This window comes from Sminthopsis crassicaudata, chromosome 1, assembly GCF_048593235.1.
Source record: "Sminthopsis crassicaudata isolate SCR6 chromosome 1, ASM4859323v1, whole genome shotgun sequence".
Taxonomy (NCBI): domain Eukaryota; kingdom Metazoa; phylum Chordata; class Mammalia; order Dasyuromorphia; family Dasyuridae; genus Sminthopsis; species Sminthopsis crassicaudata.
The window spans coordinates 548,202,876-548,347,054 of record NC_133617.1 but is presented as its reverse complement, the minus strand read 5'-3'; the positions used below and the strand labels follow the sequence as shown (position 1 = coordinate 548,347,054).

Genomic DNA, 144,179 nt, shown 5'->3' with positions numbered 1-144,179 from the left:
ATGAGAAAACTAAAATGAACAGGGTTAAGCGACTTGACACGGGTCACATAGCTAGTAAAAATCTGAAGTCAATTTTGAACTCAGGTCCAACACTATTTACTGCACCTCCAAACTGAAGTAAATTCTATCATTTAATGAGAAAAATAACTATCCCAAAAAATTGTTTTCAAAAATAGAGAAAAAAGACTTCCTTCCTTTTGTAATGAGATAAATATGGCCTAGATATTTTGGCAAAACTAGAAGCAGAAAGAGAAAAACAATCTCACTAATGAGTATTGATGGGAAAAAAAATTAATAGTAGAGAGACACGAGAAAGTTTTACAGGAAATAAATATGTCTATCAATTGAGAAACCAACTCATCAAATTGTGCAAAAGAATATTACTATGTTGTGAGGAAAGATAAAATTAATAAAATTCAGAAAAGTATTGAAAAATCATATCAATTATCACTTGGTAATTTCACCATCTCCCATGGGTTTAATTATCATCTCTATACAGGTAATTCCTATATCTATCTATTCAGTCCTAATCTCTCTTCTGAGTTAATATCCTGCATTCACCTTTCAGATATTTCAAAGCATATAAGTAACTCATAGAAATCTGAAACTCAATATGTTCAAAAGAAAATTCATTATCTTTTACTCGAATGTTTCCTTCTACCTTCCAGGCACTTCCACATCTAGGTGATCTAAAAAGAAATGAAAAAAAAAAAAGATCAATAAAAATTTATTTTTAAAAGAAAATCATAGCTCAAAAAATATTAAAATAAGAATGCTACCTTCCCTGCTATTATTTTAGATAGTTCTAGAAAAATTATAAAACACTCAATAAAAATAAAGGGGGACTTAAATAATGGGAGAATCAGTTATATTTTTATAATTAGTTGTGTTAATGTAACAGGCAAAATAACAATAACAAAAGGCAGTAATAATAATAATAAATAAAAGGCAATAATAATAATAAATATTTAATGATATACAATATTATTCAGTGGATATCTTTAGAAATAGAAAATCATTTTACAGAAAGAAATGTCCAGAATGTCAAAAATGCTTTTTTACAGTTTCTGTTAATTTATTCTAATGAGGGGGATATAATAAAAGAAGAAATAATGGAAAAAATTAACCCAAGCTTTATTTTAAGATAGTAATCTTCAAAAGCATTTGATAAGGACAGGTAAGTGACACAGTGAATAGAGCACCAGTCCTGAAGTCAAGAAGACCTGAATTCAAATCTGGTCTCAGACACTTAATATTTCCAGTAGCTGTGTGACCTGGGCAATTGTTTTAACCCCATTTGCCTCAGGAAAAAAAATAGTTAAATAAGTTAATAGTTAAAAAACAGAAAAGATTACCAATCAGTAAATATATATTAAGCACTTACTATGTGGCAATCACTGGGCTAGATACAGAGAATACAAAAACAAAAAATAAAATTCCCTCTTCTCAAGGAGTTTGCATCTTAATGGGAGAGAGAAGTACATATATAAGTATATTCAAAAAATGTATAAAGATAATAAATGCAAATATAAATAGTCGGATTTAAGGTGATTAGAGAAGGAGAATACTAATAGGTAGGTGAACTTTGGAAGAAAAAGAGGGATTCTTTCAGGCAAAAATAAAGAGAGATTCATAAAATTCATGAAAGGAGCAAATGTACAGGCAACAGAGTATATATAGTGACAAGCCTGAAATCAAGAAGATTCATCTTTCTGAGTTCAAAGCTGGCCTCAAACACTTTCTAACTGCAGAAACTCACTTGACACTGCTTCAGCTCCTTAACTTAAATTAACTTAAAATGAGATGGAGAAGGAAAAGGCTAACCACTCCAGTATCTTTGCCAAGAAAATCCCCATTAAAGGGTCATGACTGAACAAAAATAAAGAGGAATGCATTCTAAGCATGAAGGAAAACGGATGTAAAAACATGGAAATGGGTCATAGTGTGTTGGGGGCAAAAAAAAATGTTTAGGAGGGTTAAAAGATATACTGTGACTTGATTATAAAGGGATTTAAATGTTAAGCGGGGTTTTATTTTATCTTATAAGTAATAAGAAGCTACTGGAGTATATTTGAATATGAAAAGGACAGTTAGATCTGTGCTTAAAGGAAAATTACTTAGGAAGCAGTGTATAGGATAGACAAATGTAGAATGAGGCTTGGGGAAATGAGACCATTCAAGAGTTTTTGGCAATAATATAGATAAAAGTTAGCAAGGCTCTGAATGAAAGTGTTTATGTGTGAGTAGAGAAAAGACATCTTCTCTGAAAGATTTTGAGGAGGAAGAAATGATAAGATTTCTGATATGACTGAATTTGTGGGCTGAAACTTTGGTATTCATGGAAAACCTGGGAGACTAGAAAAATATCAGTACCTTTGAGGCAGAAAAAATAGAGAAGTTTGGGGAAAAGGTGAGTTTAAATGGAAAGGTATTTTGGATATGTTTTAGATATGTTCATCTTGAAATATCTGTGAAGCATCTGATTTGAAATGTCAAATAGGAATTAGTAATGTGATCCTGAAGTTTAGATGAAAAATAGTAGCTGAGTATATAAATCTTTGTGTTGTATGCACAGAGATAGTCATTAAACCCATGGGAGCTCAATGGTGTCGCCAGGAGAGAGACATTTAAGGAAAGATAAAGAGCCCAAGACAGAGCTATGGGGAGTACCCACCATTTGGACTCATGAGAGTCACATAGGTGAGCTGTCAGAGCTATATCTCTACAAGATCCATTGTCTTCTCTCTTTTCCTGTAGATCTTGAAGGGGAAAATACATCACCATCACTTTCAATAGTCATCATTGCATCTAGGTTTCTTTTCATATCAGCTTTTGAAGCTTCTCTCTAGAACACAAGTGCTCTTATTCTGAGCACATTACTCAACATCTACACAGCTCTAAGAGCATAGCATCCAGTAGCAAATCATATCAAATATTTTCATTGCCCTATAAAGAAAGAGTATACCTCAGAAACTGTGTGATTAGTCTTAAAAGGTTGTCCAAAAGAAGCCATCATCAACTTATGAGGGTGTTAGCAAAATGCTATTGATATATCTAGAATTGGGCTTCTGAGCTCCTCAAACTAGAGACATCACCAAAGCCATTCCCTACCTCATTTCTGAGCCAGTAAACTATCTATACATTTAAGAAATAATCGGAATAAGGCCATTTGGGGTGATGTCTGAAGTTTCCTTAAGCTCAGGGTCTTCTAGCTATAGCACCATGAAGAAACACCATATGGATATGGCATTCAGTGATAGGGGAAACATCCTAAAGGACAATTAAGTTACTATTAAGCCATTGGTTTCCCATGCAAACTCTTTTTTCTATCAAAAGCTTTGACAATTAGTCAACAAGCACTTATTATGTAGCAGAGATTTTGATAAGCATTGGGGATGAGTGGAAGACCCCACCTGACAGTTGTAATAGGGAATTAATGGTGTTATCATGGACTTGAATAATATGAGTTCTTGGAAGTTTTTATACAGACCATCTGTCATTCTTTTTACTTTTCTACCATTTCTCTCTAAAACTTTTCATCTCCCTTTTTTGTATTCTCTTCTCCCATTAGAAAGTAAGCTCCTCAAGAGCATGGACTGCCTTTTTCTTCCTTCTTTGTTTCCTTTCTTCCTTCTTCTATTTCTTCTTTCCTGTCTTCCTTAATTTTTGTTTATTTTCATATACCCATTGTTTAGTAAGAGATCTGATGCTAGCACAAAGTCTTACACAAAGCTATATAAATGCTTCTTGATTTGACTTGATATATAAGTACATAGAAAAGATGTTATTGTATTGTACTATTGCCAGTCAAATGGAAGTACTTGGAATAACCTTAACCTCTATAGCTAGTCTATATTAAATAATATTAGGGTCCAATCAGAGTAAAAGATCCTTCAATTCTACATGAAGAATGAAGTAATTCACTACACAAACTCTACTTACAATATTATGTGCCTTATAGGAATAGTATATCTGTATACTTATAGTAAATTACTTGGAATGGAATGAAATTATTAATGCAATTATTGCAACCATTCCTAACTTGTCAATATAGAGAACCAAGTGTCCCAGACACCTGGAAAATGATAGAGAATTACTGATATTAACAGTAATTTTTAACTATTTCCATGGTTGAGACTAGTGAGAAGTACTATAAAGTATGCAATGACTATTCTTTTTCAGGTTTACTTGAATTTTTCATATTGCTACAATTTTGTATGCAGAGACCTAAAATCAAGAGGTGAAACAAGCAACAAAACATCAGCAATGGGGCATTATTGTTTATCTATTTGATTCAAACACTGACAAATAAAAACCCAGTCATCTATGAGTTGCTTTAGTTATATGATACCACACCACTTAAACAGATTTTTCCAGTGACTTGATTTTTTGGATTGAAGTGACTGATTGATTTCTTATCATGTAGACACAGCATATGGCTTAGTACTCAGATCTCTTACAAGTGAGAGTGCCGCTGGCCCAGTCTCCCTCTTTAATGAATTCTGTGGTGTTTATATCCAGGAGCATGAAATTTGCTCAGTCCTTTGCTCTGCATAGCTAAGAAATGTATGGACTATGCTGGAGAGGTTAAGTTCAGGGCACATTTCACTATGCATTATAAAATACTTATAGGATAATAACCATTTTCAATTATATCTAGTCAAGCAGCAATATTCCAAAGCAATTTTAGCACAGCCTAATCCCCACTCTTCAAAATAAGCAGTATTTTCTCTCTAAGTCAGGTTTTTTTCAAAATAAAATGATAACTCTCTAGGGGTCTATGAGCCACCAGAAACTGCTAAGTAGGGAACTTCTCATTTCCAACAGCCACCCAATCTCTAAACAAAAGCAAAACCTTACTCCATAGGACCTTGTCTATACTAATAAAACCTCCCTTCTCTCTTTCTCCATATGGAATCTTACTTGGACTATCTCATCTTTCATTATACCTAGTTTCCTTCCAGTCTCTTACTGCTCACATCTCATCATTTATGGCACTAGTTCTCCTTCCTCCTTTGTTTCTCTGTACCTAGATATTAGATCAATTGATCACAGAGTGGTTTCAAGGACACTTGCAAGATTTCCCCATTCTGGTCAGACAAGATATTTATATTTCATTTTCTACTGATTTTCTTGAAATTCCAGCATTAGATATTCATTATTTAGTCTTAAAGTTGTGCCCAAATTAAATCCATACAAACCTGGGAGGAAAAATTATTTTGCTAATTTACTGGGAAAGTAAAACCATTAAGAAAAGTAAGTGGAGCATAAGAAGGGAAGACAGGAGCTTATGAATACTGTTTAGCTGATTTTCTTCCTAAAACCATGCTTGTAAAAAACTCAGTTGATAAATAGAGCATTTCTGAAAGGTATTAGCAAAAGCAAAGAGGCCACATTTGTTTTCTTCTTTTCAAAAGCATAAATAACCTTTTAACAATTTGATCTTTGACAGAAATGTTATTTTCCAAATGGGGAGAATGCTTGACTTTGCAAAGATTAATAAATATTGTTTTGACCCTTCTATTTCAACTAGGTTAGGAGTAGTATATTTTAAGAGACATACAATTCTCAATCTCATAGAAGATAACTTATAGGTTTGGTTTGTTTGGGTTTTTTTAAACTATAATCCTACTCCATTGTCTCATTGAAAATGACCTTGGTTTTTCAAATGCTGTCAAAGAAGCAAAGACTCCAAAAGAACTATCAGGCTAAAAAATGCATCAAGTCTTCAGTCAAAGGACATATGTTTTTCACCTGAAAACCTACCTAACTATGTTTTAGAGAAATCCATTAGCTGAAGACTGACTTTTTGAAGTTACAACTTAAGAAATCATTAGGTGGGGAAAAAAAAAAGCACAACTTATGAAGCCCTCAATCTTGAAAGTATGATTTTTAAAATATATTTTTACTATACTATAAATCAAGTAAAAAATGCCAAGATCTTAGCGAAAAACTTAATTTTATACAGAAATAAAAAAAAAGTTTTTATTCATTTTTCAAAAGAATCCTTCACTTTCCAAAAGGATTCTCTAAGAACTTTGGAATTCTGATTAAAACTACAAGTCAAGAGGACTAAAGATGAATTATGCCATCTCCTGTCAAAAAGGTGATGGATTTAAATTTAAATATAAAATATTTTTAAAATATATAAAATATAAAATAAAATATGCATGTTAAGGCATAGCTAATATGAGAATTTGTTTCACTTAACCATGTGTTTGCTGAGATTATTTCAAAATTCAAAAAATGTTATATGTAACCAAAAAAAAAAATTCCCCAAAAGACTGTTAAATAATATATTTGCTTTGTGCATTTAAAATGTTATTTTATTTATGTAACTATTTAGAAACTTCTGAAAGGAAAAGAATACCCATATACAGAGGATGGTGGCAAGCTGCGTTCTATTGTAATTAAAACCAGAAGAGGGAAAAATATTAGTAAACTCTAGCACTAGATATTTAACTTGGATTTGCTAGCAAGGGACTTTAAAAATCAACTAGTCCCATCCTCTAGCTGAACACAACAGAAATCTGAAGCCATGAGATATTTCGTGATTTATATAAGATGACAGAGGTAAGAAGTTGGCAAACCCAGGATTTAAAATCAGGAACTCAGATTCAAAATCAGAATGTGTTTTTCCATGGAACCACTCTGCCTCTTTCATTAGAACGGTTATTTTATTGGTAAAACCTCCTTCTACTCCGAGATTCAAAAGAAAAAATACTCACTTATTCATGATGTTTCTGATATAACCACAGAAAAGTCAGGATGTGACTACCAACCAAGCAGTATTTTATAGTCACCAAACTGTCACTTGCTAGCTGGCAACATTGACGAGGCTGAAAGGAAGTCCCCTGAAAAATAAAATAGGGGAAATAATATCAGCACTATTCAACACAGTTGTTGTGTAGAGAGCATCCTATGAATCTTTAAGCACTTTTTAAAATATGCAGTACTATTATTACTCTGCAATCCATGCTATTGAGTATCTAACCAACTTTGATCTTACAGTTTCATCAGAATATGATAGATGATTTAATTCAATTCTATAAGCATTTATTAAACATCCATTGTGGGTCATATATTATGCTAACTGCTGGGATTACAAATACAAAACTTAAATCATTTTGTGATAATCAGCTCTGATGATCTTGGCTCTTTTCAACAGTGAAGTGATTCAGGCTAATTCTAATAGACATGTGATGGAGAGAGCCATCTCCATCCAGCCAGAAGACTATGGGGACTGAATGTGCATCACAATATAGTATTTTCATCTTTTTTGTTGTTTTTTGCTTGCCTTTTTTCTCTTTCTCATTTTTTTCCTTTTTGATCTGAAATTTTTTATGTGTGACATGATAAATGTAGAAATATGTTAAGAATTACACATGTTTAACCTATATTGGATTATTTGTTGTCTGGGGGAGTGGGAAGGAAGGAAAGGAGAAAAATTTGGATTGCAGGGTTTTGCAAGAGTGAATGTTGAAAACTATCTTTTCATGTATTTTGAAAATAAAAAGCTATTATTAAAAAAAAAAAAAAACTTAAATTAACCCTGCTGAATACTACTGGAGGGAAGCAGTATATACATTGACAAGTCCATTAAAGATGGATGCAAAGTATGTAAAAGTAATGATCCTCTTGCCACCATACAGATCACAGCACTTTGTTTAAGCAGGACAAAAAGAAACTCTCAGGAATGCAAGAAACCCTAAATTAATGCCCAGAATTTAAGTGATATTTCCAAAATTATACAGTGAAAGAAATTTAAGAAGTACAGAATTCTTGCTCCATGTTCCTTACAATAGGGCCCTCAGAAATTTAAGCAAACTCTTTTTTTTTTTCCCCAAAAAGCTGTTTTTCATTGATTTATCTCCTACTGCATTTGGGTTCAGAATATGAATAATTTACCTTGGCATCTAAAGAGACGAGGGGAGGAAAGGGTTTGTGTGTCTCATTATATTGGACTATTCCATACAGATAGTATACAGGTTAAATGGGAATATATTAAACTGGGAGCAGGTAAGGAGGTAGGATACAAAAAAATCCTTTCAATAATGAGGTAATGCTAATATAACAGCTATCTGTAATTCATTCCAAAGTGAAAAGCTTAGTTTCTAGATATGAATCTATAAAATATCTTTTGTTAGAAGAGGATATTTATAGAGTTATATATACATATGTTTTTTTAAGATGCTGGATCCCCTGTGCTACAGTTCTGTTTGTTTTTTCAAGTTCCAGGTAAAGAACATCTGCAGGGCAGCTAGACAACACAGTAGAGCTGTACTCAGGAAGTCTCTTAGGTCAACTGTGACCTCAGATACTATCTGGCTGTGTGACCCTGAGCAAGTCACTTAATTGTTTGTCTGAATTTCCTCATCTGTAAAATGAGTTGAAGAAAGAAATGCCAAAAATCCATATTTTTGTCAAGAAAAACCCCTCAAAAGGTAACAGACATGTCTGAAACAACTAAACAACAATAGACATCTTTTTTTTAGGTATTTTAGGTTTTAGGATATAAATATAGGATTTAGAGAAATTAAAGGAGCAATCTAACTAAATCCCTTTATTTTACAGATTAGGAAACTTTTGACAGCAAGGGTAGTTACGTAACTTGATAAGGTCATACATGTACTAAACACTAGATATGGATTTTAAGCTCTTTTACCTACATCATGCTGGTCAGAAATATACCTCTACATAAATAAGATAAAATAATTTTATATAGTTAGCATGATTTTATAAATTATAATCTGCCCTTGGCAAGCCCTCTCATTCTTTGTTATTTACCTTTTTTTTTTAGTTCTGAGACAATCAAGGATATAATTTAAATTATGAAATGTATAATCTTTCTCATTAATCAATTAGTTCTTAGGCTCTCAGTCAATTTGATAAATGTTAAATATTAAATCCTCCTGATCCAAATCAGTTCCAATTGATCAGTGATGAACAGAACCAGCTACACCCAGTGAAAGAACACTGGGAAATGAGTATGGACCACAACATAGCATTTGCACTCCTTCTGTTGTTGTTTGCTTGCATTTTTTTTCCAGGCTATTTTTACTTTCTTTCTAAATCCAATTTTTCTTGTGCAACAAGATAACAAGATTGGTATATAAATATATATATATATATATATATATATAGAGAGAGAGAGAGAGAGAGAGAGAGAGAGAGAGAGAGAGAGAGAGAGAGAGAGTATTTAACATATGTTTTAACATGTTTAACATGTATGAGACTGCCTGCCCTCTAGGGGCGGGGGTGAAGGGAAGGAGGGAAAAAGTTGGAACAGAAGTTTTTGTAAGGGCCAGTGTTTGAAAAATTACCCATCCATATGTTTTGCAATAAAAAGCTAAAATAATTTAAAAATATATTAAATCCTCCTGATCTCAAAGGCTTAAATACACTTCAACAATGTATTTCAGTGAGAAAGATCACAAGCCAAGGTTATCTCTAGCCATCAACTTAAATTACTGATTTTTCAATTCTGAAGAGACAAACCTACCATTTGGTTCTCCAGATGATAGTTATAATCTCTTTTAAATAATCCTCTACATAATGTTTCCTTATTTTGATAAATCAGTCTCTCAGGAAATATGTTCTCTTAGTCTGCTTAGTCTCTATATTTTATCTCTTCCTTCATTCATGACAATTAACAATCTACCCAGAATAACAGTTAAACTCAGTCTCTCAAGATCACAATTAAATTGTAATTCCCAAACTTCATATTCCTTCTTAAGGACATAATAAAAGTATGCTCAGTCATGGTGGTAAAAATCATTGAAGCTGTAGTTTTATATCCTATATCTTTACTCAAATCCAGTATTCAGAACACAAGCACTTTTGGGTTTTTTTAAATAAAAAATTTTAAAGATATTATTTTTTCTTTCAATACTATTTTATTTTTCTAAATACATGTAAAAATAGCTTTCAATATTTATTTTTGTATGATTTTGTGTTCCAAATTTTTCCCTTCTTTATCTCTTCCTTCCCTAAGACAGCAAGTGATCTGTGATAAATTGAACATGTACAATCCTTTTTTAAAAATTATTATAGCTATATACCTTTTTCAGCATTGACAATTGCAAGACCTTTTGTTCCAATTTTTCCCATCATTCCCCCACTCTCTCCCCCACATGGCAGGTAGACCAATCACGTACAATCCTTTTAAACATATTTCCACATTTGTATTGATGTGCAAGTAAAATCAAAACAAAGAGGGAAACCACAAAAGAAAAAGCAGGGGGGAAAAGTGAAAATACCATACTTCAAACCACATTCAATCTCCATAGTTCTCTCTTTGGATGTGGGTGACATTTTCCATCCTAAATCTATTGGAATTATCTTGGATTACCACATTGGTGAGAAGAGCAAAATCTATCATAGTTGATCATCACATAATCTTACTGTTACTATATACAATGTTCTCTTAGTTCTGCTCACTTCATTCAGCATTAATTTATATAAATCTTTCCAGCTTTTCTGAAATTAGCCAGCTAATCATTTCTTACAGAACAATAATATTCCAATACATTCATTAGCCATAACTTATTCAGTTATTTCTCAATTGATAGATATTTACTCAATTTCCAATTATTTGCCACTACAAAAAGAGCTACTACAAAAATTTTTGCATATGTGGGTCCCTTTTTGTTATTAATCATCTCTTTGGGATACAAACTCAGGAGTGACACTGCTAGAGCAAAGGATGTATATATCTAGTTTGATAATGCTTTGGACATAGTTCCACATTGTTCTCCAGAATGGTTGTCATTTCACAATTCCTCCACAATGTATTAGTGTTCCAGTTTTCCCACATCCCCTCCAACATTTATCATTATCTTTGATATCATTTTAGCTATCTTAGCAAAAATATCTATTTTACTTGCTATAATTCATTCTCTCTTTTGTTTGGTCATGAACTCTTCCATTATCCATAGATTTGAGAAATACATTATTCCATGTTAATCTAATTTATTTGTTGTAATATCACTCTGTTTGGTTAAATAATTTATTTATTTAAAACTTATCTTGGTATATTGTGTGAAATCTTGACCAAATCCTACTTTCTGCCATACTGCTCTACAATTTTCTTAGCAATTTTTTTTAAAGTTAAGTTCTTACAATGGCCAACAGGATGAATACAGAGAGGCTTGGAGAGACTTACATGAACTGATGCTAAGTGAAATGAGCAGCACTAGGAGATCATTATACACTTCAACAACGATACTGTATGAGGATGTATTCTGATGGAAGTGGATATCTTCAATATAGAGAAGAGCTAATACAATTCCAACTGATCAATGATGGACAGAATCAGCTATACCCAGAGAAGGAACACTGGGAAATGAGTGTAAACTGTTTGCATTTTTGTTTTTCTTCCCAGGTTATTTTTACCTTCTGAATCCAATTCTTCCTGTGCAACAAGAAATTCGGTTCTACTCACATATATTGTATCTAGGAAACACTATAACATATTTAACATGTATGGGACTGCCTGTCATCTAGGGGAGGCAGTGGAAGGAAGAAGGGGAAAATTCGGAACAGAAGGGAGTGCAAGGGATAATGTTGTAAAAAATTACCCATGGATATGTAGTGTCAAAAAATTATAATTATAAAAGTAATAAAAAAATTTTTAAATAAAAAGTTAAGTTCTTACCCCAAAAGTTTAGATCTTTGGATTTATCACACACACAAGACTACTTACATTTATTATTGTTATTAGGTACATACATGATATATTCCATTGCTCCACAACTACATTTCTTAGCCACTGCTATTATTTACAATTACCACTTTACAACATTGTTTAAAATCTGGAATTGTGAGACCACTTCCTTAACATTTTTAACACTTTTTTAAAAACTATTCCATTGGTATTATTAACTTTTTGTTCTTCCAGATTAATTTTGTTACTATGTTTAACGGTTATTTAAAATAATTATTTGATATTTGGTTTTTATAGCACTGATGTACTAAATTAACCCTCCAACATTTATCATTATCTTTTATGTCATCTTAGCCAATGTGACAGGTGAAGCACTTTAAAACGTGGTCCAGCATACCATAGAGTTCATTGTAAATTTCCTTGAGGCTTATCATAGATACCATCAGAATAATATCATTTTCATACAGAAAGAATGTAACTCAGAGAGCTTGAGAACAGCATTAACAAAGCTCTAAAATTCTTATCATTTTAAACAATCATCACCATTTTAAACAATAGTATTTACATATACTAATATTCAGTATAATCATAGCATTTTACATTAGGGAATAGGAATATTTCCAGTGGATGAAATGACAACTAATTTAAATGTCAAAATAGAACTTTTTTTCTTTCTCTCTTTTTATCTCCCTTTTCTGTAGCCTAGATTCCAGGCACCAGGAAAATTGAGCTACAGTGATGGAGGGCTACATATGGGCCCCTTTGGAACCTTCACAGTGAAGGAAGTTATTCCTCAAGGCAGAATAGAGCACTTAGGCTCTCAGTGGTCTTTCATGTGAATATAGAAGCCAACAGCAAAGATGTAATAAATAAACTGAATGTTAGTGCTTGAATGGTAGTTATGAGTTATTTGATCTAATCTCAGTTTATAGAAAAGGAAAATAAGGATTAGAGAGATAAAGTATTCTGATTAGGGGAAAACTTTAAATCACCCAAATGCCATATACCAAGCCAAATTTTAGTTAACTGTTTCTGTCTCAGTGCCTTCAGAACACTTTGTGAACTAGAATTATTTAAAATTAGAGCTTTGGGTTTTCTTAGCTCTAGTAGGAATCTCCAACTTTTTCTGGCATCAGTCCTTATGAATCCTAGGAAGTCGAGACAAGAGAAGGCCAGACTCAGAAAGAAATTCTCTTCACTTCTATGCATCTCCTATACCTCCCGTTCCAGCCTTGACTAGGGCACCTCTTGCTATGAGCTGCGTTACTTCCTAAAGCACACTTCATCATTTGTTTCCCATTCAGAAGCTGAATTTTGCCATGTTTCTTCATGTACTCCATGGTTAGGAAATTTTGGTGAGCATTGAATGATGCTATTATATTTTAAAGATTTTAAAGTCATTTTGAAGTTGATTCCCTTTAAAAAAAAAAAAAAGGAATGGGTAATATGTCTGGTGCCTAAATCAGAAAGAAAATCTTTGAAAGTTGTGGGCTCTCTGAGCAGAAATCTTTCCAAAGTCACACGACCCCTTTTACCATTGACAATCTTTTTTTTTTTTAGTTCAACTTTTATTACATAAGAGAGTAGACTTATAGCTGATTCTATTGCTAGAGATACACAAACATAAAAGAAAGTTTCACTGAAAGGAAATTATTATAGATCTGAAAAAATACTTGAAAATTCAGAACCTTCCAATGAATTCTGAAGTGAACACCAAATAGGGACCATGTTTGAATAAATTACCCACTTGGGTCTAAAGCCATTCTAAAAAGAAGGATGCTGTAGCATAAAAGGCTAGTGACTAATGTATATCTTCAGCTACCAGAGTGATGACATTAAATCAGATTTTCAATTTATGTCGAAAAACAAAGACAGAGAGTAAGATTTATGAAAGGCAGCAAGCATTTCTATTCTTTCTCTTTTCTCATAAGTTCTCACACACAGGTAGTTTCCTCTGTCACATTATCAAGGACTAAATTTTGTTGTTTAATGAATCACTCAATTACCCTGATAGGAGGTAAAGGTTCATGCTTGAACAAATTATCTTACAACCATTTGGGAATGCTAGAACACTAACTATTTTGTTGTTGTTAATGGAAATTTAGTTACTCTAGCTTCTAACAATACAGAAAAGGAGAAAGAAAAAAAGATTAATCTTAACACATCTATGCACTATAACCAATAAATTTTGCAAATTATACCTGATAGTTCATGCAATTGTCTAACACATTTTCTGGACAAGGAGAAATTAGTTTTAAGTAGTGCCATTAGTTTAATTTTTATTGATTTATGCTATTTATAGCCTCCAGGTTTTATAGTAATGTTTTCCTTTTTGTAAGAGAAAATGAATCAAATACACTGGTTTTTAAAAGTTATTCTATATGCAGTTTTATTCTTTTAAATTTGTAACTATTGAAATTTATTATGAATTTATCCAAAAAAGTAGCAGAGAAAAAGCACAATTTTACAGTTGTTCATTTTATTAAAAACAATGAGACAAGATTTTAATTTCACATGTTTGCCTTACATGTAATGAATCTATGAAATAGTTACATGACCTATACTCTAATAGATCATTTTTAAAGTTTTCAAATAATAAAGCATCATAAATTAAAGAAGCATATAAGCATATAGCTATATTATCTTTTCAGTAATTTTATTTTCATTACTACTTACTTCCATTTCTGAATTTCAATAATATTTGACCCTGACAATATAACATATTGCTAATAGTCTTAAACAAATTTGTTTCATCATCAATTTAAAATACATATAAATATAATATGTATAATATGTTGAGCTGTCAATTTTTCCAAACATTCTAAAGAACAATTTATGACTATTCAAGATGAATAAAATGTTCATAATTTTTTGAACAAAACATCCCACTCCTAGACACTTACTACAAGGTCAATAAAAAAAAGGAAGTATATATATTAAACTATTTTGAGTAACATTTTGATAATAGCAAAAACTCAAAACAAAATGTGGTATGTGAATATAAAGGAATATTGGTGATCCATAAGAACCAATGAATGTGAAGAATACAGAGAAACATTCAAAGACACATAAACTGTTGCAAAGTGAAATTAGCAAAACCAGGAAAATCATATGCACAATGATTGAAATAATGTAAATGAAAAAAAGAAAAAAATGCAAATTGACTCACCAGGTAAAAATAATGACCAAATTTTTAATACCCCAAAGAAATATAAGAATGTATTTTACCTCTTTCTTTGCAGAGATGTAGACATATATATATATATATATGTATATATGACTTCATATTTTGTCAGATTTTGTTAATGTGTTCGTGTGTTAATATGCTTGATTGTCCCCTATTCCAAAACCAGGATGCTATATCTCCCTTTCAGGTTCTAGGGATTATCACTTAGGTTCCTTTCTCAAATTTCACTGTCTAGAAACTCAATTCTAGACATGTCTTTCTCACTACAAGCCACTAGTGACTAGCAACTAGTATTCCAGTTCCATTTTTTCATTTACATTATCAGTGTTTTTTTTAATGACATTCACTTTGAAAATAGAGCAAAAATAAAGCACAAATATTTTCCCTCCATAACTAAAGCACTTGTTTTTAGGTCTCTGGAGATAATGTTTTTAAATTTTCCACCATTTCTATATAGCAATTTGTGCCTCCGAGTTCATATCCAGTGGTCCTCACTGCCAGATGAGTTCTGCCACTATGGCTGCATCTCAAAGATTGGTCTTCAGACCAATTTGACTCCTAGACTCCCACACACACACTTCTGAATTCTTGTACTATAACGCTCCTGGGAGCTTCTAGATTCCTTTGAAACTAATAAAACCAGAGCTTCCAGATTAATCTCCTTCACCTAAAATGGAAAACAAACAAACAAACAAACAAAAACACCTTACTTGAGAAAGCAAATAACTATAGTCCATATTCATAGCACCATATGCTAAGTTTGAAGCAGAGAGGGACCTAAATGTCACTAGATTATGCCATCACCAAAGGAATCAAAAACCAGAAAGATGCACAAAGAGAGAAATAAAGGCAGAGAACTAGTACTGAGCAGTACTAAAGTATTTTGGATATGTTCCTAGTTTGCTAGGTCAAAACCTATAGTCCATCAAAAAAACTGCTGACCACATAAAAAAACTAAATACAGATTGTGTGTATGTGTCACACAATGATAACAATCTTATATCCTAAGGGGCTGCAGAATTAGGCTAGAAATCTCATAAGTATGACATATATATATATATATATATATATATATATATATATATATATATATATATATATATATATATATATATATATATATATATATATGTTTTACATAATTTCACATGTGCCTTAAAGGGACAGGGGCTAGGAGGGTAAGAATCTGGAACTCAAAGTTTTAAAATCAAATGTAAAAAAAAGTTTTACATATAACTGGGAAAAAATAAAAATATTAAATATAAAAAGAAGAAAAAAGAATGTGTTGCATATTCTAAAGACTCTCAAAGTATGAGAGCAATATCATAATTTTTTCCTCGTGTAAGTTTAGCTAATTTTTCCTTAAATGTACTGAGAATATCTTTGAATCTTAGTTGACTCAAAGCTGTTGATAAGATTTCTGGGACACCTAAATGCATAGCAGCCACAAAGAGATCAAGAGATACATCATTTTATATTATGATACGTAATTCAGCAAGAAAGTCTCTCTCTGCTGAATCAATTCTAGGTATTCTCAGTGCCTATCCAATACCTAGTCTCTTCTCCAGTTATGGCTAAATAATTTTTTTCATTAATTGTTAAATTAGCTATATGTCTTTTTTTTGTTCCAATATTGGAACTACCATGGGTTAGGCCCCAGTCCAGAACACCAAGGCATTTTCCTCACATATTACTGCGACTCTTCCAGTTTCTTCCACATGGGAAGTAACCTCAAAAATGATCTGCACGTTTATCAGTCCCAATTCAATTTTTGCTTAACTGCATTTTTCTATTTTTAGTTCTTGTAAAAGTGATGATTCTACTGTCTGGGTGGGAAAGGGATAAAGGAACATATTAAGAAGACAAAAGTGATGTAAAAACATGATAGCAAAAGGGAAAATTTTAAATCAATTACCTCAATTGTCCCAGTTTTAGTTAGTGAGTTCAAAAATGTGTTGTGAATACATGTAAATCATCATTTCAATATGGTTTAACATATTAAACAATATCATTTGTCTAAAATTACATATTCTTCATAGGAGCAGATCTGAATTCTATACTTTATAATGTAAACTGGTTCTGTGATTTCATTGCTATAAGGCACTCTTAAATGAAGAAACTATTTCTACTAGTGCAGGTTGGCACCTTTTCCTGCAAATTTAAGACTTAAAAAATTATTTAGAACACTAAAACAAAAAAATGCTGATGTAGTACCTATTATTTGGATTCAAAAGTTAATCATCTAATCAGGGCTTGTCTTAGTGACTAGAGGTTTTGTGGATGGGGAAGATTCAGTACCTTCTACAAGGCTGAATAAAAATCCAATAACTCAAAGGAAGTAAAAGCACTTTCCTTCTTTCAAAAAAAAAAAATCAGCCATCAGTTCATTATTTCCAATGATAATATCTCAGCAGTATAATGAAGTGTTTTTCCTTCATTAGTTTAGCTTTACAACTTTGGCATATCTAGTTATTAAATGAATTCAATAACAATTTAATGAATTACTTCCCATTGTCTCTACATAGCAGCTTGAACCTGCTTATGGATAATGGAAGGAAAAGAGAGATTACATTTCAAAAGGCTTTCTTTTTCCTTAGGCACAGATCTTTGATTTTCTAGGACATATCAAGCATAAAACTCCAATTTATGAGTGATGAAATCTATCTCAAATGAATTCAGATTTTTTGATCAGTTGTGCTTAGTGTCATGTAAAGATCATACTGCTGCCACCCTTTATACTTCCAGTTTGATATGAATTCAAGATTATATTTCTGAGCAACAAAAGGTTGCTACTTCTGTTTCTTCTTTTGCTATTTATGTTACAGGAAAGAAGGAAGGAAGGAAAAAAGAAAGGAAGGAAGGAAGGAAGGGAAGAAAAGAGGTGGGGGAAAAGGACCTGAGCAAAAATCATTGGCTTCTTCCATGAGACAAGATTGCCATTTATTTATTTCTGCTAATAACAGATAACAAATCTGCCTCTATAACAAATCTACTTTTATTGCCTGATTCTTTATGTTTCAACATCTACTCTAGCATCATATGTAAAATGTAAACATTACTATAGTATATTCCTTAATTTTCCAGCTACCAAGTTGTCCTCTTCAGATAATTTCTCAGAGAAATTTAAAGACCTAATATGTATTAATGTAGATAAAGATTATATCGATTCAATGCAATTGAACAAAAAAATTAAATAAATTAGTTGGATTAAGTGATTTCTAAGGTCCCTTTTGTTGAGGGGTCAGATACTCTAAACAGTGATGGAGGTCCCCAGGCTGGTGAATTCGCAGTCCCAGTCTACAACCAAGGTTTGGCAGAAAATGGGTTTTATTTTAATTGAGAACTCTCAATGAGCTAGTTCCTGAATAGGAAGTTAGCAAAGATTTGGGATACAGTTTTGATTTTATTTAGCTTTCTATACCCCAGGGCTAATTTTCAGGTCAATAATGGGTGGTAATCATGCCCCAGGCCAAGATCTCCAAATGAATTGAAGGTGAGGATTATTGTAGGAGTTTCCCCTGGGAACCAAGTAGGAGGATGGGGATATTCCAGAGGCTGAGAGGGGTTGAGATGCAGAGTTTTTCCAACCCAAGGCCACCCTCCACAAAGATCAAGGGAACACAGAGTCCTATTACATCACTTTCAGCTCAGACATTTTTGTGATCTTAAAGAAAATATAAAATATTCATAAAAATACAATTTTTTTTTGACTAAGACAACCAAATTAGATCAAGGCACTGGAATTTAATAGAACAACTTTATAATCAGGGATCAATTTCCATTAAATTTCTTTTCTAGAAACTTTTGATCTGAAAAAATGAATTAAGTTTTGTGCATTAGAAAACAAGTTTGGGTGAGATAAAAACATGTCAAAATTCAAACAAAATAAAAGTGCAAAATCAAATTTCTCCCTACTGGAGTCCATTTTCCACTCAGCTGTCAAACTGATATTATTATTAAATAATATTATTAAAACAAAAATTGTCACTCTCCTACTTAATAAATCCAATGATTTCCATACATCACTTTCAGGATCAAATATAAAATTCTATTTGATATTCAAATCCCTTTGCAACCTGATCCCCTCCTACTCTCCAGTTGTTTTTAGAAATTGCTCCCTAATGCATCTTGCTCCATGCCTTTTCTACAAAAGAATACTGGTCTTCTTGATACTCCTCAAACAAGATATTCCTTTCTTCAGACTGAGATTTTTCACTGGCTTTTCCCATGTCTGGAACACTTTCCCTCTTTGTCTCTTCCTCCTGTAATACCAGAAAATTTGAGGCAAAACAGAGATTGGGTTTTAATCTTTTAATGTAGAGAGTTTTAGACTAGCCAGCCAGATGGGACTCTTCTCCAAAGCAATTGGCACAAATAAACTGAGGCAGGGAACTTATATAGGATTTTAGCTAACTAGGGTTTGCAAACAGAATACATACCTGAGTATACAATCTTATAGGGGAAACAAAGGCAAGGACACTGGGTGGGCAGACAAGCCATAATTCCAGGAAAGGATCATAACTTAATCCTGTTATATCCTTAATAAGGGTCAAGCTAAGAAGGCAAGAGGGCAAGAGACAGAGGGAGAGGCAATACTCAAACCAAGAGGAATTATCCTAGCAAGGATCAAGATAATGCATTTTATGACACAATGGTATGTAAAGGTGATCCAGTTATATCTCTTCCTCTAGACTTCAGAAGAACTCCTAACCTCTTCTTCTTTTTCCCATGATTTTAGTAATAGAAACAAAGAAATTAAATTCCCTTTCCAAAATATCCAAGAACATATTTTCTTTATTTCCTTAAGGGAAAGGGTTTCTAAAATATTATCTGATTTAAAGCTGATTTTCCCCAAGGAGCAATTCAATTCTTCTACAGGATAATGAGGCATATTATACATAGGTATTAATGGTAATTAGTTAAGGAGACATTCATTTGCAAGAAATGGCAACATTCCAATGAATTAAAAGAAAGTCTTTTTAGGCCCAAGTAATTCAAAGAAAGGTTTAAGAAAATGGTCCCTGTCAGGATCATATTCTCTCATCACCTGAAGAATTCTTAATTTTAGAAATCAGTGGGGCTTTGAGCCTAATAAAAGGAATATGAGATTGAAAAAATACTGAGTTCAGCTTGATAAATCCAAGCCAGTACTTCTCAAACTTTTTGATTTCAAAAATCTTCTGTGCTAATAAAAATTAGCAATAATTCCCAAAGAGCTTTTGTTTATGTGGGTTTTATCTCTCAATATTTACCATATTAAAAGTTAAAATATCTTAATATTATTATTTTTAAAACTCCTGAAATAATGCAAGTACCCTTTCCAAGGGTCCCTGGATCATACTTTGAGAACTCTAATCCATAGTTTCTTCTCTCTTCTAATTGTCACACAAGGTACAAATATATACCAGGCATGAAAAAAATGAGCTCCATCATTAAGGGTTGTGGGGGGAGGGGATGAGAGAAGGAAGGAGAAGGAATAAGCTTATTTGCTATCAACTACTTTACTTGCCTGTGTTCCCTTATAAATAAGAGATCCATAAAACGTTGCAAATGAAGGTCATTCACTTTAACACAATAGCAATGTAATTTTCTTAATCTCCTGTATGACTTTCCTTGCATGCATTACATTTCCATCCCTCATTTCTTTTGTCTCATTTCATGTCTTCTATTATAATGGTTTTAATATGCTTATCCTCCAGTCTCTCATTGGCATTGCTTCAATTCACTAACTGTAGGTAATTAGCCTTAGGGTTTCTGAGCTTCTGTTATTTCAGTCAGTTGTCTGCAGCTTAGTTGATTTTTTTGTTGTTGTTTTTAACCAGTTCTTTCCTTAATTTACAATTTAAAAGTAAGAATAAGGTCAATGTCAGCCGAGGTCAAGATGGTTTAGTTTGGCCATAATTTGAAGTAACTAATTGTTCTCCTTCAATTTTTTCATTAAAGATACATGTCAGATGCCTTATTTAAAAAGATGGATGACTCATGAAACTAAAATAAAGTGGGGTTCATCATACAGATAACCCTCAAATCTAAACAGCTAGTACTCTTCAAGCACAAAGCTACCCAGAATCAAAATGCTCTGCATTCTTCAAAAGGACAGAGCTAAGAAAATTGGTGGGATTAATATAATAGTTGAAAACTGTGTGATTTCTTCTAAAGAAGCAAATGAATTCCACTCAATTAAGAAAAGATTCAGTATTTCTATGTTCATAGAACTGTATGTACTAGGCCCTTGGGAAGATAGCATTACAAAAAAATAATATAGACTGCATTCCCACAAGGAATTTATAATCTAGTGTGGAAAAATAGAGACCAAACTATGAAATGATTCATGATTTTTTCCTTTTATGGAACTCCCAGTGTGAGAATTTCCTCCATAAAATATTTTCATCTAGGACTCAGTCATAATGACAAAGCTGTGATTTAGGGTGTTGTCTGAGACTCAAATCTGTTGTGTCATGTATACCAAGATTACACAGACTCAGATTCAGTCAAATTCTAGAGACTCTGACACTGAACGGGGTGGAAAAGACATTATATGTACAAAAACAACTCAAATACAAAATAGAGTATTGTCAGTGTGCTCTAGAGGTACAAAGAAAAGGAAGAGAAATTCTGATGAGAGTGTAATGCTTGAGAAACTGAGACAGGATAGAGATTAGAGAATATTTAATAATTTATTTAATGGAGAGATTTACTGGGACCAAATGGACCCATGGTTTGATCCCAGGGCTGAATGAGACTATTGTCTCCAAGAATCCAACAAACAATAAGAGTTCTCAATGACATATATGCACATGGATCAGACGCAGAGCATAAACTGAGGCAGAGGTGGAGTCAGAGTACTGACACAGATATGGTGCTGATACTTAAGCCAGGTAGGGTCAAAACAGATAAAGAAAATTATAGATCAATTTCCCTAATGAATATTGATGCAAAAATCTTAAATAAAATATAAGCAAAGAGATTAGCAAATTATCACCAGGATAATACACCATGGCCAAATAGGATTTGTACCAGGAATGCAGGGTTGATTCAATATTAAGAAACCTATTAAATGACAATATCAATAACCAAAACAACAGTAATCACCATTACTATTCAATATTGTATGAGAAATGTCAGCTTTAGCAATAAGAGAAGAAAACAAAATTAAAGGAATTAGAGTAAGTAATAAGAAAACCAAATTATCACTCTTTGCAGATGATATGATGGTATACTCACATCAAGAAACAATTAACAACTTTAACAAAGTTGCAGTATACAAAATAAAATAGCATTTCTATATGTTATCAACAAAGTCCAGCAGCAAGAACTACAAAAAGAAATTCCATTTAAAATGACTATAGATAATATAAAATATTCAGGAATCTACCTGTTAAGACATAGTGAGGAACTATAAGAATACAATTACAAAACTCTTTCCACACAAATAAAGTAAGATCTAAACAATTGGAAGAATATCAATTACTCATGGGTAGGTTAAGCTAATATAAAAAAATGACAATTCTACCAAAATTAATCTACTTATTTAGTGCCATATCAATCAAACTGCCAAGAAAAAATAATAACAAAGTTCATCTGAAAGAACAAAAGGTCAAGAATTTCAAGAGAATTAATGAAAAAAATGCAAATTAAGGTGGCCTAGCTATACCAGATCTAAAACTGTATTATAATGCAGCCATCTCAAAACTTTTTGGTATTGGCTAAAAAACAGAATAGTCAATTAGTGGAACTGGTTAGGTTCACAAAACACAACACTAGTAATCTAGTGTTTGATAAACCCAAAGACTCCAGCTTCTTAGATAACTATTTGACAAAAATTGCTTGGAAAAGTGGAAAATAGTATGGCAAAAACTAGGCATTGACCAAAACCTAACACCATATACCAAGATAAGGTTGAAATGGGTTCATGATTTAGACGTAAAGAGTGATGCTATAAGCAAATTAGAACAAAGAATAGTCTATCTCTCAGATCTGTGGAGAAGGAAGGAATTTGTGGACAAAGAAGAACTAGAATACATTATGAAATACAAAATGGATAATTTTGATCATGTTAAATTAAAAAGCTTTTGAACAAACAAAATTAATGCCAACAAGATTAGAAGGAAAACAGAAAACTAAGGGAAAAAATCTTACAATCAAGGGTTCTGATATTTCTGAAATATAGAGAGAATTGACTCAAATTTATAAGAATACAAGCCATTCTCCAATTGATTGATAAGTGGCAAAGGAGATAAACAGACAATTGAAGAAATTAAAACCATTTTTAGTAATATGAAAAAATGCTCTAAATCACTATTGATTAAAGAAATGTTCATTAAGACAACTTTAAGGTACCATTACACACCTCTCAAACTGGCAAAGATGACAGGAAAACATAATGATAAATGTTGAAGTGGATGTGGGAAAACTGAACACTAATACATGGTTAGTGGGGTTGTGAACTGATACAACCATTCTGGAATACAATTTGGAACTATGCCCAAAAAGTTATCAAACTGTGCATACCCTTTGATCCAGCAGTGTCTCTCCTAGGTCTGTATCCCAAAAAGATCATAAAAGAGGGAAAAGACATATGTAAAAATATTTGTAGCAGCAAGAAACTGGAAACTGAGTAGTTGCCCATCAATAGAAGAATGACTGAATAAGTTATGGTATATGAATGTTATCGAATATTATTGTTCTGTAAGAAATGACCAGCAGGATAATTTTAGAGAAGTCTGGAGAGACTTACAAAAACTGATCCTAAGTAAAATGAGCTGAACCAGGAGATCATTATACATGGCAACAAGAAGATTATACGATGATCAATTCTGATGGATATGGCTCTTTCCAACAATGAAATGATTCAGGCCAATTTCCATGATATATGATGGAGAGAGTCATCTACATACAGAGAGAGCCACTGTGGAAAATGAGTGTGAATCACAACATAGCATTTTTGCTGTTGTTTGCTTGCTTTTTGTTTTCTCATTTTTTTTCCTTTTTTGATCTGATTTTTCTTGTCCCACATGATAAATGTGAAAAAACATATAGAAGAATTGCACATGTTTAACATATATTGAATTATTTGCTGCCTAAGGGAGGGATGGGGAGAAGGAAGGGAGGAAAAATTAAGAACATAAATGTATCGAAAACTATGTACATATTTTAAAAATAAAAAGCTGAAAATAAATTATCAAGAAAAACTTCCCTGATGGCCTAAAAATAAAGTGGGAGGAGAAATTAAAAGAATCTACTTATCATGTACTGAAAGAGATCCCAAAATGAAAACTTCCAAGAATATTATGTCAAAAATTCAAAACTCCCAGGTCAAGGAGAGAATATTGCAACCCATCATAAAGAAACAATACAAATATGGGGAAGTCACTGTCAGATTAACACAAGATTTATCAGTTTCTACATTAAAAGATCTGAAGACTTGGAATATGATATTCCAGAGGGCAAAAGATGTAGGATTACAATCAATAATCACCTATCCAACAAAACTGACCATAATACTTCAGGGGAAGTAGATATTTAATGAAATAAAGAACTTTCGAGCATTCTTGATGAAAAGATTACAATGGAATAAAAAATTTTACTTTCAAATCCAAGACTCAAGAGAAGCACAAAGAGTTAAACAACAAAGGAAAGCCATACGGAATTCATTAAGTTAAACTATTTATATTCCTACATGTGAAAATAACAATTGTAAGGCCCAAAAGCTTTCTCATTACTAGGGCAATTAGGAGGAATATACATAGACAAGGCATGAGGGTAAATTGATTGTGATGGGATGTTTACCTAAAAACAATAAAATTAAGGATTAAAGAAGATGAATGCACTGGGAGAAAGGAAAAGGAAGAGAGAGAACGGGATAAATTATCTGATACAAAAGAGGCAAGAAACAGCTTTTACAATGGAGAGGAAGATTAAGGACCTGGGAGTTTCAGGGGATAGGGATAAGAAGGAAAGGAAATAAAGAGGGAAGGGGAGAAGCCAATGAGAACTGGCTCAAAAAGGAAATAACATAATGGTTAGTTGGGATATAAATCTATTTTATCATACAGGCAAGTAGAAGGGGACAAGAATGAGGTGGGAAGGCAGAAGTTTGATAAGGTAGGATAGGTTGGGGAAGTAAAAGTCATAAGCAAAACATTTTTGACAATGAATAAGGTGAAAGGAAGGAGAGTAGGATAAACAAGGGGGAAATACATAGTTAGTAATCATAACTGTGAAAAAAAATTACAGCAAGTTTCACTTATAAAAATCCCATCTCTGAAATATATGGAGAATTGAGTCAAATTTATAGAAATAAGAGCAATTTCTCAATTAATAAATGGTCAAAGTATATAAGCTGGAAGTTTTCAGATGAAGTAATTAAATCTATCTTATGAAAAAAAAATTCTAAATCACTATTGACTAAAGAAATCCAAATTAAAACTAAACCACATCTATCAAAATTGGCTAACATGACTAGGAAAATCAAAATTGTTGAGAGAATGTAGGAAAATTGAGATACTAAAATTGAGACACAAGTGTTCATGAAGTTGTATACTGAGTCAATCATTCTCTACAGTGATTTAGAATTAAGCCCAAAGAACTATAAAATTATGCATATCCTCTCACCAAGTAGTACCACTACTAGGTCTCTATTCCAAAGAGATTTTTTTTAAAAGGAAAAGGACCTATATGTACAAAAATATTTATAGTAGCTCTTTTAGTGGTAAAAAAAAAAAAAAATTGGAAATTGGAGGATCTCCATCAACTGGGGAATGGCTGAATAAGTTGCTGTGTATGATTGTGATGGAATACTATTGCATCATAAGAAATAATAATATTCTCAGAAAAACCTGAAATTCATCTCCAAAGAAAGAGCTGATAAAATATGAATGCAAATTGAAGTATATTTTTTCTTTATTTTTTCTTGGGGTTTTTGTCTGCTTTCTTTCATAACACAACGAACATGGGAATATGTTTTATATGACTGCACATCTATAACACATCAAAGTGTTTGCCACTCAGTGAATGAGGAGAGAAGAGAGAGAGAGAGAAGAACAGGATTTTAAACGGAAAAAAAATTAAAATGAATGTTAATTTTTTACATGTAATGGGAGGAAATAAAATACATTTTAAAATAAATCTATCCCAGAGGTTCTCAATGAACTCTTTACGCTGTCAAGAACTATTGAGCCCCACCCCATCCCCCATCAAAAACAAAAACAAAAACAAAAAAAAAAAACATTAGGGATATGCTTCTTTCAAAAGAGATTTTTGAAAACACTAATTCGGCATCCAGGTGGTGCAGTGGATAGAGCACCTGTCCTAGAGTCAGGAGGACCTGAGTTCAAATTTGATCTCAGACTCTTAATACTTCTTGTGTGACCCTGGGCAAGTCACTTAACCCCAATTGCCTCAGCAAAATAAAAAAGAAAACGCAAATGTTTTCTTTAGAATTTTGTATATTCATTATATATTTCAATACCTGGCACAAATCAGGCGCTTAATAAATACCTGTTGATTGACTCATATGGGAAAGAAATGGCAAAGACATGCATTGCTAAACAATCTTTTGATAGGAAATTGATATTTCTAAATATGGACTTCTTTTGTCACTTTTTGATCACAGATTGTGGCTAATTGACTCTCAAAATAGGTAGAAGGGGAGAGGGTAGAAAGGGAGTGTATTCAAGGACAGTCCATCAGGTAAGTTAATACAATCTTTTAAAGCACCTACTATGGGACTCACCACTATGCAAAATAATGAAGATGTAAAATAAAAACTAGCACACCAAAAAAATCCCTGCTCTCAAGTAACTCAGACAACTGGAGGAAATCATGTAATCTACTTATGCATATATGTATGTGTTAGTACACACACATAACACAAATATTGTATAAATATATTCTACTATATATTGTGTAGATAGATAGGTAGATAGATAGATAGATAATCTCTGATAAAGATACTAAAATTAAGGAAGACTAGAAGGGGGTTCTTACAGAAGGTGAGATTTAAGTTGAAACCAGAAGCAAGCCAGGGAAGCCTGGATAGAGAGTCAAGGAAAGAAAGTATTCTAGGAACTGAGTATAGCCAGTGAAAATGTTTTGAATTGTAAGATGGATTGTTATGTTCAAGAAATAATAAAAAGACCAATGTCATGGAGTAAAGGGGGGGGAGGAGAATGGGGGAAGGGTAAGAAATGAAAGAAAAATGGGTAGGAAAAGGCCAGATTATGAAAACTTTAAAAGAAAAACAGAGAGCTTTATATTTGATCCTGGAAGTAATAGGAAATAACTGGAGTTTATTGAATAGGTTTATGGTAGTTATTATGAATAAGGTTAGTCTAAGATAGACCAATTTGATGTCTGAGTTAAGGATCAATTAAAATAGATCATTATAAATAAATGATCCCAAACATTTCTAGTAGGAATATGGATATTTTACTATCTAATACAGATGGTCCATACCTTACATACTTACCTAGACTTCTTCTGGTAATAGTTTTTATATAAGTCTAGATAAAAGAATAAGTTTAATCAATCAAAAATTAATGTTTTTGCAACCCCTAGCCTTTGCATTGTCTTGTTCATAACTTTTATTTTTCTGCAGAAGAACACTTAACAGCTTTTAAAAATAACAATTGGTTTCTTACTGTTCTTGTTGATGATATTGATACTATATATATAGTTGAATATATAGGTCATGATAAAAAAAATTTTGACTCTAATATGTTAAAACCTTTGTGGAAAAAGTCATATCTCTAGATTCCTATATTTCATTCCTATATTGGCAGGAATTATATCAATTCTGGCTTGCAGTGAATTGGGGAGAATCCCATATCCAATTAAATTGGATTTTTTGGATTAAATGCTAGGAAGGATATAGAACCAAAAATTATAGTTAACTCTTTCAGTAAGTTGTTTTGAATGCATATTCTCTTTTATGTATTATCCATAAATAGATAACATGCCACATTAAAATACACAGTTCTTTAACTCTTTTGGCAATTAATATTGCCTTGTAATATCTCTTTTAATGAATTGTCATTTTATTGGAACTACTGTATTGAACTATTATTTGAATGTGTTGTTTTTACTTCATTTTTCAGTTAATTTATTTATTTAAGTAAATTATAATTTACTTGAGATCAAGGACCAGGTCTCATTCTTGCATATTGTCAATAAATATTAAAATAAAATCAAAGTCAATTTGTTCAGCTATATAACTGACCTCCTTGTAATATAAGCATACTTAAATATTAACCAAAATAAATTAAGAAAGTAAAGTCTTAGTTGTGGAAAGTCATACAATAGGAATAAGGATCATAGCATCATTTATCCATCCCCTTCATTTTCTGGAGGACACCCAAAAAGGTAAAGTGATTTCCTATGATTATAGAAGGTAAAATTTGAATCCAGCTTCTCAGACTCTAGAGATTTAGCATTTTAAGGCATTTAAAGACAGCTAGGTGGTATGGTAAATAGAGAGTTAGGCTTCTGCAAGCTCTCCAAACTCTGCTCCAGGTCCTTATCTGCAAAATGAGCTAGAGAAAGAAATGACAAACCACTCAAATATCTTTCCCAAAAAAATCCCAATGGAGTCACAAAGAGTTAGAGATCAAAATACAACATCAATAATAACAAAAATAATCTAGGAGCTAGTTAGCTCTGCCAAGACTTAAGACTATCTAGAATGACTTCTGAACATCGGGGCTTTCACTTCTATATGTGAGAGAACAAATTAATCTAACAATGCACCAAACATTTGTTAAGTACTTCTTATGGTAGGCACTTGGTCCCTGCCCTCAAAAACATCACATTGCCCACCAATTGGAAGAGGAATAGAGAACTATCTATTCCCAAGGCCCTATCATTGGCTGAAGACAAAATTATTGTCATTATTTCCTTGTTCCTCTCCTGTAAGGAAAGCAGGAGAAGAATATTGGAGTGACTAAGGCCTTACATCCCAGGCCAATGCTCAACAATATGATATTTTTGTCATTTCAATATTTGCATTATTGAAGTGATTTGTATGGTTTTTCCTGTTTCTGCTGACTTCCTCATAATTAGTTAATATATTATCTCATTCTTCTCTGAATTCTTTATCTTCACAATTTTTTATCCTGTAGTAATATCCCATTATATTCATATACTGTAACTTTTTTTTTAGCCATTAAACAATCAATTGGTATCAACTTTTCTTCTAGAAACAGGGTGCTTTTGTGTTCTTTTGTTTTTGGTTTTCACACTATAAATACTCTATTCTGACTATATTGAAGAAAATTAGAAATTTCTATATTGGATTTCTTTCTACAATTATTCCAACATTAACTAGTCTCATCTTTGGTATGTTTACCAGTTTTCTGGGTATAAAGAAAATCTCAGAGTTGTTTTGATTTATGTTTCCCTCATTATTTTTGACTTGAAAAAGTGTTTCATATGGTGGCTAATTATTTTTCAAATTTAATTTTGAGAACTATCTTTTCATGTCTTGTGACCATTTATGCATTGAGGAATGGTTCTTGAACATATATAGATATAGACATAGGTATGTGTATACATTCATATGTAAATACATATATATATACATGTGTGTATATAAATTTTCTATATATCTTAACTATCAGACCCTTATCAGAAATAACAAGATTTTTTTCCTCAAAAAAAAAAAAATAGTTTCCTTTTTTTGCTACTTACATTAATTTTTGTTTAGGTAAACTTTTTCAATTTCATGTGGTCAAATTTAACTATTTTATGTTTTTTAATTACCTATTACCCTCATTTTTAAGAACTCTTTCTGCCTTGTTATAGTTCTGAAATATCCTTGACCTAGTTCTCTGCTAAAAAAAATTTTTCACGACAATTTGGCTTCTAATTCTACTATTCAATCGAAATGTCTTTCTCCAAGGTTATCTATCTTTTAATTTCTAACTTTAAAGACACAAACTCTGTTCTCACTCTTTTAGATTTTCTCTGCAATTTTTAACACCACTAATCACTCCCTCCCTTTACATGCTTTCTCTTATACTAGCTTTCATGACAATATTCTCTCATATCTCATGTGTTATTTTTCAGTCTTCGTTTCAGGTTACTCATCCATAACTTACCCACTAAGTATAAATGAATCATGGGGTATATTCTAGGCCCCCTTCTTTCTATATCATCTCCCTTAGGCATTCTTATAGGTTCAATTAGTGTCTCTCTGCTTATAACTCCCAAATATCCATATTTTCCTACTGAGTTGCAATTCTCTATCAATGGTCTGCTGGATAGCATTTCAATTTAATTCTAAAACAAAACTCATTGAACCATTTGACAAGTGCCATGGACTTTGGTGAAGAGAACACTCCTTTCCCCCCAAAGCAGCCCCTCCTTCAAATATACCTGCTTCTATTGAGAAAATTTTCAACTTTTCAATTTAAAATTTTCCATCCACTCAGTTTGACAATCTCAGTGTCAACTTTGTCTCTTTCCTTTCTTTCAGGTCTCATAGCCAAGTCATTGTCAATTCTTCTTCCACATTATTTTTTCATCTGTCCTTTTCTCTTTATTCCTGTGATCATTACTCTAATTCAGACCTTTATCACCCATTACTAATACTATTCTAATACCCTCTTGATTAATCTCCCTGACTCAGTTCTCCCCTCATATAAATGGATTCTCCATAGAAATGCCAAAATCATCTTTCTAAAGCACAGGTCCAGCCTTCTCATTCTCCCTTTTGCTTTAAGGGCAAAAGACAAACTCCTTTAATTGGTATGTAAAAACTATTTTGTTCTGGCCTATGTCTTTAGTTTTACTTCATATCATTCTCTTCGTGAACTTTATACACTAGCCAAACTTTCCTATGTGCTGTGGCTTATATGCAACATCACATTCTCCACCTCTGTGCCTTAAACAAGTTGTTCCTCATGTTTGGAATACATCTTACCTCAGCTTCTTGGAATTGCTAGCTTTCTCCAAAGCTCAAGTGTCATCTTCTTCATCATTCCAGATATCTACACTAGTGTCTTTGATTTCTTTCTTCCCCTTAATTTCCCTTTAATTAATTGCTTTATAATTACTTTATATTTACTTATCTCTGTATAAATGTTGGATAAACAGTTTGAAAAGAATTTGTTTTTGTCTTTGTGCAATTTCAGGTAAATAATTTTTTTTAAAATGTATTGAGCAATGTATTGTATTCCAAACACTGTGTTAAAAACTCTAAATACAAATAAAAACAAAAAGATATATTCCCTGCCCTCAGCAACTTACATTCTAATGGAGGAAGGCAATATGTGAAAAAGACTTGAAAAGGATAAGGTGGGGGAAGAGCTAATGGAATCCAGGATGTTAGAAGCAGATCTAGGCCTAGAATGGAGGATGATTGCTCTGGGAATTCCTCAAAGTGAAAGTTGTAGGAGAAATTCTTTAGTGGGGGAGAAAGGACAGGGCTACAAAGACAGAGAAGGGGAAGAAGGCAACTGAAATGTGATGCTCAAATCCAGAGAGTCAGCAGCAGAGTTGGAAAGATTGATTGAATAACTCCAGATAGCACATGCTTATTTAATATAAAATGAATTGAATTTTAATAATCTTTGAAATGTGAAAAGAACTTTGATGAATGATAAAGTATACAAAGAATCATAATTTCTCAAGTGGACAAATGTGATTTTATTAAAGAATCAGAAATAAATTTCTTATTATCTCAGGATTTCTGATAGTGTGTATATGTGTGGGAATGAACACAAAATGTGGATCCTAAAGTTCTTGCTTTTCTAAAGAAGCAATAACTGTTAGAAAAAACAACAGAGCCACCTGTTGGTTAAGCAAAGAAAATGACCCCTACAAAGCATCTGGAAAGATTGAACTGTTTTTTCTATCAGAATTTACACTCTTTTCTAAGCAGTAATTTTAGGGATTTTTATTTTTATTTTTTTGGGGGGGGATTTTTAAAAGATGATAAAATTCTAGATAATCTTATCCCCCTTTCCCCCCCCCTTCATTACCACTAAGAAGGAGATACACTGTTTGAGAAAGTCATGTCTCTTGTAATCTGGTCTTTTCTATCTTCTTTTCCTCTTTCTCCTCTCTATACTCCTCCCCATTTCCTCCTCTCCTTTTTTCTCCCTCTCTCCTCTTACCTCTCCTCCTCTTCTTTTTTCTCTTCATCATCCTCTTCCTCTTCTTTCTCCTCTTCCATCTAGAACTCTGAATGTTGAATTTTCATTTTCTTTTGACAGTCCTGGGCCCACTATACTAATTTCCAGATATCTCTAAACCATGAAACTGAAAACCTTAATTTATCTTCCCTCCATATATTGTCTCTTTCTATTAGAATATAAGCTCCTTAAGAGCAGGGACTATTTTGTTGCCTTATATTTTCTATAACCAAAGCTTAACACAGTGACTAGTACACTGTAAGTGCTTTAATAAATGCTTTTTAAATTAAGTCATTTATTCATTTTATGAAGACTAAAAAGTATATTGACTCTGGGGAATTTCTAACTTAGTACAAACATATGAGTCCATAAAAATGACTTCTACAAAATTTAATGTACAATTCTTAACAGTGCTCTTTAAAAATAGAAGAGGCAAACTTTTTGCAAATACAATGGAATTTGATTATTTGCAGTTTTTAACTTGAGGTCACTTAGATTTTAGTATCATGAGTCACGGGGAAGCAAATGTATCAATAGGGCATTCAGCTGACATTTCTCTTTCTGAAGCAATTTAGGGTTGGGGATATTAATTGGGTTACCGTAACTAGAACAAGAAGTAAAAACAGAGTGAGAGTAGGAGACAGGGCCTATGAAAAACATGGTCAGCTGTCTGGGCTGGCTATATAGGATGAGCTCTCATTCTAAGGGCAGAATAGTCTCATGTTGGGAGCTAAAAATTCAGAGCTTAGCAAAGAGCCTGGCACATAGCAGATAATCAATAAAGTCTTATGATTGAGTTACTGGAGGAACCAACTTATGATAGAGAAATAAACCAATAGTCTATTTAAATTGTCCAGATATTGCCTGACCCAAGATGATGGGAGTGTCAAAGGATAAAGGGGGCATATACAAGAAATATCATGAAAATAAAATTAATAGATCTTGGGAACAAATTGGATATGGGAGGAGGGCTGTGATAGAGAGTGAGGAGTCAAGAATACAACATAGGTTTTGGGCCTGTGTGTGGCTAATGGTACCCTTAACAATACTGGAGAAGCTGAGGGAAAATAAGTTTTTTTAGGGGGTGATGGAGTTCACATTTAAACATGTTGTCTATAAAACATCCAGTTTGAGATGTGAAACTAGAGACTAGAAGTACATAAATAGATTTAAGAAACATCAGCATAGGGATGATCATTGAATTCATACGAGCTGTTAAGAGAAGAGGGCTCAGGACAGAGCCCTGAGAGAGATCCATGGATAGAAGGTGTAACCCGGATGAAGATCCAGAAAAGGAGATTGGAGAGTGGACAGAAACATAGAAGTAAGAATAGTATCACCAAAAAAAAAAAAATTTAGGGAGAAGTGAATGCTAAAGTGCCAAATGCAGCAGGGAGGTCAAAGATGATTATTGAGTAAAGACTAATAGATTTGGTCATTAGGGGATCATTATTAATTTTGCAGATAGGAGGCTCATTTGGACAATGATATCAGAAGCCAGATTTTAGAGAACTACCAGAATTTTGAGTGGGTAGTAAACATGGATTGAGTAAACCTCCAAGAAGGAAAGGTTACTTGAGTGATGGAGTTGGAATGAGAGCCTGGAAAAGGCAGTGGGGAACAAGGAATATGCCAAATCTGGACTTTGATCAGTGAGTGAATCAGGGAGAATCAATAGAGGTGCTGAAAAGCATGTTCAGAGAGGCTGTGTCATCAGGGAGGAGCCAAGTCTCAGTGAGAGCCAAAGATGAAAGGAAGGTAAAAGAAAAAGATCTTGGAGGAAAGCACATATTCCAGACAGCACTGCTTTAGTGTGCCATGAGGGGTTGGAGAGTGAGGAGGATGGAATTAAGAAAGTAGACGGGAAAAGGGGGAGTTATGAAGAATGAAGTTTGTATAAGGATAACTGGGATTTAAGATCACCTGCATGAGGAAGGTGGGAGATGTTAATTACTGCCAAGTGAGTTCAGGAGAGTTAACATCACTAGAAAGTACAGCTTTAGAAAGAAACTCTCAGAGTTTTAGGAATCTCAAACAAGGTGACCAGTGTAGGAAATAAAAATATCAATTAGCTGACCCTTCCTTGCTTCCAATAGAATGGATTAATATCCATTCCACAGGAGTCGGTTCCCTTCCCAAAATATCTGTTCATAACAAACCCATGTAACAAACCTATGAAGAGCCAAAAGGAGTTTAGAAGGATAGTAACCCATTATAATAGTTTAAAATATTAATAATAATAATATTTATTTTATTATTTATTGTTATTAATATTGTTAATAATAATAGCATTTACATAGTGCCTATTCTGTGTATCTCATTCAATCTTTACAACCTTATGAGATAGGCAATTTTATTACGTCCATTTTAGTGTCAAGGAAGCTGAAGCACACAAGTGACTTACCCAAGCTCAAAAAGTTAAAAAGTATCTGAGGTCAGATTTGAAGTCAGGTTTCCCTAATTCCAAAGTTAATACTTTATTTTCTCTATGGTCCCAATGGGGACATGCAACTCAATCCAGGACTCCAGCAGACTTCTTTGTGCTCATCTTTCTATACTGCCCCTTGATCTTAATATTTCCCAATACAAAGCTGGCTTGCTTTATTATTTTATCCTGTGCTTGTATATGATTGTACATGATTTGTTTTAGAATTACTTAGGTTTTATATTTCCAAAAATAGAAGGGAGGAAAACACAGTGAATTAAGATTAAGGAAAAGAAAATGTGAAGGAAAGGAAGGGGCTATGCCTCAAGATATAGTTTATTAAATTATCTACAATAACATTTTATTCATATCAAGAATTTGAGAATAAATGAAAAACATATTACTTAGTATTACCACACACCAAGCTAAGAAGTACTAACCAGCATTGGTAAAGGAAATTGCCTTATCTGTGATTTTCCTATGCCTATTAAATAATAGGTCTAGTTCCTATCCTTACCTACACTTCTGTTGTATTCCCACCACTCATTCACCCTCAAAGCAAAAAATACTTCATTTCTATGTTTGTGTCCCCAGCACCATGTATAGTGAATTGAATTGAGTTGATCAGAGGATCAACTTATCAAAATTTTGAGTCTCTACCCTTTGACCCAGCATTGCTGTTATTGGGATTATATCCCAAAGAAATACTAAAGAGCGGAAAGAGACCTGTATGTGCCAAAATGTTTCTGGCAGCTCTTTTTGTTGTAGCTAGAAACTGGAAGATGAATGGATGTTCATCAGTTGGAGAATGGTTGGGTAAATTGTGGTATATGAAGGTTATGGAATATTATTGCTCTGTAAGAAATGACCAGCAGGAGGAATACAGAGAGGCTTGGAGAGACTTAAATCAACTGATGCTGAGTGAAATGAGCAGAACCAGAAGATCACTCTACACTTCAACAACAATACTGTATGAGGATGTATTCTGATGGAAGTGGAAATCTTCAACATAAAGAAGATCCAACTCACTTCCAGTTGATCAATGATGGACAGAAATAACTACACCCAGAGAAGGAACACTGGGAAGTGAATGTAAATTGTTAGCACTGCTGTCTATGTACCCAGGTTACTTATACCTTCGGAAGCTAATAATTAATGTGCAACAATAAAATGGTATTTACACACATATATTGTATCTAGGTTATATTGTAACACATGTAAAATGTATGGGATTACCTGTCATCGGGGGGAGGGAGTGGAGGGAGAGAGGGGATAATTTGGAAAAATGAATAAAAAAAAAAAATAAAAAATAAAAATTTTTGAGTCTCATCAATAGAAGGTTGGCTAGCATGAAGTAACAATGAGTTTTAAAACAGAGTAGCTGTAATCTGCATCAATGAAAGAAGTGCTTATCCTGATTCAATGAGACCATTTGAAGTTCTACAGCATTAAATAAGATAAAGGTAAGAAATTTTCTTATTGTAAAATGTCTGAGCTTCCTAATTATATGAATAAATTGTTCATCCTCCTAAGAATTCACCTTTCAGCAGGTTATAATTTCCTTCTTTATCCCTTTTAATCTATTTTTTCTTTTGCTTTATATGATATCATGATTGTTACCCTTGCTTTTTTGTTTGTTTGTTTGTTTCATTGGAAGTATAAGAGATTCTAATACACCTTTATTTTGTGTATCTCTGCACTTCAAATGTGTTTCTTGTGAACAATGTAGGATTCTGGATTTTAATTTATCCTGCTATCTATTTCCATTTTATGGGTAAGTTCATCCCATTCACATTTATAATTATAACTGCATATTTCCCTCTAAGCTATTTTTCCTGGTTGTCCTACTCTCTCTCTCTCTCTCTCTCTCTCTCTCTCTCTCTCTCTCTCTCTCTCTCTCTCTCTCTCTCTCTCTCTCTCACCTTCACCCTGTCCCTCCTCACAAGCATTTTACTTCTGAACACCACTCTCTCAATGTGTCTTCCTTTCCATCAGTAATTCTCCCACCAGATGTAAACTGAAGCATACTTACACTTTTTTTCCACTTTCCTTTTTTGTTGTTCAAGTCTCCTTGTACAAAATTAATAACATGGCAATGTTTTATATGATTGCGTGGTATAACTTGGATTCCTTATCACAGGGAGGGGGAAGGTAAGGAAGGGAGAAATAGAATTGGGAATTCAATTTTTTTTTAATGTTAAAAAATTGTTTTAACAAAATGCAGAATTATTTTTTCTGGGTTATAAAAAGCCCACAGTTAAGGTGCACAGTGGTAAAAAAAATTAATTTTGGAGTTTTGCTTTTGTTCAGGACGGTTCTTCAGTTCTTCTTTAAATATTCAATTCTTACCTTGAAAACAATTTCCTATCTTATGTTGCATTTCTTTTTACTTAATTACTGGATCATTGTGTGAATTATTCTCTGGTTCCAAAACATCATTACTTCCCTTAAATTAAAAAATATATATTTTTTAAATTGTCCTTTCCTTCCTTCCTTAACATAGTGCCATAATCTCTGTAAATTGTGGAAAATGCAATGAATAGCAGCATATTCTAGATCACGCATATCTAGAATTGAGAAGAAACTATCCAAATCACATAACTTTTTTTCTAGTTTGAACATTGAGAATTTTTTTCATATCTCTCAAATGAGTTTATTTTTTATAATTTTTATTTTTACAATTTTATGTAGAAATAATTTTAATTTCTTTTAATTTTTTACTTCTAAATTCTCTTCCTCCCTCCCATCATCCCTCTCTTTCTAAGATGGCAAGTAATTTGATATAAATTATTCATGAGCAATCATGCAAAATATTTCCATATTGGTCATTTTGTGAAAGAAAACATAGATCAAAAATTTTTAAATACTATGTTTCAATCTGCATGCAGATGCCATCATTACTTTCTGTGGAGATGGATAGTACTTTTCATCATAAATCCTTCATCTTAGATCTTTACATTGCTAAGAATAGCTATTCACAGTTAATCATTATACAACATTTCTGCAACTATATTCAATGTTTTACTTCTGCTCACTTCATTTTGTGTCTAAGTCTTTCTAAATTTTTCTGAAAGGAACTTACCCTTCATTTTTAATAGCACAATTTATTAATCCTAGATGACAGTTTGTTTAGCCATTTGTCAATTAATGGGAACTCCCTCAATTTCCAATTCTTTGCCACCAAAAAAAAACTGCTCTAACTATTTTTGTACATCTGAGTCTTTTTTCTTTGTTGTTTTATCTCTTTGGGAATAAAGATCGAAGAGTGCTATTGCTGTATCAAAGGGTATGCACAGGAGGTAGAGCCAAGATGGCAGAGTAAAGGTGCAGACTCATTGGAGCTCTTGGCCCAACCCATTCCCATGCCTTTAAATAATGACTCTAAACAGATTCTAAAGCAGCAGAACCCATAAAAAGACAGAGTGAGACAATTTCCCAGCCTAGGACAACCTGGAAGGTCAGCAGGAAAGATCTGTTGTACCAGAGTGGAGCACGGTTTGGTGTAAGCCTTGCCCCCATAATCAGTAGCTAGTGATGGTGTCCAGACCTTTCAGCCCACAGATGGTAAAGGGATTAAACAAGTTAGAAGCTTGCTATTACTTTGCCTATACTCAAATCCTGGTCACAGTGCTGGGGACAAACTGCCAGGATGAGAAGGAGCACTTGTACATCACAGCCTGCAGCCATAGTGGAATAGGGAGCATCCTCACAGTTCTGGGCAGAATAAAACACAGGACCTCTCCTTAGATCCTTAGATCTTCCAACTTGGAAGAACTGAAAACTTACAGATCCCTAAAAGCATCTCTGAAAAATGCACAAAAAGAAAGACCTGAAGCTTGGGACAGTACAGACTTTCTCCCTGGAAGCAGCACCTAACTTTAACAAAGAGTTAAAAGTCAGGTAATAGGCTAGGAAAATGAGCAAACAGAAAAAGATTCTGATCATAGAAAGGTAACTGTGGAAGGTCAAAATACACAAAAGACAACAAAGTCAAAGCTCCTACAACAAAAATCTCCAAGAAAAATATGAATTGGCCTCAGCTCTTGGAACAGCTCAAAATGGATTTGAAAATCAAGAGAAGTAGAAAAAAATGGAAAACAGAAATGAAAGTGATTCAAGAAAATCATGAAAAACACATCATCAACAACTTGATAAAAGAGACAAATACTGAAGGACAGATTGAAAAATAATATAGGCAAAATGGTAAAGGAAGTATTAAAAAAAAAAAAAAAAAGCAGTGAGGAGAAAGAATGCCTTTAAAAAATCAGAATTGGCCAAATGGAAAGATAGGCACAAAAATTCCATAAAGAAAAAAACAAAACCTTCTTAAAAAGTAGTATTGGCCAAATGAGCAGAAAAGAAAATTCACTGAAGAAAACAAATTCTTTAAAAATAGAATTGGAGGGGCAGTTAGGTAGCCCAGTGGATAGAACACTGGCCCTGAAGTCAGGAGGACCTAAGTTCAAACTTGTTCTCAGATACTTAATACTAGCTGTGTGACATAAGCAAGTCGCTTAGCCCAACTGCCTCAGCAAAAATAATAAATAAATGTAGAATTGGACACATGGAAAAGGAGATACAAAAGCTCATTGAAGAAAATAATTCTTTAAAATTAGAATTGAGTGAATTGGAGCTAGTGACTATATGAGAAATCAAGAAACAATAAAAACAAAACCAAAAGAATAAAAAAAGACAACTGTAAAATATTTTGTTTCCAACTGACCTGGAAAATAATTATTGGAATATCTGAAAGCCATGATCAAAAAGAGCCTAGACATCATTTTTCAAGAAATTGTCAAGGAAAACTGTCCTGATAATCCAGAACCAGAGGGTAAATAAGGAATCCACCAATCACTACCTGAAAGAGATCTCAAAATGAAAACTCCTAGCAATATTATAACCAGATTCCAAAATTTACAGGTCAAAGAGAAAATATTGCAAGCAGCCAGAAAGAAACATTGTGTTGTCACAGTCAGAATAACACAGTATTTAATAGGTTCTACATTAAAGGATCTGAAACTTGGAATATGATATTCCAGGGGGCAAAAGAACTAATATTACAACCAAAAATCATATACTCAGCAAAACTGAGCATAATCTTCCAGGGAGGGGGAATGAAAATTCAATGAAATAAAGGACTTTAAAGCATTCTTAATTTAGAATAAAACAAAACTGAATAAAAAAATTTGACCTTCAAAACATTCAAAATAAAGTCAGATTTAAATAATTGGAAAGACATTAAGTGCTCTTGGATAGGCCAAGCGAAGATAATCAAGATGACAATACTCCCTAAACTAATCTATTTATTTAGTGCTATACCAATCAGACTCCCAAGAAACTATTTTAGTGACCTAGAAAAAATTCATATGGAACAACAAAAGGTCAAAAATTTCAAGGGAAGTAATGAAAAAAAATAAATCAAATGAAGGTGGCTGTTGGGGGTTTTGCCACACCACTTGTTGCAGTCTCAGTGGAAACCGAAAGTTTCTTACCGTGCTTCTAGCTTCCACCAGCCTTCAGACGTCTCCGGCCCCGCTCCGGAGACAGGAGAGGGGAATAAGCAAACAGAGAGCCAACATGTAGCAGAGCTGTTCTTTATTGTCTGCTCCCCTAAATGTCTCCCCGAGCCGTTGCTGTTCCCTACTTTTATACAGAATCTTCTTGGACCCTCCCCGATTCCTCCCTTCGTGGGCGGGGCCAGCTCCTTTAGCAATGCCTAGCTGTTTTTCTCCTTATATGGCCAGGCAACTCATAGTTCCACGCATCTACTGACACGTAGCTCTATTAGTCAACCCAGAACCACATCCTGGAGATGACTGACATTAGGGCGGCTCCCTTCCGCACAGGGGGATCAGTTCCAGGCCCATTACAGGTGGCCTAGCTGTACCTGATCTAGAACTATATTATAAAGCAACAGTCACCAAAACCATTTGGTATTGGCTAAGAAATAGACTACTTGATCAGTGGAATAGGTTAGGTTCACAGGACAAGATAGTGAATAAAAACAGCTATCTAGTGTTTAACAAACCCAAAGATCCCAACTTTTGGGATAACAATTCATTATTTGACAAAAACTGCTGGGAAAACTGGAAATTAGTATGGAAACTAGGCATGGACCCACACTTAACACCACAAACTAAGATAAGATCAAAATGGGTCCAAGATTTAGGCATAAAGAATGAAATCATAAATAAATTGAAGGAACATGGGATGGTTTACCTCTCAGACTTGTGGAGGAGGAAGGAGTTTGTGTCCAAGAGAGGACTAGAGACCATTATTGATCACAAAATAGAAAATTTTGATTACACCAAATTAAAAAGTTTCTGCACAAACAAAACTAATGCAAACAAGATTAGAAGGGAAGTAACAAATTGGGAAAACATTTTTACAGTTAAAGGTTCTGATAAAGGCCTCATCTCCAAAATATACAGAGAATTGACTTTAATTTATAAGAAATCAAGCCATTATCCAACTGATAAATGGTCAAAGGATATGAACAATTTTCAGATGATGAAATTAAAACTATTTCCACTCATATGAAAGAGTGTTCCAAATCACTATTGATCAGAGAAATGCAAATTAAGACAACTCTGAAATATCATTACACACCTGTCAGATTGGCTAAGATGACAAGAACAAATAACGATGAATGTTGGAGGGGCTGTGGGAAAACTGGGACACTGATGCATTGTTGGTGGAGTTGTGAAAGAATCCAACCATTCTGGAGAGCAATCTGGAATTATGCCCAAAAAGTTATCAAAATGTGCATACCCTTTGATCCAGCAGTGCTACTACTGGGCTTATATCCCAAGGAGATACTAAAGAAGGGAAAGGGACCTGTATGTGCCAAAATGTTTATGGCAGCCCTTTTCATAGTGGCTAGAAACTGGAAAATGAATGGATGTCCATCAATTGGAGAATGGTTGGGTAAATTATGGTATATGAATGTTATGGAACATTATTGTTCTGTAAGAAATGACCAACAGGATGAATACAGAGAGGCTTGGAGAGACTTACATCAACTGATGCTGAGTGAAACGAGCAGAACTAGATCATTATACACTTCAACAATACTATATGAGGATATATTCTGATGGAAGTGGTTATCTTCAACATAGAGAAGAGCTAATCCAATTCCAATTGATCAATGATGGACAGAATAAGCTACACCCAGAGAAGGAACACTGGGAAATGAGTGTTAACTATTAGCATTATTTTTGTTTTTCTCCCCAGGTTATTTTTATTCCGTATCCAATTCTTTCTTTGCAGCAACAACAACAACAAAATTCGTTTCTGCACAAATATATTGTACCTAGGATATACTATAACATATTTAATATGTATGGGAATGCCTGCCATCTAGGGGAGGGGGTGGAGGGAAGGAGGGGAAAAATTCAGAGTAGAAGGAGATAATGTTGTAAAAAATTACCTATACATATGTACTGTCAAAAAATGTTATAATTATAATAAAGAAAAAGAAAAAGAAAAAAGAAAAACATTCAAAAAATGTGGAAAGAGAAACAGAAAAGGGAAATCATAAGAGATGTAATCAGGTTAAACTGTTTCTATTCCTACATAGGAAGATGATACTGGTAACTCAAGAACTTTCTCATTATTAGAGCAGTAAAAAGGATTATACATAGGCAGAAGGTACAGGTGTTAATTGAATGTGAAGGGATGATATCTAAAAATATAAAATTAAAGGGTAAGAAAAAATGTACTGGGAGAAAAAGAAAGTAGGGAATAGAATGGGGGTAAATTATCACACATAAAAGAGACAAGAAAAAACTTTTACAGTAGAGGGGGAAAGGGGGAAAAGATTAAGGGACAGTAAGTAAACCTTACTCTCATCAAAATTGGCTCAAAAAGGGAATACTATACACTCAATTGGGTATGAAAATCTTGTCTACAAGAATAGTAGGAAGGTAAAAGGAGGAAAGGATGTGATAGAAGGGAGGCATGGTGGGGGGATTACTCAAAAAGTAAAACACTCAAGGAAGGACAGGTGAAAAAAAGAGAACAGAATACATGGAAATGAGGGAAAATGGTAATAATTTTTTTGAGGGGGGAATTGAACAAATTTCTCTTAAAAAGACCTCATTTCTCAAACATATAGAGAACTGTCAAATTTATAAAAATATGAGTGATTTCCCAATTGATAAATGATCAAAAGACATGAACAATTTTATTTTTTGTTTAATTAAAACTTTTTATTTTTCAAAACATATGCATGGACAATTCTTCAACATTAGCCCTTGCAAAACCCTGTGTTCCAATTTTCCCCCACTTCCCCCATGCCTTCCCCTAGATGGCAAATAGTCCAGTATATATTAAACATGGTAGAAATGTTAAATCCAATAAATGTATACATATTTATACAATTATCATGATGCATGACAAAAAAAAGCAAAATAAAATGCAATCAAACAATAAGAATGAAAAATGTTATGAACCACACTCAGTTGCCACGTTCTCTCTCTGGGTGTAGATGGCTCCCTTCATCAATGAACAAGTGACAGTGGTTTGAATCATCTCATTGTTGAAGAGAGCCATGTCCATCTTGTTGCCATGTACAATGATCTCCTAGTTCTGCTTATTTCACTCAACATCATCTTCAACATGAACAATTTTCAGAAGTAACCATGGCTATCTATAGCTATATGGAAAAATGTTCTCATTATTGTAAAAAATCAAATTAAAGCATTTCTGAAGTACTACCACATAACTATGAGATCAATTAATAGTACAGAAAAAGAAACTTGACAAAATTTTGAGAGGATATGGGAAAATAAGACATTAATTCACTGCTTATGGAATTGTGAACTGATTCAACCATTCATTAGAGCAATCTGGAACTATGACCAAAGGACTATAAAGTTATACATACCATTTGACATAGCAATACTACTACTAGGTCTGAATGCCAGGAAATTAAAAAAAAAATTAAAAAGAAAAAGGACTTATATGTACAAAAGAAAAGTATTTATAGCAAGTCTTTTGTGGTAGCAAAGAATTGGAAAGGAATGCCCATCAATTGGGAATGCATTGTAGTGTTATTGGGAACAAATTGTGATATTATTATAGTAGAATAATAATTGTGCTCTAAAAAATGATGAGCAGGATACTCTCAGAAAAATGTGGAAAGAACTGATGCAAAGTGACATGTACTGTGTACAAAGAAATAGCATTATAAGATGATCCACTGTGAATGACATAACTATTTTCTGCAATACAATGATCCAAAACAACTTTGAAGGAGTTATGATGAAAAAATGCTATCCATTTCCAGAGCAAGTGCTATTGGTCTCTGAATGCAGACTGAAGCACATTTTAATTTTTCCTGAGGGTTTTTGGAGAGGCTCTGTCTTCTTTCATAGCATGACTATGATGGAAATGTTTTGCATGACTACACTTGTATAGCCTCTAAATGGGGGAAGGTGGAAGGGAAGATGGAAAAGAATCTGTGGGGGGAAAAAATGTAAAAAAAAAAAAAAAAAAAGCCTGGTTTTATATGTATCTGGGGTGAGGGGAGAAAATACTAAAGAAAAAAGGGAACATACGGAGGAGTATGTGGTTTTATATTTTGGGGATATAGTTTCAAATTACTCTCCAGAGTGGCTACAAACAGTTTACAACTCCATTTTTTCTTACAACTCTTCCAACATTTATTTTCTATCATATTAGCCAATCTGATAAGTGTGAAATTTATATCATTTTTTCCATATAACTATATAAATAACTTTGATTTCCTCTGAAAATTGACTATTCCTATCCTTTGATCATTTATCAAATGAAGTCTTTTAAATTTGACTCAGTTCTTCATATATTTGAGAAATAAAGCTTTATCAGAGAAACTTGTAAATTTTTTGTTGCCGGCTTTCCTTCTAATTTTGGCTAAACTAATTTTGTTTGTGCAAAAATTTTATTATCAAAATTATCCATTTAACAACTCATAATACTTTCAGTTGGTCATATTTCTTCCACTATCCACAGATTATTTTCTGCACCCATAATTTGCTTATGGTATCACCATGTCTAAATCATATACCCTTTTTAAACTTATTTTGGTATATGTTATGAGATATTGCTCTACACCTAATTTCTGCTAAACTGCATTTTCCTCCCAGGAATTTATTTTAAAATATTAAGTTCTTTGTCACAAAAGCTGGGATCTTCATATTTATCAAACACTATATTACTATGGTCTTTTACTGTGTATATTCATTTAGTCCACTAGTCCACCTCTCTATGACATATAAATGTCCCAAATTCTTGAATATTTATTTACAAAAGAAGTGATTGTATTGTTTTGATTAAATAGTAATACAGACAGCAATACCAACATAGCCATATATTTTTTCTAAAATTTATTGCTCTGAAATACAAATTGTCCTTTACAGTTTTGAGATAAGTATTGCTTAATTTTCATAATTCACAGACAAAACAAAAAGCAATAAAGAAAGAGTAATTTTGTGATCATGACTTTGGGGAGTTTATTTTAAAAGGGTCATTTTCAAAAATACAACAATAATTACAGTTGTTGAAGGATTAAACAATTTAGGACTATATTCCTTTGTAATTTAGAAATGAAAATTTTTGAGTATTGTTTGGGGAAAATGTGTCTGTCAGACATACAGTATAAGTATGCAAGTCCAGACTATAAAGTCTGCATACTTAATATGCAGATTCCTTACATTTTTATAAATACCTTGTATAGTATCCATATTTAAAATTTTGTATTCAATTTACTACAGTTATACATAAGACAAAAGTTATATCTAACAGAAGAATCAGACATTAATGATTCAAGACATTTATATCCACTTCATCTATTATTAAAAAAAAAAAAAAAAAAAGCTTCCCTCTATGTAATTAGGGACTTTTTGCCTTCACAGAAATAAAAGAATTGATCTTTCCCCTTCTCTCTCTCAAACACACACACACCCCTAAATCTCATAAAGACATTTTAGCTAAAAATATTTATATAAAATTATGTATAATTTATGTATCTACAACAGCTAAACAAATTGATTCTCAAATTTAATTGGAATATTACTTACTGTCAAAGGATTCAGACGTGAATATGTGATGACATATGACAATGAAGGAGGAAATAAATTAAAATTTGGAAAACAATATAGATAATGATGACAATGATGTAAATGGAGGGGAAAAATAAAATTAAATTGACCACTGTGCAGTTACAATGACCAAATTTGGCCTTGGATAACAGCTGAGAAAATGGACCTTCTTTCTTGGAAAACACAGAGGACTATATTTTCTTCATATTGCATGACTAATATTGCATATGCTCTCCATCATGATTGATGTGTTGATTTTGCCAAACTGTTCTTCCACATCCTTTTTTTTTTAATTTCTCAGAAAGAATAGCTTTCTTTGTAAAGTTATATTCAGAAATTATGATGTGCAAACAAAATATAGCAATAAAAATAGGGCTAATCAAAAAAAAAAAATCCTTGGTTGCATAACCCATTCCCTACAAAGTATCTTTAATGACTGCTATCCACTTTGACTGTTCCTTATCCTGGCTTTCTCTCATTTTATAGTTTTATAGACATTAAACTAATGTTCATAACTTAATGTCATCTTTTCCTCTATAGATTAAATATGAATGACTTAGTAATTATTCAATAAAATATTTTTAAAGTGCATTGTGCTAGGCATTGGTGATTCAGAGAGAAACACAGTCCCTGGCTTCAAGAAATTTACATTCTATTGATGTATATATACAACATGTAGATGAAAAATCCAATTGTGAAATACAAAAAAAAAAAGCAGTAATTGTCATGGGCATCAAAAAAGGTTTTCCAAGAAAGGGTATATTCTACCTAGGAATCCTGTGAAATGAGGATGAGAATGAAGTTAATTTCAGGCAAGGATGGAAGGTTTTGCAAAGCAGAAATATTGGGAAAATGACAGTTGAAATGAAGAAATTATGAAGGGGTATAGTGTAAAATAAGTCTGGAAAATTAAGTTTTAAACTTTTCATATCAGAATAAAAGAAAAGTGAATGCACACCAATTGGGAAATGAGCAAACATTGATATATATGTGAAAATATTATTTCATCAGAAGTGATGGACATTTAGAAAATCTTAATAAGAGTTATGTAAACTGGTGCAGAGCAAAATAAGCACAGGAAGGGAAGGAAGGAAGGGGAGGGAAGGGAGGGAAGGAAGAAATGGGAGGGAAGGGAGGAAAGGAAGGAAAGGAGGAAAGGAAGGGGAAAGAAGAAAGGAAAGGGAAGGGAGGGAAGGAAGAGAAGGAAGGGAGGAGGAGAGGAAGGAAGAAAGGAAGCAAAGGAGGGAAGAGGGAGGAAAGAAGGAAGGAAGGAAGGAAAGAATGAAAGTAGGTAGGTAGGTTTAAGGGAAGGCAGGAGGTTTAAAGAAAGGAGGGAATAAAGGAAGAAAAATAATAAAAAATATTATGGTAATAGAATTGCTAAGACTAGGTAATTGACTGTATACACTGTGACACAGAAAAGGACAAAGGGTAAGTCCAAAGATGCAAAACAAAGTCAATGGGGGGATATTGGTACATTCAATTGAAATAGGAAGTTTTGAGACTGGGATTTAAAGTGGAAGCTAATGAGTTCTGGTTTGGACACAAAGTCCATTGTGTTCAGTTACAAACTTCTGACATTCTAAAGTAGCCCAAGTACTTAGGAAAAATATTAAACTGAATTTTCTGGTTAAGAATATTAAGTAATAAATTACTCATGCATATAAACTGTCAAAAATGTATAATTATAAAATTAATTTTAAAAAAGAATATTAAGTAATATATAATGATCAACTCTGATGGACATGGCTCTCTCTTCTCAACAATGAGGTGATTCAGGCCAATTCCAATAGACTTGTGATGGAGAGGGCAATTTAAATCCAGAAAGAGGATTGTAGGAACTGAATGTGGATAATAACATAGTATTTTTACCTTTTTCATTGTTTGCTTTCTTTTTTTTTCTCCTTTTTGATCTGATTTTTTTTATGCAGCATGATAAATGTAGAAATATTTTAAGAAGGATTGCACATGTTTACCCTACACTGGAATACTTGCTGTCTGGGGGAAAAGGGAGGAAAGAAGAAAAATTTGGAACACAAGGTTTTGCAAAGGTGAATATTGAAAACTATCTTTGCTATTATTAACAATTTCATAAAATATGATTCTTGTTGATTATAAAAATTATTTTCCTACAGGGGATTACTTTTTCTGGATCCATTGTTTGTTGGAAAAGATAATTAAAAATGTGGAACTGAGGTGAATTAACTACAAGAAGGTACTCTTTAGTTATTTTATAAATAATTGTAAATATATTGATTCTTCCATTGAATTCTAAAAGTATTTATTAAGTTTAATACATTTGCTAACATATCAAACAACCACTAAATGTGTCAAATGATTTCCAAAGTAAAAATAATTTTTCAATTTGTAAAAAAATAAATTTATATTTATAAAAAATCTTAATTAAATTTTAATATAAATTTCAAGTAGACAAAACAAATTTAAATAGTTGATTTTAAATACCACTACAAAACAATCCTGCTGAATTAATCAAGATATCAAACATTTATCTTAATATATAATAAAAGACAAAACTTTACTGTTCCTAAATATTTATAATTTTATATTGGCATAGCCATCATAATTGCACATAATTTGTGCATATTAATTTTACATTTATATATTATAAACATCCTCAATACTCAAAATTCTAAATAATTAATCCAATACTGGACAATAATATTCAAAAATAAATTGAGGACAAGTTCTGCATTGAAGTTTCTCATAAATAGATGAGAAAATTTTTCTTTTAAAAGTAGCATATGCAAACCATTCACTGAACATAAATGAACACATTCTAAGACATGGCTTGCAATTTGCATTATTAGAAGGAATTTTTGAATTGAGGGTCTCAAAAATACATCTGAGTGAGTTAACACTGCATTCACCAAACATCATTGAGGAATGAAGTGTTTCACATAAATGAACTTTCTAGACAACATAAGCTTTCTCTTTTAAACAATCTGTGTGTACATGTGTCCTGGATAGGAAAGCAAGAAAAACATTTTTGCTTTCTAAAATACACTAAATATTTCTTTGCTTTATGAAAATATATACTGATGCAATTAAACATTTCTTGTGGATTTGGTGTCTTCATTATAAAGAACAGTTAACGAACTGTGATACAAGACAGTGATGGTCTGCTAAAGTATTGAGATATAGTAATATTTGTCCCAAACAAAAATGGTCTCAGAACTTCTGCATATTTATAGTTTTTCTGTTTTTGTTGCTGTTGTTTTTAAAAAACTTTAAAAAAATGTCCCCTTTTATGGTGACATTCACATTGCTCTCAGAATTTCTGTCAAGATGTCTTTATTTTCCCCCTACATACTTTCTCTCAACATGTACAGCTTTTCCCATGCTTCTACCTTAGATGTACTAAATTCTCTAAATACTCTCAACTCCAGTAGGCATCAAAGAACAAGTAGTATTTTGGCATTTGCCACATTTTCAAATTCTCCTTAGTACTAATTCCTCTATGTTTTCCAGCTTCCCTTGTCCTAGCACTTTGGGTCCTATAAATCTACATCTTGCTTGGTATACATGATCTTTTTTCCCTCTCTTTCATCCTCCACTGTTTTCTGGTCCTCAAATAGTCATATATGTCCTGACTATGGTTTGCTTTTATGGTTCCTAACCTTCTGCAAACTGCTCTCTATCATCTCCATATACCTTAATTTCTGCTATCCTGTCTGGTGTTTGACTCTTGTTTCTAGTCTCACATTTGATCTGTACTCTCTTCTGGAATCCAAAATCATTGGTGGGCTTAAAGATAGCCTAGTTGCAAGCTATCAACATTGCTAATATCCTATTCCAGCAAATGACTAGTTGCCTGGTACTGCATTATTTTTATAATTGCTACACTCCATAGTTCCATGGCCAACAATGTTTGCTTCTAGAAACTCCACTAACTTTTAATAAGAATACTGAACATCAGAGATGTCAAACTCACTTTGTGGGCTTCTTAAGTGTTGCTGAAACCAGATTAAAATGTAATTGAGAAATGTTTTAACAAAATAAATTAAAATCTAATAAATATAACATAGATGTTATTTTGTGGCTCTTTAAATCAATATGTGATCCACAGGGATCCATTTCTATTTGTTTTGACACCACTGTTGCACATTATTATTTATTAAAAAGCAAAAAGTAGTAGGAATAGTCAAATAATAAAAGTTATTAATCAGTAGTATTAATGTACACATAATTCTTAGTCAATAGGCTCCATAAAAGGTATCGAGGTTGGCTCTACACATTAACCATGGAGTTTGTACATAATAATGATAGTTTTGACTTTTAAGTTAGGAGAGAAAGTGAAATGTAAAAAGCCCTTATAAAATGGATTGATATTTCACTAGTCCTATGCTAACAGTATCAATTATCTTTGTTAATAACATTTAGTATGGAATTTGTTTTATAGGCATATTTTCTTTGTTTTTATGTTTAGTTTGGAATTTCAGGTACCTGGAATTGAAAAATGAATATACAAATTTTATATTCCAGGTTTTGGAGTCTTTCAGTGAAACTTAAAAACACATTTTCTGCTTTCTTACTTTTGAAGCTGCAAAAGTAAACATTCATTAACACCTGAAAAATTGAATTCAGTTGTTAAATCTTCACCACACCAGAAGTGTGATTTTTCCATTTGGTGTGGATAATGCTGCAATGGCAATTTACATTTCTTTAAAAAATTGTCAATTCACTGTTGAACATTCTCTTCTTGTCTCTTTTATCCATCATGCCTTGTTTTGCTGTGTTCAGATTCTACTGGGACAGAAGCCACAACTACATTATCACTCTCGAATGTGACATTTGTGCCAGGAGGAGGAGGTTTATACAAGAAGACTGCAAGACCATTGAAGAGGATTGTTAGTGCTTTACAACCAACACCTGAAAATAAACACAAAAATAAAACCATAGATTTCAGTAACTTAGAACAAAAATATAATCATTATAATCAGGGATCTTAATAGTTAAAAAGTTATTTTTTCTCCTTTATTGAGTTTTTTAAGTGCAGTGAAATACATTATATGCATCAAAAATCATAGAAATATCAACATTTGCAAATTCTAATAAAGGATGGAATGCACATTTATTAAGTATACTATGCACCAAGCACTTTACTAAGCACTTTTACAGATATCATACCTGACCTAGTTCTCAAATTTTGCCCAATACAACTAAATGAACTTGACCTCCAATGTCTTCTGAATTAGTAGAATCAATTATCACAATTATTTACAAATGTGTTTGCATATGTGCATATACACACACACACATACATTATATATACATACATATATATAAGTAATGTTTTCATAGAAAAAACAGGAAATATTGTTTAGGTCCATGTCTAGCTAATTAAGTAGCTTGCTACATGTGCAAATATAAAAAGGTAATGTTTAACATAAAAATATAAATACTGGCAATTATAATGATATCAAATTTTTTTTAAAGATTTGTGATTTTATCAGATTTGGTGAGGGAAAATTCCTACATAAATATATCAAATTTACCATCTAAGCTTCCTCTTGGGAATGTGGGAAATTAAGGCATAAGTTCCATAGAAGTACTAAAGATAAGATCTCACCATAATATCATATCCCCCAACATAACCACATTGACATCCTTTATTTGTGTAAGATAAAATACAAAATATTCAGCCCAGGACTTAAAAATTTTAACAATCTAGTTCGTAACCTTCCTTTCTAAGCTTTTATTTCTCTTCTTTTTTCTAGTCAAATTCCCTACAAATTCTCTATAAACATAAACAATTCCCCATATTTTGAATATCCTCCTTTTTCACCTGAGATTCATAAATCCATTAGCTTCTTTCAAAGAACATAAGACCTTTTCTGATTCCCCATTTTTTTTCCACTTGAAATTACTTCATGTAACTTCACATTTTGAAAGATGGGATAAAAGCAATATTGTTCTCTATGTCTTAGGGACAGAAACAATTTTATTTAATTTAGCATTCACCTATTAATCTATCTCTGGCTGAGAGAGACAGATAAAACAAAGAGAAAAACAGAGAGAGAGATCCAAAATGGCAATTCTCCATGCTTTCTAACATATGTCTTTCTACCTCAATATAATTTGAAGTAACATTTTTAGGACTCAAAACAACAAAAATCACAGCATATAAAAATACAGTTTTGAGTTAACTTTTCAAAATGATATTTACTATACAATTACATAACTGACAATTTCTTCCTGTGTTCTCTAAGAGTAAACAAAGAAAACTCTTCCCTATGATGAATATCTCAATCTGTTCTCAAAGGAGAAGGAGTAGGTCACAGTTCCATCAAAGAAAGTAAATGAGACATTTAGATGGATCTATTGCCTAATTACTTTTGGTTGACAATATTCTTAACAACAGGTTCTCATCCTTAATGCATTTCTCTAAGAACAGCCTTTCATCCTCCACTTAACCCACTTTCAAACAAAAGTCTGGAAGGGTTATTTTTTAAACCAGAGAAATATTACACTTTAATATTTCTAAAGAAACTGAAAGGTTTTTAATATGCTTCCACAGCATATACTTTGTACTTAACTTTAACTTTTTTTATCTCTTCCCCAATATCCACTAGAATATAACTTCTTGGAAGGGTGGGATTACTTAGGTTTTTTGCCCATGCTTTACATTTGCTTAACATAATTCTTTGCACATAGTAAGCCCTCTATAATGTTCATTGAATTGAAATAATAAATAAACGTGTTAGTCATTAGTATGTGTACAAGATAATGTATGAAAAATATGACAGAACAGATAGTTTCAGCAATAATTTGTTTTCTACACCATCACATTTTTAAGCATAAAATCTCATATTTTAAAAATGAGTAATTTCATCTTTAACAACATTATGGTTTTCTAGAGATCATTCATTTTTTTAATTTTAACAATAACTTTGCATTTCTAAGTTTCTTGCATCTTACCTGTTATAAACTACTTTTATAATCTAATGTGGCAACTGTATGATGTATATAAAAAGATTAAAAGTTGAAATTTAAAATAAAAAAATCACACAGAAAACAGCATTAGGGAAACACTTAAACCAAGTTACTATATTTTTATTTTCTGAAAGAGTGTAACTTAATTAAAATCTTAATGTTGGAGGAAAGAATAACTATCCCCTATACCTCTTTTACCCTGCTACCCAACTTTGACTTCTTCAATTATCTTATTAATTAAATTTCCTATAAGATAGCTATCCTATAAGAAAGATGTAACATTTGGTTTGTGGAGACATGGTTTGATCTCTAATATAATCAAATGAGTAAGTACAGATAATGATTTCATATCATGTCATTCTATTAAATTTGAAAAAATACACTATTCAAAATTCTTCAATAGGTATCAATAACATTTGAGTTTCCCTATTTAAACTGGTATCAAACATCTTTTTAGTGCAAGGTTCATTGACAATTCTTTTACACAACTATATCTTGCCTCTTTTCTGATATTTTAATCAGGGTGTTACAGTTCATCAAATAAAATTCTTATTTTATCCTTATTTTTATACTCCACATATTAAAATAATCTTTAAATTTTCATTGGCACAAATATCTTTTTATTAATTATAGTTTTATTTACCAGATACATGCATGGGTAATTTTACAGCATTGATAATTGCCAAACCTTTTGTTCCAATTTTCCCCTCTTTCCCTTCACCCCCTCCCCAGATGGCAGGTTGACCAATACATACACAATAGATACACAAATATCTTAATAGAATCTCTAGTACTCAGCAGTATGTTCTTTCTGTGTCTATTAAATACAAAATACAACCCTGGCAGTAATCAGCATCCAATGACAGTCTTTATACTCTAAAATTTGCTTCATACTAAAACCTATGGATGCTCTATTGTTACTATAAAAAACTCCACATTGAAAGTTGCTCATTCGTAATTACCACAAACCAATTAATTTACATTATGTTCAAAGATATCATTACATACTTATTCCTACTAGCATGAAGGCCATTTTGATGTTGTCATATATCCAGCAAGCTCCTCTAATTCCACACTGGTTAATGTTCCAAAGAGTACAAGAACTGTCTATTGCAAAGCCAAATATAATTGGTCCAGGAATTGTACCTATATATGATAATTGTATATGAAGAATAGAGATAGTACAAAATTAGTAATTAAGTTTTATTTATATATGTATAACATATTAATTATATACATTTTACACAGTACACCAACCAGTACTTGCAAAGAAGTCACACAGTGACTTCTAATTTCTTCATCGTGAAATATTTTATTCTTTCAAGTCTATTTCAAATGATATCATCTTTGATTCCCCTGTTGAAAATCTTTTGTTTTTTCCATCCGTACAAAGAGCAATTTATCAGTCTTACACTCTTTTCTATATATTAGATATTGCATATTTCGTTTTCTATCTCACACAATAGAGTACAAATTATGGAAAGGTAGAAACTTGTTTTCTTTCTAACTACCTCAGCACCTATCACAAAGATTCACATGTAGTGACAACTTAATAATTAATAAACTACTTCTTAATTGCCCTGCAGCTTGAAAGGGGCCCAACCAAATTAACAATAGTTAATTTTTTTTAATTTTTAATAGTTAATTTTTAAAAATTCAATAAAAAAATTTTTGCTATTTTGAGTTAAGGTCATCAAACTATACAAATAGGAAGCTATTTTCATCAGTAAGATTGTTATTTTAAATTCACTTTCCAATTGAACAAATTAATATTTTAAATTAATATCATTCTTAAGAAACTAATCCTATATGTTTTGTTAATTTTTCTTCCCTTCTCTCCTTTTTCTTTAGAAGCTATATGTCATATGGAAATAGAAGAATTGCACATGTATAATCAATATTGGATTACTTGCTGTCTAGGGGAGGGAAAGAGGGAGAAAAATTTAGAACACAAGTTTTGCAAGGGTAGATATTGAAAAACTGTCTTAGCATGTCTTTTGAAGAACAAAAAGTTACTAATACCTTTTTTTAAAAGAAGCAATATACCATTAGAGATATAGTTTCAATCATTCTATATCTTATTTTTCCTATGACTAACCTGAAGAAAGTTTAAAAACAAATTATCACCTCAAGAATTTTTTAATTAGGTAGTTATCATCTAAAATTTGTTTTAGAGATGCAAAGGGTTTGCCACAAATTACTGATGAGGAAATCTGTCCTGAGAAGATGCTGATGACCTTGAACTCAAAGTGCTGCTGCCTCCTCTGCTCTAGGGTTGTCTTTGTTTTTATCCTGTGACCTGAATTCAGGAATGCTGAAAGAGTTGTGACCAGAAGTGCATTTACTATTTTCATTAGCTAAACACTATTTAAAGGAATATGAGTAACTAGAGTCTTCATTTAGAAATGTCTGCACAAAGCTGATAAGTTTTCTACCAGTCATGTTACAGATGATATGCAATTTTCCATGATGTGGTTTTAACCCGAGTGGTCTTTGAAGTACCAATATAATTTTAAAGAACAAATAAGTAAATTTTATACACATTGCCACTGCAAATGTTTTTACATCTTTTCATTTTTCCACAACCTTTTTTAAGTACCAATTTATTGTTTTGTTTTGTTTTTATTTTTGGTATAGAGGCTGTTTCATATAACGAGAGCTCTCCTTACAAATCATTTAGAAAACTTTTACTACTGTTTTTCTCTCTTTTTTTTTTCTTTTGTCCATCTTACATATATATCCTTCTACATTTCAGCTAATTTCAAATAAGGACAAGATAGGAGTGGGGATATGTGGGGGGATGATTAGGAAACTACCTCAGAGCACTTGCTCAGCAACTTTTGGAGGTTTTCAGAGTTATCTAGAACTCTAAAGAAATAACTGACTTGCTCAGGGTTACCTAGCCAATGGATGTCAGACACAGGACATGAACCCAGTTCTCCTGACTTCATGGTAAGCTCTCTATAAGCTATGTTACCCTGTGACTCTTTTTTAAAAAATGAAGAATTTCCATACCCCACAATTAACTCATATTTAAAGTATCATTGAATAGAGGAAAGGATTATTAGAAAGTGAATTAAAATAGTCCATATGATCCTCTTGGATACTTAACATTTTATAAAAATAGCTTTAAAAATGTCACTTAAGACTTTTTTTCATCATCTTCAATTAATCCATAGACATTTCCTTTAACTGTATCATAAAAATTAATAAGTTTGTGCACATACATGAACATTTATCAGAACTATTTTAGACTAACTTTAGATTAATTAGTGGTGAAATTATTCTAATATTCTGATATTTTCTATTCTGAAAGATTATTAATTCTTGAATTTTGATATAAAACCTTCATTATTCAAAATTACATATTTTTACTAAATAGCTTCTTTATTTTTTCCTTGGTATTTCAGAGAATCATAAATTAATATACTTAACACATTAGTAATCTTCCAAAGAATTAATGATATGCATACCCACTAGCCGGACCAAAACAAACTGTACACCAAGGGCTAGGGAGCGTTGGTGGTTATTCACACATCTAAAAGTAATATTTATAACAATATTATTAAATGAGAATTATAAATTGTAAACAGAAAATGTTCTTTAAATTCGACATCACTTTTACTCATGAATTATTTTCTTCATGTTAAATTGAATATTTTTTAAAAGAAGTGAAAATGAACAAAATAGTTGTGAATTGATTTCCATTTTGACACATCTGAATTAATAAAAGAAATTAGTGCTTTTTTGGTTCATATTTTAATAATTTAAATTTACAAAATGAATTTTTAGAAGAGCCTACAGATAACCATTATTTCCAGAACAAATCTGTTGATTTCTTAAAAGCTGCTGAGATCATCAAAAAAAGAAAAACACATAAACCATAGTTTGTTTACACTCTAAGACAATGCTGAATGCTCATTTTCAGTATTTTATACCCCAAATTTTTTTCATTCCATAAACATTCTCAAATTTCATAAAACTATTATCATTATTATATAACATGATTTAAAAGCTCCTGAAATCTAAAAATTATCCAAAAGTCTAAACCAAATGTTGTTTGAAGGAAGGGGAAGAAGGAAAAGAAGGAAGGAAAAGAAGGAGGGAAGGAAGGAAGGAAGGAAGGAAGGAAGGAAGGAAGGAAGGAAGGAAGGAAGGAAGGAAGGAAGGAAGGAAGGAAGGAAGGAAGGAAGGAAGGAAGGAAGGAAGGAAGGAAGGAAGGAAGGAAGGAAGGAAGGAAGGAAGGAAGGAAGGAAGGAAGGAAGGAAGGAAGGAAGGAAGGAAGGAAGGAAGGAAGGAAGGAAGGAAGGAAGGAAGGAAGGAAGGAAGGAAGGAAGGAAGGAAGGAAGGAAGGAAGGAAGGAAGGAAGGAAGGAAGGAAGGAAGGAAGGAAGGAAGGAAGGAAAGAAGGAAGGAAGGAAGGAAGGAAGGAAGGAAAAGTGGAGGGAAAGGATGGGAGAGTGGCAGGGAGGGAGGGAGAGGAGAAGGGGTGGGAGAGAGAGGAAGGGAAGGAAGGAAGGAAGGAAGGAAGGAAGGAAGGAAGGAAGGAAGGAAGGAAGGAAGGAAGGAAGGAAGGAAGGAAGGAAGGAAGGAAGGAAGGAAGGAAGGAAGGAAGGAAGGAAGGAAGGAAGGAAGAGTAGAGGGAAAGGATGGGAGAGTGGCAGGGAGGGAGGGAGAGGAGGAGGGGTGGGAGAGAGAGAGGAAGAGAGGGAGGAAAGGAGGGAAGGAAGACGGAAGGGAAGGAGGGAGTTACTATCATAACTCTCCTAAAAGTATCATTCCTCTCCCACTTCACTTTCCCACAAGAGGTGGCAGTACAAATCCGAAATGCTAAATGAAACATTTACTCCTGGACTTGGCAGGTAACCTTGCGAGGACTATGACAGCAACAAGAACAGGGAGGGGCTGATTGATGAGAAGGTGATAATGTGCAGCACACCCCTTAATCATCTCATGCTTTTCCTGGTTCTGGGTGTTGTTGTAACAGAGATGCAATGGGGGCAACATTTTTTTCCTCCCTTCTGATTTTAACCCAACACAAATTCACTTATTTCCTTATACATATATAACAGTAATTTGGCTTCAGCTTTCAGGAAAAATTTCATACAGGGTGGTGTAGCATAAGAAAAAATACATACCGAAGAATAGCTACAGTAATTGGAGTACTAGCCATAAAAGTAAAAATAACAGTAATAAAAAAAAAGCCAAGGAATATAGGCATATTTGTACAGCTGATTTCACACTTCCCAGCTTTAGCCTCAATGCTCAAAGTTTCTGCAGAAGGTATTTCTTTTGTCCTCCCAATACAGGAACAGTTGTAGTATGCCTGTGAATATCGTAAACAAAAACAATTTTTCAAAACTTGAGAAGACAAATGAAAATGTATATTTTTAAAAAACAATTGCAAATTACAATCCAGTTAACTTACAAACTTGAAAGATCTTTATACCAAATTATTCATTTAGAAAATTGGCAATATTAAAATTTTATAAGGAAAATATACCAATTTTCAGAGAAAAAAATAATAGTCTGCCACCTAAATATGAGCTTAATTTTGTTTACTGTGAAAATACTAAAATATGATTAAATTTATGAGAAAGTGGATATCTAACAAAAAAAAGGGAGGGAATTACAAAGATTCCTTCCATATAGCTTCTTCAACAACAGGTCAGGTTTACATTATTTTTTTCAGCTAAGTAGCTAAACTAGCAGGTCAAGAAGATGCTATAAATATAATGTAGTGGTAGTGATAGTGGTAGTGGTAGTGGTAGTGGTAGTGGTAGTGGTAGTGGTAGTAATAGTAGTAATAGTAGTAATAGTAGTAATAGTAGTAGTAGTAATTACCATTTTATAGAACTTATTATGGTCCAGATATTGTGTTAAATGCTTTACAATTACTCTCTCATTTGATTCTTATAACCACATTGGAAAGTAGGTAATATTATACCCATTTTACAGATGAGGAAATTAAGTCAAAGGGGGAGTCAAATGATTTGCCCAGGGACACACAGCTAAGAAGGCCATATTTGAAATAAGCTTTTATAACCTCCAGGCCTGTTGCCAAATTACCTAAATTTTAGCCAGGTATTTGAAAAATGATTTCACACTAATTTCATGAAAAACATGGGATATATAAATTACAAGAAAATCTTAAGATTTTAAAATTATTGAATGGACAGATTCAAAGAATGGTGGAATGCTATTTAACATTTTTATCAACAATGTAAATGTAAAGAATAAATAATATGCTTAGCAGATTTGTATATAATACAAAACTAAGAGCGATAACTAACATGCTGGAGAAGAGGCAGGGTCCCAAAGATATTGATATACTAGAGAATTGGGCTCAATCAGAAGAAATTAAGGAGAGAGAATATAATGTCTTATAATTATCTGCTTATAAGCACATCCACTCTTAAAAAAAAAAATGTAACTTCATTATATACTATCCCCCTCTAGCTATCATGCTCCCTTTTCTCTGCTCAACTTTCTGAGAATGCCATATATATTAAGTATTCCTACTCCTCTTACCTTCTTCCAAACGCTCAGCATTATGAATTTCTATCTTATCATTTAAGTGAAATTGTTTTCTCCAAAATTACCAGTGATTTCTAAATTGTCTGATCTAATGATTTTTTCTCAATTCTTCTCATGTCTTGATCTTTCTAAAAAATCTAATACTGCTGATCACTTTCTTTTCCTGATAGGTTAACAAAATATAGGAAGAGAACTTGGAGAGAGTATATCTGCCACTTCTTTTTCTTTTTAATATATATTAAAAAATTATTTTATTATACATTTGAAACTCAAATGGCATATTACCTTCAGTCCTGTCATATTGTTACAATATGAAAAAAAAATCCTAATTATCATCACTGAGTTGTATATAATCCCAACTCTAAAGGGAATTTTGCATGATTTTTTAATTATTGAAAACTGCTGAAAATTACACAAAGAATCCATTTAGTATTACAAACATACTAGAAAAGTGGCTATTTTTGTACATGAACTTGATTTGTTTATGGACATATTCTAATGTTATCTCTTCACATACATGGTAAATTATCTTAGACAATCAGAAGTGATGACTTAAAACATGTAAATGTAACTTCTTAAGCATTTTTTGTTGATTTCTTATATATATATCATGCTTAAAAACCATAGGTGTCCTCCCAAGCTCTGTCCTTGTCCTTTCTTTGTTTTATCTTACTAACCTCATTAGTACCTTAGGTTCAATATAGATGATTATTAGACTTATATATCCAATTACACTCTTTGTCCCAAACTAGTTTAAAACTGTCTTTAAGACATCTCAAATAAGATAACTTCCAAGCACCTTAAACTCAATATGACCAAAAGAAACCTCAATAGCTTGATTCCTCAAACCTGTCCTCTTACCATCTTCCAAATTATTATCTAGGACACTACTATCTTCCCATTCAATCTGACTTGCAACCTCAGGGTCACGATGCTCAATCTCTCATTCTCATTTATCTAATACAGCTAATCTGTTACAAGATGTTGTAATTATTTTTTTCTACTATAAAATTATTCACTTTTCTTTTAACAATATTTCACTTTTTTTACAAGTACACATAAAGACAATTTTTAACATTCATTTTTTAAAAACTGAATTCCAAATTTTTCTCCTCCCTAACCCTCTCTCTAAATGGTAAACAATTGATATAGCCTATCTATATGCAACCATGTTAAACATACTTTTCATCTAGTTTTGCTGTTAAAAAAAAAAAAGAAAAAGAAAAGAAACATGAAAAGGAATATACATGCACACATACACATACATGAAAGAAAGAAAAAATAATATGCTTTGATCTGTATTCACATTTCATCAGCTCTTTCTCTGGATATGGGTAGCATCAAATATCATTTGGAATTATTTTAGATCATTTTATTGCTGAGAGGTATTAAGTCATTCATAGATGATCATTGTGCAATGTCCTATTGCTGTGTGCAATGTTCTTATTTATTTTCATTGGCAAGGCAATTGGAGGTAAGTAAACCTGCCCACTGTCACACAGCTTGTATGTTTTAAGTATCTGAGGTCACATTTGAACTCAGATTCTCTTGACATCAGGGCCAATGCTATCTAGCTGCCCCAAAATGTAATTTTAAGACAAGATTTAAAATATAAAGATGAGATAAATGTAAGTCAAGAGATTAGGATGGCAATAAGATTGCAAAGCTAGCTAACTGGGAAAATGGTACTGGTCTTTACAGTAATAGAGAAATTGAAAAGAGGGGAAGATGTATGGATACAAATACTGAATTACTGAGTTCTATTTACATATACATATTTCATTATAAAATGGGGGAAAGGGCAATATATTTGACCAATAATTTACTTAACCCAGCTATAAAATTTTAACCTACCTATCACATTCTCATCACAGCCTCAATTCTTTTTAAACATTAAAGATGTCATTAAAGTGAGAAAACATTTCAGAAAATCAAAAACAAGTGCTGATTTCATTACTTCAAAGGGAAAGGATTTTTATGTTTGTTTTAAGTCAAGCCAGAGTTCATTTAATAAAAACATTGCATTACTATTAATGTGTTTATCCAACCACTGACTCCAGCTGGCACTAACGCAATAAGATCTAGCCAAGTGTCTAAGAGGGTATAATCAATCTTCATTATTGAAAAATATTGTGTAATGATAAAAATAGAATAACATTGAGTAAATCCAATTTTGTTTATAATTTAAATGGAAAAACTTGATAAACACTAAATTCTTCCTTATAGTTCTCCCAAAGCAGGAGAAAGTGGTCATCCTCCAATTTGCTACAACTACCATAAAATTAGTTTGCTGAAATGGATTCCACAGTAGAAAGAGTAGGATAGAAAATTATATGATTAAGCTTCTCTTTATTAGACTAGCTTTATTTTCCAAAAGGAAGAAAAAAAATTGCAAAGTTAAGATTTCATTTTTTAAAAAATACCCATTGATAAAAATAACAATTAGCACATTAACACTGACATTAGCAACAATATAACAAAAATATTGTTAATCCTTCAAATGTCATAGGTTTGGGCTTTTTCTTGCAAATAAAAATGTTTCTCTTTTTAAATTTAAAAATTGTTATTGCAAAATGCAATTCAATAGGATTGATTTTTTCCCCTTATAGAATTCTCTCTTACCTAATTCTATTTTATTTAATCCCAAATTTGCATTTCATGCAGAGAGGACACCCAGTATAGCACAGAGCTGTGTCAAAGCCAGAAGAACCTGGCCTCTGGCAATGCCCAGTACTCTGAGCAATTCCCTAAATTGAAGAGATGGCATAAACACAAATATACAATATCTCTCATTAGGCTTGTAATCACTTAATAACTCGGCTACATCTCATCACCTTTCCCTATACCTGTTATAGACTCACTCTCTTCAGCAAGATCTTTTTGTGAAACCTATAATTTAATCCTTTCAAAACACTCTCTCTATGTGTAGACAACAGTTTCTTTACAAGCTCTATTGGGCCCCTGAGAAACTGGATTATGCAAATATCAGAGGAAGCCCTGGGAGCCACATCTCCTGATTCCAAGACTACACTTCCTCCTTCACTCTATGCTCAGTGCCTGATTGGGTTAAAGTCAGTCGAAACTATTAAATCCCCATCCATAAGGAATAGACTGAATACTTGCTTTCTTCTTTTAGAGTCCAGTGTTCAGCACAATGCCTGGCACATAGTAGGCACTTAACAAATGGTGGTTGATTGTTGCATTGTGGTGGAATGTGGAGGAAAAGAAAAAAGAAGATTTTTTTTTAATTAAAATAGAAACCAAAATATATGCACAGGTTGAGAGTAAACTGATAATACACTATGGGATCACCTACCTCTGGCCTTAATTGTAAGACTGGCTCCTAAGATAATTGCAGAGGTTCAATAGTGGCAAATCCCTATACTCTCAATTTCAAAGAGACTTTTAAAATACAACACTATATAGTTCAGAGATGACACATTTCAAGGATCTGCATTTTTTTTATCAGTTCTCTTCTACTTGTCCTTTCAACTACTTTTGATCCTCTCTCCATAAATTGCATTTTCTTAATATTTCATCCTTCCTCTACTTAACTAATACTCCTTTTGATTCTCCTCTTGCCTTGCTTAGGTAAAGCCTCTGAGCTCTTTACCTCTTATGATGAAAAGCAGAGAGCCTTTCCCTCTATTTTTAAGGAATTTCATGGGCTTCCAAATGTTAAAGGATAACCTTCTTTTCCCCCAGGGTTTGCTGCAGATTACTGAATCCAGCCTCATTCAACCCACTATACCTACACCAAGAATCCAATCACATCACATTTCTGTCCAACAGTTCATTCAAGCCAACTTGTCATCTGACCTTTTACTCTACACAAACTTTCTTCCCTTCTTCCCCCTCACCTTTATGCCTCCAGTTCTGGGAACAATAATTACATCAACACTATCTTTGCTTCTGAAAAGTATGTGACAGTTCCAAGTACATATAATCACACAAAAGGCCAGAACATTTTTCCACAATCTCCTTTTTGAGGTTTCTTTACAGACCTTTGTTGAACCTATTTCTTAAGCATTGTACAATTTTTTACCACACCAAAAAAAGTTCTTAAACTATCTTAATTGCTCTATTGTTGTAGGTAATATAAGTACCCTGTTAAAAAAAAAAAAAAAAAAAAAAAAAACATTAAAGACCTTGCTACAAAGGAATAGAATGTGGAAGCAGAAAAACCTGAAAAGGTCTCTACTGCATAAGGAAGCTAGTTTTTTTGTTTGGGGGGTTGTTTTTTTGGGGGGGAAGGGAATTCCCTCCCAGAAAAGGAGAGAATACTGTCTAAGAATTAATTGGTTCAAGGAACTAAATAAGACTAAGCAACATGTATTGACATAACTTCTAGTAATCTAAGGGTCCTCATCACTGGCAGAAAAGCCATACTATGATTTTGAAAAGAAAAATTTCTTTAATTTCTTGGACACCTTGGGTAGGCTGATTGATTTTTGGTTGTTGGGGCATGTTGCACTTTAGAATATGAAATATGAAAATGTGAAAATGATCTGTGCCAACAAATAAATATTTTCTCCACAAAATAGAAAGCATTTTTTGGATTTTCTTTTCTCTAGTCTTTCTTTCAAATATATACCCTTCCCTTATGTATACAGATATTGTATTTAACATATGTAACATGTCAATCTGCCATCAGGGGGAGGGGGGAGGGGAAAAGAGGGGGGAATTTGGAACAAAAGGATTGTCATATATCTTGTAAATAAAAAGCTATAATTAAATATATCTTAATTATATATATATAATTATATATATATAATTAAATATATGTCATATATCTTGTAAATAAAAAGCTATAATTAAAAAAAAGAAATACACCCTTCCTTTTTAGTTTTTCCTTTTAAAATGTCCTGATAACCTAAGAGCATAATCTATATTTAATATGCTTATCACTAGTTGCATCAATCTGTGAAAAAGCAGAGACAAGGGAACTAACAACTGAATCCATGCGGCATCATCACTGATCATCAACACTAGCTTTTCCATAAAAAATAATGCAATTTCCCTTGAGACTTAAATGATCCATAGGACTAAGGTGTGACTAAGGTGTGAAAAATTAACAATGCCTCTTCATTACCCAAGTATAATAACATTACATTCTTAGTAACATGTTGGGTTTTTTTTATTATCAGATGATCTACAAGTGTTATTTCATTTCAATTTGAAATCTGAATTTTGAAATCTGAATGAAGAGATTTATATGAATCTAGAAGGCATATCAACTATGATATTATAATGATCTTCAGAACATGTCTTCTCCTGCTAACATTTTAAAGCATATATATTCCTTTAAGTTTTTTCAAGATAGTGAAATCTCAGGACAGAGCAAAGATGTCAGAAAAAAAGGCAAGGACTTTCCCCCCCCCTCCCTAGAGAGCAATGAACTGACAACAGTGACTTTCAGAGCTCTGGTAAGGAGGTCAGACAACTTGTGAGGAGATTTAAAGGGTCCCTTTGCTAGCACAAGGTGCAGGACTCTGTTGCATTGCCAATACACTGATCTGAAATTCAGTTCCAGAAGGACTGCACCTAGAATCAGAACAGAGCATGTGAGAGTAGCAACTCTGGTCACAATTTCAGGGCAGAAAAGAATGCTTATAACTGCTCACAGGCCAGAGCAGACCAGGAAAGTAGTAAACATTTTTCTTTAAATTAAACCAAACACTTACAAATGTCCAGAACTAGATTTGGAGGGAAAAAAGCTGTTTTTCTACACCCAGAGAAGGAACACTGGGAAGTGAATGTAAATTGTTAGCACTACTGTCTATCTACCCAGGTTACTTATACCTTCGGAAGCTAATAATGTGCAACAAGAAAATGGTATTTACACACATATATTTTATCTAGGTTATATTGTAACACATGTAAAATGTATGGGATTGCCTGTCATCGGGGGGAGGGAGGGGATAATTTGGAAAAATGAATAAAAAATAAAAAAAAAAAAGCTGTTTTTCCCCTATGCTAGGAGCCCAACTTTAACATAAAATTAAAAGGAGGTTGGAAAACTGAGCAAACAACAAAAAAATAACAAGAATAACCTGATGATAGAAAGCTACTATGGTTACAGGAAAGATCAAAACAAAATCAAAAGAAGACAAAAAAAAAATCAAAACTGCAACATTGAAAGCCTCACAGAAAAATGTGAATTGGTTTCAGACACAAAAAGAATTCCTAAAACTCCTTCAAAAGGATTTTAAAAATCATATAAAAGGTAAAAGAAAAATTGGGGAAAGAAATGAGAATGATAAAGAAAATCATGGGGGTAAAAAAGAGCTTGACAAAGGAGGCGCCAAAAAATACTGAAAAAAATAAACTCCTAAAAAACATAATAGACCAAATGGTAAAGGAGGTACAAAAATCCACTAAAGAGAAAAACTCCTTAAAAAGCAATGTCTCTACTGGGCTTGTGTCCCAAAGAGATCTTATAGGAGGGAAAGGGACCCACATATGCAAAAATGTTTGTGGCAGCCCCTTTCGTAGTGGCCAGAAACTGGAAACTGAGTGTATGCCCATCAGTTCAGAGAATGGTTGAATACTTTATGGTATATTAATGTTATAGAATATTACTGTTCTATGGGAAACAATCCATGTAACCCCAATTGCCTCAGCAAAAAAAAAAAAAAAAGAAAAAAAAAGAAAGAAAGAAATAAAGAAAAACGAAAAAAGAAAAAGAAACAATCAGCAGGATGATTTTAGAGAGGCCTAGAGAAACTTATAGGAATTGATGCTGAATGAAATGAGCAGAATCAGGAGATCATTATACACGGCAATAAGATTATGTAATGATAGAATTAGCTCTTTTCAGCAATACAGTGATCCAAGAAAATTCCAATAGACTTAGGGTAGAAAATGCCATCCACATCCAGGAAAGAAATACAAAGACTAAAAATAAAAACATACTATTTTCACCTTTTTTTGTCTGTCTGTGTGTTTTTTCCTTCTAGTGGTTTTCCGTTGTGTTCTGATTTTTTTTTCCCCACAACATAACAAATGTGGAAATATGTTTTAAATGACTGTATACATATAATCAATATCAGACTTGCTGTCTTGGAAAGGAGAGGAAAAATTTGGAATTCAAAATCTTTCAAAAATGAATGTTGTTGACAAATATGTAAATCTGTTTAAAAGAATAGCACATATCTAACCTATATCAGGTTGGTTGATATCTAAGGGAGGAGGAAAGCAAGGAAGGGAGGGAGAAAAAAGTTTTGAAACGTATCTTTACATATATTTGGGGAAATCAAATACTTTTAAAAACAAAAAAAGAATATTGAAAACTATCTTCAGATGTAATTGGAAAATTAAAATACAATTGAGAAAACCGCTATCTATCCATCCCCAAAAAAAGTATGAATACAGATCAAAATCCACTTTTTAAAATAAACTTTTTCTTACTTGGAGGTTTTTTGATCTGCATTTTTCTCCAACAGGACTGTACATGTTTAACCTACAATCAATTATTTACCATCTCACTGAGATCAGAGGGGAAAGAATAAGAACAGTTGGAACTCAAATTTTTAAACAAATATTAAAAATTATTTTATATGTAATTAAGAATACAACATTAAGCATAGAAATATACTATTTTAAAAAAAGATAATGAAGACTCTAAGCATTTCATTTAACTTGTCCCCCCAAAATACAATACTATATTTGTACATAGATAGAAAGATAAGAGAGAATAGACAGAACGAAAGACCAGATGCACACAGAGGACTTATATTTATCTCTTTGTGGAAGTAAAAATTCCATTCCATTAATGCCTACTTTAAATGCAAAAGATTTCATTGTTATTTATGAGTCTCTCAAGCTTTGCCTATATGCTCTTGTACTATAATACACATTTTATTCAGTTTTCTCTAGATTTATATGTTGTTCTGTACTAAGGTTTGGAACTATGAACATCTCTCTTCTAGAACTCTGTAATTAAACATAATGGACCATTAACCATCCTCCTAGTCATGATTTCAAATAGTGACAACTCCATGGTACATGTAAAAAGCAGATAAGATAATTCATCATACCAAACACCTGGATAGTTATCAGCATATATCTTGAATATTCTTTGCAGGGTAGCATTAAATATTTTCTATTAGGGTAAATAAGCTATGATCATGATACCATTTTAAACATCAATAGGCACTCTATCACCTATAAAAGGGAAGATAATAACCCAAAAAGTACATAAGCTAAATGGGAAAAAAAATTACATATACACATATGCACAAGCATGCAAAAGTCCTCAGTTATTCTCTGGACATCAACAAAGAGTGTCAGGAGCTATTGACCCAGAAGATCTTACACAAGAGTCAAGTTCAAGGAGATAACAGGTATTTTTTCTTGCTATCATTTTTAAAAGAAGCATATTACATTTATTTAAAGATATAAATCACCACTTTACAAAAAACCTTCCCCAATAAGGGACAGAGGTAGCAGTGCTCAAGTTTGGTGACCTCTCTTCTCCACTCTGTGATCTTTCAAAGACTTACATAAACTTCAATTGGCAGAGGCATAGCAATGACTGTCATCTGATGAAATAACGGAAATAACCCACTCAAGATCACTAATTCTAGACAAAACACAGTATAATTTTTAAAAGAAATTAATATTTTGGATACTCTGGATAGGGATCCTGGAGTCATGCTGCACTTTAAGACACTGAAACTTGAAAATATGAAAATTATCTCTGTATCCAAATAATACATTTTTCCCATAAAATGAGAAACCCATAAACTGAGGAAAATGAGTTTCTTTTCAATTTTTCTCTGTATCAAAACAGGCTGTTATTTCTTTGAGGTATAGCCTTCTTTTTTTTCCTTAAAAAAAAATTTCCCCTGATAATCTAAGGAGATTTAAGAAGAAAATCCTCTCTGCATTATAACAGATATAATTGGGACATGGTAGTACATGATACTCCTTGCTACTGAGGATACTGAAGCTAGTGGATCACTTGAGTAGAGTTGTTCTGACCTGCAGAAAGTAGGGTTAAAACTAAATGGATGTCTGTATTAAGTGTGGCACAAATATGGTAAGCCTACAGGAGCAGGGGACTACCCTAAAGATGAGTCAACTGCCCTAGGTTGGAAACAGAACTGTTCAAAGCCAATTGCCAATGAGCAATGGAATCAGGCCTATAAGCAGTCACTGCCTTTTCAAAAGCATTCAGAGATGGGGGGGGGCAGGGGCAGCTGCTAGCTATGGGCATTTTCATTTAGAATTGGGCAAGGGGAAGCCAGTAAAGTTATGGAAAATCAAGAACTAACAAAAGAGATTATAAAGAATGAGAAAATAGACCAGAATGTGAAACAAAATTAAGAGAACTGTAGAAGAGATCAAGAGAAAATATAAGAATAATTGGACTGTCAGAAAGTTGTAAAAACCTTGACACAATAATGCAGGGAATAATCCAATAGAAAAAATCCACCCATCATCACCTCAATGAGATCCTGTGTGGAAAACATACAGGAATATTATTACCAAATTGTCAAACCCCTAGATAAAAGAAAAAAATTTGCAAGAAACAAGAAAAACAAATGTTAAAAAATTATGTCCCAGTTTTACACCAAAAAAAAAAAAAGAAAAGAAAAGAAATAACTAAATGAGCAAATATAATTAGATAAATAATTAATTTAGAAGGTTAGATCTTTCTTCTTTTTTGTACTTGAAATGTTTTTGTTTATTGATGTTTATTGATTTTTACTGTATATATATTTTACAGTAAAATATTATAATAGACTAAAGAATGGCTCTCTTCCAGAAGCCTCTAAAATGTCCTAGAATTTGATGCAATGACCACAGTATCATCTTCACTTTAAACTGGAATCATCAGGAAAGGTATTACAGAAGAAGCAACAAATGAGTTGAAGCCAAGATGAACAGAATGTTGACAGAAATGAAGAAGGTATTCTTTAGTCATGATTAAAAAAAAAAAAAACCCTAACATACTTTAACTAAATATCCCTTATTGTACATAAAGTCATAAAAATCAGCTACCTTTGGCCGACTTTGGGGAACTGAATTTTTGCAGCCAGCAATGCAGGGAGAAAAATACTGGATACCATCTCTTCCACAGACAGGATAGTAAAAGGAATCTAGGCAGTTGCAATTAACATTACAAGGGGCCGTCAAGTTTCCCAACACTCCTGTCCTGTAAGAAACAAATTAATATAACCAAGAGTCTATTTATAACAACTAATGAACAGTTAAAAATTAATATTTCGTTCTAGCAATGGGTTCATTATTTAACAATCAGGCATACAGGACTTCGTGCTAAATAACGGATGAACTGGCATGAATCTTATCAAAGGGAGCTCAATATTTATGCTTCTACTCAGCTAATGATATTTTATACATATATTGAAAGGCTTTATATCATATAACTAATCTACTCCTAGACATTGGATGGATCTATTAATAAAACAACAACACACATCTATCAAGTATTTTTTATATGCTATATATTTTTAGGCACACAAGTTATATAAAGACAAATCTTTGTTGTAAAATAACATATTACTGGGGGAAGCAGAGAAAAAGCTATCAGTGTTTAATCTGATTTTCTAATATGCCAACTCAATGTATTTTTTTATGGGCTAAGTCATTACTGAAATCAAGAAGCCAATGATTTTGGTATACCTAATTCATTACCCATGCAGAAGTGCTTAGAAAGTTTTTAATAAGCCCCCAACCAAAAATTAAACTTGAAATACAAAAATTAAAAGGAGAAATCAATAATATTGAAAGTAAAAAAACTATTGAATTAATAAATAAAACCAAGAGTTGGTTTTATGAAAAAGCCAATAAAATAGATAAACCTTTGGTAAATTTGATCAAAAAAAAGAAAGAGGAAAATCAAATTGATAGTCTTACAAATGAAAAGGGGGATCTTTCCACCAATGAAGAGGAAATTAGAAAAATAATAAGGAGTTACTTTGCCCAACTTTATGCCAATAAATTTGATAACTTAAGTGAAATGGATGACTTCCTCCAAAAATATAGGCTCCCTAGATTAACAGAGGAGGAGATAAATTGCTTAAATAGTCCCATTTCAGAAAAAGAAATAGAACAAGCTATTAATCAACTCCCCAGGAAAAAATCCCCAGGGCCAGATGGATTCACATGTGAATTCTACCAAACATTTAAAGAACAATTAGCTCCAATGTTATATAAATTATTTGAAAAAATAGGGGATGAAGGAGTCCTACCAAACTCCTTTTATGACACAGACATGGTACTGATACCTAAACCAGGTAGATCGAAAACTGAGAAAGAAAATTATAGACCAATCTCCTTAATGAATATTGATGCTAAAATCTTAAATAAGATATTAGCAAAAAGACTTCAGAAAATCATCTCCAGGATAATACACTATGATCGAGTAGGATTTATTCCAGGAATGCAGGGCTGGTTTAATATTAGGAAAACTATTAATATAATTGACCACATTAATAATCAAATTAATAAGAACCATATGATCATCTCAATAGATGCAGAAAAAGCATTTGACAAAATCCAACATCCATTCCTACTAAAAAACTCTTGAGAGTATAGGAATAAATGGACTATTCCTTAGAATAATCAGGAGCATATATTTAAGACCTTCAGTAAGCATAATATGCAATAGAAATAAACTGCAACCTTTCCCAGTAAGATCAGGAGTGAAACAAGGTTGCCCACTATCACCATTACTATTCAATATAGTACTAGAAACGCTAGCCTCAGCAATAAGAGCCGAGAAAGAGATTCAAGGAATTAGAGTAGGAAATGAGGAAATTAAACTATCACTTTTTGCAGATGACATGATGGTATACTTAGAGAACCCCAAAGACTCTGCTAAAAAGCTACTAGAAATAATTCAAAATTTCAGCAAAGTGGCAGGATACAAAATAAATCCACATAAATCCTCGGCATTTTTATATATCACTAACAAAATGCAACAGCAAGAGATACAAAGAGAAATTCCATTCCAAACAAATGTTGAGAGTATAAAGTATTTGGGAATCCATCTACCAAAGAAAAGTCAGGAATTGTATGAGAAAAATTACAAAACACTTGCCACAAAAATAAAATCAGATTTAAATAATTGGAAAGACATTCAGTGCTCTTGGATAGGCCGAGCGAATATAATAAAGATGGCAATACTCCCCAAACTAATCTATTTATTTAGTGCTATACCAATCAGACTCCCAAGAAACTATTTCAATGACCTAGAAAAAATAACAACAAAATTCATATGGAAGAATAAAAGGTCGAGAATTGCAAGGGAACTAATGAAAAAAACTCAGAGGAAGGTGGTCTAAGTGTACCTGATCTAAAGCTATATTATATAGCAGCAGTCACCAAAACCATTTGGTACTGGCTAAGAAATAGACCGGTAGATCAGTGGAACAGATTAGATACAAAGGACAAAAAAGGGTACATATATAGCAACCTAATCTTTGACAAACCCAAAGATACCAACATTAGGGATAAAAATTCATTATTCGGAAAAAACTGTTGGGAAAACTGGAAATTAGTATGGCAGAAATTAGATATGGATCCACACTTAACACCATATACCAAGATAAGATCAAAATGGGTCCATGATTTAGGCATAAAGAGGGAGATAATAAATAGATTAGAGGAACAGAGGATAATCTACCTCTCAGACTTGTGGAGGAGGAAGGAATTTATGACCAGAGGAGAACTAGAGATCATTATTGATCACAAAATAGAAGATTTTGATTACATCAAACTAAAAAGTTTCTGTACAAACAATACTAATGCAAACAAGATTAGAAGGGAAGTAACAAATTGGGAAAATATTTTTAAAAACAAAAGTTCTGACAAAGGTCTCATTTCCAAAATATATAGAGAACTGACCATAATTTATAAGAAACCAAACCATTCTCCAATTGATAAATGGTCAAAGGATATGAACAGACAATTCTCAGAGGAAGAAATTGAAACTATATCCACTCACATGAAAGAGTGTTCCAAATCACTACTGATCAGAGAAATGCAAATTAAGACCACTCTGAGATACCACTACACACCTGTCAGATTGGCTAAGATGACAGGAACAAATAATGATGAATGTTGGAGGGGATGTGGGGAAATTGGGACACTAATACATTGCTGGTGGAGTTGTGAAAGAATCCAGCCATTCTGGAGAGCAATCTGGAATTATGCCCAAAAAGTTATCAAACTGTGCATACCCTTTGACCCAGCAGCGCTACTACTGGGCTTATATCCCAAAGAAATACTAAAGAGCTGAAAGAGACATATATGTGCCAAAATGTTTGTGGCAGCTCTTTTTGTAGTAGCTAGAAACTGGAAGATGAATGGATGTCCATCAGTTGGAGAATGGTTGGGTAAATTATGGTATATGAAGGTTATGGAATATTATTGCTCTGTAAGAAATGACCAGCAGGAGGAATACAGAGAGGATTGGAGAGACTTAAATCAACTGATGCTGAGTGAAATGAGCAGAACCAGAAGATCACTGTACACTTCAACAACAATACTGTATGAGGATGTATTCTGATGGAAGTGGAAATCTTCAACATAAAGAAGATCCAACTCACTTCCAGTTGATCAAAGATGGACAGAGGTAGCTACACCCAGAGAAGAAACACTGGGAAGTGAATGTAAATTGTTAGCACTAATATCTGTCTGCCCAGGTTGCATGTACCTTCGGAATCTAATGTTTATTGTGCAACAAGAAAATGATATTCACACACATGTATTGTATCTAGACTATATTGTAACACATGTAAAATGTATGGGATTGCCTGTCATCGGGGGGAGGGAATAGAGGGAGGGGGGGATAATTTGGAAAAATGAATACAAGGGATAATATTATTAAAAATATATATATATAATTAAAAAAAAGAAAGTTTTTAATAAGAAAAATGATGAGGAAGAAAAAGTAGAAATAGGAGGGAATTAAAAACTAAAACTATAACATAATTATATTCAATTAATATAATTTATCATAAAGGCTTTAGAAATATTATTGGCCTTGAAGTCCAAGATCTAAATTCAAAAATTTCATCCATGGGCAAGTCACTTAACTTCTAAGGACACATTGATTGCAACAACTACCTTACAGGATTAAGAATGAGATAATTTACACAAAATGGTAATAGTCAAGCTAAATAACAGATTTTTCTAAAAGTTTTAGATATCCATTCATAAAAGCTTTAGAAAGAAAAATGAAACATTTCTACAAAATTCAGTAGCTGGGCTCACTAGCCCATGTGAGAAATTTAGAATGATATGAGAAGTTGAGTGATGAAGGCTGAAGATATCAACCAATTAATATTTATTAAGTGCTTACTATGTGCTAGGCACTATATAAAATGATGTAGATTTTAAAAAAAGAAGGCAAAAGCTCTTGCCAGTTAAGGAGCTTTCAATCAAATGGAGCAGCTTAGATTTAAAGCTGGAGGAGACTTAAGACATCACAAACAGATAAGCCAGTAAATAGCTCACTTTTATCTATCTATGAATTATTATGGTACAGTTTTCTACTGCACAAAATGAGATCGCACTAAAAAGTGAATATATATTAGGATATATACTAACATCTAAAATTTTCTCAAATTCATAAAAACTTTTTTTTCCAATTTACTAAGTATCTACAATACACCTAGCACACAACATACCTCCAAATGAATGTCAAAATAAGAAATGGTCTCTACCTTAAACAAATTCATGAATCATATACTACAAAAATAACCAACTTCTATTACTCAAATGGATCTGTGAAGAAAGATCTGAATAGCATTTTGAATGAACCTTCTCTGATGAACTAATCAGAATATGTAGAAAAAAAAGATACACAAGATGATTAGTCAGTGATGGGTTGAGATATGCTTTGTTGGCAAAGATCCCACCCAAATTTATGAGATCACAAATCCATTTGGGTTTTGGTAGTTGGCCTTAAGAAAACATTGTTACTGGTCCAAGCCTTTGTTCACCAAGCCAATTAAGTCAGAGGGGTGAATTCAGTACCCCTTTAATAAAAATTAGCCTATATATCAGGTATGGCTCAGCCACAAAAGGCATTTGGAAAAACAAAAATGAGAGCATAATTTACTAGGGAAAGGACTCCCTCTTTAACAAGAATCGCAGATAATACTGGAAAGCAGTTTGGCAAAAAGTACATTAAGACCAAATCTTACATCATCATATAAGCTAAAAATGAATAAGAGGAAAATGTGAATATCATGTCATTTTTTAAAATTAGTAAAGAATGGGGAAGTTCCTTTTAAAGCTATCATTATAACAGTTTTTAATAAAACAAGTAATAATGATATAAAAATAACAAAATAAACAATTTCAGTGCAAGCAAGTGGAGGAGGGAATACATTCTAAGCATGCAGTTTAGAAAATAAAATGCTATCTACAGGGCCCATAAAGTAACATAATCTGGCTACACTAGAGAATGCAGGAAGATTAATGCACGATAAGCCTGGAAAAACAAGCTAGTGTCAAGTGGTGACTTTAGAAGCCAAAAATGAGGTCACATAGGCAATCTGGAGTCACTTTGTATGATTGATAGAGACTGATATAATTAGACCAATGATGTAGTTAGTCCTAGAATGTCAGTTTGGAAACTTAGTATCAGAAAAATCAATTAAGAGGTTATTCTAATAATGTAAAGGAACCTAAAGTAGAGTGATGGACATAGTAATGGAGAGAAGGAAAAGGTTTTGAGAGATGCCATATAGGTAGAATTGGCGAGGATAAGCAATTGCTAAATAATGGAGGAAAGGAGTAGTCAAATAAAAGGAAGATTAAAAAATGATTATTGAATTTATTCTGTCAAAATATATTGGGAGAGGACTGGGATTGTTATTTTTAAAAACTAAAAACCAAGTGGATTATTCTCATAGAGAATATCAACTCACTTTAAAAATGTACTGGTATGAGGGAATCAACGATCAGTATATATAGGACTTGCTTCATCTCAATTTCTCTCCTTGCCAGTATTCAGCACACCTAGTGGAGAATTATTTATTTATTTGTTTGTTTGGATTTCCTGCTGTGGTGATTTCTCCAGCCTTTTCCAGTTAGAGGACTAGGAAAAATCCATACTTCAATGGTTTATGCAGGTCATAGAGTTGGCTTTGGGCTATTCTCAAAAGTTATGTAAAGCTATTTTTTATATGATCAGCTTGCCCAAATCTAATTCAGCTGCAACAATTAATTTATATGAAAGAAGTTCTAACCTAACTAAAACAGAGCAGAGTTAAGTTAAATTCTTCTTAAATTTACTTCAAAGAATTGTGATCTCCTTTGTCAAAAAGAGAATCACCACACTGAAATTACATATTCTTGAGGTGTCAAATAAGAAAATACCTCCAACTTTCTAAAGGATACATTGGGAGAAATGCAATTTGATTTAGAACAGGTTGAATTTAACAAAAACTTTCTCTAAGAATAATTCTTTGTAAAGGATTTCTCCTCTTTTGAGAAGAGAAAATATTTCACCAATTTAAAATTATGAATTCCCTGACCATTTTGCTTTGTTATTTAATATATAAAGTATAATTATATAAATACATGTAATTTGAGGTTTGGGCAATGAACAAAAAAAAATTAAATGATACTTACCCATTATATGCTTCAGAGACACCAGCAAATGGCTCATTTCCACATTTGGCAAAAATGAATATGAAACTCAATAAAAGGGACAGTATCGCCATCGACAGTGAAAACTTCATGATATTTTTGCAAGCCATTTTGAATTTAGACACAATGATACCACCCAAAATTTGCCCCACTGCTGCTCCTGGAATTAAAACAACTCCTGCAGATAAATATGATATCAATAGTTAGAAAAGAAAACATTAATATACCAAATAATTAATGCTAATAATTGGGAAATATCAAAACAACTGAACATATGTAATAACATGCCAAAAAATTCAAAGAATAGGAATTCACTTATGCATAGTTTATGTTGCTGCTGTTGCTATTTGTTATGAAAGGTTAGATAAAATAAAAGTAAATTTTTCCATATGTATTGTGGGCCTAAATAATATAGCTTCTAATGATCAGGCACTTTTATTTATGGTAGGCTCTTCTTATCCTAGAAAAGCTATGTCCATGACTTTAATCTGTATAACATATAAAGTTTCAAGACTCATGTATCTAAAAATTCTATGACAACATATATAACTAGAAAAAGAAAAATCAACTAACTGATTTTATTTAGAAAAGTAAATAAAGAATAAGGAAGAAACAGTACCTCCCAGTGTAGCTGCAAAGCTGGATGATAATCCAAATTGATTTTCTATAAATTTAGGCAAAAATGTAGCAAAGCCAGTAGTAATTAAAGCTTCTGTACTAGTTGATAGAGCTAAACACAGAAATACAGGATTTTTCAGCAAAATCTAAAGAAAAAAAAGTAAAAGTTAGAATGTAATAAAAGAAAGTGTTGCAATGAACAGAAAATTTTAAAAAGTAGCACTGTGAAATGGCAGTTCTAAACAAGCATATGCTAACAAATTCATGAAAACTAAGATTAATCTTCTTGCTTTAATCGCAAATATATACAACCAAATAACCAATTTTTTGTGCACTCATACAAATGATCTAGACTAAATTTCTTGAAGTCTCATCAGGTCACAGAGGTTAGAATGAAGTATCTAAGGCCACATGTGAACTCAGATCTTCCTGAGTTTTCCTGCCTACAGGCCCAGTGCTCTATCCACCACACCACCTAGCTGCCCCTACATGGAACCCTTAATGCAATTCCATCCCATCAACTGTAGGAGATTGACCCATTTCTCTTTTTTCTCTTTGAAAAAAAAATTTTTTAGACCTCACTTAATTCTTCCCATATATATCCCCTCCCTTTTCTGGTTAAATTTCTGAAGCAAGGCTCCTCTTCTCCCACTTGCTTCTAAACACTCTACAATGTGGCTTCCAACTTCAGCATTCAGTTGAAACTATTCTTTCCAAAATTACCAATGATCTCTTATTTGCCAAATTTCCTTTTCTGATTCTCATCTTTCTTGACCTCTGTGCCCCATTTGTCCTTGTTGATCACCTTTGGCTCCAGGATACCCTTTTTTATCTCTAGGTTTTCACAACCCTGCTGCTTTCTTGGTTTTCCTCCAATGAATTTGAACCCTCCAGATGATACAACAGATACAACACCGAGCCTGGGGATAGGAAGATGAGCTCAAATCTGGCCTCAGACACTTCCTAGATGTGTGACCCTGAGCAAATCAATAAACCTCTATTTGCCTACATTTTCTCAACAATAAAATTGAAGTAATAACAGCACCTTGCTCACAGGGTGAACATGAAGATCAAATGAAACATCTGTGAAAGTGCCTGGCATAGAACAGGTCCTATATAAAGGCCTGGTCTATTCCTGTGTCACTACTGAATGATCCTCCAGTTCCACCCCACAAGTTTCTACAACTCTTGTCTGTTAGGATTACTAAGTGAGAACTCAGGTTGTCTGGACAGTGACAAGGTGAGAATTCAGGTTTTCTGGACAATTACAAGGTGAGAACTCAGGTTGACTTGATAGAGGGGGCAAGCTCATTGGCTGGGGTGGTTCTTCCCAGAAGCCCTTGCATTATCCCACGCCCATTCTCTGGGAGAATAAAAGAGAGGACTCCCAGAGATAGAAAAAAAGACTTTGCATTGCATCAGGCTTGACGGGGCTCTCTGCAGGAAGGGAAGTCACTTCTAAGGACAAGAGTTAACAGCAACTGCCTGGAGACAACGGTTCACTACAGGAAGAAGAATCTGTTGGAGAGATTTGAGTAGAAGACACAGCAGATCTCTTCCCAGAGAGCGATCCGGCAGCTTCTAGAGACAACAGCTCGTTACATTTGGCGTCCACACGTGGGGCAAGGACTTTTGCTTATCCTGACAAGAGGAGCTAGACCAGACCTTCGCACTTGTCCATCTCTCCTTTTCCCTCTATATTGTCTTACCTAAGAGACTCCCTCATTTCCAATGGGTTAAATTATCATATTCTCAGACCTATTTATTCGGCCCCTACCTCTCTGTCATCACATTCCTATTTAACATCTCAAACTGGCTGAGCCATAGATATCTGAAACTATGCATATACCGTGCTCATTAATACCAAGCCTCTCCTTCTTAGAGCTTCCCTATTCCTGCCAAGCATCCCACCATCTTCCCAGTCACCTGGATACACAACCAGATTCAACTTTAATTCATACATACTTCATTAGTTCTATATTATCAAGCAGCAAATAGAAAAATCTTCTTTTAACTTTTAAATCTTTCCCAACCTGGACCTTCCAACTTTTTCTTACATTTCCCTCCACTCCCAAATTCTGTGAGGCAGCAACAATGAAGTTTTTGCTCTCTCATTTCATCTATCAGGTTGATATACTTAAATGAGCTGCCAATCATAATTGGAATAGTCTCTCTTCTCATTCTACCACAACTTCTTTTAAGACTCAACTCAATAGATGACCATCAGTTACAGAATGGCTGAATAAGTTATAAAACATGAATGTAAAAGAATTTTTTTCCTCATTTTTTCCCTTTTTCATCTGAGTTTTCTTGCAAAGCTAACAAATATGGAAATATATTTAGAAGAATTGTATATGTTTAATCTGTCTTGGATTATTCACTATCTAGGAGTGAGGGTAGGTAAGGAGGGAGGAAGAAAAATTTGAAAGATTTTGCAATGGTAAATGCTGAAAATTATTTTTGCATGTATTTTGAAAAATAAAAAGGCTATCATTTTAGAAGGGAAAAAAAAGAAATGATGAGCAAGCTGATTTACATGAATTGATATTAAGTAATGTAAGCAGTACATTGTACACAGTAACAAAATGATTATGTTAGACTCAACTGTGGTGGACTTGGCTCTTTGTCAACAATGGAGTGATTCAAGGCAATTCCAATAAACTTGTGATGGAAAGTGCCATTCACAACCAGAGAGAGAACTATGGAGATGAACATGAATTGAAGCATAGTATTTTCACCTTTTTGTTGTTGCTTTTCTTTCTTTGTTTGGCTGTTTTATTCTTTCTTGTATTTTTTTTTTACTTTTTGATCTGATTTTTTTTGTGTGCAATATGAAAATATGTAAATATGTTTAAAGAATTGCACATGTTTAACCAGTATCTAATTGTTTGCTGTCTTGGGAAGGGGAGAGGGGAAAGAAAAGGTAGAAAAAATTGGAACATCAAGTTTTGCAAAGTATTTGAAGAATACTTTGCAAGTATTTGAAAAAATAATATATTATTAAGAACAAAACAAAACAAAAAAGGCAGTTTAAATCCAACCTTGTGAAAAAATACTTTCTTGGTACCTTCTTTTCTCTCAAACATTAGTGCTTCTTCTGAAAGTAATTTCCATTTACATGACATATACCTTGTATGTATATAGTCCTGTCATGTTTTCTCCTCTCCACTAGAATACTATATCTTTAAGAGCAAAGAGCCTTTCTAGCAATTAGCATTGTGTCTGGTACATAATCAGTATTTAATAAATAAGGTTGTTGACTATTTCCTCCAATACATTTCAAACATTTGCAAGTATAACCATGTCATTACTCTATTTCAAAACCTACACTGTTTTCTTTGTATTTCCATACCTGTTCTCACTAATGTGGTTACTTCCTCCATTCATACAATAGGATCCTGTCCGTATTTTTACATAAATTTTCCATTACAAATGCACTGGAGATCTTTCCTTAGTTCATTAATTCATGAATTTCAGTGCAAAATTCTGGATGTCCATCTATTATAACTTAACTCATCCTATGTAACTAACCTTTTTTTTTTTTTTTTTTTTTTTTTTTTTTTTTTTTTTTTTTTTTGATAATGCTATCCCTGGTAAAAATGCTGCAGCTTTTTTTTTTTTTTACTTCCTTATCTCATTTGCAATTTTGATTTTTCAAAAACCATGACATAGGAATAACAACTTTCCTCCAGTTTAGAAAGCACTTTCCTCCCAGTAGCTTTATTAAGGTGAGACAAGTAATTTTTTTTTTTCTGATTGCTTCTGCTATACTAGTAGAGTCAACTTGGGGAATTTCCAGTACTGAAGCTTCTAATGATGTACATATATATAATAGCAGATAAATTATCAATCTACAGAGATACATAGACACATCAATTATAAACTCATGCATATAATCTGTGTGTGTGTGTGTGTGTGTGTGAGAGAGAGAGAGAGAGAGAGAGAGAGAGAGAGAGAGAGAGAGAGAGAGAGAGAGAGAAGATAACTAACTACACCAAATGGACACTGAATTAGGCCAGAACAGTTTGCAAAGTACTTTTATAGAAGATAAATTTTGTAAATTTTCAGTTTACCTTAAGAGCAGTTGGAAAATCTTTAATGCTTTTCCCAAAATTCTTGTCTGTAGTCTCTGTGGCATTTTCATTATGATGGGCCTGAGAAATTTTTCCAGCCTGTGTTTCTGCTGTGCCTGAATAATCAGAAATGTATTTTTGTACCATATATATGAATGGCATGCAGCTTTATTCTTTTCTGCACATCATTTAGTTTAAAATAACGCACCTTATAACAAATAACTAATTTTCTACAAAGTAATCAGATAATTTGGAATAATCCACAGTTCCAACCAAGTAAGTGGTATGTATTATCTAGGTATTTTGTTGCTCACTCACATCTGACTCTTCATGACCCTGTTTGGAATTTTCTTGGCAAAAATGATGAAGTGGTTTGCCATTACCTTCTCTAACTCATTTTACAGATGAAGAAACTGAGGCAAAGATGAATTTTCCTGACTCCAGGGCAGACACCTTATCCACTAAGTGCTCCTTATATCATCTAAACAATACTGGAGGTCATGCTTTGCTTTGTACATACCTATACTTTAGACCTACTAGAAGATGGCCTTTCAAATTACCATCTATGACACTTTCAGTCTACATGAGCATCTGAGCAAAGAGTCATAAATCTAAAGCTGAAAGTCATCCAGTCCAATCCTGCTAGTTGAGAGACAAGGAAACTGTCCCCAAAAGTTTAAATGACTTGCCCAACACAAATGTGAAATGAGAGAATCATATGGAACCCTCATCATCCCATATGTACTCAGTCTTTTTTTTTTTTTCAAATATTTTCCTCCCTTTTTAAATGTATCTATAGAAGACTATAGAATTTCAACAGTTTTTACCTTTTCTTTTGGAATTCCAATACTGGCTTTGGAAAATCCAGATATGTAGCAACCTAGCATGTGTACATATCAATGTTCCTAGAATACATTTTATTGGAATTGATAAGGGAAAGTTTCATTTTTGTCTTTGTATCCCTAACAGCTTAGCACTGTATCTATATATACTTTTATATGTACTTAATCCTAATTAAGCACAAGTAGTTCACAGATAATTCTTTCCCCAGGCTCATGTCCCCACCTTCAAGCAACAATGCAATGTATTTTCCTGACTTTTTGTCCCTTATAGTCCATTTCCTAGGAATAGAAACCAACAGAAAATCTCTACAGTAATTTAATGAATATTCACTGAATCAAGTTGAATTTTTGCATATAATTTTCCTAATTCCTTCTGGTATATCTCATAGTATCAGAATAGATTTATGCCAATCAAATGACCTTTTCTTTTTTTTTTTTTTTTTTGCTGAGGCAATCAGGGTTAAGTGACTATAAGGGACTACAAAAAGGGCTTCCACAAACATTTTGGCACATACAGGTCCCTTTCCCTTCTTTAGTATTTCCTTGGGATGTAAGCCCAGTAGTAGCACTGCTGGTTCAAAGGGTATGCACAGTTTGATAACTTTTTGGGCTAATTCCAGATTGCTCTCCAAAAACTGATTGGAATGGTTCACAACTCAAGCAATTGTGAAAGATTTGGCTTCTCTGATCAATACAATGATCCAAGACAATTTCAAAAGACTCATGATAAGAAAGTGCTATACATATCCAGAAAGAAAACTGATCAACCCTAAGTGAAAACTGAAGTATAACTTTCTGTCTTTGTTTCTTTTAATTGTTTTTTTTATTGTTAATTGGAGGTACAGTAATAATATGGCTAATGTAATTTATGTCATTTTTCTTGCCTTCTCAGTAGGAGGGGTGAAAGGAGAATTAGGAAACTCAAAATTTTAAAAGATATGGTTAGAAAATAAATACATTTATTAAAATAAAAAAGCATTAGATTTCTTCAATGCTAATTCATAAAGTTTTTTTTTTTTTACACTCTATTTATCTTCACCCTACTGTTGATTTAACTGTTTTACATTTAGTGCATCTTTTTTTTTTTTCCTCTTTTTTATTCTTTGGTAGAAAAAGATGAAGTAGTTTAGAGAAAGTAATTCATCATTTTGCTAGATATTCAACACTGTATTCATATTCACTTCAATTTGTTGAATAGACTTGGGAGGTGTAGCTGGAAAAAAAATGAGGTCTGTAGAGCTGGTTGGTAGAGAGATTTTCAAATGGTTGCTATATCATGTTCCTTGAACTCCAGGGTCACCCTTCTGCAGAGTGCTAAGAGAGGACCTCCCCTAGTTGAGATCATTTCCTCTTTCCTGGCTGAAATTTGTTTTCTCACTCTTAGTTCAAGAAATCATTTAATCTTATATATTCTGTTTTACTCTAACTTGTAGAACTTCTATTTTGTCTTTGTCCTTTTGCAAAAATGAATAGGTTTGCTCACTATTTAATATGCATGATGGGCTTTTGTATAGATGTTGAGTAGGAAAAGGACAAACTGGCAAATGTCAATTAAAGGCTAACTAACCCACATTTATCAGGGAAGTTGCTTTTTGTTCTGAATCCCTTAACTTCACACTTGTAGTATAGAAGTAATTGAATAGGCGGTATGTAAACCTAATATTCCTCCTGGAGATAAGAGAAACCTGCACCAAAGCTATCCTGGATTCTGCCTGCTCCTCTCCCCAGCTAAGGTATTGATGGTATATGTATAAACTGCTTTCCCACTTTCCTACTGCTAGCATGTTTTTCTATCCTACCTTTCCACCCATTTAGCCTCACCACACTTGCACACATTAAGGATACCAGAGTTTCAGCATGGAAGGCAGAATGAATTTTCCAATATGGTACAGTAGCTAGTGGGCCAGACTCAAAGCCAGGAAGATTAGCATTTCAAATTCTACCTGTGACACATATTGCTCAGATCTGATCAAGCCACTTAACTTCTCTATACCAGCAATTTCCTAAGTCTGGAAGTTATGAGAATCTATATTGACAGGTGTAGTTTCTTCATCCAGAAATTTCTTATATCAATAAAATTAGAAAATCTACTTCTTATTCTTATACTTAAATAAATATGACAAATCAGGAAAACTTCCCTTAGTTTAATGAGCCATCTTTGAGTACTTACCTGGCAAATGCTTTGGAAAGCAAGAAAAAGGAATAATCAAGGACCATGACAGGAGCCAGGACAAAATAAACCCAATCCACCATGCACCCAGCCAGCGAGGATCATCTTCATTCATAAAAATGCTTTAATGAGGAAAAAAATAATTATTTCTTGTTCCTTATTAGAAAGATAATTAGTTTTAAAGATATAATGAGTATAATTAGTTTTACAGTCTAAAAAGACTATGATAAAATTATTCAAAGAGAAAAGACTAAAACTATTATTTTAAATGACATCTTTTTTAATGTTCCAAAAATAAAGAGTATATTATAAGCTCTTTAAATATTGGAATCTCAGGCAGCTAGGTGGCTCAGTGGATAGAGCACCAGCCCTGAATTCAGGAGGACCGGAGTTCAAATCTGGTCTCAGACACTTAACACTTTCTAGCTGTGTGACCCTGGGCAAGTCACTTAACCCCAGCCTCAGGGTGGGGGGAAATATTGGAATCTCAATGGCAGAATTGCATAAAAGTAAAATATCACGAGATATAACATATTGACCTGAATTTTCTCCCAATACAGCCTACAAAAAAATTATATTTTATTAAAAGTTCATCACTAATGTGATTACTCAGGATCAGACTATTTCATTGAAAGAAATCTTAATCATATAGTAAAATCCATGTGAAGATTGAAATCTCCATTAAAATATATCCAATAAGTGGTCATTCAACATCTGTTTGAATACCCCCATTAAAAAAAGGAACCCACTATCTCTAAAAGGAGCCAATTCATTTCTGCACATTTATAATTGTTAGCAAATCTGTTCAGCCATCTGATGTAAATTTTGCTCTTTGAAAATTCTATTCATCATTCTTGGTTCTTCCCTTTAATGCCAAACAGAACAAATCCAGTCCCTTCTTCCACAAACAACTCTTCAAAGGTGAAAAATGTGCTATCATATTCCCACTGCCTTTTCTTCTACAGGTTAAAATGATTTTCGATCATTCCTCATCTGACCTGGGATCAAGGCCCTTCATTATTCTAGTTTTGCTCTTCTGAACACTCTCTGCTTATGAAAGTGTTTCTTAAACAAGACATCCTGAACCAAACATAATATGACAGATGAGGGCAGAGTAAAGTAGAACCATTACCCACCTCTTTATATCTGGAAACTGTGCCTTTCTTAATACAGTCCAAGATTGCATTTAATGTTTATGATGGCCATATCAAATTATTCACTCTTATTGGGCTTTAGTCCACTAAAAGACTAAAAAGATCTTTTCAACAATAACTATTGTCTATCTTTCCTAGCCTTGGGTCACATACAAATTTGTCTAACAAGTTTAAGAAAGGGAAAAGGGAAATGAAAAACCTGGAAAGGAAAGATTTCTTCTTAAATAATTATTAGTGAAGACAGAGGCATTTCGTCATCTTATTACAATGAAGTGATAAATCTGTGATCTGATCTATGTAGGCATCCTTTCTAATGGTCCAAATCATAACTTACCTATGCCTTCTCATCTTGGGTGACATCTCCATGTATTCCTATAAATGCTTTATTCATATAAGAGGCTTCTTGACATTAAATGAATACTGGTAGTATATATAAGCTATCCAGCACTTATTTCTAACTCTTGCTAAATTACCTGCCCACCTCTTTTCTCATAATACATCTCTCAAATGATATTCACAAATCTTCCTGCAACCTCATTAATAGTATAAATTTGATCCTTCTAGCCCCAGAAATTCACCACTTCATTTCCTTTTGAGTAATCTATAATATTAACTATTAATATTAATGTTAATTCATTAGAGCTAGAACAATACAAAAAAAATTACTGATGTAAAAATATGAGCTTTATTTTCAGGGGAAAAAAACTATCAATCTAACACATCAATCATAGTAACAAGAGAAGAATACTGATCCAAGAAGGGAGGCTCAAAAGTATTGGGGAAACTGATAAAAAAAGAAAGCAGTATAATGGAAGTCAAGAGCGTATCCAATAGAAAGGGGAGACTAGATGATAATGTCAAAAGTTACACAGAAGTCAAATACAACAAGACTAAGAAAAGATTTTATCAATAAAGCAACCATGAATGCTTGGAGTAGAAGAAAGATTGAAAGAAATTGAAAAGTAAATGGGAAATTTTGAAATTGAAACAATGAATTATAGAAAACCCTTTTGAGGAGTAGGGCTAAATCAGAAACAAATGTGAAAAACTGGAGATATTGTGAGAAGACTAGCACACTAATGGATGAGACTGAATAACATGCTAATTGATGTTAGTCTGAAATAAGGCCAACTATTATGGAAAACAAATAGAAACAAAATTTCTTGACCCATACACACATACTCTTTAGTCTAGTGGTACCACTACTTGTATATGTAATTTGTCAAAAACAGAGAGAAAGGTCAAATGTGTACAAAAGTAGAGCAGTACTTTGGGAATAGCAAAAGCCTGGAAACAAAATGGCTGTAATGCAACAAGTATGGAGAAGTTAGGAAAGCTTGATAAAGTAAGTAGAATCAGGAGAACAATTTACACAGAGTCAACAATAATGTAAAGATGTGGCAGTAACCCTAAGGCACCTGGCCTTAGAGCTGGCTGTCAGATAACAATCTGCAGATCAGTAAAAACAAAGTTTCAGAGACAATAATGAGGTGCATACCAGACTACTCCTTAATTCTACCTCTAAGCCATAAAATAAGATTATCAGTGACATAAGCACCTGATCTCTTTTTCCAATAAATTTATCTTCTTCCTCCTGGTTGCTAAATTTTTTTGGAGCTTAGCCCGTTTCAATTGTTGTTATAATAGACTTGGAGATTGGTTCAAGCCTGCAACTTCTTTGGAGACACCTTGTGACTCCCCTTTGAGAGATTCCTTTGAACCTCAACATTCTTATCAAGGTGGTGATTAAATGTGATTTAAGACTGGTTGATAAAGCAATTTCTGAACTTTCTCAGGTATTTGTTTATTGTTTATACAAGAAAGTTTTACATACAAAGGGAATTATTGAGAAGTAAAAGTATTTTTTTAAAGCTTTTAAAAAGTTTTTTATTACATGGCGGTATGGAGGCAGACAGCTGCTTGAGCTCCTCGTTTTCTCTCAGAACTTACTTCATGACAAGCCTCAGACTTAATGTTTGACCCAGAAAGAAATCCACAAATTATCACCAAGAGAAGACATCCTTGAAATTCACCAGAGAAGGTCTGTGTTTGCTCGGGGGAGGGTCAATCAGACTGGGTGCAGACTGAGGGCAGGTAGCCAGAGCGAGACAGGCAGCTCACACAGCTCAGACCAGAGGGGGAGGGGCATGATCTCTGCCGCTTCTGGGAAAAGGCTTTTACCCCAGTGTGGATGTTCCCTCTTGGCAGCAAGCTGGGATCAGCAGAGAGGGTGTAAACACCGGAGGTGAAGATTAAAACCCGGAAAGCCAGCGTCTCTTGGAAGCCGGCCACCCCCAACCGCCACCTGGACTGACTCGGTGCGTTCTCAGAGCCTCAGAGTGCAGACTCAGTACAGTCATTGCTGTTCTGTTAGTGGCTCTCTGCTGCCCTACCCCCAGTCTGTAGAGGAAGCCCATTAACACCATCCAGCCCCATCCCCGGCAAAACAGACCAATTGTTTCTCTTGTCAGTTTGTTTTCTTCCATTCCTACTCTGACAAAATGAACAAAAAATTCAAAAGGGCTCTAACCATTGACAGCTTCTGTGTGGAGAGGGAGCAGACTTCAAATGCTGAGGAGACTAGGAACAGACTGTCCCCAGAGGAATCCCCTAAGGGGGATATGAGCTGCTCCTCAATACCAAAGAATCTCATAGAGGAAATAAAAAAGGCTCTCACAAGAGAGCTGGAAGAGAGATGGGAAAAGGAAAGGGAAGCTTGGCAAGAGAGCCTGGAGAAGTCATTCCACACATTTAAAGACAGAGTGGATAAAGAAATCAAATCATTGAGAAACAAGATTAGTGAGCTGGAAAAGGTAAACGACTCCAAGGAAAACAGGATTAGTGAGCTGGAAAAAGAAAACAGCTCTCTAAAAAAGAAAATGGATAAAATGGAAAAAAATTCCATAGAAGATAAAAACTCAATTGGACAATTACAAAGAGATATAAAAAAGTGAGTGAAGAAAATACATCATTGAAAATTAGACTGGAACAAGTAGAAATGAATGACTCAAGGAGAAACCAAGAGGTAGTCAAGCAAAACCAGAGAAATGAAACAATTGAAAAGACTGTCAAATACCTTATTAGAAAGACAACAGACCTGGAAAACAGATCCAGGAGAGACAGTGTGAGAATAATCGGACTCCCTGAAAAATGTGAGGAAAAAAAGAGCTTGGACACCATTTTCGAGGAAATTATCAAAGAGAACTGCCCAGACGTTCTGGAAACAGAGGGTAAAATAGACATTGAGAAAATTCATTGATCACCTACTGAAAGGGACCCTAAAATCAAAACGCCAAGAAATATAGTGGCCAAGTTCAAGAACCATCAGACAAAGGAAAAGATATTGGAAGCTGCTAGAAAAAAACAATTCAGATATGGAGGATCCACAATAAGGATAACCCAGGATCTAGCAGCGTCCACATTAAAAGAACGCAGGGCCTGGAACATGATATTCCGAAAGGCTAAGGAACTTGGTATGCAGCCAAGAATAATGTATCCAGCAAGAATGAGCATCGTTTTCCAGGGAAGAAGATGGACATTTAACGAAATAAATGAATTCCATCTATTTTTGATGAAAAAACCAGACCTACATAAAAGGTTTGACCTTCAAATACAGAACTCAAGAGATTTCTAAAAAGGTAAAAAGAAATCTTGAGAACTATATTTCTGCTACAAAGATATGTAAAGAACATATGTACAATTTGTCTAAGAAACTAGTGGTGGAAAGGAGATTATATCATAAAAAAGTGTAAAGTGGTGGTACTACATCTCACGAAGAGGCAAAGGTAACCTATTATATCTGAGAGAAAGAAAGGAGGGAGATGAACATAGTGTGTATCAATAGACATATTCGATTTATGGTGAAACTTCTTCCACTTCATTGAAAAGTGAAAGGGAAGGAGTAAGCTAAGGGGAAGGGAATACAGAAATTTCGAGGAAAAGGGGTAAAATAAGGGGAGGATCTTTAAGGTGGGGGAGGGATCCTAAAAAGGGAGGGCTGTGAAAAGCAAGTGGTGTTCACCAGTTTAATACTGGATAGGAGGGTAAAAGGGAAGGAAAGGGGAAAAGCATTAGCAGGGGTTAATAGGATGGCAAGCAATATAGAATTAGTCCTTCTAACCATAAATGTGAATGGGGCAAACTGCCTCATAAAGAGGAAGCAGTTAGCAGACTGGATTAAAAGTCAGAATCCTACTATATGTTGTTTACAGGAAACACACCTGAAATAGGGTGAGACATTCAAACTAAAAGTAAAAGGGTGGAGCAGAATCTATTATGCTTCAGGCAAAACCAAAAAAGCAGGAGTAGCCATCCTCATCTCAGATCAAGCAAAAACTAAAATTGATCTAATCAAAAGAGATAAGGAAGGGCATTATATCCTGCTAAAGGGCAGCATCAATAATGAAGCAGTATCAATATTAAACATATAGGCACCAAGTGGTGCAGTATCTAAATTCTTAAAAGAGAAATTAAGAGAGCTGCAAGAGGAAATAGATAGCAAAACTATAATAGTGGGAGATCTCAACCTTGCACTCTCAGAATTAGATAAATCAAACCACAAAATAAATAAGGAAGAAGTCAAAGAGGTAAATAGAATACTAGAAAAGTTTGATATGATAGATCTTCGGTGAAAGCTAAATGGAGACAGAAAGGAATATACTTTCTTCTCAGCAGTTCATGGAACCTATACAAAAATTGATCATATACTAGGGCATAAAAACCTCAAAATCAAATGCAGTAAGGCAGAAATAGTAAATGCATCCTTTTCAGACCATAATGCAATCAAAAAAAATGAAAAGGGTGAACTCACCACTAATGAAGAGGAAATTAGAACAATAGTTAGGAGCTACTTTGCTCAACTTTATGCCGATAAATTCGATAACTTAAATGAAATGGAAGAATACCTTCAAAAATATAACTTGCCCAGATTAACAGAGGAAGAAGTAAGTAGTCTAAATAGTCCCATCTAAGAAAAAGAAATAGACCAAGCTATTAACCAACTTCCTAAGAAAAAGTCCCCAGGACCAGATGGATTTACATGTGAATTCTACCAAACATTTAAAGAAAAACTAAATCCAATGCTATGTAAACTATTTGAAAAAATAGGGATTGAAGGAGTCCTACCAAATTCCTTCTATGACACAGACATGGTACTGATACCTAAACCAGGTAGATCGAAAACTGAAAAAGAAAACTATAGACCAATTTCCTTAATGAATATTGATGCTTTAAAATCTTAAATAAGATATTAGCAAATAGACTTCAGAAAATCATCTCCAGGATAATACACTATGATCAAGTAGGATTTATTCCAGGAATGCAGGGCTCGGTTAATATTAGGAAAACTATTAGTATAATTGACCATATTAATAATCAAATTAATAAAAACCATATGATCATCTCAATAGATGCAGAAAAAGCATTTGATAAAATGCAACATCCATTCCTACTAAAAACGCTTGAGTGTATAGGAATAAATGGACTATTCCTTAAAATAATAACGAGCATATATTTAAAACCTTCAATAAACATCATATGTAATGGCGATAAACTAGAACCTTTCCCTATAAGATCAGGAATGAAACAAGGTTGCCCACTATCACCATTACTTTTCAATATAGTACTAGAAACTCTAGCCTCAGCAATAAGAGCCGAGAAAGAGATTCAAGGAATTAGAGTAGGAAATGAGGAAATCAAATTATCATTTTTTGAAGATGACATGATGGTATACTTAGAGAACCCCAAAGACTCTGCTAAAAAGCTATTAGAAATAATTCAAAATTTCAGCAAAGTGGCAGGATACAAAATAAATCCACATAAATCCTCGGCATTTTTATATATCACTAACAAAATGCAACAGCAAGAGATACAAAGAGAAATTCCATTCCAAACAAATGTTGAGAGTATAAAGTATTTGGGAATCCATCTACCAAAGAAAAGTCAGGAATTATATGAGAAAAATTACAAAACACTTGCCACAAAAATAAAATCAGATTTAAATAATTGGAAAGACATTCAGTGCTCTTGGATAGGCCGAGCGAATATAATAAAGATGACAATACTCCCCATATTATATAAATATATAAAATACTCTATATTATATAAATATATAATATATTATATATATAATATAATATATTATATAAATATATAAAATACTCTATTTATTTAGTGCTATACCAATCAGACTCCCAAGAAACTATTTCAATGACCTAGAAAAAATAACAACAAAATTCATATGGAAGAATAAAAGGTCGAGAATTGCAAGGGAACTAATGAAAAAAAACACAGAGGAAGGTGGTCTAAGTGTACCTGATCTAAAGCTATATTATATAGCAGCAGTCACCAAAACCATTTGGTACTGGCTAAGAAATAGACCGGTAGATCAGTGGAACAGATTAGATACAAAGGACAAAAAAGGGTACATATATAGCAACCTAATCTTTGACAAACCCAAAGATACCAACATTAGGGATAAAAATTCATTATTCGGAAAAAACTGTTGGGAAAACTGGAAATTAGTATGGCAGAAATTAGATATGGATCCACACTTAACACCATATACCAAGATAAGATCAAAATGGGTCCATGATTTAGGCATAAAGAGGGAGATAATAAATAGATTAGAGGAACAGAGGATAATCTACCTCTCAGACTTGTGGAGGAGGAAGGAATTTATGACCAGAGGAGAACTAGAGATCATTATTGATCACAAAATAGAAGATTTTGATTACATCAAACTAAAAAGTTTCTGTACAAACAATACTAATGCAAACAAGATTAGAAGGGAAGTAACAAATTGGGAAAATATTTTAAAAACAAAGGTTCTGACAAAGGTCTCATTTCCAAAATATATAGAGAACTGACCCTAATTTATAAGAAACCGAACCATTCTCCAATTGATAAATGGTCAAAGGATATGAACAGACAATTCCCAGAGGAAGAAATTGAAACTATATCCACTCACATGAAAGAGTGTTCCAAATCACTACTGATCAGAGAAATGCAAATTAAGACAACTCTGAGATACCACTATACACCTGTCAGATTGGCTAAGATGACAGGAACAAATAATGATGAATGTTGGAGAGGATGTGGGGAAACTGGGACACTAATACATTGCTGGTGGAGTTGCGAAAGAATCCAGCCATTCTGGAGAGCAATTTGGAATTATGCCCAAAAAGTTATCAAACTGTGCATACCCTTTGACCCAGCAGCGCTACTACTGGGCTTATATCCCAAAGAAATACTAAAGAGCTGAAAGAGACATATATGTGCCAAAATGTTTGTGGCAGCTCTTTTTGTTGTAGCTAGAAACTGGAAGATGAATGGATGTCCATCAGTTGGAGAATGGTTGGGTAAATTGTGGTATATGAAGGTTATGGAATATTATTGCTCTGTAAGAAATGACCAGCAGGAGGAATACAGAGAGGCTTGGAGAGACTTAAATCAACTGATGCTGAGTGAAATGAGCAGAACCAGAAGATCACTGTACACTTCAACAACAATACTGTATGAGGATGTATTCTGATGGAAGTGGAAATCTTCAACATAAAGAAGATCCAACTCACTTCCAGTTGATCAATGATGGACAGAGGTAGCTACACCCAGAGAAGAAACACTGGGAAGGGAATGTAAATTGTTAGCACTAATATCTGTCTGCCCAGGTTGCATGTACCTTCGGATTCTAATGTTTATTGTGCAACAAGAAAATGATATTCACACACATGTATTGTACCTAGACTATATTGTAACACATGTAAAATGTATGGGATTGCCTGTCATCGGGAGGAGGGAATAGAGGGAGGGGGGGATAATTTGGAAAAATGAATACAAGGGATAATATTATAAAATATATATATATATAATAAAAATTTTAAAAAAAAAGAAATAATTCAGAATTTTAGCAAAGTTTCAGGATACAAAATAAATCCACATAAATCCTCAGCATTTCTATACATTAACAACACAATCCAACAGAAAGAGATACAAAGAGAAATTCCATTCAAAATAACGGTCGATAGTATAAAATATTTGGGACTATATCTACCAAAGGAGAGTCAGGAATTATATGAGCAAAATTACAAAACACTTGCCACAAAAATAAAATCAGATTTAAATAATTGGAAAGACATTCAGTGCTCTTGGATAGGCTGAGCGAATATAATTAAGATGACAATACTCCCTAAACTAATCTATTTATTTAGTGCTATACCAATCAGACTTCCAAGAAACTATTTTAATAACCTAGAAAAAATAACAACAGAATTCATATGGAACAACAAAAGGTCGAGAATTTCAAGGGAAGTAATGAAAAAAAAATTAAGTGAAGGTGGTCTAGCTGTACCTGATCTAGAACTATATTATAAAGCAACAGTCACCAAAACCATTTGGTATTGGCTAAGAAATAGACTAGTTGATCAGTGGCATAGGTTAGGTTCACAGGGCAAGATAGTGAATAAAAATAGCAATCTAGTGTTTGACAAACCCAAAGATCCCAAATTTTGGGATAAGAATTCATTATTTGACAAAAACTGCTGGGAAAACTGGAAATTAGTATGGCAGAAACTAGGCATGGACCCACATTTAACACCACATACTAAGATTAAATCAAAATGGGTCCAAGATTGAGGCATAAAGAACGAAATCATAAATAAATTGGAGGAACATGGGATGGTTTACCTCTCAGACTTGTGGAGGAGGAAGGAGTTTGTGTCCAAGGGAGGACTAGAGACCATTATTGATCACAAAATAGAAAGTTTTGATTACACCAAACTAAAAAGTTTCTGCACAAACAAAACTAATGCAAACAAGATTAGAAGGGAAGTAACAAATTAGGAAAACATTTTTACAGTTAAAGGTTCTGATAAAGGCCTCATCTCCAAAATATACAGAGAATTGACTTTAATTTATAAGAAATCAAGCCATTCTCCAATTGATAAATGGTCAAAGGATATGAACAGACAATTTTCAGATGATGAAATTAAAACTATTTCCACTCATATGAAAGAGTGTTCCAAATCACTATTGATCAGAGAAATGCAAATTAAGATGACTCTGAGATATCATTACACACCTGTCAGATTGGCTAAGATGACAGGAACAAATAACGATGAATGTTGGAGGGGCTGTGGGAAAACTGGGACACTGATGCATTGTTGGTGGAGTTGTGAAAGAATCCAACCATTCTGGAGAGCAATCTGGAATTATGCCCAAAAAGTTATCAAAATGGGCATACCCTTTGACCCAGCCATACTACTACTGGGCTTATACCCCAAGGAACTACTAGAGAAGGGAAAGGGACCTGTATGTGCCAAAATGTTTGTGGCAGCCCTTTTCATAGTGGCTAGAAGCTGGAAGATGAATGGATGTCCATCAATTGGAGAATGGTTGGGTAAATTATGATATATGAATGTTATGGAATATTATTGTTCTATAAGAAATGACCAACAGGAGAAATACAGAGAGGCTTGGAGAGACTTACATCAACTGATGCTGAGTGAAATGAATAGAACCAGAAGATCATCATACACTTCAACAATGATACTGTACGAGGATGTATTCTGATGGAAGTGGATATCTTCAACATAGAGAAGAGCTAATCCAATTCCAATTGAACAATTATGGACAGAATCAGCTACATCCAGAAAAGGAACACTGGGAAATGAGTGTAAACTGTTATTTTTACCTTCTGAATCCAATTCTTCCTGTGCAACAAGAAATTCGGTTCTACACACATATATTGTATCTAGAATATATTGTAATATATTTAACATGTATAAGACTGCCTGCCATCTGGGGGAGAAGGTTGGGGGAGGAAGGGAAAAAATCTGAACAGAAGTAAGTGCAAGGGATAATGTTGTAAAAAATTACCCATGCATATGTACTGTCAAAAAGAAGTTATAATTATAAAATAAAATTTAAAAAAAGAGAGAGAGAGAGAGAGAGAGAGAGAGAGAGAGAGAGAGAGAGAGAGAGAGATCTTAAAAGGAGAGAGAGGGACCCTCATGTGCAAAAATGTTTGTGGCAGCCCTTTTTGTAGTGGCAAGAAACTAGAAATTGAATGGATGCCCATCAGTTGGAGAATGGCTGAATAAATTGTGGCATATCAATGTTATGGAATATTATTGTTTTGTAAGAAACGACCAACAGGATAATTTCAGAGAGGCTTGGAGAGACTTACATGAACTGATACTGAGTGAGAGGAGTATAACCAAAGAACATTGAACACAGCAACAACAAGATTATACAAGTCTCTCTTCAACAATGATATGATTCAAACCAGTTTCAATTGTTCAGTGATGGTGAGAGCCATTTACACCCAAAGAGAGAACTGAGGGAACTGAGTATGGTTCACAATCTAGCATTTTCACTCTTTTTGTTGTTTGTTTGTATTTTATTTTGCTTCTCTTCTTTTTTTTTGAGCAGCATGATAATTGTATAAATATGCATACATGTATTAGATTTAACATATATTTCTACCATATTTAACATATATTGGACTATTTGCCATTTTAGGGGATGGCATGGAGGAAGTGGGAGAAAATCAGAACACAGAATTTTGCAAGGGCTAATGTTGAAGAATTGTCCACTGTTTTGAAAAATAAAAAGCTTTAAAAAAAAAAAAAGTTTTTTTATTTTTAAATAGCAACTTGAGAACTATAGGATAAATTTGCAAAGTTCTTGAGGTTTTTTTTTTTGTTTTAAAGGTTGGAAGAGAACCTGGAATGTTTGTAATAATGACAAAATAATAATGACAAAAGTAAATAAATAAATAGATAATGACAAAAGAAAAGAAAAGGTGAAAGGTGAAATGATCAAGTTCCTAGAAGAGACAGGAAGGCAGGAGAAGGCAAAGGAATTAGGAAGACAAATTTAGTCTTGGAGCTAACTCCCTGCATCAAAGACTACCTTAAAAGAAGAGAAAATCAAGGACCCTAAGAAGGATTTTGAGAAATAGAGCAAGGAAGAAGAGGGAGTTCACAAAAATGGCCATTTTTTAGCCAATAAAAGGATAGCTGAAGTCTTTTCTTGAATTTGATAAGGTAGTATATATAAAAAGAAGAATATAGCACAAAGTCAATCAGGAAATAATAAAAGAATTGTTATATAGCAATGAGGGTCAAATTTAAGATTACATAGCCTAAATTTATATTGACCACAGAACAGTTATGTGACTTTCTCCAGCAGCATTCATTAGGAACTAATTAAGAATGGAGATGATGGGGGAAATCCAAAATAAATGATAGAGGTATAAGGCAGGCCTAGGATTTGACATAGTGGCCTTTAAACTTAAAGGCCTTTAACCCAAGAGAACAAGGGATTCAAGGGAAGGTGATAGTATAAGAAACTACTGGTCAACAAACTAAGAAAAAAAGGGCACGTAAAAGAAAAGAAAATCTTCATAAGGATAAAGAATAAGTTTTAAAGAAGTGAGGTCAATGAAGAGAATAAAAGACAGGAAGTTAAGTTTAGAGAAGAGAAAATTCAGAATTCTTGAGTATAGAGATGAGAGTTGTAGGTGAGGATTAGGTGCCTGTTAGTGGTTGAGGCAGAGTAAAGAAATGATTATAGGAGCTAGGGCACCTAGGGGGCACAGTACGGGACCTGAGTTCAGTACTGCTTCAGACACTTTCTAGTTGTGTGATCCTGGGCAGGTCACTTAACTCCACTTGCCTCATCAATGTGCTGATTAATTAATGGATAGTTTTTTGTTTTGGGTGTTTTTTTTTTTTTTATTATAAGAACTGAGGATAATAACGAACTTGGAGCTCAGGGTAGTTAAAAAAAAAAAAAAAAAGGACAAAATTGGACAAGAAGGCTGTGCGCCTACCTTTATAGAGAACAGAAACTAGACTCACTCCATTCACTCCCAGCATCCTTTCAACATCAAGAAAACAGATGCTCCTCCCAAGATAAGCTCCTCACTTCTAAACTGGCCAAGTTATTTTATAGATTCCACTTCACTCAGCCTCTTCTCCCTTTGGTTAGAACAGAATATCAAACTCCTCCCAATGCCTTTTTTTTAAGAGGATAAGAACTACATTCAGACATCATTCCACTCTTGCATCTGCTACCAGGAGTGCTTTCAACTTCACTGAATAGGATGCCCCCAAGTACTCCATCCTCCTCCTCCATTTCCTACTTCCTTTTGTAGTCTCCTGTCCCCTTAAATTGTAAACTCCTTTAAGGGCAGAAACTTGCTTAATTTTTTTTAATTAATTGTACTTTTAGAGTGTTCCAAATCACTATTGATCAGAGAAATGCAAATTAAGACAACTCTGAGATACCACTACACACCTGTCAGATTGGCTAAGATGACAGGAACAAATAATGATGAATGTTGGAGGGGATGTGGGAAAACTGGGACACTGATACATTGTTGGTGGAGTTGTGAAAGAATCCAGCCATTCTGGAGAGCAATCTGGAACTATGCCCAAAAAGTTATCAAACTGTGCATACCCTTTGACCCAGCATTGCTGTTATTGGGATTATATCCCAAAGAAATACTAAAGAGGGGAAAGAGACCTGTATGTGCCAAAATGTTTGTGGCAGCTCTTTTTGTTGTGGCTAGAAACTGGAAGATGAATGGATGTCCATCAGTTGGAGAATGGTTGGGTAAATTGTGGTATATGAAGGTTATGGAATATTATTGCTCTGTAAGAAATGACCAGCAGGAGGAATACAGAGAGGCTTGGAGAGACTTAAATCAACTGTTGCTGAGTGAAATGAGCAGAACCAGAAGATCACTGTACACTTCAACAACAATACTGTATGAGGATGTATTCTGATGGAAGTGGATATCTTCAACATAAAGAAGATCCAACTCACTTCCAGTTGATCAATGATGGACAGAAATAACTATACCCAGAGTAGGAACACTGGGAAGCGAATGTAAATTGTTAGCACTACTGTCTATCTACCCAGGTTACTTATACCTTCGCAAGCTAATAATTAATGTGCAACAAGAAAATGGTATTTACACACATATATTGTATCTAGGCTATATTGTAACACATGTAAAATGTATGGGATTACCTGCCATCGGGGGGAGGGAGTAGAGGGAGGGAGGGGATAATTTGGAAAAATGAATAAAAAAAAAAATTAATTGTACTTTTAGCACTTAACTTAGTGCCAAACCCATTGGATTGGATTGGATTAGAAATTAAAGGGTAATTGGAAAGAAAGGATTCAGCCTTCCTGGAGAGCCAGGTTATCAGTTAGTATTAGAAATATTAGAAATATATGATATACATAATACATATATTAGAAAATACATGAAAAATAAAAAAACAAAGGTGGGGGAGGGAAAGGGTTTCAAAAGAAGGGGAGGACAGAGAAGGTTATATATAAAGTTAATAGGAATAAAAGTGGGATGGGGAGAATGAAAAGAATAAGAAGCTTCTTTTTAGCCTTCATTGCTTTGGAATCTAGTGATTAAGGAGAGCAGGAACAGAGAAATCATCTATCATTGAATAAGAACCAGTTGATAAGGGTCTCTTCCTTAAGTACCACCTTGCAAAGCCTGGTTCCCCTCTCCATCCCATCCCAAGAATGTTCTGTGAAAAGATGTAAATGCTGGGTGCTTTATATTTGAATCTCTAAAAGCCAATCTTCATCCTTTCACCACCACTTCCAATTCTCCTACCCACCCCTCCACCTGTGCTATCTTTCCATCACCAATGTAAAAATGAGACTCAGAACCTGTCTATATTGTCCTGGGAAAGAGAGACTAAGGCCTCAGGTACCACTCTTCCCTACCTAGGAGGACTCCTATTCTCCCCTATACCTAGAGGTATTATTCTAGTCTGGGAAATTCTTCACATACCAGGTTTTTCCCAAATAGGCTGAATTCCCCCCCCCCCCGTAATTATATATCCAATTTATAATGTTTTTTAAAATTCTGAGACTTGATGCAAACAGCACAATGTCATTAAGAAATTAGGTATATCTGGAGAATCTCACCATCTTTAAGTAACTCTTCTTCAATTAATCAACTCAGCTGGACTTCTTCCATGAAAGCAGCAAATAGTGCTTGGAGCTATACATCTGTCTCCCTGGCATATCTCTCACATGATGAAAATAGGGAATTGTCAGAGTTATCTCTGTTGTTACTTCCTTCGAAAAATCTTGTGATACTTTGACACATATAAAGGAAAAAATTTTTTTGATGTGGTCTGCTGATTCTAATATTTTTCTATAGTGAATAAACAATAGGCATAATGAAATCTCATATTCTCTATAACTGTCAGTCAATTATGTGACTAACATGACATGGTTTATTGTAGAATATTGTTTGAAGACCTTACAAGAGTAAGGTAGATTTTCACTCAAATGACAAGAACAGCAAGAGGAACTGGAAGTTTAAAGAAACCTGGAAACAAGAGCCAGATCATCTCAAAGTAGTCAAGGATAAAGATGAAAGGAGAGCAAATACAGGTGAGAAAAAAGACCTATTTAGGTTTCCATAACAACCTTTTTTCTCTATTGATGGCAATGGAGCCAACATCTTTAGATTCTAAGATTACTTTTCAACATACTGCATAAGGAAATAGAAGTGGTTTCCAGACAAAGATGCATAGAAATGGGCAGTTTTTAACAACCACAAGCTTATGCTTAAAGCCAAAACTCATCATTTTAAAACCTATAATCTTTATAGTAATGTTATATATAACATTTGGTACTAGAGTACCAAATCATGAAGAATCACAATTTCAGAAGAATAAAAACTGCAAGTCACAAAGTGATAATCAAAGGAACTTGGTGAATGTAAATAAACTTCATGATATTATCAATGACAAATTATGAACAAGAATGGCACAAAATATCATAAAGTTGCATTAAAGGAAAAGTGGGTGGATTGATCATGCAGCGAGAACAAACTTGAACAGATGGGCATTCTGTACTAGAACTCACCTAATGATAAACAATCTAGACAAATGATCTTAGCATATTAAGAGAATACAGAAGGAACACTTAGGGGACAACATGCATAAAAATCCCACAAGAACATCTGAATGGGCCAAAAAAAAAATCATATTGAGAAAATGAGGGTTGATGATATCAAAACTTATAGAGACATAAACATTAAAACAATTTTTTAAATACATTGGTTGGCTTGCCTTTTTCCCATATTAGCATCTATATAGATTTTTAGCAGCTGTCCTCCCAAAACATATCCAATAGCAGGACCTAGGACTGACATAGAAAATCCAATTCCTATAAGAAAAGAAAAAATAGAACATGAAAATATGCCTAACATTTCTTTCAAAATGTATAACAATGTGAAGAAATTGTATGGTACAACACATTTGAAATTGCATGAGTATTACCAAAAAAATGGGTTTATTTTTACATTTATTAAACATTTATTTGTTCAATAAGCAAGTTGTTAAAATGTAGACATAAAGCCAAAGTATCTAGGAGATGTAAATGTATCTGATACTCATGATTTCAAAGATTGAGCACTATCTTTATATATGCCCATAAACCTAAGTTATTATTATGAATAATGATTACTTTCTGTGTTCAGCTGTGTTTGAAGAGAATGGTATTCTATGAAAAGTCCTTGCATGTGAAAATACTATTCTTCACATCTGTATCAACCTACTTAATTCTACATTTATGTCTATGTTGATAGACTTATACCTACATACCTGGTCACATGTATGGATAGAGATAAAGAGAGCAATATAGATATTTAAAGCTTCTGTTTACAGGGCCTGGAGAAGATAGACTGGAATATCCAATAGTCCAATAACCTTCTAAGTGCCCTATTAAGTCTAAAATATATCCTCATTAGAGATATAACTGCTTTCTTCAAAATAAACAAAAAATATATAAGGGTATTTGGAAAATTGCAATACAGGCAAGAAAATACAGTATATACGAAGGGATGTTGTGATACTCTTAAATTAAACTCTGAGGTACCTTCCATCATTATATTAATGATGTCCATCATCTTTTAACATTAAGTAGAATTCAATGGATTTTATAATAACTAAGTATACTTTAATCTTTTTTATGTAATAAAAATACATAAATAGTAAATAATTCTGCAAATGTGGTTTAATGGAAAATATCTGCCTGAAACATTACTAGCCTTTTTCCCCCTCCTACTTATGTGTTGCTCTGTTAAAAAATGCAAAGCAAAAAATACCATAATGGGTCAATTATATTAGAACACATATTCACCTATATAAAGAGATGACTTATGCGTAGCAACACTGTCATCAATAAAAGCCGTTCCTAGTGTGTAAAGAGGAGTTCCTCCTACTCCCAGAAAGAGTTGTCCCAAGATGAACACATAAAGGTAGCTAGAAAGCTTGGAATTAGTATCCTTGCAACTGGTAGTGTTTCCCATTGCTGGGCAAGTGTCTGAAAAAAAGGAAAGAAAAAGAAATTGTGATTTGCAAAAACTTGGCACAAAGTGTTCATTTAAAACCTATACTTTGAGAATTTTTAAAAGTTTTTATTTCTCATACTAAAATTAAATTTGGCTGTATTCGACTCTAATTTCAAAAAACATCATGATGGAAAGAATCCTAGCCATAGAGTTAGAAAAACATTATCAAAATCAGTCATTAATATTTAGCTGCATGATCATGTAAAAGACAGGTAATATTTCTGAATCAGTTTGTTCATTTATAAAATAGGGATGATACCTGAAAGTACTTACCTGTCAGATTAGATGTAAGGATCAAAAATTTTGTGTGTGTGTGTGTGTGTGTGTGTGTGTGTGTATGTGTGTAATATTTTGCAAGCTTTAAACACTCACTATATATATATATATATATATATATATATATATATATATATATATATATATATATATATATATATATATATACACACACACGCACACATATCTATACACAGAGATTATTTTAATACAAATTTAAAACTGCACTAAGAATTTTAGGGCATCCCAAATATCTGCCAATGTAACTATATTTAGAAATGCCTTTTCTTGAAAGAAAATTCAACAAATATTTTGACATAAAATTTCTCTAAAATGCAGAATAAAATTGAAACATTTTAATTAAAGAATAAGGTGATTTTGATTCTCAGTGCTATCTTGGCTCTCCATTTATCATGTTAAGAGAAAATAAGATTTTGTGACTAACCTTGATGGTCTCCAAAAATTATTTTTAAAAATTTAAAAAGCAAAAGTTCCTGCTGAACCTAAATAGTGGTGAAAATAAAGGGAAGTGTGTCCCAGGTGATGAAATATCTATGGAGCTAATATCATTGTTGGTTTTATTTTTGTTCTTAAACAATGAGCAAAAAAAGAATAAATTACAGAGAGATTAAAATTGGCAATCTCCTTTAAGGAGATCCAGATTTAACACCCAATTCAGATCCTGGTGGCTGCTACCTCTATCAACCTTCCAAGATATTCTTCCTTTCTCAAGGAGATCAGTGCATGGCTTAGAGTATTTCCTCTCCATCTTTTTCCCTGACATTATGGGGTTCCATTAAACATAGAGTTTATTTGACTTAAACTATTAAAGTTTGAAATAGCACTGACTTTTGGAACAACATGAATAGTGCTACCCCCATCAACTGTCCTAGTTTCAGAGTTCCTATATCTACTCAGTTGCAATAACCTACCCTTCAGTCACAGAAAAGATAATTTTGGAACTACCATATCAAAGTCATTACATGCTTTAAAACAAAAAAAAAAATAATAAAGAAGCTATGCATAATAAAAATTCATGGATTAACAAAAAATCTCTATTCTTTCTTGCATAAAGGTCAAGTTTGTTTGTATTAGTCAAGTTTATAATAATAAAGTTTAAAACAAAAGAAAAAAAGATCTAAAACTGAGAAGAAAACAAAGAAAAGGAAGTAAGAGAATACAGAAAGAAGATAATCTCCATCTTTACTTCTTCCCATCACCACACATCACTACTCCATCCCACAGCCCCCAGTAACCAGGCAGCAGTCTGTAGTGCAAAGTAGATATATTTGGAGTCATAGAACCTGGGTCCAATCTCTGCTATTTTATATTTTGTGGTATGAATAAAGAAGCACTTATCATAACTTATGTACCAGACACTAAACTTAGTGCTGATGATGCAAAGACAAAAGTGAAAACAATTTTTGTTCTCATGGAGTTTATGTTCTAAGTATGGGCAAACAAAATCCCTCCATTCCAAGTTATACCACTGAACATTCACTGACAAATAACTTCCAAGGCTCACTAGTAATAGGCCTAGAGCAAGGTAATCCTAAAATCCTTTTCATCTCCTAATCTATGAATAATAAGGGGAGAAACTACTAATCAGAGAGTGGTAGGAAGGAAAAAAACAACTGCTAGATAACAGGAATAATAAAGTCAATTCTCATGCTTTTCCCAGAATTTCTGTTCCTAGAGTAAGAAACTGAAAAGGAGATAGAGATTAGACAATACAAATATATGAAAGGCTGTCCTAAGATATCCTAGGTAGATGGATTTTTAGCTTGTATGGGGGCCCCAAGTTTTCACTGGCTCACCTGTCCAATCAAACTCAAGGTTAATTTCTAAATTGAGTAGATTTGAGTAGCATTGAGTATTAAGGGAAGAAGGCATGGTCTGTGGTCTAAATGGGGCTGCTCATATTGGAAGATGAAAAGATGGAAGTGGAAGTGGAAGGGGTCAGGCCCCGGAAATCAACTAACTATGCTGGATTACCTGTCAGATATAAAGATTAGACCTGATGATCTCCTAAAGTCCCTTAGGACTATCACAGAAGCAGTCAACAACCATGTTCAAGGTTAGAAATGAAATGAACAGCGAGAAGAATAAATTAAATAGTAAGCAATAATGCTCATTTTATAGCTGGGAACCCAAAATTAAGAATGCACAGAGGCAGTAAGAGGTAGTAAGATATGAAGAATGGGAATGTATGGCTCAGAATGATGAGTGACCACCACAGAGGCTCTTACATTCTAAACATGGGAAGTACCCGGGAAATTGGACTTTGGCCAATAAGTACATAGCTGCTCATATTTGATCTAGGCAGAAAGAAAATGATGTCATAGGAGGATAGCAAGAAGGGGATAGGAATGTCCTTGGTTCAATGCCCAAGGACCTTCAGGACTACTGCAACTCTAGGATAGATAAAGCCTTACTCGATTTTCACAACTGTCTTTTAGAGATCTTACTCCATCTCATTCAGGAAGATTCATACTAATGCTGATAAATGCTGATAAATTAAAGTAGATTGGCTCACTGCTTTGCCTTTAGGTGGATTCATGTTATTCACCAGAATACCTAATGATCCTTTATAAAGCATGGGAAAATACCACTGCATTATCTAGATCATAGTTTGGGTAAGAGTCTTTTTTAAAAGAGGTCTTTTACTAGACAGTTTTAGCTTCAGTTTCTAAATTCTTTCTTTCAGATTCTAGCACTGTTACCGTAAGGGTCAGAGGCAAAGTCAGTAAGTATTAATTGCTTGATGCACACTAATTCAGAGAAAGGTATAAAATAGTCCTTGCCCTTAAGGAGTTTACAATTTAAAAAAATCAAAATTTGAAGGCATATTGACCAGAACCACAAGGAATTTAATAGGAAATGAATGCTGCTTACCATCAAATCTGTGTTACATAAGAAATATAAACAAAAAGTTTACTGGATCTTACCTGCAAATATTTTATTTTTTAAACTCAAAAGTTTCTACTGTAATTCTCACTTAACTTCATCTCCTCATATAAATAGAAAAAATGTAACTTTTTCCCCAGGGAACAATACAAAACTCTTTGCACTGTTAAAACTTAGTTTTGTTTCCTACATAAATTAAACCAGATGTTCTTAGATAAGTTACCAGATGCTTGTTGATATGTGAAGTGCATCAGTTCACTACAGTACTTCTGTTGGCAAATGTTTTAAAGTTTTGCAAAATACACCAAAGACAAAAATAAAAGTATTTCCTAAATAAGCCCAAAAGAGGTATGCCTTAAAAAGAAAGATATCTTCCTGAAAAGAGATTTGTAAATATTTTTTCCCCAGTAGAATCATTTCCTTTTAGAACTGAAAGATATATTTAGAATCATTCCAATTAAATACCTCATTTTACAGATGAGTCAACAGACTCAAGATAAGCTAAGTGATTCACCTGTTGTACCCAGTTTCAGTTTTGTTGTTATAGTTTATTTTAGTTTGTTTTGCTTTGTTTTGTTTGGTCTTCTCACTCCAATCTAATTAATTCGCTATACTATTTAAAGTGTAACTATTTAAAATAATTTTATGATGAATCATGCTACTATAAAGGCAAAATCCTTTTTGCAAAGTAGTTAATCTTTAATTGCACATGCTTTGCAAATGTGGATTTTCAAGTCAAACTCACTGAAAGTCAGATGCTCCTATACTAAATATATATTATAGATATATGTATGCGTATTTTCATATGTATATAAACACAAAATCTTAATTACTATATACACACATATAAAACAAGTAATCTAGATTATACACACATATCAAGATACTATATATGCTCTAGAAGAGCTCTTCAGTTTTTTTGTAATGCCTGCTTTTTCCTGGGTTATATTCCTATAAATGTACCTAAAAAATATCAAAAACAATACAACTAAATTTGATTTTTTTTATGCTAATATTAGGATAGGCTTTCACAAGGCAATGTACTAATTGACATTGCTTAAGGATTTACTGATTACAAAAGCAGTTACAGTTTTTGAAAGTGTCATAAGCATGCATCTAGATTTGTGAATATGCACACATATGCCTCCATTTTTATGCAAATACACACAGATTTAAATGGGTTATTACAACTAACCTTAAAAAGAGATAATCAAAGATACTTAATAGTTATGTCATTCTATTCTCCCTGATTGCCCTTAAGAAACTAGTTATTTCCTTCTAATAATCCACATATATGTAAATATATTCACACCCATATGGATATAATATATATATTCAATTTCTCATGTGCGGAAGTTTAAAACATTATGACTGACCACAAGAGGGAGCTCCCACATTCTTTAAAACAATGTTTAAATCCAAGATTTAGAATGGTAGACTATCTTTTATTAAGGCAGTTTCTGTGTGTATGTAAATATTACCAATAAGGAAGAGCCACAAAAAGAAAATAACGTTGGGTCTTTATACTTTAAATATGTTTATAATTTCAGTTTCATTTGAAATGTGCTTTTATTTTTCTACTTAAACTATTCAGTTCAATTCTCCCACTTGTTATACTATCCACCTTAAATTGTTCTAATTCAGAAAGATTAGTTAACCCAAATCTATTTATTCCCCAAAGAAAGAAATGTTTTGAAGAAAAGACTTACTGCTTTTAAGAAATAGCAAGCTGAAATAAAAATATGCCTTTCCTGTCTCCCCACTTCCTCCCTGATTAAAGAAGAAAGTACGTATTTTGTCAAAAAAATTTACTTTTATAAAAGGATTTCAAAAATCCTTTTTATTTTTCTAGGAATATTCTGATTTTAACACAAGCACAAGGAAAAGTTTTTTAATGGAATAGCATACCACAAAAGGTTTAAAAAAAAAAAAAAAAGGCCTTTCTTGGATGAATTGGATTAAGGATAATAATTTTTACCCCTAGTTTAAATAAGAATCTAGCCTTTTCCCATACTAGTAAGTGACCAGGATTTGAACTAAATGCAATCCCCTTCCTTTATTCCTCAAAGAAGATTAGATTAGGGTTAACCAAAGAACTTTCTTCCCTATGGTTTTTTAACTCTATCCAGGAGGGCTAAGTGACTGAGAGGAAAGAATAGGACCAGTGTTTGGAGTGGAAACAGAGCTCAACAATACCCTCCTACCAGAATTTCACATCCCATAAATCAACTGGTATGTTGTTGTTCAGTCAGTCATAATTTTTGTGACACCCCCACTAAGGGTTTTCTTGGCAAACATACTGCTGGAGTAGTTACCAATTCCTGCTCCAATTCATTTTACACAAGGGATCTGATACAAACAGAGTAGGTAAGTGATTTGTCCAGGCTCACACAGCCAGTAAGAGCCTTCCTAACCCCAGATTCATAATAGATCTCTGTATTATTTCACTTGAGGATCTGAATTCTCAGGGAATCATGATTTTCAGATTCACTTATTTAACCCTTTAGTTGTTTATTGGACATTTCAAACTCAAATTACATCTTAAATTCATCATGTCCACAACTAATTCTTTCCCAAAAATCTTTCCCTCTTCCTAACTTCCCAATCACCTGGGCACTCAAATTCTCACATGCAATTTCTGTAGAGGCCTGTGGATTATACCTGTGTTACATCTCATATTTAACCCCTCTGGCTGACTAGGCCTCTGATGTTGGCCCCCATTGCCTCTGGCCTAGGCTATTTTAATAAGTTTTCTGGTTACGAATCTATCCCCCACTCAACTATCAAAGTACTTCCCTAAAGTACATGTGTGTCATACTCTTCACTCATTAAGCTCTAGTAGTTCCTGAATGGGACCAGGTGAAGATTTCTCAAAAAGTCTCAAAAAGAGGTCAGATTCTAGGCCCGCAGGCCTGTCACGTGATCCCTATTCCCAGAGGTCTGTAGGACAGGAAGGTCAGGGCGTAGGCATAAATTGCAGGAAGTCAAGTGACCTCTAGGCCTGGAGGCCAGTAGGGTAGGAAGTGACATGATCCACAGAAAGTAGACAACATTGTTGACCACTGATCAATGGCTTTTCAATCCATTCAATGAAAAGACTTGGATCTTTTGCTATTTAACCAAATTCACTATTTCTGGCTAGCATGCTGGGAGATGGGAGCTGAAAGGCTCTGAGTTTGCTCAGCTGGAGTGCTTGGGCCTCTCTTTGCAAGTACCCAATAAATGGGTAAGGGGGTCTAGCACCCATCACACACACTTGGATTCACCTCCATAATCAAAATAAAATCCTTTCTTTATCATTCAAAGCCTTTGACAATCCTCTCTCACATCTTTAGAGTCTTCTTATGCCCACTCCCCTCTAAAATATTCCTACTCTCCCTCCTTCAGTAAAAGAATTTCACAATTTAAAGATGTAGAAATTGAGGTTTAGAGAGTTTAAGTGACTTACTTAGAACGAAGATTTGAAATCAGGGAATTTTTTCTACTGTAACATGCTACTGGTACACAAGATAAACAATGGAACACCGTGGCAGAGTGATCAATAAACCCAATACAAACTACTAGGCAAGGATTCAATAATTAATTGAAAATATTTCTGGGAAACAAAAAGTAATCTAGAAGAAATGAGACTTAAATTAACCTGCCATACCAGATACACTAAAAAGTTGTTTTTTTTTTTTTTAAATCATATAGTAGACAAACTAGGAGAATGAAAGGAGATACCTTTCATAATTATGCTGTTGTTGTTTAGGCATTTCAATGGTGTCTGAATCTTCATGACCCCATTTGGAGTTTTCTTGACAAAGACACTAGAAGTAGTCTGCCATTCTTTCTTTGGCTCATTTTTCAGATGAGTAACTGAAGCAAACAGGGTTTATTAACTTGCCAGGCTAAGTATCTGAGACAGGATTTGAACTCAGGTCCTCCTGATTCCAGGCCAGCTGTTCTATCCCCTGTGCCCATTTTCACAACTATGGAGAGGGGAAATGTGTTTAACCTAATGAGGAACAGAAATGATCAAAGTCAAATGAACAGTGTTGATAAAAAGTTGAACATGTAGACGACTATGTTCATACAAGAAAAAAAAATCAGATAAATTGGAAATAATCAAAAAGAAGCTTGGAATAACATGCTGAAGAAGGTGGGATTTTAGCTGGGATTTGGAGGAAGCCAGGAAGCAGAGAAGAGTCTTGAATGAGGATAACTAATGAAAAAGTCTGGAATCATAGATAAAGGGATGAATGGAAAGGAGGAGCTTTTATTAAATACCTACTATTATAAATGCACTATGCTAAGTGCTTTACAAATATTATTTCACTTAATTCTCACAGCAAACCTAGTAACTACTTAGCCATTTTACAGTTGAAGAAACTGAAGTGGGGTTTAAATGAATAGCCATTGAGAGGAAGTCTCTGAGATCAGATTGAACTCCGTTTTTTTTTTAAATTTGATTTCCAATTTCAGGCTCAATGATATTCCCTGCACCATCTAGCTGCCCTTAAAAATAGTACAAGGAGTACTTACTTCACTCCTTGAAGTCTATGTTACTAGAAAACAAAATGTGTTAAGTATTAACATAGGTAGCAGGGGTGGAGGTATAAGAAGTTGGGAAGAGAGGATTATGAAGGGCTTTGAATACTCAAGAGAGGATTTTTTTTATTTGAACAGGGATGTAATAGGGAGCCATTGGAGTTTAATGAATAAAGAGGGATAGGGTCTTTATATATCTAATCAGATCTGAACGTTAGGAATATTACTTTTTACAGATCAGTATGGGGAGAGACTTGAGGAAGGAACCCAACCAGAATTAGAGCTACTTCAAATTTTTAAGAGAAAAGCAGGGGGAGTAACAATATCAAAGAATGGAAAGATGTATATATGAAAGATGTTACAGTCAAAAATAAAGAATTCAAGATGACACCTAAGTTTCAAGACTGAGTGTCTGAGAGGTACCCTCAATAGTAAGAAGGAAATTAGGAAAGGGAGATCGTTTTACAGAGAGAAATGGAGAGATGAGACTGATCAGTGTTAATAAATCTGAAAACCTTCTGCAGAGAGATTAGTGCTGAATCTACAGGAGCTAATGTGATTACTAAGCAAAATGGAAGAAAGTTCAAAACAAATCCTTGGGGAATATCCAAATTTGATTGTCAGATAGGCAGAAAGTGAATAAAATATTGTCATGAAAACCTAGAGAGAAGAGACTATACAGAGCAAAAAAGCGCTCATAGGGTTCAGGCCAGAAAGGATGAGGCCTGAGAAGTCTATTAGAACTGCTAACTTTAGAAAGAGTCATTTTGATGCAATTATAAAGTTCAAGGTCAGACAGCAAAGAAAAAAAGAGAGAAAAGGAACTAGAGGACTCAATTATCAATGGTCTTCTCAAGGAAGTTAGTGCAAAGAAAGTAAAGATATTACATGATAAACAGGAGAAAGGAATAAATCAAGGAAGAGGTTTGTTGAGAATATGGTAGACATGGGCATGTTTGTAAGTATGGAAGCAGCTGGTATATAGGGAATAATTGAAGATAAATGAGAAACTGGGATGATAAAGAAGGCAATCTGTTGGGAAAGATAAAAGGGAATAGGGTCACTTGTGCAAATGGGATAGGGTTTGCCATGGTCAGGAAAAGGGGTAAGTCTTCACATGAGGCAGCAATGAAGATAATAGCCTAAGTTACTAAGGAGGAAAAGAGAAGGGAGTCTTGGTGAATCACCTCAATTTTTTCAGCTAAAGGAGTCAAAACTCTCAAAGGAAAGTCAAGGGAGACATAAGGACGGTTAAAAAGGTTTGGAAAAACACTTTCATGAGGAGATAATGTATTGATGGTTTTGTGGCAATAGAGGACTACTTGAAATTATATGACATAAACTTATAATGGACCCAGTCAGCAGAGTTTCATGATTTTATTTTTTTTCCTAGCTTTGGCTGCATATGCTAAGATATGGCAAGACAATATCTGTGACAGTAAGGGGACAAGGGACTGGAAAGGACAATGTAAAACTGGCACACCAGAGTGGTGGTGGCGTCAGAGGAGATAAGGAAGCATTTTGAAAGATGTTGCAAAAATAAGATTAACAGGCTTGGCAGGTAAGGGAAGGTTTGGAAGCTCAGGAAAGCTTTGTCATCCAGAGGGAGCCTGATCTCAGAGAGTACAAGAAAATGGAGGAAGTAACAAAGGAAAAGATTTAGGATAAAAGCTAGTTTGTGTTTGTTTTGTTTTGTTTTTACCTACAGAGCATAGTGGAAGAGGTGACTATATTGAAGATTTAATTGACTTGTCTGAAGTCAGTATATATATGACAGGATCCTATCTCAATCCCAAACTGCAAATCCACTTTATCACAATAACATCTTTTTTAAATACTTCATTTTAAATGTCATTGATTATGTATGCAATAAATATAGAGTACCATCAATCCAGAAAGGAAAGATACTTTAGAGGCCATTTGGTACCCCTGAATTTTACATGAAGAAACTAAAACTGAATGAGTGAGTTCACAAGTACTTGTCAAGGATCAGACAGCAAGCAATAAAGAAATAATTTTAATCTGGACCGTGATAATTAGTATTTATTGCAAAGAACAGCATACTTGACTCTACATGTAAGAAGATATGCATGAAATGGCCATGATAAGATGCCAAATACAATGATGTCTTGTAAATGCAAATTTACTTATTCACAAATGGAACCATTTGGCTTAGCTGATCACATAACACAAGTGAACATAAAAATGCCAAAAATAATTTTCTGCAACTAGTTCTGTAACATGAAACATGTTATTGAACTTATTAAAATAATAAAGATAGTAAAAGTAAAATGCTGGAGTAGAATCTATTATGCTTCAGGTGAAGCATATTTTTTAAAAAAATATTTGTTATGTAGGACAACTCTCTGAGAGGGAAAGAAGGATAATGGGGAAAACTATGGTTATATGAACAACACATCAATAAAATAAAGAAAATGGAGGAAAGGGGTTAGAATAAGTCTAAGCATGGCTAGGTAGTTCTAGAAACAAAGATACATAATAGTGAACAAACTAAACAAGTGTAGAACCCTTTAGTAGACTGATACTAATGTTGATGCTGATGATAGAATAGATAGCATTTATATAGTACTCTAAGAATTGCTAAGCATTTTACAAAGTGACTACTTATTTTAAATCAATAATTATTTTATTCTCACAACAATCCTGAGAGGTTAACATGAGGCAGTCAAAAGGTTAAGTGACTTGCCCAAGGTAACTAGCTGCCTACAACTAATTAAAGCTCTTAGGATTTGAACTCAAGACTTCCTGACTAGATTTAGTGCTTTAACAATTCTCCATCTGCCTGATTAATAAAAGCCATAGTAAATGAAATAAGTTAAAATAAACTTGTCTGCTTTTGGCATGTCTACTCTATGTCCATTCTCCTCTAGAAACAAATTATGTCATTTTTTGACATTACTTTTTCTGAGCATTAAAAAAAATTATTTTGTACCTGTATATATTTGCATAGCACTTTATAGTGAGGAAATTAGGGCTCAGAAAAGTTGGGTGACTTGCTAAAAGTAATTCAGGTGGTAGTTGTAGTATAATCAAAGATGTCTCTGACTTCTTGTGAAGTTTTTCTTCTACTATAGTACATATACTGTACGCCTGTACGCAGATATTATATCATTGGAAATCATCTCCTGAAAGAGATTGAAGAGTAGACTTACAATTTTGGAAATTCCTTCATAATCAAAATAGAGTAGTATTAAATAATCACATTTCAGAGAGCTATCTATGGAGTATTGCTATTTGTTTTAAATAATTTTCAATATTTCCCTTTAAGGTTCATCAACCCTACTCTTTTCTCTCCAAACACTGTCAAAACTAAATGTCCACTTTTAAAACTTTAATTATCACTTCTATTAGAAAAAGGTTAGTAGGGGCTGTTAGATTAGCAGATTAGATTATTTAAGAGTACTCTATCAGTGGATAGAGTACCCACTCTGATGTCAGGAAGACTAGAGTTCAAATCCAGCCTCAGACACTTAATACTTCCTTACTATCTTCCCTGAGCAAGTTATTTAACCCCAATTGCCTCAGGAAAAAAAAAAAAAATGTAGGTGACTCCCAAATCCATGTTCCATATAGTGGACCTTTCCTGCACTGTTGTTTCAAATTCAAAATATCTACAATTGAACTTATTACAATTTCCTCAAAACTCTCCTGACTTCTTTATTATCGGTACCCTAATTGTTCTGAAGTTTTAAAACTTCAGAGTTTTAAATTTGTGACTCCTTCTGTGTAAATATATAGCAACCAAGTTCTATTCTCCTTTCCAGTAGTATTTCTGGCAAACATTCCTCCATTGCCACTACCACTGCCCAGGTTTAGAACCTTAAACCCTCATTCTTGGAATATTTAAATAATTACTTCTTTACTTCTTACATTCCCCTCTCTTTTCCAGTCTACCCTACATGTAGCAATCAAATTGATCTTCAATCACTTTTTTCCTGCCCAAAATCCATAAAGGGGGCTTTATTGTCTATGAAATAAAAGTTCAACTTTCTTATACTAATATTTAAGGTTCAACTTACCTAGTCAGCCTTATTTGACATTAATACCCTGAAGGAATTAACTATTTCAATCACACTTTTAAGGTCCATAGAAAAATATCCTTACTGAAAACTTTCTTGTTGTTTAATCATTTTTCCATTTTCATGGCTGACCTTCCATGACCGTTGCATTTGGAGTTTTCTTGGCACACGCTGAAGCGGTTTGCCATTTCCTCTTCTAGCTCATTTTACAAAGGAGGAAACTGAAGTCTAGGATTAAATGAGTAGCCCTGGACCACATAGTTAATAAGTGCCTGAGGTCATACTTGAACTTAGGTCTTCCTAACTTGAAGTCCTGTATTATATCCACTATATCACCTAGCTGCCTATTGCTGAAAACCTATCTTTTTCAGCATGCATCTTAAATCCCATCATTATTGTAAAAGTTTTCCTGACCTCCTCAGTCCAAAGTAATACTTCCCTTTAGCACCCATTGTACTCGATCTCTTTCATTGGTAATGTGAACTTAAAGAGAGGAATGATATTCTCCAAGAGGGCCTAACAAGTAATTTTGCAGATAATGAACACTCAATACATAATTATTAATTATCCTATGATTAATTCAATTGATCCAGAAATTCTATTTAGAACACAAATTTGTTTTTAAATATTAAACAAAAAAATTAGCTGCAAATGCCTTTTCATGACCTTTCCATTGTCAACAGATTTAATTTAATTTGGCAAGACATTATTCTCAGTGCTAAATACATAAAGATAACAACATGGTTTTTGCTCTAGAGGAATTTACTATTGAACAGAGGGCATCTGCTAAGCAAACAATGAGACAATGGTTTTTTTCTTTTGTACCTCTTTAGAAAGTACTAGGGGAAATTGCAGAAGGCAGAACTTTCATGCAATCTGACAATCAAATATGAGCTTGATTCCAAGAACTTCAATGAGAAGGCACATATTAAACATAACAGCTTTTTTTAAAGATTAAAACTCTTATTTCTTCCGTACCTACTATCAGAATACCTTCCAAAAAAAAAAAAAAAAACTTTTTGATACTTGATATTATCTCAGAAAACTTAAAATGAATGATCTTCGGCACCACTAGAAGTCAGATATTTGTTTTGGCCACTAGAAAATGATGTGTAAATTGAGTAACCTCAATCAGAAAGATTTATAAGCAGAAAAGATGGGAGAAAAGCAGGGGGCAATTCCTTACCTGGCAAACAAATTTAAAGAGGTAGACACTGTCAATGGCAGAATTAAGTAGATTCCTAATATATTAGTTAGTAGTCAAGTGTGATTCTAAATAGAATTAATGAATGATTTAGTAGTTGTTAATTTTTTAAAGTCTCTAAGCTGATATCAGTATCAAAAAGTTTTGTTTTTTTTTTTTGGAAAAAAACCATTGTCTCATTGTTTGCAAAGTTTGAAGTTTCCTTGTCAGAGATTAAGAAGTAGGAGAGGAAAAAGTGGAGCAAAGAACTGGTAGCTTTTTCTTAAGAGTTTACTGTGAAAGGGAAGACAGATATAGGATAATAACTTAAGGGGATAATGGGGTCAAGTAATGCTTCTTCCAAGAAGGGAGAGATCTGAGCATGTCTGGAAGCATTTACAAAGAATTCCCCTGATAAAGAGAAAAGAAAGATTAGACAGAAGGAAGGGATAATCAAAGGAGCAAAATGAAAGGAAGGGGAGGAAGAAGAGAGAGAAACAAAAGATATTGGCCTTCACAAGGAAAAGAACTCTTCTTCTGACATTGGCCCAAAAAGAGAGAACTGGGCAAGATGCTGGGCAGATTTGAAATAAGAATTGACAAGAGGAAGCTCGTCATAGAGGCCCTCAATTTTCAAGTTCCTCTACTGAAAGACTGAGAAGGTAATACACTCTCTTGAAGAGAGAAGAGAAAATTAGGGGAAAAGGTGATAGAATCATTCAGAGAAGGGGAAAAGGATTAATGTGCAACACAGGGCACAATTAAGATTAAAGAACCTAAATTTACAGTAGATAACATATGGGATTATATGTCTTCCTTTAAAGGTATTCAGCACAAAAGCAGGAGATGAAGGGGTATTTCAGGGCATATAGTTTGAAATGGATCGTTGCCTAGAGTGGATATGTATAGGAGAAATGAAGAGAGCATGATAATATCAAGGTTGCAAGCTTATGTGACTGGGAGTCCTCAATAGTAACAGGGATGTTAAGAAGATAAGGATTGGGAGAAAGATAATGACATATTTTGGACATGTTGAATTTGAGCTGTTTATCTAGTTTAAGATATCTAATTATCAGTTTGTGATATAACACTGAAGATTGGCAGAAGGATTATAGTTGGGTAAATAAATGAGAATCATCTACATAGAACTATTGATTGAATGCATGGGAAATGAAGAGGTCATCAAGCAAGAGAGCAGGAAAAGAGCAGAAATCTTCAGTAGAGACTAAGTTAGAAATTGGGAAAAGGGGAAAGGACACCCCAAATTTGCTGGTATTACTTCACTAAAGATCCAGCAAAGAAAACTGATAACTACTCAAAATAAATCCCAGGATTCAATGTCAATGATTTGTTTTTAAAAGTCCTTTATGACCTAGACCTGCCATTCTCTTTATTATGTATTACATCATACACACTGAATTGTCTGGCCATATACGCTTCATACATCTTCTCCATGGTTTTCTGTGCACTGAAATTGGACAGATTGTATCAGCAATCTGTACCCCACCTGCACCCCACCTCTTTTTTCATTCTTTGATAAGTCAAAGAAAAATAAAACTCATCACATATAGTTAATTTCTACATTAAGCCAAGTTCTAGGAGGGAAAAACAAGAAATTAAAAGGAAGAAAGAAAAAAAATGCAGAGAAAGGGTGTCTCAAGCTCATTTCAGTTGGAGCAGCCAAGCATCTGAGGTCATGGTAACTGAGCCCTGATTGACTATGCCTGAGATGTGGTTTACTCATTTATCCTTACTCAAAATCAAAGTCTCAATTCAGATAATTCTCCCGAAGAGAGAGAGAAGTGAAGAGGAAAGAGAAGGGCAACTTTATTCTTGAGCTATTCCAGGTAGCCAGATGTTCACTCTAGGCCTCTAGATATGAGAAACCATTTGACAGCCATTTTAACCAATCTGCCTTTTGAATGGGCAGCCACAACTACTTAGAAAGTAAAATTTCAGTGATAATAAAAGGTACTGTTTGTCCATAGAGAGCTGTTTCTGAGAGAACTGTACATCCCAAAGCATTATGCATATTCTGTAACTACTTCTAGTTGGTCTACTGCTTGTTTGGGTAGATAGCCTTTTTATTCAAATATCTTCAAATGGGCCTGAGTTAATATCAGCAATTGATTTTTGCTACATTCTCATCTGAAAAAGTAAGATAACTGTATTAAAGCCTTCGTATGAGAGAAGTATGCTTTAAGAAGGGCCACAATAACTTCCACAGCAGCATCACTGACCCATCTGAAGTTATATGGCACTCTTGAGAAACAAGTCAATCTTTGACCTTTTTGTTAATTCTTTTCTGTTCTAAGAAAGTAGAATCCGATGTGAGCAGAGAATAAGCCACAGAAATTCATGATTCCATGATGGAAACTATAGTCAGTTTTAACAATAACAACTTAAAGAGCAAAGATCTGGGATTCTAGCCTAGCAGAAGCCAGTAGCAAGGCTGCCTCTGGATGCCAACTTGGTAGAATCAGTGCAAAGTAGGAACTGAGCTAAATTGTGAGCTTAATCCTCCCCAGCCTCCAGAACATAGATCCCTGAGATGTTGGGGAAAATGCTCGTACTTTGTTCTGGCTATATCTTAGAAGTTTTTAAAAGTTATTTGATATTAAGTGATTAAATGTAACTGGGAATGGAGGAAACACAGCTGTGGGGCAGGGAGGCTCAAACTAAGGTAAAAAACCCTTCGAGGTGCCCTAAAACTTTGGGGGAAATTGGAAATGTAACTAGTCAAGCCCTGACAGAGAATACTATAACACATACATATACACATATGTATGTGTGTATATACACATACAAACACATGCACATACTAGGCAGTGTTCTGTTTGGTTCACATGCCAAAAAGTAAATATTTTGAATTGAAATCACAAGTCCATTCCATTGATCTAGGCCTTCTCCTGTCCCATCTCTTACAGACTGAAGTCTGTATGTCAGAATCACAGGTCATAATAGGTTTGGCTCAATCCCTTTATTTTATAAATAAGAAAATTGAACACAGTGGCCAGTGTTCATACATGGGTCATTTGTCAATATTCTCAGGAGCAGCTAGGTGGCACAATGGATAGAGCATTAGCCCTGAAGTCAGGAGGGCCTGAGTTCAAATCTGACCTCAGACACTTAACACGGCCTAGCTGTGTGACCCTGAGCAAGTCACTCAGGAAAAAAAAAAAGATACTACATTCTTTCTTCTTCCTAAAAGATCATACGTTGACTACATGGCTTATCTTCCTTTATTATTCTTGTCTATATGTAATTTCCCTGGGGGAAAAGATGGAGGGAGGATGGAGCAGATTCAAATTCTAGATGGGAGGAATGACCTTGACCTACATAGACCTCTTATATTTTGAATTTTCACTCATCTTATAAGGGAAAGAAATATTGCAGAGTTTAGGAGTGGGAGCAGAAATAAAGGGAGATACTTCCTCAGGACTACAGTTTCTGTTACTGAAAAGCTGAAGAAATGAGCCTCCCAGGTCCACAGTAATAAAAAAAAAAAAAAATAAAAAAAAAAAAAAAAAGAAGAAGAAGTAAAGGCCAGAAGGGGAAGAAACAGCAAGATATAAACCTGTTTTCGGTTTTTTTGTGTGGTTTTTTTTCCTTCTCACAGTATCCATGTGGGTAGAACAGGGACAAAAGCATATTTATTGCAGTGAATACAGAAAAATAGCCAGTCCCTTTTCCCTACTTCAACTAGGGACGGATGACAGATGCCTAATGCCTAGTTTGTTCATTTATTTTGATATTAGTTATTTGGTTTTGGATTTTTTGTTTGTTTGTTTCATTCATACACATGTAATTCAACTCAAATTTGTGCTTTTACTTGTATTTCTTTGTTCATAATCTGAGAGCACAGAGTAGAACAGTTACACAGCAACTGGCTGCAAAGTTTTTTCATCCTGGATTTAAGCCAGGAATGAAAATCTCTAGTTCATCATGAAAGACTCTCTAAGTGGGAAAAAGAGACAGAAAGTTACAGCTATTTATCCAGTATTTTCACTAATTATAAACTCCCCAAAGCAAAAATTAAAAAGGGATATAAAGAGCATTCAACTCCTAAGACTTGAGTTTGACTTTCACTATGAGCTTCTGCAGCAAAATTAGGAAAGAGTAAGGAAGAATGAAAGTGAGTTCAGTTTTACTTGCCCATTAATGTGTGATATCTTGCTGTACGGTGAGCCCTAGTGTTTTTCATAAACATGTCTTTTCATAAATCCCCAAAAGAACACAAAAAGTTGGAGGACTTCTTTTAATAAGTGCCTGGAAGAGGGAACATCGACCTTATGAATCATCATTGGAGACTCAATCCCTTCATATACTATAGTTACTATCCCAGACTCTTCTAAGACTTCTCCAAATCTACTCCCCTGTAACGTACTGACCAATCAGGAAGAAGGGCTTACTAATTAAACCCCATAAAAAAGCTTGACCTCAGAGACAGCTAAGTGACCTAGTGGATAGAGCACCAGCCCTGAAGTCAGGAGTACAAATCTGATCTCAAACACTTAACAGTTCCTAACTGTGTGACCCTGGGCAAGTCACTTCTCTGTACGACAGTTAACGGCAGCTGTCTGGAGACAACGGTTCTCTACAGGAAGAAGAATCTGTCCAAGAGATTTGAGTTGACACAGCAGATCTCCTCCCAGAGCGCGATCGGCAGCTTCTGGAGACAACAGCACATTACAGCTTTCTTTGAAATGATTTAAATCATGAACCATATTGGTATAGACTATTTAAGTGATTTTTATCTTATTGCTAAGTTATATTAATTGATGTTTTGAAAGGGCCTGGTATAATTCAAGGGCTTCTGGGAAGAACCACTTCAACCAATGAGCTTGCTCCTCCCAAGCACGCAAGCTCTTCCCCAGGAATTCACAAGTCAAACTACCAGGAAAGGCCAGAACTAGAAAATTGTCAAGTACCAACTTAGCACTTAGTAAGAACCCATTATGTCATTATCTCATTAGCACTTAGTAAGAACCTAACAGTGTTCCATTGTACAAAATATACTGTGTACACTCATTCTTGCAAGAATGTAAAATAAAATCTTTCCTGCATTCATCACTGTCAGTAGAGTTCTTGCTAATATATTTTGTTTCTTAAATCACCTCTTCCCCTACTAAATAAAGCACCTCAAATGATGTAATACAAGATAACCCTGCCCTTTCACTAATACAAACCCCTCTTCTCTCATCTTTCTCTTAAACCATACCCTGCCCCTTTCCCAAGTCCCTGTGGGAAAAAAACATCTTACACACTGATGCATTGTTGGTGGTGGAACTGCGAATACATCCAGACATTCTGGAGAGCAATTTGGAACTATGCTCAAAAAGTTATCAAACTGTGATCCTTTGATCCAGCAGTGTTGCTACTGGGCTTATATTACAAAGAGATTTTAAAGAAGGGAAAGGGAAATAAGGAAATTGAACACAGTGGCCAGCCCTTTTTTGTAGTGGCCAGAAACTGGAAACTAAGTGGATGCCCATCAATTGGAGATTGGCTAAATAAATTGTGGTATATGAATATTATGAAATATTATTGTTCTGTAAGAAATGACCAGCAGGATGATTTCAGAAAGGCCTGGAGAGACTTACATGAACTGATGCTGAGTGAAATGAGCAGGACCAGGAGATCATTGTACAAGGCAACAACAATACTATATGAAAATCAATTCTGATGGACATGGCCCTCTTCAACAATGAGATGAACCAAATCAGTTCTAATAGAGCAGTAATGAACTGAACCAGCTACACCCAGTGAAAGAACTCTGGGAGTTGACTATGAACCAGTACATAGAATTCCCAATCCCTCTATTTTGTCTGGCTACATTTTTTATTTCCTTCACAGGTTAATGGTACACTACTTCAAAGTATGATTCTTTTTGTACAGCAAAATAACTGTATGGACATATATACATTTATTGTATTTAAATTATACTTTTAACATATTTAACATGTATTGGTCAACCTGTCATCTGGGGAAAGGGGTGGGGGGGAAGAGGGGAAAAGTTGGACAAAAGGTTTTGCAATTATCAATGCTGAAAAATTACCTATGCATAAAATTTTTGTAAAAATTTAATTAATTAATTAGAATTTGAAAGAAAAAAAACACCTTATCATTCACTGTGCTTTTTGGAATTTAAATTCTATTTTTGAAAACTTCCTTAGATGCTAGATATTTTCTTCCTTCACTCCTTCCATCTAATGGCACATATGGATATCTGATTCCCCACAAAAGTAATGCATTCTAAGGCACTCTCTCCACCTTCTCTCACAGCCATCCTAGATGAGGAGAGGGAGTAGGTATCTGCCATCCTTTCCACAGACATTACAGAGCTGCTTCCATGACAATTTTCAAAGTTTGCTGTATTCAAATGTATCATTATCCAATATATGCAGTGAATGTTCCCCTTCCATGAACAAGCACTATGAAATTCTTTTGACTATAACCTCCTATCGATCTATCTCTTCCTGGATGTCACTCCTTTTCAATTAAGAACTGGACAGTCCAACTAGTTTCTCTGAGAGAGAGAGATACACACATATATACACACACATACACACAGAGAGAATTTGGCAGAAAGAGACTAGGCTAGATTCTATCTAGCAAAAAGTTCTGTACTTACAACAGCTTTATTATTTGCAGCTAAAGCCCATCTTGTCCCTAATTCACTGGAACAATGACTCTCCATTGCTACTTTACTAGGCCTGGGCAAAACATACATCGTGGACTGAAACCAGGCCCAAACAAAGATAAGACCTCTGGTTGTGAAGTCCCTAAAATTCTTCTAAAAGTCCCAAAATAAGAAACATTTGAATTGACTCATCATTTCCAGAAGATTATGTTAAAAGTATATGTTATTTGGGGGAGAGAAAAGACTTTAAAAACCAACTGTAAATTCTCATTAAAATCAGCTATTTTAGTAGATTAGGTAACTAATTATGTCCTACAAAGATTCAGGGTGCTTACATACTTTATAGAATGTAGCATATTTCAATGAGGAAAGAATGGTAGCAAAAATCACTAACAGCCATAAGGCAAAATAGGACAAAGAGAGATGGTAGCACATGAAAGGAATGGAGAAGGGTGATTGAAGACAAACTTCTCAATTTACAGCCTGTCCAAGTTTTACCTATACCACTAATACCATTAATAGTTTCCTTTTTCCAAAAAGCTTCTCACATTTTCCCCTATTACCTAGCAGACAACTGATGTGAGAAAGTGTTTACTTAAATACATTCTCAATTACAAATATCAAATTCTTTAAGCATTAGTTGATTTAGTAGATATGGGAACTCTGTGTAAATTTGTACATCAATTTGTACTACCTTTCTCACTTTACAGAAGTTATATGAGAAGAAGCTCTCAAATTAAATCTTCTGTTGTAATCTTTACATTTTTCCTGGACTGGGGGAAGAAGGCAGGAATCCCACAAAACAAATGAATAACTAAAAGGATCAAGATTTGGGCTTTAAGGATTAGAGTTTTGGTTTTTCATTCCAAACCTTTGAAAGTGTGTGTGAGCCTTCTTAAAGTTGAACCTTCTAACTATCCCCCCCTTTTTTTGCACAAATTGGACTTTATTAATATATTACAATGACACTTATTTATACAACAATTTTTAACAGGTTTTTTTGTTGTTGTTGTTATCATAATGTTGTTCCCTTGAGGAAAGAAAAAGAAATTTTTGAATGACACTAACAAACCAAATGTAAATCAATCCTATTTTAAAATAAAATTTCTTAATTTCAGTAACAGAAAACAAACAGTTATTTTAAGTAATATCCATTAGAGAAGCAAAGTGATGTATAGGAGAAAATAATTCCTTATGTTTCTATGAATTTCCCATTTAGATGCCTTGGAAAAATAAAAATCTTAATAGCTTTAAAGGCACAGAGTGAAATGGATGAGAAAAACATCTTCAAAGTTAGATTCCAGTATTTTTCTTCCTGAAATAGAATCCTCAGATTAAACATGTTTTCTTGAACTACAAGAAAGTAGAAAGGTTAAAAATAAAGAACAGGGAGACAGAATGCAGTTCCTAATACCTTGGATATATCAGCTATTCCCACAGTCTTCTAGCTGATATGCTCATCAAACTTTTTTAAAAAAAATATTTATTGGTAATCTAAACACCTTAGGTCCAGAAAATTTATAACTCTATATTCAATATAATTGTGCTTCTTTTCTAAATCTATTTTGAGTATTTTAAAACACTATTCTGAAAAGGGGTCCTAGGCTTCACCAGATTTTCAAAGAGTTCTATGATATACAAAAGATCATGATTTAGATTTTACATATTTGGATTTTATTCTAACTCTTTTCTTGTCAGTCCAAAAGCCCTGGGTCGTTCAACTGGGATTTTCAGTTAGAGTAACACTTCTTAAACTGTGGCTCACAATCCCATATGGGGTCATGTAAGTGAATGTGGGGGTTGCCAAAAATTTGCCAACAATGAAAAGTATCAAATCTGAAGCCAAAATTTAATCCTTTATGTAAAAATAAACAAGAACTTACAGTTAATTAATATGCAAACTTGTTTTCATTTTTAATAAATAGGAAATTTATATGTACATCAAAAATTGTTACAAAAAATTTCTTTATGATTTATTGTCAGTAATGTTTGATTTTATGTATATTTTTTGTTACCTGGTACATACCTATATACCTAAGTTAACATAAAAACATTGGTATATACATATTATATAAAATAGGTATACAAATTAAACACTTTACTGATAATTTCTTAGGCAAAAAGGAGCCTCCAGGGGAAAATGTTTAAAAAGCCCTGAGTTAGAGATCATAATTAGTTTCTCCCATTAATTACCTAATAATTGTCCCAGTAGGCACTAAAGTTGGTGAAGATAATGTGTTCTAGAAAAGAGAAGATTCTATATAGAGTTAAGACATCTGAAACATTGGCCTCATCCTACAACATACTAGCTATATGCGATGTATATAACATGAATGTATATTATACATTAAATAATATAAACATAAAGGATTTATCTACTTAGCAGCCAGATTTGGTCTATTCATTTCTCTTCACTCAAAGAGAAACAGAGTCCCCAATCCTTTTGTGAGGACAGAATTTACATTTTCCAAAAGTTCCTTAATCACCCAAATAGTGCTAAGTACCTATTTGTTAAATATCTGTGAATACCTTTGGAAAGGAGAGCCAAGAAAGGAAGGGTAGGAAATTAGAACAAAGAAATCATGTCCAATCATAACATTTATTATTGGAGTCAAATTACAGAAAAGTATGTTTGTGTTGAGGGAAGGGCAGAGCAGCCAATACTTTAATTTTACATCTCTTCCCACTGAAGCACTACTAAAAAAAAAAAAAAAAAGCAAAAAGGAAGTTGTAGTTGAGGGCTAAGAAATGGAAACAGCAACCAGAGTCAAGATCTTTCAGGTAAGGATATGAAATCAAGAAGTAGGTATACTGATTTAGAATTTTATGGGCAACTGTAAGGGATTCCTGATTCTTTCACAGAATAAGTATCTCTTTGAGGGAATTTCTTGCTTTAAGGGGGGAAGGAGGGAAGCTAGGAGAAATAGCTGTAATAGCATAAAAGTGACATACTTTTAACTTATCCTAGTTTCCCTTCTGGCCTGCACTGAGATTTATAAATACTGTCTTGACTAAACATGGTTTCCTATATTCCCACCACAGGCATGGGGGGAAGGGTACTGTTGCAAAGAAGTTAAGAAACCCACATCTTGGAGGAGGAGGAAAAAATAACCTGAAGTAAAAGAACTCTTATCATAGTTTCTCTGTACATTTGTCTTGGTAATTTCATGGTATACAGAGCTCACTGTACCCAGATAAGTAGTGTACAAGCTCAGATAGGCAAGAGATATAGTCAAAAATTAAATTCTTCTTCACTTATTCCCTATAGTGTGCATGAGAACTTTTCAATGGGAGACTGAGGCACCATTTAGGTATCCTGATGATTCCAAAGTAAATATACAACATAAATCCTAATTAAAATCAAAGGGTATACTGATATACTTCTAAATTAAAAACTCAGCATATTAGGCTCACAAACTTTGCATTAGCAAGATTTATGTTCATAGAGAACCAAATATTGCTAATAAACTTTCATTAACTAAGAAGTTAACATTATCCAAAATATTAAACAAAATGATCTAATGGTTAGCAAATAACTAAAGGGAAAAAATTAAATACTTGAGTCTCAAAAATGGCATAAAGCATACTCACTATTCAATGCTATAGTCATATCAAACCATCAAATTTCTAAACTAATTCAATTTTGACAGACTGATCAGTTGTTCAAAGTAATAATGTTAAAGAAAAAACAACACCCTATATAGTTCATATGATTTGTTAGATAAGTTAAAACTGAACTCTAAAGGCAATAATGTCTAATTTCCTAAAATATTGTTCTGATGTGTGCTAGGGCAGCCAGGTAGTAGAATATAGTATTGACCTTGGAGTCAGAATGACCTGAACTCAAATCCAGCTCAGACTCGTGACAATTACTAGCTGTGTGATGCTTGGCAAGTCATTAAATCCTGTTTGTCTCAGTTTCCTCATATGTAAAATGAGCTGGAGAAGGAAATGGCAAACTACTTTAGAATCTTTGCCAAGAAAAACCCAAATAAGATCACAAAAAATCTGACACAATTAATTGATTAAACAAGAAAAACAACATCCTACATGTACCCCTAATAAGTTGAGTTATTGAATCTCTAGAATAAGTTCAGTGTAACTCCAGTATCTAAGTGAATTTACTATTTGGTCTATAGAGACTTAAAATCTAAAAATGACTTATTTTTCTAGGACTATATTGTCTCTTTTAAAATAATGACTTTGGTCATTTCCAAAAGCAAAGTAAAGCTTTTCCTTGGTAAAAGACTTTAAGGTTTAATCAACTTGTTTAAAATGTTATAAAAACCATTCTAAGGTAGTAGATACATAAGGTTTTTTAACAGACTAAATCTCCAGAAGCACTGGATTAGGTGAAATATATTAGTTTTATATTTCTATCTCAATATTTTATCCCAAAATTTATCTCCTTCAATACTCACAGACAAGAAACAGTCTATCAAGAAAGAAAAAAATTATTTGAAGATACTATTCTGAAGAATAAGTAGATTTCAAATCAATTGCTATCTGCTAATGAAAGATCAAAATGTTAAACAAGAATCACTAAACTTGCACATAACAGCATAATTTGGTAATTTTCCACCTTAGTTTGTCAGTTAAAAAACAAATCTTTAAAAAAGGAATTCCTTTGTGAATACATCTAGCCATTCTGGAGACCAATTTGGACTCAAAAAGTTATCAAACTGTGCATACTCTTTGACCCAGCAATGTTACTACTGGGCTTATATCCTAAAGAGATCTTAAAGAAGGGAAAGGGACCTGTATGTGCAAGAATGTTTGTGGCCGCCTTCTTTGTGGTGGCCAGAAACTAGAAACTGAGTGGATACCCATCAATTGGAGAATGGCTGAATAAATTGTGGTATATGAATGTTATGGAATATTACTGTTCTGTAAGAAATGACCAACAGGATGATTTCAGAAAGGCCTGGAGAGACTTACATAAACTGATGCTGAGTGAAATGAGCAGGACCAAGAGATCATTATATACTTCAACAACAATACTATTTATGAGGATCAATTCTGATGGACGTGGCTCTCTTCAATAATGAGATGAGCCAAATCAGTTCCATTTATTCAATAATGAATAGAACCAGCTACACCCATTGAAAGAACTCTGGGAAATTAGTGTGAACCAAAACATAGCATTTCCCATCTGTTTTTGTCCACTTGCATTTTTTATTTCCTTCACAGGTTAATTTTACATTATTTCAAAGTCCGATTCTTCTTGTGCAACAAAATAACTATTGTATTTAACATATACTTTAACATATTTAACATGTATTGGTCTACCTGCCATTTGGGGGAGGGGGTGGAGGGAAAGAGGAGAAAAGCTGGAACAGAACGTTTTGCAAGGGTCAATGCTGGAAAATTACTCATGCATATATCTTGTAAATAAAAAGCTATAATAAAAAAAAGTTCCTCATTTCTTCTTTCCTCCAAAGCACATTTCCAGAAGCCCTTTTTCAAAAAGAGTTATTTAAACATCATTTCACATTGTTTCATATCTATTTAAGTATATTTGTCTGAATTCATGCCTACATTCCTACCAATATGGCCTAATGGCTGTTACCTATATACAATGATTCCATCAAACCATTTTTCCTTACAGTGCATTTGGAAAGTCTCTCCCCATGCTTGGAAACTTCTTCCTCCTACTTCATACAAGCTATATATTTCTTCAAAGTTCAACTTAACAAGTGGAGCCAAGATGGTAAATAGGTAGGAACTTGCCCAACCTCTCCCCCAAACTACTCCAAATTCCTTTAAATAATGACTCTAAACCAATTTTAGAGCATAAGAACATTTTCTAGGTGAAGGCAACTTAGAAACTCAGCAGAAAGGTGCATGACATCGGGTGGGAGTCCAATTGTGTAGTCCTGGTGCACACCAGCCACCCCCAGCCTATGCCCCTGACCCTACCCTGCCCCAGCATCTGAATCTGTGGCAATTAAAGTTCAACTTAAGCATTCTTTCCTATATAGGGCCTTATTCAGACCCTGCTTTCCCCAGTTGCTGATGCCTTCCTCCCCCAAAAAGCATTTTATATTTACCTCATATATTTTGCACTTATTCATCTGTATTCACAATACTCTCCAATACAATCACGTTCAATAAAGGCAGGTATTGTTTCATTTTTGATTTTCTATCTATAACACTTTAGAAAATATCAGAACATAATAACTAACCATTTATTGAATAAATACATAAACCAGTATGTAGTTTTGTTAGAAAGCAAAAATAAAGTAGTTAACTACCAAATTATCTTTCCAGATCACCCAAGATGTACTTTAAGCAGTTGAATATATTTTTGAGATAAACGGAAATAATTCATTACCTTAGAAGCAAAATAAAATGTCACTGGGCCTGTTTCTGGATATGTTTCTCATTTTCACTTCCCCATTTAAATAACAAATTTGACAGATGACAAAATTTTATCTGATATTCAGAACTGAACAGCCCAAGTGACTAATGCTGTTGAAGGTTTACATATTCTTTCCCAAATGTGTCCAAATTATGTCAGTAGAATCTAATATGTCTATGAAAACCCTTTAAAGGAAGTGATACTTGCCAGAACCCTAACTGTCAGATCTTTCATCACCAGTGCTGCTTACTGATATATAAAAAATTGTTGGTAACATCTCATTCCTTGAGGAGGTACCAACACTATAATTGCCACTCAGCTATTAAAATAAAGGCTTTGTTTTCAAAAGGGGAGACTTGAATGCATCTGATTTTTACGTAAGTCAGTTATGATTGAATTAGTTCTCTGATCTTCTAGGAAAATGCACTAAAAAATCGCATGTGATAATTTCACTTAGCATGCCCTCTCACTTTTTTTTTTTTTTCAGTTCCTTCCCCAAAGAGTTTCCTCTTTACATTTCAAAAGTTTGGGTTAGTTCAAGTTTCAACAAAAGGAACAACTCTAAAGCATCTAAGATTATAAGTCAGTTATGAAACATATCTTAGGAGGTGATGAAAAAGAACCTTAAAGCAAGGTTTCTTAACCTGTTTTAAGTCTGGTAAAGCCTCTGGAACAATTCTCAGCATGTTTTTTAAATGCATAAAATAAAATAGGCAAGATTACAAAGGAAACCAATTATACTGAAACACAGTTAGCAAAATGTTCATGGACTCCAGATTGAGTGAGAACACCTAGCCTAAAAAGTGAAATCTTTAAGATTAAGCAGAAACCTAGCTGAGTAAATTTTGATATGAAGCAAGAGATGACAAAGCAATTACAGATGTAGGATATGTTTGCTTAGAATCTTGACTATTTTTAAAAATTCATTTCTATTTTAGCATTAACTAAAGACACTCCTACATGCAGCTTCTCTGTTTTCAAGAAACAAATACAATAATGGAAATAAAACTTAAAGGACCCTTACAAAGGAGAAGAAATTGGGCAAATTTACTGATAGGAGAGACAGAGGCGAATGGATTATGATAAAGGGATTCTGTTTTAAGAAGATAGTTATTTATAAATTATAGGCACCAGGCATCAAGGTGATAGAGTAGACAGAGCACTCAACTTCGGGGCAGAAAGATCTGAGTTCAAATCTAGATTCACTTACTGTGTGGCCCTGGACAAATCATTTAACTTTTATTTGCTTCAGGCCCCACATCTGTAAAATGGGGATAATAACAGCATCTGCCTCCTAGGATTATTTTAAGAAGCAAATAAAATCATATTTATAAACTATTATGTAAATCTTAAAACACTATTTAAATACTAGATTTTATTATTATGAAACAAATTTAGTTAGATCTGCCAAATTTTCACAGTAATTAGTTAATAACAGTCTACATTTACAAAGCATCTCCAATGTTATCAGGCACTGTGTTGAGAAATATATATACATTTTAAAAAAGCAATCTCTGTCCACAAGGAACATACAATATAATATAAGGGGAAAAAAAAAACAACAGGGAGGGTGGGGTGAGAGTCACAGAAGTCATACAACCAGGTAAGAATTGAGATGGATGAGCTAAGTACTTTCTCTTCCAGTGTAGGGTAGTGATGAGCTGGAGAAAAAATTATGAGCGCTTACAAGATGAGACAGTTAATTGATCTTAAAAGTAGTTCAGTCGGGTAAGAAATGAAAAATTCTGAACTTGCATTGTTAATATTGCCCATATAAAATCAATGAAATGCATAAGACCATACCACTTAGTTTCACCCAAGTTTGCATGTATTTTAATATTTTCATGTCTTATAACTGTTTTCAGTTTATAAAGAGATATAAAAATATATCTTTATATATTATTTATTACATATCATATTATATATAATATATATATAATATAAAGAAAAAATTCAGTTTATAAAGATAGAGCTAGAAGGGACCTTAGATTTATCATCTCACCTATTCTTTCTATTTTATAAATGTCTATTTATAGACAAGATTTAGGAAGAAGACAAAGTGAGCAACTCTGAAGTTATACAAGGTTAATTAGTGGCAGAATTTGGACTCAAAAACAGCTTTCTGACACCTAATTTGATGCTCTTTTAGTATAAGATATATGATTTCCTTTCCACCAAGAAATCTAAGTCTTGATTTAGACTCTCCTCACTTCTCACCAGACTTCTAATTTTTGGCTCCTTTCCTTGAGTCTCTCTATTCTTTCTGTCCACTATACAGCAGCCAAAGTTATTTTCCTAAAGTACAAGTCAAATAATGTCATTCTGGGCTTATCACTCAATATAGTGAATTTTAATTGCTCCAAGACAAGCTCCTCTGGTTCTTTTCTAACCTTATTAGTAGGCAATAAACACTTATTAAGTGCCAGTCACTGTGATAAGCATTACTTTAAGGCAAAAGACAGTCCCTGCCCTGAGAGCTTAAAATCTATCCCACATCATTTGCTCCCTCCTTTCCCTTATTCCAGGCACTAACCAACCCAGCCTTCTTGATATTCTTCATAGACAATAATACTCTATGTCCCATTTTAATACTTTAGCATTAGACATCCCTATCTCACTTCACACCTCTTAAAATCACTAGATTCCTTCAAATTTTTGCTCAAGTATCACATTCTACAATAAGTCTTCATGATCTATTATCTGGCAATATTAATATTGAATTATATTTCAATACAAAAATTCAAGAGATGTACCAAAACACTAGGTGATAGACAAATAAGTGGTATGAATAAGTGAATGGTATCAATAAGTAAAATATATAATAAATGACTCAGTTTTTGTTCTTCACCTTGTCCATACTGATGGGTCCCAAGTCCTTCTCTCCAGAATTTCCCCTGCCCAAAAGCCAGAAAGAAGGGAGATGATAGCTCAGAGCAGAGGGTCTACTCAAAACTGCCCACCTCACTAAGGAATAAGAAGTTTTATTGCTCTATATCTGTTCCTCCTTATTTGTCCTCTGCACACACAAAAAAAGCCATACTGTCTAATTGACAATTCCTTGCTAAAAGATAACCTATCTCCTTACCTGACTCTTCTTTATCTTTTTCATATTTTGCAACCTTGTAAGCTGTTAGTCGGCTAGTTAAGTCCCAAATAACAACAAAATTTACTAAAGGCCAAATAAGTCAAAGCATACAAAAATTTTTGAGAAGTCCAGTCCCTGCCCTCTAACAGAAACTCAAATAAAAATAATATTTTTTTAAAAGAGTGACATTGATCGACTTTAGCAGAGATACTTACTATACTTTGCTCTGGTTAATAATGGCTAATATTGATATGGAGCTTCAAAGTTTGCAAAGTGCTTTATCTACATTGGCTCATTTGATCCTCACAACAACCCTATGAGGTAGTGTTATTTACCCCTCTAATTTACAGACAGAAACCAATAGCTGCCAAAGGTTAAACAATTTGCTCATCATCAATAACTCCTAAGTACCTAAGGCAGGATTTTTTTTCCCCCTGAGGCTGGGGTTAAGTGACTTGCCCAGGGTCACACAACTAGTAAGGCAGGATTTTAAGCATAGGCCATCCTTACTCCTAGGAGATTGTTTTGATTCTAAAAGGCAACTAGTAAAAATATATAAAAGTTGAAGAAAGGTTCTGAAAGTCTGAGATGTGCAGAAGAGAAGGAATGTGTAAGAAATGGGATTCTTCAATCTTAGTCATTTTGCTTTCACTTGTGTCCTTGAGGAAGGATAAATACCTTAGGAAATGTGATAAGAAAGGGTAATTTGTCTCTCAGATGAGAAATGATTGGAAGAGTAAAAATGTGACCAACAGCACAAGCTCAAAGAAACAAAGGAAGAACTGCTCTGATCACATTTTGCTTAAAATTGAGTATATTCTTTAACATATATAACATGTATTGGTCAATCTGCCATCTGGGGGAGGGGAGTGGGGTGAAAGGGGAAAAATGGGAACAAAAGGCTTGGCAATTGTCAGTGCTATAAAATTACCCATGCATATATCTTGTAAATAAAAAGCTATAATAAAAAAAAATTTTTTTAAGTTTTTTTAATTGAGTATATTATATACCTTATAAGAGAAAATGGTAACCTTGAAAGGATCCTGAAGAAGGAAGGCTAACTAAACCCAAAAAAAAAGGCTTGACCTGGCCTTTATAGGTATGTTTCCATTCTATGGAACTGGGGTACTCATTCTTGCAAGAATATAAAATAAAATCTTTCCTGCATTCATCAGTGAGTCAGTAAAGTTCTTGTTAAGATATTTTGTTTCATACAGGCTGTTTTAGGAGATTTTGTATATGTTGGGTGCTACATAACCCATGAATAAGAACACATAATTTATTTACTTTTAAGGGGGGAAAAGAGCCTATCTTTGAGACTTAATTGGTACAGGGGAATAAGACTGAAGTTGTTGTAATAGCTTCCCATTTGCCAAAGGCATAAAAGCCCAGTACATAAATATTCAATATTCCTCAAGTTCCATTGCCATCCCACAACCCAGTGTGAATCAATATACCCTTCTGACCAGAGGTGCTATCATGGCAAAAAAGAAAGGAGATCTGATCAAATTAATCAGCCTATCTTTGTTTAAAATTCTTTCCCTGTTATCATTAATCAAGCATGTTTTACTAAGTTTCTCATTTCATTCGAATGCCAAATCTGACTCCCTCCACCCATACATCCAGACCAATCTGAGTCAGGCCTGCCCCAGAATGGTGGGCTTCTCATTATTAGAGAACTTCAAAAAGAATCTAAGTGAACCTATTGGTTGATTCTTACTTATGTATGCTTTGAATCAAATGATATCAGAATTTCCATGAAACTAATTGAGAAATTCTACAATTTTGAATTAGGCTTAACACCTTTTAAAATATCACATTCCAAAAGTAGCTAATACTCTTAACTTTAATACTTAGGGTTTTTTCTCATTCACCATCTTTAACCAGAATTTTCTTTTACTGGTTTTTATGCCTCCATTTAAGTTATATAACCAGGTTTTGAATTTTTTTTACAATTATATAAGTAGTTTCTCTCTGTGGGAAATATTTTCCAATCTACTTAAATGTTCTTTCCCCTTTATAAAAGAGAATTCAAGCTCTTTTAATGCAGTACTCTCTATCACCTTTATTTAACTGAACCTTTAGTATAATTCTCACTCTTTTGGTATTTGTAGGAGATTAATCATATCCAGAGTACTTTGTTTTCTTTTGCACACTGTATATATTAAATTACCTTAATCTTCTCACAAATCATCTCATCCAATCTATCTTTGTCTCTCCTCCTTTAGTTTCCGTCTTATTCAAAGGACAAATAAAAAATAAAAAATCATTTAAACCTATATACACATGTCCTAACTATGAATTTCAAATCAAACAATATAGATGATGTCATGAATTTCTTAACAGCACTTCACCTCTTAAGTACAAGCTCACTTTCTGATTCTTTGGCAAATATCCATATAGAAAGAAAGGAAACCCAGTTACAATTCCAGAGGCTTAATACATTCTTGAATTTATACCCAACTTTTTATTCCTGTCATAAAATGATTTACTAAATTTTCATTTGATTAACTACTACTGCAATACTTTTAGTAAACTGTACAACACTGTAAAGCCAAACATATCATGAGAATCTATATCAGTTAAAAATATATACTGATTTTACAATATGCTGAGGCTCTACTGGCTGAGGTGAAGTGATTTGTACAAGGTCACAGAACTAGTAATAGAAATAAGACTGAAAACAAGGACTTTCTGACTCCCTGTCCAATATTAACTATTCTATGGCACTGCCTTTCATCAATAACAAAGTGTTTCCCAATTCAACTTCCAACACAGAATGTTTAAAAAAAAAAATCAAAATATATTTATTAAAGCAATCACAAAGTGCACAGCAATGAGAGAAATGATACAACTATCACTGCTTTGAGTCCTAGATAAAGTGATGTTACTTATTCAAATCTGAAAATAGCAAGAGTGAGAGGGATGACTAACACATTTCACATTTCAGGGATCAGTAAAGTAAGGCCTAAAGGATAACTCTAGCCCATAGCTCATATTTATGTAGTTCCCAATTAAGATGGCTTTCACATTTTTAAATACAAATAACTTTATTTTAAGATAAAAAAAAATTCTTAGCTCTAGGCCATAGAAGTGAGAAGCCTGCTGGATCATAATTTACTATTTCAATTTACATTAAATCTAACACTTAAGGAAATCAAAAGAATGATGGGTCAAAAAATAATATGAAATTTAATGGAAATGAAGGAGCAATTCTATTCTTGGGCTCAAAAATTCACTAAAAAATTTAAATAGTTTGTATGAAAACAATCAGGGAATTTTAGCAGAGTGAAAGTTCAATGAATCAACACTATCATGACAGTCAAAGGAACAATGGCTAAATCGCATTAGGTGATGGTCACACTGTACTCTTCCTGAGTCAGACTATGTCTAAGAGTATCCTACATAACATTGTTTTCAACAAAATTAGATATCTTAAATTAAAAATAACAGATATTTGACACTTAAATAAGTTATCAACAAATATCAAGCCCCAGAAACTGAAGAGCCTACCTCTTAAAATAATCTCTTAGATATTTGCCTAACTTCACATAGGAAAAAAAGTGAATAAAATGTATCTATTGTCCATAATATGATGTACAATTTAATGAATAACCAATAAAAAGGGACCCATTAGTGTGCGTTTGTGTGTGTATGTGTGTATTATAAGTGGTTAAGAGTGTAGCTGTAAATCAGGGAGACCTGAATTCAAATCCTATATTAAATATTTCCTGTCTATGTGACCCCGGGCATATCACTTCAACTCTATGAGCCTTATCCCTCATCTATGAAATGAGAGGACTCAATGGCTTATAAAGTCCCTTCCAGCTCTAAAGCTCTGATCCTGCAACCCTATGACAGATACTGTAAATGGACAATGAGATGGGTCCAGAATTGAATAAGATTCTTAGAGGATAGGCTGGATTATCTTTAAGAAGCTAACTCTCCTTTTGCTTGTATTTGTATTCCTAGCACAGTATCTGGCATTTAGTAAGTATGTAATAAATGCTTGTCAACTAACTAGATTCAAATTCACTGAGTGATTCCCTTAAGGAGTATTCATGAAAGAGCATGGATAAGGGGCACAAGAGACAAGAGGGCATGTATGGTGTGTAAACGGTATAGTTGAAGAGAGTAATCTTATGAATAAGATCACAAATTCATAAAGCATAAAAGCATCAAGAAATTGGCACTTAAAAGATATTAATTGGGGAGTGGGGGAAGTGGGGAGGGTAAAGTGACTAGAAACCTTGCTATTCAAGAATTCATTCAAGAAGTAAAGATATTTAATCTGACCAAAAAAAAAAAAAAATTAGCCAAGGTAGAATAGCTGCATTCAAGTACTGAAGGATTGTCACAATAAAAATAAGGATTTGATTACTTCAGTTTATCCCAAGAAGCCAGAAGGAAGAATAACAGATAGAAATTGCAGAGAAGCAGACTTAGGTTTAGTGTAAATATACAGAGAAAAATGTTAATAATTAAAACTATCCAAAAGCAAAATGGACAACCTTTGCTGTCACTAAATTCTCAATAAGCTCTTTAAATGGAAGCTAGATAACTTCTTGAGTCGGATCTTGTAGAAGGAATTTCTGTTTAGGTATAGTTTGGAATAAATAACCCTTGATACTATTCCAACTCATAATTAAAGTTCATAAATTTATTTGTAACTGTTATTGAGGCTTGGAATCTTGCTTTCCTAAGGGAACCTATTTTATAAGTGATAGTTGACTTCTCAAAGTACACCATAAAAGTCTGTTTAATCCATAATTTACCATATATGTAACAAGAACAAAGTAGAAAAGAATACTAGGATCAGTCTCGGAAAGGGACAAGGAAAAGGGACAATAAGATAAAAATGTGTACCATTGTCATTTTAAGTCTAAGAAGCACATGAGACCAGATAATACAAGGGGATTCATTTCAAAGATTAAATCACTCTGGGGAGAAATGTAGGATTACCTCTTCTTGTACTTGTCTAAAGCCAAATATTTAGTCTAAAATTAGTTATCTAAAATTAAAAATAACAGACATTTGACACTTAAAATTAATCTCTCCTGCTAAAATATCATAGCTGCAATAATCCCTTATGGGTCTCATAACTGAATGTAGGGGTCCCAATAAAGATTTATTTTCAGTATTATTATATTATATAGTATTATATAATATATAGTATATAGTATATGCTATATATAGTATATAGTATATATATAGTATTGTTTATATTCAGTATGTTTCAGTTGTATACCTGTTTTATATACCATAATACTCAGAGTCAAAATTTCTCAAGTGAAAAGTAGTTTCAAGTGGAAAAGTTGAAGAAGCTTATACTTGCAAGCAGGATGACAATTTTATCGGGTTTTTTGGCATTATTAACTAATGCACGATTGAAAGTGACTAAATTTCTAGCCATCTCAAGAGCTTCAATTTGTCGTCCTCATATTTATGGCTTTAAACTTTTTTTTTTCTTTCCTGCAGACTGGATTCCTATCTATGCTCAAAGTGCAATAACTGTGAGCAGCCACCAGTTTCCACTGCTGTTTTCCCACATTTCCTGCTGTCCTGCATTTCTGTCTGACTTGGGCTGATTTGCCCTCTTAGGTAGCTTGGTGGTTTCGTATCCTCTCCTTTTAAAAGATGATCACAGGCAATTTTTCTTGAACAATATGACAAGTATGGAAATTTTTTTTGGGGGGGGGGGCTGAGACAATTGGGAATAAGTCACTTGCCCAGGATCACATAGCCAGGAAGTGTTAAATGTATGAGGCGACACTTGAACTCGGGTCCTCCTGACTTCAGGACTGGTGCTCTAGCACTGAAAATGTTTAAAAAAATTATATATACTTAATCTTTCTTAGGTTGCTTGGGGAGAGAAGAGAAAACAGGAGGAAGGGAGAAAAATCTGGAACAAAGTCTTAAAAAAAATGAATGCTGAAAACCATCTTTATATATATATATATATATATATATATATATATATATATATATATATATATATATATATATATATATATATATATATATGGAAAAATAAAATACTATTGAAAATATGAGAAAGGGACCATATTGGAACCAGACTTAGTTCTGATACCTAATTGATTTTGACCCTAACTGAAGCTCAGAATTCCTGATTAAATAATTTACCAGCTTCTTTAAATAGTAGAGATTTCTATTCTCTGTGATTATCAACTATCCACCTATACTTGTTTTTCCTAGCTTACATGCTACAGCCCTGTTGGAATTCATCTTACCAATTCCAAAATTGCCAAAAATTTGCTCTAAAATGCAAGATCCACCATAAAAGTCCATATTGGGGGCAGCTAGGTGGTGCACCAGCCCTGAAGTAAGGAGGACCTGAGTTCAAACACTTTCTAGCTGTGGGACCCCACAGGCAAATCACTGAACCCTAATTGCCTCAGGGGGAAAAAAGTCTATATTCATATCTCAAATTGTAATCATTGTTTTTCCGTCAGTCTGACTCTTAGTGATTTCCATCTGGGTCTATCTTGGCAAAGATACTGGAGCTGTTAGCCATTTCCTTTTCTAATTCATTTTACAAATGAGAAACTGGGGTAAATAGGATTAAGTGACAAACCCAGAATAAACAGCTAGCAAGGATCTTAAGATTAGATCTTCCAGATTCTAAGCCTAGGACTCTATCCATTTAGTAGTCTCAAATTGTGTTCATTTAAATGTCCTTATTTTCTTGCATAAAAATGTGAATATTGGATTCCAGAATAAGTTAATAGTAGCTATTCAACACTGCCCACCACAGTGCTCCTTTGAAAGATCTAGAACATCCAATTAGCTTTCTAGTTCTAAGATACTCTAAATTTTAATTTTTATTATTCTGAAAACCTCAAAATTCCCTTATCCCATGTTAGGTTAAAAAAAATTGCATGGGGCAGCTATGTGGTGCAGTAGATAGAGCAACAGGCCCCAAGTTCAAATATGGCCTCAGACACTTAACATTTCCTAACTGTGTGACCCTGGGCTAGTTACTTAACCCCCAATTAGCTCAGCAAAAAAACACACAAAAACATTGTATTTCAACGAGGCCTAGAAGACTAGCATAATAATTAGCACAAAAACTCATTGTGCCTCTCTTAAATCTCCCAAATCTGTACTTCCTTTGAAGAAATTTTTATAAATCTAAGAAACAGAAACATGTCTTAAGATAAAAGTACACACACACACACACACACACACACACACACACACATTTTTTTTTCCCCCAATGAAAGTTTAGGGACCTTTGGTCTTTGGACTCCAGCTTAAGATACCCTCTCCTAGATATTTATATAAAGTAATTATACTTGATCTGGTCAGTAGAAAAGATGTAATGAACTAATTTTATAACAATTTCAAAACTTTTAAATTGGATATTATTTTATCTATTTTTTTTAACAAGGATCACTTACCTTCAAATTTAGATCCAAAATGATATTCTCCACTTGTAAAGTGTGGCAAAGAATATACAAGAGATCCTAGTCCCATCATAAAAGATGCAAAAGCAAGCCATCTTGGTTTATGACCTTTTTCTCCAAAGAATGACACAAATAATGACAATAAACAGAATGAAATGTCATAGCTTGATGATACCAAGCCAGTCAAGGAACTCTTCAATTCATAGCGCTTCTCAATAGTAGATATACTAATATTTACTAGGCCATTTACTACAATACCTACAAGGAAAAAAGAACAACAAATGTGCACTTTAGAACAAATCTCTACTGATAACCCATTATGAAAGCATACCAGAAATGTATTTATTCATGTCTTTTAAATTTAATTTGCATAGAACACAATTTAAAGGTACTATAGCCTTTCACAAATTCCTTATTATCCCAATATGCCTATTTTGTTGACAAATATTAATTCAATATAAAATACTTGGAAAATATTTTAGCTTGGTTATTGTTTTTAACATGATATAAATTACATGCTGAATCAGAATTCATCTTTTATTCAATTTTTGTTTGTGTTTAATCCACCTAACCAGGCAAAATCCCACGACACTATGTCACTAGGGAACTTTCTAGGGTAGCCATCCACTGCTTACTTACACTCTCTCCATGGAAGAGTTCAAAATGTATGGGATATCCATAGACTACTGAAGGGGGGTAAGTCATCACTAACTGAAATTGGAAAATCATTTCAATTTATTTCACAGACTAACAAAATGTAAATGCTCTAGAAACAATTACTTCCTAGAAAAGGTTCAAAGCAGAAGTAAACATTAGCAAAGAGTCTTTTAAATAAAACAACATCCAATAAGGGGGAAAAAAAAGTGCTCAAATGTCAGCTACCTTAGCCATCATCACCTGCCACGAATTCTATTTTTAAAACTATACTAAAAGCATCAAAAGTGAAATTATCTTAAGTTGGAAGATTTTATTTTTTTAATTATTTAGTCCTTTATGGACTAATCCATTTTTTCTTTTCGGGATAATTTAAACAAAAGTTTTGACAGACAAGATCCAGAGTAAATCTCCTATTAAGTGCAATAAGTGTTATCTCATTGAGATAAGGATGGAAATACTCTTTAAAACAAAGATGTTTATTTAGGAAATGAGTAGCAAGTAACTAAACCTTTAAAGGTAGGTAAATAGGTTTGGGGTTTGTTTGTACTAGATCTCCAACTAAAGTTACTCACCTACTTATTACCCTAAGCGGTTGATCTGATTTTTGAAGTTTAGTAGTCTTCTCCACTTTTTATTTTAAAAAAGAAAACTGTCCCCATACCTATGCTTGACAAAAATCGTCTTTTTTGTGAAATATAAAAATATTCCTGAAATAACAACAAACTGCTATTAATCCTCTATATCAGTATTTATTAACGTAGAAGATTAGTCTCCGGCAACCTAAGATATTACCATGGAGACAATAAGTTTTAATTGAAGGGGAAGGAAATTGAATGGGAGGTGATTGTGAAGTTGATAGTTGTGTCTGTGTGGGGGGAGTATCTAAATCAAAAACGAGAGTTTTGTCTGAATGGTCTCCTTTTGCCCTTCTTTAACCTTTCAAAAATTACCTAACTGCGGTAATCCCAAAAAATCCAACGTAAATAGAGATATCTAAACCTCAGGAACAGAATTCAGATGAAATCTGCCGTTTCGTTTGTAACTTTAAGGTTTGTTCTTTAAAAAGATAGTATGACCCGACGGTTTTCCTCGTATCCCTGCGAGGTGGTTTGGGATCTAGACCCCCAAAGCAATCATTTTTAAAGAATCGCCGCAGGATCGCCTGTTTAAAACTTTCTACCACACGCCGTGCGGATGGGTTCTCTCCTAAAATGAACAGATAAATGAGCTATGGGGCAGCTATGTATTCTTTTAAAGAGCTGAAACCAAAAGATTTCGCTTGGTTGTAACTATCGGAAGGAAGGACGCGGATGTGTTCGAGTCAGCCCAGTAACAGAGCTGGTCCACGCTCCCACCCCGCAGCCGGGCTCAGCCCGCAGCCCGGCTCCGCGCGCTTGCTCGGGTCAGAGACGCGCCTCTGCCCGAGGTGCTTGCTCGGGAGCTCCCCAAAGCACCGAGGCCGAGCGCGCGGTTACCTTGGATGATGGCCAGGAGGCAGTAGTGAAACAGAAAGCCCTTGGGATTGTTGCAGCGCTGCAGACAGTCGGGAGTGAAGCGCCCCCAGCCGCAGGGACCCTCCTCCAGCTCCAGCTGCTGAGACGGCGGCGGCGGCTGCGGGGGCGGCTGCGGGGGCCGCTTCGGCTCTTCTTCGGCACCAGTCGCGACGGAAACCTCAACTTCAGCTGGAGATGCGGGCAAGTGACGATTGGGGCCGGGGCTGGACGGGACGAAGGCCAGGTTGTCTACGCCTCTCGCTCCCTCCATGGCGAGATGAGTTCTCCGGACTCTCGTCGGGAGCCTTCGAGGGAGTTAAAAGGCGCCCACGTCTGCGGGGGCTCGTCCCGGGCCGCCTCTCCTTCGCTTAGTGCCGCTTGCCCCACCTCAGCAGCAGTCGCTGCCGCCGTCGCTTCGGGAGAAGGGGGCAGCGAGGCGAGCTAGACTGGGAGCTCACCTGCCAGCTGCGGACTCCGCGCGCTCCTCTTCTGTGCGGAAAGAGCCCTCGCGGTCAGGCTGGCCATGAACGAGAGCGGAACCCCCCTTCCCCACCACTAATGCCTATGACCTTGACTTTGACCTCGCTCTTCTAGGGGCTACCGAGATTCCGCTCCAGGCCGGGTCTCCGGAGCACCGCGCTAACCCACACCTGAGGATGAAGAATAGTTGTTGGAGGAGGAGGAGGAGAAAGGGGAGGAGGAAACAGCTGCAGGAGCTGTGATGCAACTTCTTCCTTATTGCCTTTAATCAGTCGGAGTTGAGGAGCGGAGGTAACGGGAGACTCGCCCCAAAGGTAAGAATGTCCCCTCAGCCTGCTGTGCTTCTCCCTCGGGACGGAAGGTGCGGTATTCATGTTAGCTGGACCCCGTGGGGGTTAACTCTGAAGGAATAAACACTGTTGTCGCTTCTGGACCACATTCTGCAAGGTGTGTTTGCTTCCCCTTTCCCCTCCTCCTCCTCCTCTCCTTTGTTATCAAAAAGAAACCAATCCTGGAGTCCCCGAGGAGTGCGCATTCACGTGGGATCATCAGAACATCACAAAAACCTGACCCTTTCCCTCCACTATTCTTTCGAAATTGTTCTCTCTTGTGCTTCCAATAGAATTATGAAATATAAATTAAGAAATCCTTTCAAACAGTATTCTATCACTGATGCAATTTATATGTGTATCAAAGATTCAACTCGGTTATTGTCAAGTATTTTCTATTTTTGAGATAAAAGTTCATCAAAAATGAAACTTTTTGTCTAGACCTGTGATGCAATATAAAGATCTCCTAGACTTGGAAACTTCTGTGCCAAAGCACAGCAGCAACGTTTATGTAATTTAAAGAAGTATTTGAAGCCTTTAGATGTGGAGTATGTTAGAGGCAGAACTTGACCACTCGGGGGCTGACCCTTTTTCAGTAATAGCCTGGTATTACTACTGCCTTATGGAGGAAAGTATTGTTTCTGATGACACCTTTCTTGGCAACAGTCACTGCGGACCCACAGTATATTCCATTATGGAATCTTGCTCTTCACTTCACTTCCTGCGCACCTCTCCGTCAGTTACTTCTCATCCTTTGGAGTTCTCCCCATCCATCATCTCATATCTTCTGACCATTCATCCTTCCAAGCACGAGATATCACTAAGCATCTTTGTGCCCAGGCACTGTGCTAGGTGATGTGGTTACAAAAACAAAGGGAAACCCTGAAACAGCAGCTGCCCCAATGAACCCTTGGTACAGCTGGTAGAAACAGCAGGAAATATTTAAGTAGGTTTTTTTTAAAAAGGTACCAATAGGTTCTGAGAGTGAATCCCAGAAGTGTGTGGAAGAAGAGGACACAAAGAAGGAAGAATCCATAAAGAATGTGAGTGATGTGGACTGAATTTTTTTTCCATTTTTTAAATTAATTTTATAATTATAACATTTTTTGACAGTACATATGCATGGGTAATTTTTTACATTATCCCTTGTACTCCCTTCTGTTCCAAATTTTCCCCTCCTTCCCTCCACCCCCTCCCCTAGATGGTAGGCATTCCCATACATATTAAATATCTTATATATTGTAGCTAGGATATACTATATGTGCAGAACCGAATTTTGTTGTTGTTGTTGTTGTTGTTGTTGCAAAGGCAGAATTGGATTCAGAAGGTAAAAATAACCTGGAAAGAAAAACAAAAAATGCAAACAGTTTGCACTCATTTCCCAGTGTTCCTTCTCTGAGTGTAGCTGATTCTGTCCATCATTGATCAATTGGAACTGGATTAGATCTTCTCTATGTTGAAGATATCCACTTCCATCACAGTACATTGTGGACTGGATTTTGAAACAGATTTAAGTGTTTTGAGAGATAGAGTTAAGAAAGGAGTTCGTTATGGACATACAGGATAGTCAGCAATCCAAGGAGGAACATAAGGGCAGTTGGTTTGGATGATAGTGGGTAAAGAGAAAAGTATTACAAAGATTTAAGAGGTAGGTTAAGGCAAGATCATGAAGTTCTTTAAACGCCAAGGGAGTTTATTTAATTCTGTAGATAATAGGGAACTACTAGAGTTTTTTAAAGTAAGGGAATGACATGGTAAAATTTGAGTTTTAGGGAAATGCTATTGATACCCATATAGAGGATAAATTGAATCAGAAAAGGAGAATGCAATGGGACAAAGGAGATTATCATGATAGTCTTACTCAGGTGATAGATAATAGTAGGGGTTGAACTAGGATAGCAGTGTAAGCAAAGGGAACAGAAATAAAATTTGGAAACATTGGGAAGGAGTGATTGGAAGGAAAGGCAATGACAACATTGGAGTTTAGATTGGATTTGTCTTACAAGGATGAATGTTGAAAATGGTTTTAGAAAAATAAAATACTATTGATTAAAAAAAAGAACTTGGGTGACTTAGGAGTGTGTTGAACCCTCAAGAATAATATGGAAGTTGCATCAACAAACAAGTGGTGTTTTGGAGGAAAGAGTTCAGTTTAGGACATGTTGAGTTTGAGATATCTACAAGGCCTTCAGTTCAAATAAATAGTCAGGTATGGAAAAAGAACAAAGGTAGAGTTTTAAATTGAGATCTGAGATTCATCAAATGGAAATGAACATTTCTAAGTTAGTAACCAGGAAGGAAACAAAGACCTGTCAGGAAGATAAAATTTTCAAATCAATTAGTACTATTGATACAAAAAAGGGGTGTGATGATAATGAATTGTCTACCAATCAACCGGTCAATAAGCATCTACTACATACCAGAAACTTTTCTAAGCAGTGATTATACAAACAAAGGTAGACCTAACCTCAAAGATTTTATAGTCTAATAAGGGAATCTTGAAAACAATTATGTACATTAAAAAATTGTACAGGATAAAATGAAGATAATCAACAAAGGGAAGGCAATAGTATTGAGGGAGCATAGGGGAGGTTTCTTTAGGATTTTCACAGGGAAATCATGAAGTAGAGAAATATCAAACAGACAGTAAAAACTTGAAGTCAGGACATAGAGTTTTGAGTAACAGTAAGAAGGAATGAATGACACCAGATCACAGATTCTGTGGAGGTGAGTAAGGGGAAAGAAAACCAATAAGAGGAAGACAGTTTGTGAAAGGATGTGAATGTCAAACAGGATTTTATATTTGAATCTGGAAATAATAGGGAGACACTTGGATAGGAGGGGCTAATATGGTCAGATCTGTGCTTTAGAAAGAGTAATTTGACAGCCAAGTAAAGGATGGGCTGGAGTGGAGAAACTTGTGGCAGGTAGATTGAATCAGTAGGCTTTTTCAATAGTGTGGTGATCTTGCACCAAAGTAGTAACTATGTCAGAGGAGAGAAGAGAGCATATACAATAGATTTAGAAAAGATAAATCAACAGGACTTGGCAAGAGATTATATATGATAAATGAGAATGAAGAATCAGAATGACACCTAGATTATAAATGCTGGGTGAGTGAATAATAAGAGAGAAATTAGGGAGAGAGGAAGATTTTGGGGAAAATACAATGAGTTTAAGTTTGGATAGGTTTAGACTTTTTGTCTTCAGGACTTCCAGTTTGAGATGTCCAATGGAAGCCTGGGGGTTAGGAGTATTAACATGGACTCTGTTATGATTGTAATATATATTAGAACTTCCCTTCCTCACAGGGGAGCAGGACAATCTAGTTGTATACCGGCCAATTAGAAGGATTTCTGAAACTCAGAGCTATTTGACATAGCAGTGATCCTTTGCTATTTAATTCTAGAAGAATTTGGAGGTGCTTGCAGCTACCAGAAACCACAAAACCAGCCTTGATTAGCACACGAGCAATCTTGCAGCTGCAGACTTGAGTCTGCGCTTTCTAAAAATTTTGGATTATATTGTATCTACATATATCCCCTGCCCTTTTCTGCTTCCCTTTGAACAGCTGAGAACTCTCTGCTTCTAGGTAAATTCTTTTCTCCTTTCTGAGTTCTGTTGGTGATAAGAGTTTTTTCAGGTCTCCTTTATGGTGGGGGGAGTCATTGGTTTGGGGGGGGGAGAGGTTAGATCTGGATACTTAAATATGAAAATTAGAGATGATAATGGAATCCATGGGAAGTGATAAGATCACCAAATAAAACAATATAGAGTAAGATGTGGGCCCAGGACAGTCTTTCCTTATTCCTCATCCTTGATCCTGTTTATTTTTGTTGACCACCACCCTCAACTCCCTTAATTGTTCTAAATACTTTCTCTATCTTGGGT

At 33.9% G+C, this 144,179-nt stretch overlaps 2 protein-coding genes across 5 annotated transcripts in view; both read right to left on the bottom strand.

Moving 5' to 3' along the window:
* The window catches only part of LOC141550900 (uncharacterized), a 14,708-nt gene extending 7,853 nt beyond the window's left edge, over positions 1–6,855 (bottom strand). For 3 of the 4 annotated variants that reach the window (XM_074282008.1, XM_074282010.1, XM_074282009.1), the window contains exons 1-2: positions 6,729–6,849; positions 662–689 (exon numbers count right to left, since the gene is read on the bottom strand). In XM_074282008.1, coding sequence (XP_074138109.1) covers positions 662–689; positions 6,729–6,736 — 36 coding nt within the window. In that variant the 5' untranslated portion in view covers positions 6,737–6,849. Of the gene's footprint in view, positions 1–661; positions 690–6,728 lie in introns of all 4 variants that reach the window. The other variant, XR_012484696.1, reaches the window with a different exon arrangement.
* A 43,060-nt stretch (positions 6,856–49,915) lies between these two features.
* On the bottom strand, positions 49,916–140,383 carry LOC141550899 (solute carrier organic anion transporter family member 4C1-like). Its single transcript, XM_074282007.1, has 13 exons — positions 139,462–140,383; positions 137,324–137,587; positions 100,667–100,849; positions 99,595–99,691; positions 83,319–83,440; positions 80,307–80,422; positions 76,235–76,379; positions 75,598–75,793; positions 68,989–69,142; positions 57,582–57,769; positions 55,918–55,982; positions 53,453–53,590; positions 49,916–50,380 (listed from the first exon to the last, which is right to left on the bottom strand). Exons 1-13 carry the CDS (start codon positions 139,748–139,750, stop codon positions 50,220–50,222), a joined length of 2,118 nt encoding a protein of 705 aa, XP_074138108.1. The 5' UTR covers positions 139,751–140,383; the 3' UTR covers positions 49,916–50,219.
* Between the last annotated feature and the right edge of the window lie 3,796 nt (positions 140,384–144,179).

Bases quoted from the DNA above. Each gene is read 5' to 3' on its own strand.
- LOC141550899 (XM_074282007.1), bottom strand. From the start codon at position 139,750: ATGGAGGGAGCGAGAGGCGTAGACAACCTGGCCTTCGTCCCGTCCAGC. The intron at 99,692-100,666 runs GTGAATATGTGT...CTTTTCTTATAG, and splicing joins TAAGTCATCTCTTTATATAG to GAATTGGATTTTCTATGTCA. The intron at 80,423-83,318 runs GTAAGTACTCAA...CTGATTATTCAG, and splicing joins CTTTCCAAAGCATTTGCCAG to GCACAGCAGAAACACAGGCT.